This window comes from Oncorhynchus mykiss, chromosome 8, assembly GCF_057628025.1.
Source record: "Oncorhynchus mykiss isolate SJ-2025 chromosome 8, ASM5762802v1, whole genome shotgun sequence".
NCBI lineage: Eukaryota > Metazoa > Chordata > Actinopteri > Salmoniformes > Salmonidae > Oncorhynchus > Oncorhynchus mykiss.
This window is the reverse complement of record NC_143029.1, coordinates 52,225,025-52,330,448: the sequence shown is the minus strand read 5'-3', so window position 1 is coordinate 52,330,448 and position 105,424 is coordinate 52,225,025. Positions and strand designations below refer to the sequence as shown.

The 105,424-nt window shown below is 41.3% G+C and overlaps 1 protein-coding gene across 1 annotated transcript; it reads left to right on the top strand.

The window, feature by feature from the left end:
* The first annotated feature begins 20,272 nt into the window (after positions 1–20,272).
* Positions 20,273–82,822, top strand: LOC110530042 (potassium channel subfamily T member 2). The gene is made up of 30 exons (XM_090181880.1): positions 20,273–20,890; positions 21,099–21,178; positions 21,421–21,520; positions 24,061–24,105; positions 24,680–24,728; positions 24,911–24,970; positions 25,380–25,454; positions 25,905–25,988; positions 26,241–26,335; positions 34,693–34,873; positions 35,557–35,721; positions 35,986–36,122; positions 36,384–36,447; positions 40,662–40,770; positions 41,001–41,109; positions 41,380–41,529; positions 46,943–47,145; positions 47,408–47,624; positions 48,482–48,587; positions 48,883–49,055; positions 50,796–50,867; positions 51,215–51,349; positions 69,059–69,170; positions 72,608–72,709; positions 73,141–73,224; positions 73,666–73,794; positions 74,052–74,072; positions 77,314–77,626; positions 80,400–80,490; positions 81,369–82,822. The coding sequence occupies exons 1-30, from the start codon at positions 20,796–20,798 to the stop codon at positions 81,481–81,483; spliced, it is 3,471 nt and encodes a 1,156-aa protein (XP_090038006.1). The 5' UTR covers positions 20,273–20,795; the 3' UTR covers positions 81,484–82,822.
* Positions 82,823–105,424: the final 22,602 nt, after the last annotated feature.

Here is a 105,424-nt window from a genome sequence, read left to right as displayed (position 1 = left end):
ACTGACTTGCCTAGTAAAATTATAATGCTTTCGACACCTTGTAGAGTCCATGTCCCAGCTGTTCTGAGGGCAAAAGGGGTGGGTGCTGCAGTGGTCTAAGGCACTACATCGCAGCGCTTGAGGTGTCACTACAGCCCCAGGTTCAATACCAGGCTGTGTCACAACTGGCTGTGACTGGGAGACCCATGAGGCGGTGCACAATTGGCCCAGCGTTGTCCAGGTTAGGGGAGGGTTTGGCTGGGTGGGATGTCCTTGTTCCATTGTGCTCTAGTGACTCCTTGCGGTGCAAGCTGACTTCAGTTGCCTGTTGGACGGTGTTTCCTCTGACACATTGGTGTGGCTAACTTTCTATAAACACCCACTAGAGGGAGCCAAACAACACAATATACTGATAATGGCATACTGACAAAATACTGCTATTATGGCTGATGTAATGTGGACAAATTGGGGAGGGATGCAGCCATGGGTGGGCCTGGGAGGGCATAGGCCCACACACTTGGGAGCCAGGCCCATGCCAATCAGAAATTGTTTTTCCCCACAAAAGGGCTTTATTACAGATAGAAATACTCCTCAGTTTCATCAGCTGTCCAGATGGCTGGTCTCAGACGATCCCGCAGGTGAAGAAGACAAACGTGGAGGTCCTGGGCTGACGTGGTTACACTTGGTCTGCGGTTGTGAGGCCGGTTGGACGTACTGCCAAATTCTCTAAAAATATGTTGGAGGTTGCTCATGATAGTGAAATGAACATTACATTTTCTGGCAACAGCTCTTGAGGCGTCTGTGGCATTGTGTTGCATGACAAAACTACACATTTTAGAGGGGTCTTTTATTGTCCCCAGGACAAGGTGTACCTGTGTAATGATCATGCTGTTTAATCAGCTTCCTGATATGCCACACCTGTCAGGTGGATGGATTATCTTGGATTATCTTATCCATTCACTAACAGGTATGTAAACAAATTTGTACGAACAATTTGAGGGAAATACGCTTTTTTTTGTGAGTATGGAATATTTTGGGGATCTTTTATTTTACCTCATGAAACATGTTACATTTATACATTTTGTTCAGTGTATATAAATGCAATCACTTCCTTATTTACATGTCATGATCAGTTATGTGACATTGTTACTGTGTTGTTAAGTGCTACTAGTCATTCAAGAAATCTAATCTTTCACCATCCATTTCAAAACATTTGTTTTTGTTTTGCCTAACTTGTAACAGTACTAAAGAGACATAGTACAAAAGAGGGATATGAAACCTCATTTGTCAGCAAAAGTTCTAAATGTTTGTTGTCAAAGCTAGCTAGCTATTTAGCAGCCAGTGTTAGAGACCATGCTAGCAAAGCTATCTAACTTACAAATATTTTGGAAACACAACACATAAAAAATAACTGATACCCCCTAACATGTTTATATAGAATGTGTTGTAATTGTAGTATGTTTCTGACTATGTTTCACCTCCACACACTTTATCTTCTCCAGCACTTTGACTATCTGATATGGCCCTAGGAATACCAAAATCCTGCAGGATTCGGTTCTTCAGGATCCGTGTTGGGATATTCTTGGTCCTGCGGGAATTGCCAGGTCCTGCGGGAATTGCCATATCCTGCCGGAATATGAAAATCCTGAAGGTTTTGGTCCTGCAGGAATTGGACTGTTCTCTCTGTCACCGCAGGGCAAGCGGTACCGGAGTGCCAAGTCTAGGTCCAAAAAGCTCCTAAACAGCTTATATCTGCTGCTACTCACTGTTTATTATCTACAGTGCCTTCAGAAAGTATTCAGACCCCTTGATTTTTTTCCACATTTTGTTACGTTACAGCCTATTTCTAAAATTGATTATTGTTTTTTCCCCTCATCAGTCTACACACAATACCCCATAATCACAAAGCAAAAGCAGGTTTTTAGAAATTTTTGCAAATGGATAAATAATAAACTGAAATATCACATTTACATAAGTATTCATGACTGTTTACTCAGTACTTTGTAAAGTACTTCTTCTTGGAGATGATGCTACAAGCTTGGCACAACTATTTGGGGAGTTTCTCCCATTCTTCTCTGCAGATCCTCTCAAGATCTGTCAGGTTGGATGGGGAGCATTGATGCACAGCTATTTTCAGGTCTCTCCAGAGATGTTCGATCGGGTTCAAGTCGGGGCTCTGGCTGGGCCACTCAAGGACCTTCCGAGACTTCTCCCAAAGCCACTCCTGCATTGTCTTGGCTATGTGCTTAGGGTTGTTGTCCTGTTGGAAGGTAAAACCAGCGATGGTTTCATCAAGGATCTCTGTACTTTGCTACGTTTATCTTTCCCTTGATCCTGACTAGTCTCTCAGTCCCTGTTGCTGAAAAACTTCCCCACAGCAGGATGCTGCCACCGCCATGCTTCAGGCCAAAGTGTTCAGTCATGGTTTCATCAGAGAAGAGAATCTTATTTCTTATAGTCTGAGAGTCTTTAGGTGGCTTTTAGCAAACTCCAAGTGAGCTGTCATGTGCCTTTTACTGAGGAGTGGCTTCCATCTGGTCACTCTACCATAAAGGCCTGATTGGTGGAGTGCTGCAGAGATGGTTTTCCTCTTGGAAGGTTCTCCCATCTCCACAGAGAACCTCTAGAGCTCTGTCAGAGTGACCCTCGGGTTCTTGGTCACCTCCCCGACTAAGGCCCTTCTCCACTGATTGCTCAGTTTGGCTGGGCAGACAGCTCTAGGAAGAGTCTTGGTGGTTCCAAACTTCTTCCATTTAATGATGAAGGCCACTGGGTTCTTGGGGATCTTCAAAGCTGCAGAACATTTTTGGTACTCTTCCCCAGATCTGTGCTTCAAGACAATCCTGTCTCGGAGCTCTACAGACAATTCCTTTGACCTCATGGCTTGGTTTTTGCTCTGACATGCACTGTCAACTGTGGGACCTTATATAGATAGGTGTGTGCCTTTCCAAATCATGTCCAATCAATTGAATTTACCCTTAGGTGGACTCCAATCAAGTTGTAGAAACATCTCAAGGATAATCAATGGAAACGGGATGCACCTGAGATCAATTTCGAGTCTCATAGCAATACATTTTTTTCTAAAAACCTGTTTTCGCTTCGTCATCATGAGGTATTGTGTGTAGATTGCTCCGGATTTGTATTTATTTAATCAATTTTAGAATAAGGTAGTAACGTAAGAAAATGTGGAAAAAGTCAACATACATATTACCTCAATTACCTTGACTAACTTGTAACTCCACACATTGACTCGGTACCGATGCCCCCTGTTTATAGCCTCGTTATTATTATTTTTTGGTGTTATTTATTTTTATATATTTTTTCACTTGAGTTAATTTAATAAATATTTTCTTAACTATTAATTTTCTTAAAACTGCATAGTTGGTTAAGGGCTTGTAAGTAAGCATTTCACGGTAAGGTCTTCTACACCTGTTGTATTCGGCATGTGACAAATACAATTTTATTTGATTTGATTTGAAAATCTGGGACACTCAAATGAATATGATATGTTAAGTTTGGTTACATAAGACAGAAGGTTACTTAAGGCAAAAACAAAAAGAGGATGGTTGGTCGGGGTGGCTATATAACTCAAACGTCTAGCAACCCAAAGGTTGCATGTTTTAATCTCATCAAGGTCAACTTTGCAACTGGCACATCAGATACACTCCAAGAGGCACCCTGCACTTCTCACCACAGCATGGTGAACTCTGACCTCAGTGTGAGTATCACAACAGCATTAATGCATTTTATTATAAACAAATTATGGCTTGTCATATTCTGGGGAAGATAAATTACATGTTTTAACATAGTCAACATTACTCTGATGGTCCATTAATGTTACCACATACTAATTGATTTTGCATTCAGTCCCTGGGTTTCCCAACATCTTAAGGGTGATGATTTGAGGGCCTCTTCACAGTTATTACAATGGTTTACTCTACAGATAGATGACACATTCTTATCGCTCAGGTTGAAAGTTGTATCCGCTTTTGACCACAAGGTGGCAGTCTTGAAACGTTAATGACAGGGAACTGTATTGACCTGCCCAGATTTAATTTCTTCCTGTTTTCTAAGACTTCTCCGAATGGTATGTTATACACAGTTTTGGTACTTCACTGGTGACTATTACTATGGTGACATAGTCTCTTGGACTCTAGGGAAATTTGGTTTCCTGACGGACACCTTGGTTTTCCCCACCCTCCCGGATTCTTATGGGACTCTAGTACTGCTTCTATTAGTTACCACAGCCACAACTTCAAATTGGCGATATCGTACAAAATTTATGAAAACAAAAATTAGCTTTTTGGTGTTAATTTAAGGTTAGGGTTAGGCACAAGATTAGCAGTGTGGTTCCATCTTGGAGGGCGGTCAAAATGATTAGCCAAGCAAGGAAAGTTTGCAACGTAAGTCCCTCAGCCCTCATTTTTAGTCGAGTTTGCGTGTACAACTATGTTCACTTCAGGGCCTGTAACTCCCCATAATTCAATTCGCGACGATTGTACATCCGCCAAGAAAAGTTAGCCAAAAATGAAAACCACAATGTCAAAATGGAGTCAACATACAAGTGTAAGTAAAAAGAAATGTAAATAAGTTAGAGATTGTGCTACTAATGCACATGACGGACGCCACAAACACATCACAAATACAAATGCTGTCACATGCGCCGAAGTGTAGACCTTACCGTGAAATGCTTACTTACTTAACCAACAGTGCAGTTCAAGAAGAGTTAAGAAAATATTTACCAAATAAACTCAAGTAAAAAATAAAAATTGATTAAAGAGTAACACAATAACAATAATGAGGCTACATACAGGTTAGGTAGGGGTGAAGTGACCATGCATAGATAATAAACAGCGAGCAGCAGCAGTGTACAAAACAAATGGAGGTGGGTCAATATAAATAGTCCGGTGGCCATTAGATTAATTGTTCAGCAGTCTTATGGCTTGGGGGTAGAAGCTGTCAAGGAGCTTTTTGGTCCTAGACTTGGCGCTCCTGTACCGCTTGCCGTGCGGTAGCAGAGAAAACAGTCTATGACTTGGTTGACTGGAGTCTCTGACAGTTTTATGGACTTTCCTCTGACACCGCCTATTATATAGGTCCTGGATGGCAGGAAGCTTGGCCCCAGTGATATACTGGGCCGTACGCACTGCCCTCTGTAGCGCCTTACGGTCAGATGCTGAGCAATTACCATACCAGGCGGTGATGCTATCAATGGTGCAGTTGCAGAACCTTTTGAGGATCTGAGGACCCATGCCAAATCTTTTCAGTCACCCGAGGGGAAGGCTTTCTCCCTATAGGCTTTCTCATCATTGTCGGTGATCAGGCTGGTGAGCAGGATCACTGTTGTTGTCCGCAAACTTAATGATGTTGGAGTCGTGTTTGGCCACGCAGTCGTGGATGAACAGGTAGTACAGGAGGGGACTAAGTACACAACCCTGAGGGGCCCCAGTGTTGAGGATCAGCGTGACAGACGTGTTGTTGTGACAGGTTAAAGGAAATATTCATAGCCTGTTAAGTATTAGTAAGTTCATAGTATATGAGGATCTTAAAACATCTAAGGTTAAAAAGGTCATGCATTCAGTATTAGTTGATAGAGATTGATAACATTCATATAATTGTGTTAAAGTTCAAATCCGTCAAGCGTACAAAGGGTACGAATTGTGAGAGTAATGTGTAAACGTTATATTGATCACTTTATTTTGTGGTGCCTAAAAGTGTTAATCTGTGATCTACTAAATGCTCTTAATCTATGAGCCTGAGATTGATTGCTCTGGTCTCCACCCATGTTCCCGGGGAAATCGTGGTCTTTTCTCTTTGCACTAAAAGTTATTATTGAGAAAACAAGACCATATCATTCTCCTGATTATTTCTCCCCTTTTTCAGGAGCGTAATATTGTTGCCTACCCTTACCACGTGGGGGTATCCCGTCAGGAAGTCCAGGATGCAGTTGCAGAGGGAGGTGTTTAGTCTCAGGTTCCTTAGCTTAGTGATGAGCTTTGTAGGCACTATGGTGTTGAACGCTGAGCTGTAGTCAATGAACAACATTCTCACATAGGTGTTCCTTTGGCCCAGGTGAGAAAGGGCAGTGTGGAGTGTGATTGAGATTGCGTCATCTGTGGATCTGTTGGGGCGGTATGTGAATTGAAGTGGGTCTAGGGTGTCCGGGAGGATGCTGTTGATGTGAGCCAAATAATGATGCTTTTGGAAATTGTAGAAATAAAACACAATTTTCCTTTCTCAGAAGTTCCAGCTAGGCAGGCTAATGTTATTTAGCTAATTAATTTGCTAGCTATCATACAGTAAGCATATATTAATAATTATATATTTAATGTAAGTAGACATGCATTCATAATTGACTGTAGTGCATATAAAGCACCCACAAGCTACCGGTGGCTGAAAACACAATCATCACGGGATGAACAAGTGACGAATTTCCGGGCAAAGGCAGTCCACTTAAAAATCATTCCTTCCTCCCTTGCCCTGCAAGTGTAAACTCGTCAGACATCATGATATGTCATCAGAAGTTTTCCACTTAATTTGAGGGCTGAGGGGATAGGGTGCGTCTTTTAAGTGTTTGGATTGCAGACATTGTCTCAAGCAAGGGGCCATGGTTCTGGTCTTGAGTTACGGTTTCGACAGTTGAAAAGTAAGAAAAGATTAGCAAGTAAAAAATAAAATAAAAAAAGGAAATAGTAACACAATAAAATAAAAATAATGAGTCTATATACAAAGACTACTGGTACCGAGTCAATGTGTAGGGGTACAAGGTTGTTGAAGTATTTAGGTAATGTGTACAGTACATGTAGGTAGGGGTAAAAGTGATTATGCAATCAGTGTGAGTGTCTGAATGTGTGTGTGTGGCGTCAATATGCATGTGTGTGTGTTTTATGAGTGTGTGTCTGGATGTGTTTAACTATTCTTGTGGGGACCAGAATAGTAAACAAACCCCCCCCCAAAAAACAATTTACCAACTGGGGACATTTTGTTGGTCCCCACAAGGTCAAATGCTGTTTCTAGGGGGTTTAGGGTTAAGGTTAGAATTACGTTTAGGGTCAGGAGCTATGGTTCGTTTTAAGGTTAGGTTTTTGGGTTAAAGTTAGGGTTATGGTTAGAGTACGGGTTAGGTTTAGGGAAAATATAATTTTGAATGGGACTGAATTGTGTGTCCCCACAAGGTTAGCTGTACAAGATTGTGTGTGTGTGTGTGTGTGTGTCGGAGTGTCAGTTTAGCATGTGTGAGTGTAGCATGTGTGAGTGTGTGGGTAGAGTCCATTGAGTGTGCATAGGTTGTGGGCAGGCAGCAGTGGAGAGTTTCAAAAACTTCAAGGTCCTCAGCATGCACATCACTGAGGACCTGAAATGGTCCCTTGACACCGACAGCTTGGTGAAGAAGGTGCAACAGCTCTTCTTCAACCTGAGGAGAAATTTGGTTTGGCCCCACACAAATTTCTTCAGATGCACCATCGAGAGCATTCTGTCGGTCTATATTACCGCCTGGTATGGCACCGCCCGCAACCGCAGTGCTCTCTAGAGGGTGGTGAGGGTAGACCAACGCACACTGCCTGCCCTCCAGGACATCTACAGCACCCGTGGTCACAGGAAGACCAAAAAGATAATCAAAGACCTCAGCCACGGCCTGTTCACCCCGCTACCATCTAGAAGGCGTAGACAGTACAGGTGCATCAATGCTGGGACTGAGAGACTGATAAACAGCTTTATCTCCAGGCCATCTGAGTGTTGAGCTCAGTACCCTGCCCTGAATCTTAGACACTGTCACTAGCCGGCTACCACCCGGCACTCTACCCTGCACCTTGAAGACTGCTGCCCTATCAGTCATTGAACACGGGTTAATAATGTATACATACTGTTTCACACACATTATACAGTATGTACAGTACATTCAGAAAGTATTTATACCCTTTGACTTATTTCACATTTTGTTGTGTTACAGCCTAAATTCAAAATATATTAAATAGATTTGTCTCACACATACCCTCAAAATACCCTCAAAAGACCAAGTGAAAACATGTTTTAAGAAATGTTTGCAAATGTATTGAAAATGAAATACAGAAATATCTAATTTACGTAAATATTCACACCCCTGAGTAAATACTTTGTGGAAGCACCTTAGGCGGCGTTTACAGCCTAAGACCTGGATTGTACAACATTTGCCCATTATTTAACAAATTCTTCAAGCTCCATCAATTTGATTGTTGATCATTGCTAGACAACTCCAGTGTAGATTTGGCCTTGTGTTTTAGGATATTGTCTGTTGGAAAGAGACTGAACCAGGTTTTCAGCTAGTATTCTGCCTGTGGTTATAGCTGTATTCTGTTCATTTTTATAAAAACAACTCCCTAGGCCTTGCAGATGACAAGCATACTCATAACAAGATGCAGCTACCCCCATGCTTGAAAATATGAAGAGTGATTCTCAGTGATGTGTTGTATTTGCCCTAAACATAATGCTTTGTATTCAGGATAAAACATAATTATAATGTTGTTGAATCATCATCAGTTTTCTCCTATCACAACCATTAAACACTAACTGTTTTAAAGTCACCAATGGCATCATGGTGAAATCCCTTCCTTTTCGGCAACTGAGTTAGGAAGGGCTCCTGTATCCCCCCCAAAATAATCTACAGTTGAAGTCGGACGTTTACATACGCTTAGGTTAGAGTCATTGAAAGTTGTTTTTCAACCACCTCGCACATTTCTTGTTAACAAACTATAGTTTTGCCAAGTCGGTTAGGACATCGACTTTGTGCATGACACAAGTCATTTTTCAACATTTGTTTAGATACAGTGAATTATAAGTGAAATAATACGTATCACAATTCCAGTGGGTCAGAAGTTCACATAAATTAAGTTGACTGTGCCTTTAAACAGCTTGGAAAATTCCAGAAAATTATGGTCATGGCTTTAGAAGCTTCTGAAAGGCTAATTGACATCATTTAAAAATATATATATATATTTTACCTTTATTTAACTAGGCAAGTAAGTTATGAACAAATTCTTATTTTCAATGATGGCCTAGGAACAGTGGGTCAACTGCCTTGCTCAGGGGCAGAACAACAGATTTGTACCTTGTTAGCTCAGGGATTTAAACTTGCAACCTTTCTGTTACTAGTCCAACGCTTTAACCACTAGACCACCCCATCATGTGAGTCAATTGGAGGTGTACCTGTGGATGTATTTCAAGGCCTACCTTCAAACTCAGTGTCTTGCTTGACATCATGGAAAAATCCAAAGAAATCAGCCAAGACCTCAGAAAAGAAATTGTAGACCTCCACAAGTCTGGTTCATCCTTGGGAGCAATTTCCAAATGCCTGAAGGTACCACGTTCATCTGTACAAACAATAGTACACAAGTATAAACACCATGGGACCAAGCAGACGTCATACCACTCAGGAAGGAGACGTGCTCTGTCTCCTAGAGATGAACGTACTTTGGTGCAAATCAATCCCAGAACAGCAGCAAAGGACCTTGTGAAGATGCTGGAGAAAACAGGTACAAAAGGATCTATATCCACCGTAAAACAAGTCCTATACCAACATAACCTGAAAGGCCGCTCAGCAAGGGAGAAGCCACTGCTACAAAACCGCCATAAAAATGCCAAGCTAAGGTTTGCAACTGCACATGGGGACAAAGATCATACTTTTTGGAGAAATGTCCTCTGGTCTGATGAAACAGTAATATAACTGTTTGGCCATAATGACCATCGTTGTGTTTGGAGGAAAGAGGGGGAGGCTTACATGCCGAAGAACACCATCCCAACCGTGAAGCACGAGGGGAAATTATGTGGATATATTGAAGCAACATCTCAAAACATCAGTCAGGAGGTTAAAGCTTGGTCACAAATGGTTCTTCTAAATGGACATTAACCCCAAGCAAACTTCCAAAGTTGTGTCAAAATGGCTTAAGGACAACAAAGTCAAGGTATTGGAGTGGCCATCACAAAGCCCTGACCTCAATCCTATAGAAAATGTGTGGGCAGAACTGAAAAAGTGTGTGCGAGCAAGGAGGCCTACAAACCTGACTCAGTTACACCAGCTCTGTTAGGAGGAATAGGCCAAAATTCTCCCAACTTATTGTGGGAAGCTTGTGGAAGGCTACCTGAAACGTTTGACCCAAGATAAACAATTTAAAGGCAATGCTACCAAATACTAATTGAGTGTATGTAAACTTTTGACCCACTGGGAATGTGATGAAAGAAATAAAAGCTGAAATAAATCATTCTCTACTATTAATCTGACATTTCACATTCTTAAAATAAAGTGGTGATCCTAACTGACCTAAGACAGGGAATTTTTACTAGGATTAAAGGAAAACTGAGTTTAAATGTATTTGGCTAAGGTGTATGTAAACTTCGGACTTCAACTGTATGTATATGTTCTCCTCTAATTGGCAATTGGAACCATATCAATCAAGTCAAAGCATCAGCAATTTTTTGGTTTACAGTAATATCATATGGCGTAAACTAAACAACATTACACTTACAGACTTGCTTTTTAACTAGTTGTTTCAGGGGTGGAATCCTCAGTGCTTGGGGCTAGAAACAAGTGCGGGAAAATGGTTGCAATAGTGGGCTCAGTCCCTAGACAGTTCCTGTAGGTCTGAAAGGATCACAAAATGTATGTGTAAATGTACAGTATGTGTTTGTTTGCCATATTGCTTACATCCTTAAAATACTTTGCATTGTTGTTGCTATATATTTATAAATCAGAGCTTATTCATATTTATTTTTTAAATATATATTTTTAGGGTGTAGATCACTAATATGGCAGAGAGATTGTGGCTTCTTTCAATGTCATTGTCGGCATCTTTTCCAACACCCCATATATATATTTTTTGTAAATATACAGTACCAAAGTATCAAAAGTTTGCACACTCATTCCAGGGTTTTTCTTTATATGTACTATTTTCTACTTTGTAGAATAATAGTGAAGACATCAAACTATAAAATAACACATATGGAATCATGTCGTAACCAAAAAAGTTATAGAATCCTGTCCTTTACACGGAAATGTCTGACTCGCCCCTTCCTTCACAAACATATATTTTGTAAGATCCAGCAGGTCTAAAGTCCTTTGGTAAACTGTACAGGGATCTGGTATATAGGAAGTTGATATAAAAGACAATGATGGTTGATATATCATGAGACAAGACAGTTGGATGTGTGATTGTATCTTGCTCATTTTAGCTAGTGATTCATTTAATTACCTATACAAGTGGATTTGCTTGACCATTTGTGACCAACCGGCTCGATTCGGTCTTATGTAGCAAAATTTGAAATGGTGTTCTTAACAATGAATAAAAGTAGAGACTCAGAGCTTAGAAAATGGTACAGTGGGGCAAAAAAGTATTTAGTCACCCACCAATTGTGCAAGTTCTCCCACTTAAAAAGATGAGAGAGGCCTGTAATTATCATCATAGGTACACTTAAACTATGACAGACAAAATGAGAAAAAAAATCCAGAAAATCACATTGTAGGATTTTTTATGAATTTATTATGGTGCTTTTTGACTGACACCGGCCATATTCAATGGTTGTTGAGCGTTCGTAAATTCATCAACTAGATAGCCAGAGCGAATTGACCAAATACGTCTATCAACAGTTGTCGCAGTGACATCATTAACATTCTATTGAAATGGTTAATTGCATAGTGGAGTCTTTTGTTAAGACATGTAGCTAGCTAAACAATGAACCATAATCCCAACTCATGACGTTACTACCCTGCATGAATCTGCAGGTAGCTAACCAACCAGGGTCAATTTATTTATTTTAATTTTACCTTTATTTAACCAGGTAGGCTAGTTGAGAACATGTTCTCATTTACAACTGAGATCTGGCCAAGATAAAGTAAAGCAGTGTGACACAAACAGCATCACAGAGTTACACATGGAATAAACAAGCGTACAGTCAATAACACAATAGAAAAAAAGAAAGTCTATATACAGTGTGTGCAAATGGCGTGAGGATGTAAGGCAATAAATAGGCCATAGTAGCAAAGTAATTACAATTTAGAAAATTAACACTGGAGTGATAGATGTACAGATGATGATGTGCAAGTAGAAATACTGGTGTGCAAAAGAGCAGAAAAGTAAATAAAAAACAATATGGGGATATTAGCTAGCTAACATTAGGCTATAACTAGTGAAGCAAATGGCTCTGAGATACAAATAATATTACTACGCAGATCAATGTTAGCTAGCTAGATAACAGTACACTTTTACTTGAAATGAAAACAACTTTCTGACAACTTTAGAGGCGTGTAATATCTGACAATGTATCTTACCAGTATACATGGATGGACACTTCTCCCTCTGACATGGATGCCATGGTTGCCCTTAGTTTGAAGTTGTAATCCAGAGACAGGTGTTTTCTCCATCCCATAGCTATCATACTCTAATTCCACTGATTTCAAAACACAGTCATCCAGAAAGTGGAGAGCAACATTTATGCACTTCTACTATGTGATATCTTAAAAAAAAATCTTTGTTAGAAAGGATTACCTGCACATACTGACCAGCTCAAATAGACAGAAGCGTGCTACATGGCAGACCAAACCGAAATCATCTCTCGGCAAGTCCAGCCTGTTCATTATTTCAGCCAATCGTGGCTAGTGGGAAGGTTGCTGGCTTTTTCTGTGGCTAAACCAATTTAACAATTGTATGGGTATTTACAAATGGCTTACAAGTTTGTTATCAAGGCACAAGAAAGTTCACATGTTCCAGAAGGCATTTCTGCCAAAATACGCAGTTTACGTTTGAATGGCTCTCCTGTGAAGAAGTGATGCCGTTTCCCGAAACTAGTCACATTTTCCATCACTATGACACATCACTTGCTCTGGGCCCTCAAGTTTATAAAAGTTACTACATGTGTAAGTCAATGCATTTCGATCGTTGTCACTGATAAAATCCCCATTAAACAACTGTTGGCTTCTCTCCACATCTAGCAACTGAAAAACAAGTACAACTCTTAAGGATAACAAGGATATGCACATATTGTTCTGAGACATTTCAGCTCATCAAGCAGGCCACTGCCAGATGAAAGGAACCGGGGTAATGTCAGGCAGCCGAGGGTAGAATGTAGCCGTACTACGCCACCTAGGTGTGATATAAGCCCAGTAAGAAGTCAATGGAATAATTACAAAATAACAAGATCTTGGTTTAGGAGGGGAGCAGTGTAACAATTACACAAAAGGAGGAGGCTGAAGTAGTGTACACAATTATAATTTTGATTATATTGTTTTGTATGATGAATTCTAAAAATATGTCTACAGAAAACTATTCAGCCAAAAATGACAAAACTATTATGCTAATTTGATGTCCGCTAGAAAAAGTCACTTTCAAAAGACAGTCTTATTCCAACAGATGGCACCAACGTCATCCTCAGTTCAGTCCATATTCACAGGTTCACCAACAGTAGTATAGATTCTCTCACAGCAGCTCCTCAATTTCCCACACGGTGAAGCCAGATCAGCGAATCACCTTAAGGTACACAATACTGCTGTATTTCAGGCGTTCCGAAGGCTGGCTTGGTCTAGTAGTTGCGGCTCCAGAAGTATATACAGGTTGGCCTTCCTGCTACACTATAAATCTATCATGCTTTCCACAGCGGTCTGACGTTTGTCCAAAGGTCACACGTTAGGAGCGTCAGGATAAAACTGCTCTGTCCTGCCCAGTGGGCTCAACTGCAGGAGCAGTATAAAAAACATCTACTCCAGTCACTGTGCTGCCTTCCCCTACCACACCGGCTTACCTAGGACCTGGGAGGAAGTCTGGGTATTGTGGACATGGTTCTGCCTATGCTTCTTATTAACTGCTTCTACCTCCCGACTTACAACAGTGGGGCTTAAGGGGACTCTAGTCTCCACTGTCTGCAGGCAACAGATAGTCCCCCAAGAGTGAAAACCCCATACATCTTCTACCATGCGTGGCCAGAAGAAGTGCTGACGAATTTGAGACACGGTCCTCCTCCCCCCCACATGACCAGCACCTTCAATGTACTTTGTCCACACGTCCTGGTACATGGATGTTGGACAATCTGTAAGCGTTGCTCGTGGATGTTAGGGTCTGTAAATCTCCTACACAACACACCAACATGCCCCTGGCATCAACTCCATCTCCACATACCGTTTGACAGCTTGGATGTCTGGATCACTCAGCAGACCAGTCTGCCACTCAATAACCTGTGTACCAGAGTCCCCCTGCTGGTCAGGTACCACCACCACATTGGTCACACTCCGGTCTTGGGCTCCATGGGCACCCACATGCACAGTGTCTGGATCGGGTGAGGAATACGGGTCTCATGACGGCCAATAGGCCCAACATATCCAAAAGACCCCTCCTTCCAATTGGCAGTATCTGTCCACCGGCAGGTTCCTCTTTTGACCGGCTGAGGACGGGGGATCTGGCAAGGCAAAGTCACTGCGTTCCCATGGCTTTTGAATAACAGTGTCTGTCCAGCCATGCAATTATAACATTCATACCAATAATGAGGGGGTCAGTTGAAGGTTCATCCTTTACAAATCCTTAATTTGGTATTTTGACATCTCCAACTTCAAAGTTCATAACTTACCCTAATGTAAGGAATCTCAATGCCACTAGCAGCCTTAAGTGTCAAAACCGCAGGGTTTCCCCCCCACCCTCATACTACAATGAAGGAAGCATTGCTTCAGTAAGTGTTGTTGCATCAGAGTTACTTCCGAGCCTGTGTTCTGGCTCCCTTGGAAGTTTAACTCCATCTACATGAACGTCCACTGTTGGACAATCTGCAATACAAGTTGCGGTGGCCCGTTTAAACAACCATTACCAGGTGACCGTACTGCTCCGACCTCATCAACAGGGCTAGCTAGTTTAAAGTTGGGCCAGATTCTGAGAAATGCCTACCAATCTCTTGCTATGTTTTCGGCCTGGCAATGGTGGCAAAATGAGTTACCTTCAGCCCATATGTTAGAGTAGGATGATGGCCTCCTCCGTTCGGCCACAGTAGGTCAGCTCTTTGAAAGGGTTTCAGCTCCTGGATGATGTCCCTTGTTAGCGCCTTCATCTGGTCCTTAACCTCTTCCATGATTTATCTTTTTAAAGCCTGCTTCCAGTCAGTTTCCTGTGGACGAGATCGCAGAACATCATACTCTCCTAAAGCAGAACACATTACCTCAGCCAACCTTTTGCCATGATGTTCCTCAGCACAGCCTCCTGGCATATCCGCAAATCCCTTTCCTGGGTTACAACGGGCAAACAGTTGAAGTCGGAAGTTTACATACACCATAGCCAAATACATTTAAACTCAGTGTTTCAGAATTCCTGACAATTCATTGTAGTAAAAAGTCTTAGGTCAGTTAGGATCACCACTTTATTTTAAGAAAGTGAAATGTTAGCATAATATTTTATTTCTGTCATGATGCCATCTATTTTGTGAAATGTACCAGTCCCTCCTGCATTAAGGCACCCCCACAACATGATGCTGCCAGCCCCTTGCTTCACAGTTGGGATGGTGTTCTTCGGCTTGCAATCCTCCCCCTTTTTCCTCCAAACGATGGTCATTATGGCCAAACAATTTTATTTTTGTTTCATCAGACCAGAGGACATTTCTCCAAAAAGTACAATCTTTGTCCCATGTGTTGTTGCAAATCGTAGTCTCGCTTTTTTATGGTGGTTTTGGAGCAGTGGCTTCTTCCTTGCTGAGTGGCCTTTCAGGTTATGTCGATATAAGATTTGTTTTACTGTGGATATAGATACTTTTGTACCTGTTTACTCCAGCATCTTCACAAGGTCCTTTGCTGTTGTTCTGGGATTGATTTTGCACTTTTCGCACCAAATTACGTTCATCTCTAGGAGCGGCATGACGTCTGCGTGGTCTCATGGTGTTTATGCTTGAGTACAATTGTACAGATGAACGTGGTACCTTCAGGCATTTGGAAATTGCTCCCAAGGATGAACCAGACTTGTGGAGGTCTACAGTTTTTTTCTGAGGTCTTGGTTGATTTCTTTTGATTTTTCCATGATGTCAAGGAAAGAGGCACTGAGTTTGAAGGTAGGCCTTGAAATACATCCACAGGTACACCTCCAATTGTATCAAATGATGTCAATTAGCCTTTCAGAAGCTTCTAAAGCCCTGACATCATTTTCTGGAATTGTCCAGGCACAGTCAACTTAGTGTATGTACACTTCTGACCCACTGGAATTGTGATACAGTGAATGATGGCCACGCACGCCTCCAACTCAATCATCAAGTTTGCGGACGACACAACAGTGGTAGGCTTGATTACCAACAACGACGAGACGGCCTACAGGGAGGAGGTGAGGGCCCTCGGAGTGTGGTGTCAGGAAAATAACCTCACACTCAACGTCAACAAAACTAAGGAGATGATTGTGTACTTCAGGAAACAGCAGAGGGAACACCCCCCTATCCACATCGATGGAACAGTAGTGGAGAGGGTAGTAAGTTTTAAGTTCCTCGGCGTACACATCACAGACAAACTGAATTGGTCCACCCACACAGACAGCATCGTGAAGAAGGCGCAGCAGCGCCTCTTCAACCTCAGGAGGCTGAAGAAATTCGGCTTGTCACCAAAAGCACTCACAAACTTCTACAGATGCACCATCGAGAGCATCCTGTCGGGCTGTATCACCGCCTGGTACGGCAACTGCTCCGCCCACAACCGTAAGGCTCTCCAGAGGGTAGTGAGGTCTGCACAACGCATCACCGGGGGTAAACTACCTGCCCTCCAGGACACCTACACCACCCGATGTCACAGGAAGGCCATAAAGATCATCAAGGACAACAACCACCCGAGCCACTGCCTGTTCACCCCGCTATCATCCAGAAGGCGAGATCAGTACAGGTGCATCAAAGCTGGGACCGAGAGACTGAAAAACAGCTTCTATCTCAAGGCCATCAGACTGTTAAACAGCCACCACTAATATTGAGTGGCTGCTGCCAACACACTGACTCAACTCCAGCCACTTTAATAATGGGAATTGATGGGAAATTATGTAAAATATATCACTAGCCACTTTAAACAATGCTACCTAATATAATGTTTACATACCCTACATTATTCATCTCATATGTATATGTATATTCTGTACTCTATATCATCTACTGCATCTTTATCTAATACATGTATCACTAGCCACTTTAACTATGCCACTTTGTTTACATACTCATCTCATATGTATATACTGCACTCAATACCGTCTACTGTATCTTGCCTATGCCGCTCTGTACCATCACTCATTCATATATCTTTATGTACATATTCTTTATCCCCTTACACTTGTGTCTATAAGGTAGTAGTTGTGGAATTGTTAGCTAGATTACTTGTTGGTTATTACTGCATTGTCGGAACTAGAAGCACAAGCATTTTGCTACACTTGCATTAACATCTGCTAACCATGTGTATGTGACAAATAAAATTTGATTTGAGTGTGAAATAATCTGTTTGTAAACAATTGTTGCAAAAATGACTTGTGTCATGCAGAAAGTAGATGTCCTAACCAACTTGCCATAACTATAGTTTGTTAACAAGACATTTGTGGAGTGGTTGAAAAATGAGTTTTAATTACTCCAACCTAAGTGTATGTAAACTTCCGACTTCAACTGTGTATATATATTTTTTTTAAATTTTAAATTTTTATTACATTTTTTATCCCAGCCCCAGTCCCCGCAGGAGGCCTTTTGCCTTTTGGTCATAGCGTCCCACCTGGCCAAAAGCCAGGGAAAATGCAGAGCGCCAAATTCAAATAAATTACTAAATTACTATAAAAATCTAACTTTAATTAAATCACACATGCAAGATAGCAAATTAAAGCTACACTTGTTGTGAATCCAGCCAACATGTCAATTTCAAAAAGGCTTTTCGGCAAAAGCAAACGATGCTGTTATCTGAGGATAAACATTCATGTACTACTTAAGTCATTTTTGGGGTGTCTGTACTTGACTGGCCACCCCTTAGAGCCTGGTTCCTCTCTAGGTTTCTTCCTAAGTTCTGGCCTTTCTAGGTAGTTTTTCCTAGCCACTGTGCTTCTACATCTGCATTGCTTGCTGTTTGGCGTTTTAGATCTGGGTTTCTGTACAGCACTTTGACATCCGCTGACGTAAAAAGGGCTTTATAAATACATTTGTGCAATTGTTATTACGGGTCTCATCCTGTGCAATTATTAGAGATTTAATCTCACTCTTTTGTTTTGGGTTACATCCCTGTGTGTTTTGTATACGTGTTTGTTTTGGGCTTCGTCCCCGTGCCTTTCATGGCGTGTTGTGTAGTTTGAGTATTAAAACCTCTATTACGTTTTCCTGCGCCTGTCTCCAACCATTTATACAACGTGACAGTACTTTACTATTTATATTTGACCATTTTTAATTCAATACATTCCTAAAGAAATTATTGTGCTTTTTACTCTATAAATTTATCCTGGCAAACTCAAGGTACTCGTTATATTTTGAATGCTTAGCAGGATAGGAAAATTGTGAAATTCAGACTCATCAAGAGAACATGTGGTCATCCCTACTGCCTATGGTCTGGTGGACTAACTAAACACAAATGCATCTTTTGTAAATGTTGGAGAGTGCACCTGGCTGTCCGTACATTTTAAAAACAAGAAAATGGTCTCTGCTTTGCTTAATATAAGGAATTTGAAATGATTTTTACTTCTACTTTTGATAATTATATTTGAGCAATTACAGGTACTTCTGAAAAAACCAAATACTTTTAGACTTTTACTCAAGTGCTATTTTACTGGGTGACTTTTACTTGACTGACTTTCTATTAAGTTGTCTATACTTTTACTCAAGTATGACAATTGGGTACTTTTTCCACCACTGCATAGGTCTAAAAGGCCTAGCCCAGGGTGCCATCTTCAAGTCCAAGAAACTGGTCCAATAGGTTTCGGTCGGTTGAGGCATCCTCTGGGCTGTGCTGCTGTAGCCTGCAATTTAGTTCCCTTAAACGTAATACGTAAGCTTTTAGTCTCATCAGGCTTTTGCTTGCAACTATAAAACTGATCTTACTGTAAAGGGAATCTAAAAACATAAATATATTGGTGGCTCTGTCGCACTCCCCCTCTTACAGTACCTGTTGCTTAGCTTCCCTAATTAAGGTCCTCATTCTGATTTTTGTTCCTGTAAATTCTTGAATGCCATAAAGCGCCTGAATCGGCTCTTTCCGTTCACCATACTTCAAATTACCATTAGGGCCTTTTAATTTTTCTTGGCCGCATTTCCTTCCAGTTCTCTGCTGCCAATGACTGGAACGAATTGCAAAAATCACTGAAGCTGGACACTCATATCTCCCTCACTAACCTTAAGCACCAGCTGTCATATCTCTGCGCCTGTACATAGCCCATCTGTAAATAGCCCATCTGTAAATAGCCCATCCAACTACCTCATCCCCATACTGTTTTTTTCTTCTCCTTTGCACCCCAGTATCTCTACTTGAACATTCATCTTCTGCACGACTATCATCTCCAGTGTTTAATTGCTAAATTGTAATTATGTCACCACTATGGCCTATTTATTGCCTAACCTCCCTTAGTTTCTCTCATTTGCACACACTGTATATGGACTTTTTTTCCTATTGTGTTATTTGGGGCGGCAGGGTAGCCTACTGTTTAGAGCGTTGGACTAGTAACCGAAAATTTCCTAGTTCAAATCACCGAGCTGACAAGGTACAAATCTGTTGTTCTGCCCCTGAACAGGCAGTTAACCTACTTTTCCTAGTCCCTCATTGAAAATAAGAATTTGTTCTTAAATGACTTGCCTAGTTAAATAAAGGTAAAATATATTGACTGTATGTTTGTTTATTCCATGTGTATTTATTCCAACTCTGTTTGTGTCGCTTTGCTTTATCTTGGCCAGGTCGCAGTTGTAAATGAGAACTTGTTCTCAACTAGCCTACCTGGTTAAATAAAGGTAAAATAAAAATATGGGCAAAATATGGAAAAGTGGGAAACAAAAAGCGGCTGCTCGGCCGTGTAACAGTTCTTGTGCTGATGTTGCTTTCAGAGGCAGTTTGGAACTCAGTGAGTTTTGCAAGATGAGGACAGGAGAGTGTAACGAGCTACGCGCTTCAGCACTTGGCAGTCCTGTGGGTTTGTATGGCCTACAACTTTGCGGCTGAGCCGTTGTTGCTCCTGGACGTTTCCACTTCACAATAACAGCCCTTACAATTGACCGGGCAGCTCTAGCATGGCCAAAATTTGACGAACTCACTTGTCAGAAAAGTGGTATCCTATGACGGTGCCACGTTGAAAGTCACTGAGCTCTTCAGTAAGGCCATTGTCCTGCCAATATTTGTCTATGGCGATTGCATGGCTGTGTGCTCAATTTTATACACCTGTCAGCAATGGGTGTGGCTGAAATAGCCAAATCTACTACTTTGAAGGGATATCCACATACTTTTTTATATATAGTGTATATTCACATCATCATTATTAGCTTAATCATTATCACCAATAAACCGACGACTCCAATGACTGAGATGTGCGCTTTGGATGATGCTTGCAGTGAGATGACACATGCACAACGTCTCAAGAGCATAATGATGCTCTTGGGTGTCTAGTCGCAGACATGCACTCAAGGATGCTCAACAATGGGACGACTTTGAATAATTAGCCTATATAGCTGCTTCCTTGTTTTCCAAATAATTAAACCATATTTTTGTGATGGATGCAGTCTTTTCGAGAGCTTGGAATAAGGATGCACGACTGAGTGCAACAATTGATTTGAAACATTGTTATAAAAGTGTAAATTTTTAGATCTGGATTGAGCTTTTGTTTCAACTGATGTAGCTACAGCTAAGGAGAACTATGGTTGATTTGGAGAGCGAAGTACCCCGTCTTCCCCCGAGGTATAAATTCAGGGACTTACTCCTCGGGGACCAGAATTTACTAAATGATGACAGGTAGGTTGAGTTTGTTTGACATGTTAGCTTCAATTTAAAAAAATGTGTTTTAAATCATGTGGTTTAACATTGTTGTATATTATTTAAGAGTTTGCACCTGTGGAATCCTTGCACTTAACATCCAGCCTTACCCATGTGAAAATGCTTAGTAAATATGGCATTATTCATTTTATTTATAGAAACTAATTATATTACTCTTTTTTTTAAGGGTGCAAGTTGAATTTTATGCCAATGAAAGTACTTTCAAAGAGACACTTAAACTGTTCTTCATCAAAAACCAAAGATCAAGTAAGTCATGTTTTTTAACTGTGTAGTCACAGTTGAACTACACTATGCTGTTACTATCCATCTAATAAATATTTTTTGTACTTTGTTTTAAAGACATAGTAAAAATACACCTGTTGCATCGGTAACAAATAGCAAACTGTTGAACCAGTATCAAAGGGGCCCGGAGATGTTCCTGGTCAGGTCACATGGTGAGGAAGTACTGACCCTTGGTATGACATATAACCTCTGTCTTTGTCTCCCAGGCCTGAGAATACAAGTGTTTGACTTCTCCCTAAAGGTCCTGAGCTGTATCTTATACATGTGTCGCGTATTGACAGATGACCCATCCAAAGGACATGGCTGGTAAGGATAGTAATTTAATGTCTCGTAGGTACAGGTAGATACCACCTGGTCTTCACTGAATTGTCACAGAAATGTTGCATTTTTATGACTACAATTTGACAACAGCCTCTAACGATGGCCCTCAAGGTATAGTAATTCTCAGAGAAGAAACCAGGGATAATTAGTAGAGAATGTGGACTATTAGCTATTTCCATGCCATGGAAAATGTCTTACTAACCAGGTTTCCATCCAGCCATTTCATGCGGATGAATTACCTGTTGCATGAAAAAAAATCGCAATCGGGCTAATGGAAACAGAAAATGCCGGTTCACCTTTATAATGTCGACAGAGAATTAGTTCATTCGACATGGTGGGATCTGTTTGTGTGGGTATAATGAATTACGCAAGTACAAATACAGTAGGAATACAATGTCAGGTATTTTGTTTATTTATACAACTGAATGTGTTATCACTGTGCATCATCGACTAGCAGAACCAAAGGACCTGGATTGCAGTTGAGATTACATTAAAATACATGGTGCAAGTGATCAGTGGCGTTCGAGGTTCTGCTCAGATTATTATAGCAATTGTGGAAATCTCCACAGACCTGTGACAACCTATGCATGCTATCTTGAACATGATTACATAAAAACAATTAATAGTTACAGTAACCTCAATGTGGCCATGTATGTGTTAAACATTTTTAAGGGTAAATGTTACATTAGTTTGTAAGATAACCTTAACTTTAGGCTATTTGCTGTATTACAGAGGTCATACTGAATTGTGTTCGGTTGGCAACGCAATGCAACCAAATATCCACATTTAAAGGTGTTGTATCCACAGCTTGAATAGTTCCATCTGAGCCACTGGCATAATCCCATTCTTTAAAGTGGTGAATTCAGCATATAATTTGTTAACTTGTTGCCAAGTTAATAGGCTATGCATTGTATTTCAAAAGAGATATTGAATTGTGTTTAGCTGTCAATGCAACCAAATATAAACATTTAAAGGGGATTTATATTCTGCTTGGATAGTTACATCTGTGCCACTGACTTGGCTTTAATTCAATTTTTTCTACAAATTAATAATTGATATGCTGGATTCATGTTGGAAACGCAAGGCCAATTGTATTGTATATTTTCTGATGAATTCTGGGATGAAATTAAACAATAGCCGTTGATGACTATATAGGCCTAAATAGCATCATTGATTTATGAGGGATAAAGTATGGTTACATTTCATTTGTTCTTAAATCTACCCTTCGGAATGATTTCAATAGCAACAGGGAATCTATTTAGTTTTTACATGGCGATCTCTCAACAATCATTCTCACAGTAGCTCATCGGTAATAGTCAGTGACAAATATCTTACATAGCTAAGAAGGGCTGAACTTGGTTAAAATCCTGGATAGGAGACCAAATGGTAGGTGTAGATAGATCAACTCTCCAGTAGGACGTTCTGTCCGGTGTATTTTTTTTCTTTCTGATAGTGGATATAATGTTGAAGATCTGACATTGTTTTAAAGGTACAAACTTGACATATTTCATACAAGGTTTGTCTATGTTGAAATTTGGTTATAATGATGATGTCATCCTGTGGCTGAAATGTCACCATCAAAACAACAGTTTACATTGATTACTTTTTTCAAATCCAATGTATTCTCCACTTAGATTCCATGCCACAATATGTTGACAAATGATGTTGAACCAATGTTGATTCAACCAGTTTGTGCCCAATGGGATCAGTAGAGTTGAAGATTCTATGGAAACCCATTTAACTTGCACTTTTTACTCGGTACATGGGAATTTAACCACAGTTATTTTTATGTGCACTATGTCATCATGCACAGCCTTTTATCCGCAATAAGTCAGTTTGATGGAAACGCATTTCTGGTGGGGAAATGTCCGTATTGTTTTATGCAGATTTGATTAATATTCACATGAAAATCTGTCGCCAATTGTAGGGAAACCTAGCTAACGACAATGATTTTAATACTTTCATTTCTATGCCTGGAAACAGAGGAAGTGAATGCACTGAACATGTACGGAATCATTCAATTCACTGTCTATCATTATTTCTAGACACTAGCTCAGTGTTTCACAACTCCAGTCAAAACAGCAGTAAAAATGTAAAAAACTGAAACACATTTTTGTGATTCATGTCTGGGACTACGACAAAAATGTGTTTCAGTTACATTTTTTTCATACATTTGTAAAAATGTCTAAAAACCTGTTTTCACTTTGTCATTATTGGGTTTTGTGTGTAGATTGATTAAGAAAAAATAGAATTGAATCAATTTTACAACAAGGTTGTGTACGTAACAAAACGTGGGAAAGGGGAAGGGGTCTGAATACTTTCCAAGTGCACTGTATATCAGTACACTCGTAACAACCAAAGCATTAAGAAACTTCTATTAGATCAAATAAGTCTCATGTATCAAAATAGCAATACAGTCAGTTTCCTTGCCGTTGTCCTTGTTTTGAAATGACTGTAGAATTTCATTTTCTTCAATATTATTGTACAAGGTGCATGTTAAATATTTTGACATTTTTTCTCTACAGCTGGGGGTGCCCCAATCAAACATACATCTTTTTAAAGATTGACTGGTGAGTGTTTACTCTCTCTACTCTTATCTAATAGTGTTAAATAAAACAGAAGCATATCCAGACCTAATAATATCAATATTACCCGGTAACAATGCATCGAGACACACACTCACTTAGAGAGGAAACATAGCAGAACAACGTGGTTCTGACCAAAATATCGGCCGCCATTTTCCCAACAATTCTACATGTTGAATTGGCACAAACAGGTGGTTGCTAGAACACACCACGATGACTGCAAGCAATAGGACAGCCATCCACTGCTTTAAGCTGTTCGTCTTGTCAGATGTTTGTAGTGGTTTCATGTCTCAACATTGTCCTACACCAGTGTCCCTAAATCCACTCTCATACTAGGGTACCATCCTGAACAGAAACATTGTCCTACTTAGTCTAAGTTTGGGAAAACTCCTGGACAATATATTGTTTTCAGGGACTCTTTAATCCAACATCAAGCACAACCAATGAGTTATTCTCTACACACCACTGATGGCTAGTTATTCTCTGGACATGATTCAAATCTCTCTCTTTCATCTCAATCTCCAGGTGTAAACTAACACACAGCTTTTTCCCCCGCCAGGTCTCCCATAATGTGGGTCGAACGAAGTCTTCTAATATGGCCGTTACAGGTGAAATTTCTGCCAACAAATTTCCTTCATAATTTATCCAATTGTAGTTGTTTGCTAACTACTGTATACATGGGCACTATGCGGTTACTGCTGTTTGTCGTTTATTTTCTCAGTCAACCTGCTTCTCAGTAATTTTTTTATGAGCCTCGATGAAAACAAAGAGTCTTCTATTTCTTCAACAGGTGTCTGTGGCAGTTATCTGTCTTTTTGAAACTGTTCTATTGACTTACCTGAGTTACAAGGTAAGTACCATCCCACTCCATAGGGTGTCACTCAGTCTAAGGAAACATTCATTGTAATGTCCACTCTACAGTCATGTCAATATGTATATCTATATACAAAGTCAATAGATTGTGAAACAGATTACTGTGATTAAAAAAAAAAAATGTAACCTTTATTTAACTAGGCAAGTCAGTTTTAAGAACAAATTCTTATTTACAATGACAGCCTACTGGGGAACAGTGCCTTGTTCAGGGGCAGAATGACAGATTTTTACCTTGTCAGCTCGGGGATTCGATCTGGCAACCTTTTGGTTACTGGCCCAACACTCTAACCATTAGGCCCCAAAAGGAAGCAGCGGATAAACCCCCAAAAGGGCTAAAAGAGATACAAAGAAAGAAGAAACATGACTGCTCTCTACTTTGTCCTCAGGGCAACATTTGGGAGCAGATCATTCGGTTGACGTTTATCCTGGAGATGGTGAACACAGTGCCTTTCCTGCTCACCGTAAGAGTTAACACACTCTAACAGGGCCTAGGATCAGATTTTCCATTTAAATAATAATTAAGAGGGGGGTGACCTGATCCTAGATCAGCACTCCCACTCTGAGACGTGAATATGGGCCCTGGACTCTAGCAAAACACAATGCTATGGCAGGGCTATTATGGTCTCATCCCATAGTCACAGCTAATGAGGAACACGGCTGAATTATACATTGTATGTGGTTTTAACTGGGATTTTAAGATGTTTTAAGTTACATCATATACTGTACGTACCTACAAACTCCTAGTAGTATATTTAGTCTCAGAGAGTATCATGACCAGAGTCTTCCCAGGTAACACAACTACATTGCTGAAACATTGTGATAACCTATCTCTTTGTATCTGGCAACATTGTCAGGAATGTTTTGGGCTTCTATAGATGGGATAGCCTACAACAATCTCTGTGCTCTTTCAGGTCATGTGGCTCCCTCTGCGGAACCTTTTCATCCCAGTGTTCCTGAACTGCTGGTTGGCCAAGCATGCCTTGGAGAATATGATTGTGAGTGTTAACCTGCCTCAACTCCGATACGGCTGAATCAGCATGTCGCGATAGTGCTGCTGCCTCTGGACCACACATTACATCTGGAGGCAGTGGTTCGATCCCTGGTCCTGCCACTGCTCTATCCCTCTGTTCTGTCTCCCCATCTCAACTATGTGTGCCTACCTTATTCAGCAATGAAACATTAAAAAACATCCTTTACAAAAATAGAGGTAAGAGGTTTACCAACTATCCGTAACCTCTCCCCCCTAGAATGACCTGCATCGTGCCATACAGCGAACACAGTCTGCCATCTTCAACCAGGTGCTCATCCTCATCTCCACCCTCTTCTGCCTCATATTCACTTGGTGAGTGTGTGGGTGCGTGCGTGAATGTGTGTGCACTGGTAGATTGCAGTCTGCAACCCAAACATGGGCACTTCGAAAACCAATTTTAAATTAAGCAAACAATTCGTTTCAGAAACGACGATAAACAACAACAACAAAAAGATGTTGGCACTTAGACTGAGAGGACATGCTAAATTGCTAACTCAATAAGTGGATGGAGGAGGCAAAGCACCCTGCTTTGGACCATCTCTCCCTCTCCCACATCCAATAGGATCTTACGGGGTCAGCCCAGATTGAATTGCTGGCCATTATCTGTGGTTTTCCACCTCAGAGCTTCAGGCACTTACAGTCATTTGCCACTAATGCACCACGTCTGACATCATATTTCTGGGTTACCAAGTGTACAGCTCTGGGACCTATTTTCTCCAGTGCACTCTGTGTAAATGGCATTACAAGGTCAATTACCTCGGAACAATTCCCTCAATATCTGGCTTCCTGTTGACTGCCACAAGACCATTAATGTAATGTGTGCGATGCCACAAAAGCAAGGTAGTGGCAGCAATTACTACTAGATCCTGGAAAATGTATTTTTTAGGAAAGTTGAAGGCACATATTCCAAAGAACCAACCCTGCACTCAACAGACAGTATTTCACTGTGTTTATTCACATTGCCTAGAACATTAAATATTCCACTGGGCACAGATGTCAATTCAATGTCTATCCACATTGGTTCAGCGTAAGTTTGCTGAAATTACGTTTAAAAACGTTGACTGAGTTAGTGTGCCTTGTTTTTAAGGTATAATGCTAGCACGATGTTGCCGTTGCTTTTTGTGATGGTAATAGAATGTCACAATACTGAATTGGTTTGTTATTGGTCAATAGACAGCTAGTCAGTAGACAGTTAGTCGAATGACCAGATGGAAGTGAAATGGAAGGACAGTGATTAGCTATGTTATCTAAGGTAGGGGTCCCCAATCTAGGGGCAACATTTTGTGTAGGAGCGTGGGACCTTCCTTGATTTGAGGGATAAAAAAAAATATATATATATTTTTTACAATTTGCAAATGTTTATACCTAAAACACTCATCTGCTATGCTTTAGGCTAGAAACAAGTGGTAAAATGCCCGAGGACGACTCGACTCTGATGCACATGGGAATATCTTTGGTTTGTCTCTATGGCATTCAGAAGCTGAGCTACAACCTAAAGTTGAGATGTCAAACTAATTGGACTTTGCTTGGGAAGTAATCTTATACAATGTGTGAATCTGTCACTATGATTTGATCTTTCCAATGTCATCCCATATGAAAAAAACTGTCATATGTAGCACATTTGCATCTTTGGTCAAATGCATGTAATGCCTTAAAACGTATTCTGAGGGCTTTATTAGTCATGAATGTGTCTGTTTATGATGGACGTGTTTTTATTTCTGCTTGCATTTTGTATTTACAGTACCTTCGGAAAGTTTTCAGACCCCTTGACTTTTTCCACATTTTGTTACATTACAGCCTTATTCTAAAATAGATTCAATAAAAAACAATTCCTCAGCAATCTATACACAATACCCCACAATGAGTGAAGTGAAAACAGGTTCAGACATTTTTGCACATTTATTAAAAATAAACAGAAATACCTTATTTACATAAGTATTCAGACCCTTTGCTATGAGACTCGAAATTGAGCTCAAGTGCATTCTGTTTCCATTGCTCATCCTTGAGATGTTTCTACAACTTGATCGGAGTCCACCTGTGGTAAATTCAACTGATTGGACATGATTTGGAAAGGCACACACCTGTCTATATAAGGTCCCACAGTTGACAGTGCATGTCAGAGCAAAAAAACGAAGCCATGAGGTCGAAGGAATTGTCCTTGAATCTCTGAGACAGGATTGTGTCGAGGAACAGATCTGGGGAAAGGTACCAACAAATGTCTGCTGCATTGAAGGTCCCCAAGAACACAGTGGCCTCCATCATTCTTAAATGCAAAAAGTCCAACAGGACAATGACCCTAAGAACACAGCCAAGACAATGCTGGAGTGGCTTCAGGATAAGTCTTTGAATGTCCTTGAGTCCATGCACTGTGTCATGGAAATTCAGTACTGAGAGAGACTTTCTTCAAACAACCATCTTTATTTAATAGTGATTAATTATTGCAATAATGAGTCTGGTCCTCCCCACACCCTTGAGTGTTGGACAGACTAACCTAATCTTTACACAAATGCAGAGTACTATATATAGCGGACACTACCAATGCTCAATCATGGTTGGTTCAACCCGCCTCTTGCAGACCAAGTGGCATCATAAGCCACTCTGGGTTCATCCTGTCATTATCTGCACGTGGGTTGTTGTCTTAACCCCACCCTCGCTTAGTTTCCCAGATGCAAGGATGATTTTGAGACAACGAGGGATTGTTCTACTCCTAAGCTTTCTCTAGTAAAACACATTCTTGTCTATGCGATGCAGTCTTTAACTCATTTGTAATCTCAAGTCATCTCCAGTGACCATACTGTACGCCAAAATTAGCTGCAGGGAACGAGAGTGGAGCCCATGAAAACACAGACACTAGTAGGACAGAAATCTCTTACTATTAGTTAAATATGAATTGTTAACCATTAATATCAAATGGATCAGTTAAATACAGTTGAAGTCGGAAGTTTACATACACTTAGGTTGGAGTCATTAAAACTTGTTTTTCAACCACTCCACACATTTTTTGTTAACAAACTATAGTTTTGGCAAGTCGGTTAGGACATCTACTTTGTGCATGACACAAGTAATTTTCCAACAATTGTTTACAGACAGATTATTTCACTTACAATTCACTGTACCACAATTCAAGTGGGTCAGAAGTTTACATACATTAAGTTGACTGTGCCTTTAAACAGCTTGGAAAATTCCAGAAAATGATGTCATGGCTTTAGAAGCTTCTAATAGGCTAATTGACATAATGTTAGTCAATTGGAGGTTTACCTGTGGATGGATTTCAAGGCCTACCTTCAAACTCAGTGATTCTTTGCTTCACATCATGGGAAAATCAAAAGAAATCAACCAAGACCTCAGAAAAAAAAATTGTAGACCTCCACTAGTCTGGTTCATCCTTGGGAGCAATTTCCAAATGCCTGAAGGCACCACGTTCATCTGTACAAACAATTGTACACAAGTATAAACACCATGGGACCACGCAGCTGTCATACCGCTCAGAAAGGAGATGCGTTCTGTCTCTGAGAGATGAACGTACTTTGGTGTGAAAAGTGCAAATCAATCCCAGAACAACAGCAAAGGCCCTTGTGAAGATGCTGGTACAGGTACAAAAGTATCTATATCCACAGTAAAAACGAGTCCTATATCGAAATAACCTGAAAGGCCGCTCAGCAAGGAAGAAGCCACTGCTCCAAAACCGCCATAAAAAAGCCAGACTACAGTTTGCAACTGTAGAAATGTCCTCTGATCTGATGAAACAGAAATATAACTGTTTGGCCATAATGACCATTGTTATGTTTGGAGGAAGAAGTGGGAGACTTGCAAGCCGGAGAACACCATCCCAGCTGTGAAGCAAGGGGGTGGCAGCATCATGTTGTTGGGGTGGTTTGCTGCAGGAGGACTTCACAAAATAGATGGCATCATGAGGAGGTCAAATTATGTGGATATATTGAAGCAAGACATCAGTCAGGAAGTTAAAGCTTGGTCGCAAATGGGTCTTGCAAATGAACAATGACCCCAAGCATACTTCAAAAGTTGTGGCAAAATGGCTTAAAAAGTCAAGGTATTGGAGTGGCCTTCACAAAGCCCTGACCTCAATCTTAAATGTGGGCAGAATGTTCCAGTATGGAACGAACGGAGTACGCCGGGGACCCCTCGGTGTTCAGAGGGGGCGGAGGAACCTCCCGCACCTCAGACTCCTGGAGCGGGCCAGCCACCACCGGCCTGAGGAGAGACACATGGAACAAGGGGTTTATTGCCCCACAAACCGCGGACCCAGCTTCCAACAGGGCAGGCGGAGGTGCAGGTTTCGGGTCGAGAGCCAGACCCGGCCCCTCACTGCAATGACGGTCTGCGCCAACTTTCTGGCGCAGCACTGCGCGCTGAAGATGGACATGGGTGGCGTCCCATGTTTCCTCCGCGCGCCGGAACCAGTCGTCCACCACAGGAGCCTCGGTCTGACTCTGAGGCCAAGGAGCCAGAACCGGCTGATACCCAAATACACACTGGAAGGGAGAGAGGTTAGTGGAGGAGTGGCGGAGCGAGTTCTCGGCCATCTCTGCCCAGGGCACGAACGCTGCCCACTCCCCTGGCCGGTCCTGGCAGTAAGACCTCAGAAACCTAACCACATCCTGGTTAACTCTCTCCACCTGCCCATTACTCTTGGGGTGAAAACCTGAGGTAAGGCTGACCGAGACCCCCAGACGTTCCATGAACGCCCTCCAGACCCTCGACGTGAACTGGGGACCCCGATCAGAAACTATATTCTCAGGCACCCCGTGCCGGAAAACGTGTGTAAACAGAGCCTCCGCAGTCTGTAGGGATGTTAAAGTTAAACAATTTAAAGGCAATGCTTCCAAATACTAATTGAGTGTATGTAAACTTCTCACCCACAGGGAATTCTGATGAAAGAAATAAAAGCTGAAATAAATCATTCTCTCTACTATTATTCTGACATTTCACATTCTTAAAATAAAGTGGGGATCCTAACTGACCTAAGACAGGGACTTTGCATTAGGATTAAATGTCAGGAATTGTGAAAAACTGAGTTTAAATGTATTTGGCTAAGGTGTACGTAAACTTCCGACTTCAACTGTACGTACTGTTCCTACCACAACTGTCAACTGTGGGACCTTATATAAACAGGTCTGTGCCTTTCCAAATCATGTTCAATCAATTGAATTTACCACAGGTGGACTCTAATCAGGTTGTAGAAACATCTCAAGGATGATCAATGGAAACAGGATTCACCTGGCTCAATTTCGAGCAAAGCAAAGCGTCTGAATAGTTATGTAAATAAGGTATGTGTTTTTTATTTGTAATACCTTTGCAAAAATGTCTAAAACCCTGTTTTCACTTTGTCAATATGGGGTATTATGTGTAGTTTGATGAGTAAAAAAATGTATTATCAATTTTAATATAAGTCTGTAACGTAACAACATGGAAAAAGTCAAGGGGTATAAATACTTTCCGAATGCACTGTGTGCTTTAAATACATTCTATAACATATTTTGGAATGTATTTCAAATCTATTAAATATACAGTACCTGTCAAAAGTTTGGACACCTACTCATTGAATGGTTTTTCTTTATTTTTTCTATTTTCTACATTGTAGAATAATAGTGAAGGGATCAAAATGATGAAATAACATCTATGATATCATGTAGTAACCAAAAAAGTGTTAAACAAATCAAAATATATGTTATATTTGAGATTCTTCAAAGGAGCCACGCTTTGCCTTGATGACAGCTTTTCACACTCATGGCGTTCTCTCAATCAGCATCATGAGGTAGTCACCTGGAATGCATTTCAATTAACAGGTGTGCCATGTTAAAGTTAATTTGAGGAATTTCTTTCATTTCTAATGCGTTTGAAGAAATCAGTTATGTTGTGACATGGTAGGGGTAGTATACAGATGATAGCGCTATTTGGTAAAGTCCATATTAATGCAAGATCAGCTCAAATAATCAAAGAGAAACGACAGTCCATCATTACTTTAAGACGTTAAGTTCAGTCAATTCGGAAAATGTCAAGTTTCATCAAGTGCCGTCGCAAAAACCATCAAGGGCTATGTTGAATCTGGCTCTCATGAGGACCGCCACAGGAAAGGAAGACCAAGAGTTACCTCTGCTGCAGAGGATAAGGGGAGACAGGTAGCCTAGTGGTTAGAGCGCTGGGCCAGTAACCGAAAGGTTGATGGATTGAATCCCCGAGGTGACAAGGTAAATAAATATCTGTCGTTCTGCCCCTGAACAAGGCAGTTAACCCACTGTTCCTAGGCTGTCATTGTAAATAACTGTTCTTAACTGACTTGCCTAGTTAACTCTAATTAACTTTTTTTTAAACCTATATTTAACTGCACCTCAGGTTGCAGCCCAAATAAATACATCACAGAGTTCAAGTAACAGACACATTTCAACATCAACTGTTCAAAGGAGACTGTGAATCAGGCCTTCATGGTTGAATTGCTGCAAAGAAACCACAACTAAAGGACACCAATAATAAGAGACTTGCTTGGGCTAAGAAACATAAGCAAAGGACATTAGACCGGTGGAAATCTGTCCTTTGGTCTGATGAGTCCAAATTTTAGATGTTTAGTTCCAAGCACTTTGTCTTTGTAAGACGCAGAGTAGGTGAACGGATGTTCTCCGCATGTGTGGTTCCCACCGTGAAGCATGGAGGAGGTGGTGTGATGGTGTGGGGGTGCTTTACTGGGGACACTGTCGCTGATTTATTTAGAATTCAAGGCACACTTAACCAGCATGGCTACCACAGCATTCTGCAGTGGTATGCCATCCCATCTGGTTTGTGCTTAGTGGGACTATCACCTCCAGGCTGTGTAAGGGCTAGTTCACCAAGGAGAGTGATGGAGTGCTGAATCAGATGACCTGGCCTCCATAATCACTCGAACTCAACCTAATTGAGATGGTTTGGGATGAGTTGGACCGCAGAGTGAAGGAAAAGCAGCCAACAAGTGCTCAGCATACTTGGGAACTTCTTCAAGACTATTGGAAAAGCATTCCAGGTGAAGCTGGTTGAGAGAATGCCAAGAGTGTGCAAAGTTGTCATCAAGGCAAAGGGTGGCTACTTTGAAGAATCAAAAAATATATGTTGATTTGTTAAACACTTTTTAGGTTACTATAAGATTCCATATGTGTTATTTCATAGTTTTGATGTCTTCACTATTATTTTACAATGTAGAAAATAGTAAAATAAAGAAAATCCCTGGAATGAGTAGGTAATGGCCTTGGGGTAATGGCCGCTAAGTGATCTCAGTTCTGCCTTTTGCCGCCCTGCCCATAATGTATGTGTGTGTGTGCGCGTACGTGTGTGCGTGTGCGAACGTAGTGTTTTTTTCTCTGTCCCTGTATGGTCATAAAGTGATACTCATGATGATGGTCACACACACACGTGCGTACACACCCTTATCTGGTAGTCTGTCAGTTATCAGTTCTCAAAACAACATATACCTTATAGATGATATTAAGATGTATACGATGCAAAAACAATATGTAAAAATTGATATTAAATGAAATCATGTTGAGACACACTTATGTCTGTGTAGACAGAATATTCCTCTTAAGGTCTGTTTGTCCCGGCTGGTAAATTTAGGTTTACTGGAATGACGACATTGCTCCATGTAAACGTTCCTCTAAAAAATAAGACTAGAACACTCTTTCAGTTGGCCAAGTTTTACTAATCGATGTATTGGACCAGTGGGATCACAGGTTAAGCTACTTCCAATGTCAATACATGACTGACCACAACATTCAACAACAAAAAACTGATGGGATGGATACTATGTATTCATTCAAGAAATGAAAAAAATAAGTTTCCATAATATGCAAAGCATTTTTGTTAATAAATACATCCTCAGATATATTTGAGGGCAAACAGTATATCAATCATCATTAACAATAAAAAAAAAAATCTAAACAAATCACTTTCATTTGGTCACATACACATGGTTAGCAGATGTTAATGCGAGTGTAGCGAAATGCTTGTGCTTCTAGTTCCAACAGTGCAGTAATATCTAACAAGTAATCTTAACAATTCCACAACAACTCCCTAATACACACCAATCTAGTAAATGGATGGAATAAGAATATGTACATATAAAAATATATCGATGAGCGATATATGTTACAAAGAGATTTCAGGATATATGCCTGGCTTTGGGGAGTTCAGTTGAAAGTCTTGTAGGTTGATGTTTCTTCTCGGCTAAAACCTTATAGGCCGGTTTCCCAAAGACAGATTAAGTTTAGTCCCGGTCCAAAAAGCTAACTGAGAATTTCAGTTGAAAGAGCTTTTTAGTCAAGGAGTAACATTCAGTAACAACTGTCCAGAAAACGGTCCCTATGTGCAGTACACATCGTTTTTCTTGACCGTCTACCTTAGTTAAAGGTTAAAGGACACAGTGTTTTTCCTGGTTTGGTCATGTGGTCTGGAAAAAGTCTTGGCCCTACTTCATATGTTTCAGTGTAGACACCAAGGGCCAATTTCCCCAACACAGACTAAGTCTAGTCCTAGACTAAAACACAAACTCAATGTAGAACCTCAAATGAAAATCCTTAAAAATCAAAGACTTGGTTTAATCTGTGTCTGGTAAACTGTCCCCAAATGATGCAATGACACCACTCCCTTCACAACCTCTGTGTTACTGCTTCCTGTATCCCTGGTAGTATCTGTGGAATCCAGCACCTGGAGCGGGCGGGCAAGAACCTGACGTTGTTCGACTCCTGGTACTTCTGTGTTGTCACGTTCTCCACAGTGGGTTACGGCGACGTCACGCCCAACGTGTGGCCCTCCAAACTGCTGGTGATCATCATGATCTCAGTGGCCCTTGTGGTGCTGCCCATTCAGGTGAGAGAGTTGGCCTAAAACACACACATACACATTGCACCGCACAGACAGACAGACAGACAGACACACACAAAATGACCACACTGTTTGCTAAAGGGAAATCAATTGGGCTAATGTTTGGACATCTAGGAAATGCCAAATCGATAGAACACATGCGAGTAGGGAGTCAGCTGAACTAGACGGTGCATAATCATGCTCGATGCATTGTAGAGGCATTGGTAGGCCAAAAGTATCCCTACTGCTGCTGTTCTGCCAATCTCCCTGTAAACATATTGCCATAAAATGAAGACAAAAACAGGCAATTTACTGTGGCCTTTTTTTATGGACACAATTTCAATGTTCTGTTGAAGCAGCTTTTTTCTAATACTAGTCTTGGAGACCCGAAGGGTATGCAGGCTTTTGTACCGTCTAGCTGTAATAACACACCGGACTTGATGATTAGTTGACTGTATGAATCAGGCGTGTTGGTACTGGGCTGGAGAAAATAATAGCTCAATAGGACCAGGATGGAAGAACACAGCGATAAAAGATAAACGCTTGAATCTATATTACGAAATGTGTCAGATTGGGTGAACTGTATGCATTTAGCCATGCATTTAGCCTATTTGGTTGATTTGAGCATTTGTTTTACACAACATGAGCAGTATTAGTAAGGTGTGCCTGTGCTGGGCACTATTGGTCAGTTTGAGCAGCTGGCCTACCTGTGGATGGAGAGACAGAAGTCGGGGGGGAACTACAGCCGTCACCGGGCCCAGACGGAGAAACATGTGGTGCTGTGTGTCAGCTCCCTCAAGATAGACCTCCTGATGGACTTCCTCAATGAGTTCTACGCCCACCCCGGGCTGCAGGTGTGTGTGTGTGTGTGTGTGTATTTGTATGTGTGTGCATGCATGCGCGTGGGTGGGTGATTGAGTTTGTGTGTGCGTGCATGTATGCTTGGGTCTTGTTCATTCATGCACGTAATAGGAAAGGTTTTAAAACACTTGGCAACTGAAATGTGCATTACTTATTGGACAAGTCCAGGTAGTCCCTCCCTGTTTAAGTCCGTTTTCGTCTATTTGGTGTCGAATGAACACGACCCAGGCTGTTCCTCGGTGTTCCTCCCCATTCAGGACTACTACGTCATCATCCTGTGCCCGACAGAGATGGACCCCCAGGTTCGTCGGGTCCTCCAGATCCCCCTGTGGTCCCAGCGTGTCATCTACCTCCAAGGGTCAGCCCTCAAAGACCAGGACCTCATACGGGCCAAGTGAGTCACCAACACTAAGGGCTGTGTCTCATTCCGCTAAAATATTGGATCTTTGGTCTCCTTTCCTTCAACTGCACTGATGTGGAAGAGCTGGACTGGTAAAAAACAATAGTGAATAGGCAATAGGCATCCACCATATTGCTTTCCTTTCACCTCTCCTATGTTTAAGATGAGTGTGGGTTGGAGAGGAGATGAGAGGAAGCCACTGTAGAGTATTGAGATGTTACCACTTGGTATTGAATGGCTGTCCTTCTTTTCCAGACTGGACAATGCCGAGGCTTGTTTCATCCTAAGCAGTCGCTGTGAGGTGGACCGAACTGCCGCAGTACGTACATTTGCTACTATTACCGCTACAACAAGTGTTAAATCAGTGGCAGACTGGGACCAAGAGACCAGCCCACTGGCCTAAGGAGAGACCAGCCCACTGGCCTAAGGAGAGACCAGCCCACTGGCCTAAGGAGTGACCAGCCCACCAGGCATTTGTCCAAACTATCAGAACTCAGGATAAGACCCAGATGCGACAGCTAGAGTCACAGATGTTTATTGACCCAAAACAGGGGGCAGGCAAAAGACAGGTCAAAGAGGTCCGTAATCCAGGGCAGAGTCAATAAGGTACAGAACAGCAGGCAGCCTCGGGGTGAGGACAGGCAAAGGTTCATAAACAGGTCAGAGTCAGGCAGGTACAGAATGGCAGGTAGCCTCGGGGTCAGGGCAGGCAGAATGGTCAGAACTGGGGAAACTAGGGAACAGAACTTGAGCAAGCAGGGAGATGGGAAAACATACTGGTAGGCCCTGTCAAGATGAACTGGCAACAGACAGAGAACACAGGTATAAATACACAGGAATAATGAGGAAGATGGGTGACACCTGGAGGGGGGTGGAGACAAGCACAAAGACAGATGACACAGATCAGGGTGTGACACAGACTTTTTGTGTTAGATTGAGGTTAAATACATATTTTGTTCATTGCTGAATAGTCGTTAAAAAAACTTGCTGATTCCAAGGCATTTTAGCCAGTGTACAGTAATATTATTAGATCATTTTAGTTTCAGCTAGTCTGATTATTAAAAGTACAGATTTTTCCTCTATTTGCCCTCACCAGTACACCATTTGTCTGTTGTTCTCTCTGGCAGAGTTCACTCTGAACTGTACTTCTAGTGATTGTAGGGTATATAAACTGAAAGAAATACATGAAGTGGCTTGTAAGACCAGGCTAGAGTGGAGTTGTATTGTACTACTGAAAGTAAAGACAAAGTCATAGTGCAAATTATACTGTGACATTCAGGGGTGTCCTAAGCATACTAAGCATAAAGGAACATTAGTGGCTTATGTAGCATTTGCATTTTTTAAATTTATTTCACCTTTATTTAACTAGGCAAGTCAGTTAAGAACAAATTCTTAATTTACAATGACGGCCTACCCCAGCCACCCTCCACTAAACCGGAAGACGCTGGGTCAATTGTGCGCCACCCTATGGGACTCCCGATCACGGCCGGTTGTGATACCTCTAGCTCGGAGATGTAGTGCCTTAGACCCCTGCGCCACTCGGGAGAATTAGCATAATGTGAATAAACAACATGTGGTCATTAGGTCAATACAGACCTGAATGGGCACTAGCAAACCATATGCTAAAGGTTACTACTAGTTAGCATAGTAATATCTACACGTACTCTTCCATGTGAATATTAAAGTTTTTAAAAATTGAAAATTATCTGCCATGACTACAAGGTCCGATAGGAATTCAGGAAACTCAGTGAGGAATGCTGTTTATGGCCCAGGAGGCCTGTACACAGTAGCTATACAAAATGATTGAGTAGGCTGCATAGATTTCATGACTAGAAGCTCAAAACACGAAAATGCTGTCATTTTTTTTTTTTGTAAATTGAAATTTGCTATCATAAATGTTAGCAACACCTCCGGCTTTGCGGGATGTGCGGGGGATATGGTCACTAGTGTAACCAGGAGGTGAGGCCTCATTTAACACAATAAATTCATGTGTTCAATGTTTCAGTCAGGCCAATCACATCAAGATTAGGATCAGTGATTAGTTCATTGACTATGACTGCCTTGGAAGTGAGGGATCTAATATTATTAAGTATCCCTATTTTGAGATGTGAAGTATCACAATCTCTTTCAATAATGACAGGAACGGAGGAGGTCATTATTCCAGTGAGATTGCTAAGGCGAACTCCGCCATGTTTAGTTTTGCCCAACCTAGGTCGAGGCACGGACACGGTCTCAATGGGGATAGCTGAGCTGACTACACTGACTGTGCTCGTGGCAGACTCCACTAAGCTGGCAGGCTGGCTAACTGCCTGGCCTGCACCCTATCTCATTGTGGAGCTTGAGGAGTTAGAGCCCTGTCTATGTTCGTGGAAAAGAACCCCTCCAGCTAGGATGGAGTCTGTCACTCCTCAGCAGGCCAGGCTTGGTCCTGTTTGTTGGTGAGTCCCAGAAAGAGGGCCAATTATCTGTAGATTTTCTCTTTTGGGAGGGGTAGAAAACAGTTTTCAACCAGTGATTGAGTTGTGAGACTCTGCTCATCACTCCCCCTAACTGTGAGGGTTGCCAGAGACAATTACTCAATGCCGACAAATCTTTGTTGCTGATTTACACGCTGAAGCTATGTTGAGCTTGGTGACCTCTGGCTGTTTCATCTTAACATCGTTGGTGCCGACGTGGATAACAATATCCCTATACTCTCTACACTCACCAGTTGTAGCCTTAGCCAGCACCATCTTTAGATTAGCCTTAACGTCGGTAGCCCTGCCCTCTGGTAAACAGTGCATAATTGCTGGATGATTCGTTTTAAGTCTAATACTGCGTGTAATGGGGTGGCTAATGACTAGGATTTTCAATTTGTCAGAGCTAATGGTGGGAGACCCCGTAACGGGAGGAGGAGAGACCAGAGAAGGCTCGGCCTCTGACTCCGACCCGTTGCTTAATATGACTATTTATGTAGCGATCGCCGTATGTTGTGGAATTTCCGCCCGCTAGCGGGTTCCGTGTGCAGAGAGGTTAATGGGGAGAACCGGTTTAAAGTTTCTGTCGGCTGAATGAGCAACACTGGTTGAGCATTCCTACCAGAAGCCATGAGAAAATTGTCCGGGGACTGTGTGTGGGGATTTATACTACTATCTGTACTTATTGGTGGCACAGACATGGTTTCATCCTTTCCTACACTTAAATTACCCTTGCCTAACGATTGGAGGTCCTGACGAACCACGTCCAGATAAAGCGTCCCAGGGTGAAAAAGTTGAATGAAAGAAGTCGAGCGAGGGAATAAACAAAAATAAAAAACGTAAAGTTGGCAGGTAGCAAAGTAAGGTTAGCAACAAACCGCACAGCAGCACGTAAACAAGTCTACAAGTTGAAACATGCTGAAACAAGAGGTGATGGCAGCGAATGAATGGCATGACAATGGGCCTCAGGATCTTGCATGTCTGTGCATTCAAAATGCAATTATGTTCATTGTCCGTAGCTTATGCCTGCCTGTACCATAACCCCACCGTCACCATGGGGCACTCTGTTCACAATGTTGACATCAGCAAACCACTCTCCCACACAACGCCATACACGCTGTCTGCCATCTGCACCGTACAGTTGAAACCAGGATTCATCTGTGAAGAGCACACTTCTCCAGCGTGCCAGTGGCCATCGAAAGGGAGCATTTCACCACTGAATTTGGTTATGAAGCCGAACTGCAGTCAGGTCAAGACCCTGGTGAGGACAATGAGCTTCCCTGAGACAGTTTCTGACAGTTTGTGCAGAAATTCTTCAGTTGAGCAAACCCACAGTTTCATCAGCTGTCCGGGTGGCTGGTCTCAGACAATCCCGCATGTGAAAAGCAACATTTCCTCTCAGCCTGTCAAAATGTGTAAAATCGAATGGGATTAGCTATAATCCAAATCAAATTGAGTTGAATACTATGATACACACTGGCAAGAGTATCACTTATAATAGGATTTATACAAGGTAGACAGACTTTGTATTGCACAAGCTTTGTATGACATCTGACATAAACATACCTCTAATAACGATAATAATAATAAATTGCGTTTGTAGAGCTCTTTTCATTTATTGAAGTAAATTCCAAAGCTCTTTACATTAAAAGCAACCATTTAAAAGAAAAAAAACTTTAATAAAAGGGATAAAAACATTTGAAATTGAAAGATAGCTAGTAGCACAGTACTATACAAGATACACAACATAATGAGGCGACAAGGACAAAACAATGGAACTTAAAACTAACGTATAAGACCAACAAAAGACGCCACAAAAATGTATCACAATTGGCGAAAGCCAGTTTGAAGAAGTATTTCTTGAGCTCAGATTTAAAGGGAGTGGTGGTCTGGGGCTTGCGGAGGTGGAGCGTGAGCTTGTTCCAGAGCCAGGGCCCGAGACCCCAGAGTGCTCGGTCACCCATTGTTTTTAGGCGCCAATGTTATAACCACACTGCAGTGCATAAAGCAATGTCGCTTTAAACAGCTCTAACAAATGTACCTCTGATGTGTCTCTGTTGTCTTGTTTGCCTCTAAGGACCATCAGACAATTCTGCGAGCTTGGGCTGTGAAGGATTTCGCTCCAAAGTGCCCCATTTATGTCCAGATTCTGAAGCCAGAGAATAAATTCCATGTGAAATTTGCAGGTAAAGACGGATGAATGTACTGTTAAGAAACATTTGTTTAGATGATGTGGGACCTTGGCATAGATTCTTTGGGAATATCCTGAATTGTGGCCCCAATAATGGGTTAACCCTTCCTTCTCTAGTTTTGCATTTATATTTTCTCTATGTATTCCGGTTCGTCTCATTGAGTCCCATCTCAGTAATACTCTTTTTAAAATGTAGTCAAATGTTATTATTCTCCTTTGCCTTAGATCATGTTGTGTGTGAGGAGGAATTCAAGTACGCCATGTTGGCCCTGAACTGCATCTGTCCAGCGACCTCCACCCTCATAACCCTACTGGTCCACACTTCACAGGGCCTGTAAGTACACAACCACCCTCCACCCTCATACCTAGTCAACACTTCAATGGTGTACACTCCATAAGATCTGCAAAGTACAGTAGGCAACGCGCCAACCCACCGAGTCTCTACCCAATTCTTTACTCTACCCATCAAGTCGTCGAAAAGGAACAAATGCCACAGACCCTCATGTGATACCTGTTCAATTGTCTGCAGCGAAAGCCTAAACTAAACCCAGCTAAACGGTTACACTTCATATGAATACCCTCTTCATGACTCTATGTGCTTCAGGGAGGGGCAGCAGTCTCCAGAGCATTGGCACAGGACCTATGGCAAGTGTTCCGGGAACGAGGTTTACAACATCGCCATGAGAGACAGCGTCTTCTTCTCGGAATACATGGGGAAAAGCTTCACCTACACCTCCTTCAAATCGCATAAGAAGTAAGTAGAAAACACCAATACGGTTTTTTTTTGGGGGGGGGGGGGGGGGGCTAGGGTCAAGGGTCACAGACTTGCCAATAAACAAACCTACTGACCAATGAACATATTTTCTTGTGATCCCAGTTCTAATGGTTAGATTTACTGTGCTATTTAATTTGTATCCATGGATGAGGACGGATATGTGGACTTAAATGCTCAAGAAACACTTTTCACCGACAAATGTTATTTTATTTATCCCATACTTCTTAATAAACAACAGGTGTAGACTAACAGTGAAATGCTTACTTATGGGCCCTTCCCAACAATGCAGAGAGAAAGAAAATAGATCAATAATAGAAAAGTAATAACACGCAATAATAAAAGTAATAATAACTACATAATGAGTAATGATAACTTGGCTATATACATGGGGTACCAATACCGAATCAATGTGCAGGGGAATGAGGTAATTAAGGTAGATACAGTTGAAGTCGGAAGTTTACATATACCTTAGCCTAATACATTTAAACTCAGTTTTCACAATTCCTGACATTTAATCTTAGTAAAGTTTTCCTGTCTTAGGTCAGTTAGGATCACCACTTTATTTTAAGAATGTGAAATGTCAGAATAATAGTAGAGAGAATGAATTATTTCAGCTTTTATTTCTTTCATCACATTCCCAGTGGGTCAGAAGTTTACATACACTCAATTAGTATTTGGTAGCATTGACTTTAAATAGTTTAACTTGGGTCAAACGTTACGGGTAGCCTTCCACAAGCATCCCACAATAAGTTGGGTGAATTTTGGCCCATTCCTCCTGACAGAGCTGGTGTAACTGAGTCAGGTTTGTAGGCCTCCTTACTCGCACACGCTTTTTCAGTTCTTCCCACAAATGTTCTATGGGATTGAGGTCAGGGCTTTGTGATGGCCACTCCAACACCTTGACTTTGTTGTCCTTAAGCCATTTTAAGCCACAACTTTGGAAGTATGCTTGGGGTCATTGTCCATTTGGAAGAACCATTTGCAACCAAGCTTTAACTTCCTGACTGATGACTTGGGATGTTGCTTCAATATATCCACATAATTCTACTTCCTCATGGTGCCATCTATTTTGTGAAGTGCACCAGTCCCTCCTGCAGCAAAGCATCGCCACAACATGATGCTGCCACCCCCGTGCTTCACAGTTTCGACGGTGTTCTTCAGCTTGCAAACCTCCCCCTTTTCCTCCAAACATAACGATGGTCATTATGGCCAAGCAGTTCTATTTTTGTTTCATCAGACCAGAGGACATTTCTCCCAAAAGTACGATCTTTGTCCCCGTGTGCAGTTGCAAACCGTAGTCTGACTTTTTTATTGCCGTTTTGGAGCAGTGGCTTATTCCTTGCTGAGCGGCCTTTAAGGTTATGTTGATATAGGACTCGTTTTACTGTGGATATAGATACTTTTGTACCTGTTTCCTCCAGCATCTTCACAAGGGCCTTTGCTCTTGTTCTGGGATTGATTTGCACTTTTCGCACCAATGTACGTTCATCTCAAGGAGACAGAATGCATCTCCTTCCTGAGCGGTATGACGGCTGCATGGTCCCATGGTGTTTATACTTACGTACTATTGTTTGTACAGGTGAGCATAGTACCTTCAGGCGTTTGCTCCCAAGGATGAACCAGACTTGTGGAAGTCTACAATTTGATTTCTGAGGTCTTGGCTGATATCTTCTGATTTTCCGATGGTGTCAAGCAAAGAGATACTGAGTTTGAAGGTATAAGCCTTCAAATACATCCACAGGTTTATTTTATGTTTTACATTTTATTTCACCTTTATTTAACCAGGTAGGCCAGCTGAGAACAAGTTCTCATTTACAACTGCGACCGGGCCAAGATAAAGCAAAGCAGTTCGACACATACAACAACACAGAGTTACACATAATAAACAAACATAGTCAATAATACAGTAGGAAAAAAGTATATATACATTGTGTGTAAAGGAGGTAAGATAAGGGAGGTAAGGCAATAAATAGGCCATGGTGGTGAAGTAATTACAATATAGCAATTAAACAAGGGAATGGTAGATGTGCAGCAGATGAACGTGCAAGTAGAGATACTGGGGTGCAAAGGAGCAAGATAAATAAATACAGTATGGGGATGAGGTAGTTGGATGGGCTATTTACAGATGGGCTATGTACAGGTGCAGTGATCTGTGAACTGCTCTGACAGCTGGTGCTTAAAGCTAGTGAGGGAGATATGTGTCTCCAGCTTCAGTGAGTTTTGCAGTTCTTTCCAGTCATTGGCAGCAGAGAACTGGAAGGAAAGGCAGCCAAAGGAGGAATTGGCTTTAGGGGTGACCAGTGAGATATACCTGCTGGAGCGCGTGCTATGGGTGGGTGCTGCTATGGTGACCAGTGAGCTAAGGCGGGGCTTTACCTAGCAGAGACTTGTAGATGACCTGGAGCCAATGGGTTTGGCAACGAGTATGAAGCGAGGGCCAGCCAATGAGAGTGAACAGGTCGCAGTGGTGGGTAGTATATGGGGCTTTGGTGAAAAAACGGATGGCACTGTGATAGACTGCATCCAATTTGTTGAGTGGAGTGTTGGAGGCTATTTTGTAAATGACCGAGGTCGAGGTTCGGTAGGATGGTCAGTTTTACGAGGGTATGTTTGGCAGCATAAGTGAAGGATGCTTTGTTGCGAAATAGGAAGCCAATTTTAGATTTAATTTTGGATTGGAGATGTTTAATGTGAGTCTGGAAGGAGAGTTTACAGTCTAACCAGACACCTAGGTATTTGTAGTTGTCCACATATTCAGGTACACCTCCAATTAACTCAAATTATTTAAATTAACCTATCAGAAGCTTGTAAAGCCATCATTTTCTGGAATTTTCCAAGCTGTTTAAAGGCGCAGTTAACTTAGATGTTCGAACTGACTTGCCAAAACTATAGTTTGTTAATTAACAATAAATATGTGGAGTGGTTGAAAAACAAGTTTTAATGACTCCAAACTAAGTGCATTTAAACTTCCGATTTCAACTTTATGTACATAAACTCAGCAAAAAAAGAAACTTCCCTTATTCAGGACCCTGTCTTTCAAAGATAATTCATAAAAATCAAAATATCTTCACAGAAATTCATTGTAAAGGGTTTAAACACTGTTTCCCATGCTTGTTCAATGAACCATAAACAATTCATGAACATGCACCTGTGGAACGGTCGTTAAGACACTAACAGCTTACAGACGGTAGGCAATTAAGGTAACAGTTATGAAAACTTAGGACACTAAAGAGGCTTTCTACTGACTCTGAAAAACACCAAAATAGAGATGCCCAGGGTCCATGCTCATGCTGCATGCTGCAAGGAGGCATGAGGACGGCAGATGTGGCCAGGGCAATAATTTGCAATGTCCGTACTGTGAGACACCTAAGACAGGGTTACAGGGAAACAGGATGGACAGCTGATCGTCCTCGCAGTGGCAGACCATGTGTAATAACACCTGCACAGGACCAGTACATCCTAACATCACACCTGTGGGACTGGTACAGGATAGCAACAACAACTGCCCGAGTTACACCAGAAACACACAATCCCTCCCATCAGTGCTCAGACTGTCCGCAATAGGCTGAGAGAGACTGGACTGAGGGCTTGTAGGGCTGTTGTAACACAGGTCCTCATCAGACATCACTGGCAACAATGTCACATATGGGCACAAACCCACCATCGCTGGACCAGACAGGACTGGCAAAAAGTGCTCTTCTCTGACGAGCCGCGGTTTTGTCTCACCAGGGGTGATGGTCGGATTCGCGTTTATCGTTGAAGGAATGAGCGTTACACCGAGGCCTGTACTCTGGAGCGGGATCAATTTGGAGGTGGAGGGTCCATCATGGTCTGGGGCAGTGTGCATCAGCATCATCGGGCTGAGCTTGTTGTCATTGCAGGCAATCAACGCTGTGCGTTACAGGGAAGACATCCTCCTCCCTCATGTGGTACCCTTCCTGCAGGCTCATCCTGACATGACCCTCCAGCATGACAATGCCACCAGCCATATTGCTCGTTCTGTGAGGGATTTCCTGCAAGACAGGAATGTCAGTGTTCTGCCATGGCCAGCGAAGAGCCCGGATCTCAATCCCATTGAGCACGTCTGGGACCTGTGTGATCGGAGGGTGAGGGCTAGGGCCATTCCCCCCAGAAATGTCTGGGAACTTGCAGGAGCCTTGGTGGAAGAGTGGGGTAACATCTCACAGCAAGAACTGGTGCAGTCCATGAGGAGGAGATGCACTGCACTATTTAATGCAGCTGGTGGCTACACCAGATACTGACTGTTACTTTTGATTTTGACCCCCCCCCCCCCCCCCCGCCTTTGTTCAGGGCCACATTATTAAATTTCTGTTAGTCACATGTCTGTGGAATTGTTCAGCTTATGTCTCAGTTGTTGAATCTTGTTTTGTTCATACAAATATTTGCACATGTTAAGTGAACGTAGTTGACAGTGAGAGAATGTTTCTTTTTTTGCTGAGTTTATAACCAGGAGTAAAATGACTAGGCAACAGGATAGATATTAAACAGTAGCAGCGGTGTAGGTGATGAGTCAAAACGTTTGCACAAAAAGGGTGAATGCAGATAGTCAGGGCAGCTATTAGGTATAAGGAGTACACACTAGGTATCCAATAAACATCAGCAAGTTTAAAAAAAACTGAAATTAGGACTGATCCTACATACTTAAAACCAGCCCTATTTATGAGTATTCTAATACAGGTGACAAAATGTAGGTCAAAGAACAAGAGTAGGGCCTTGGCCACAATAATAATAATAATAATTAATAATAATAATAGATTAAACTTCTATAGAACTTTTCATAACAGAAATCTCAAAGCACTTCATAAGCACAAAACAAACAAACAAGCAATATATCATGACAGGTCAACCAATAGATGCCAAGTCTTTGAAAGCTGCATCCTACGAAGGAGAGAGTCAGTTCATGGCTTGAGCTGTTCATGGCTGTTCAGAGGATGGTATAGGATGGTGATGGAGTCTGCTGATTATCTTATAGAGGGCAAGTCTGGGAACCAGCATTAATCTAATAGCCACTGGACTTCTCCTCGTCCACTCTGTGAAGCACCCATTTGGGTGATGCGTCGGCAGCTCTGGGCAATAGAAAGCTCACCACAATGTTCAGAATAGTAGCCTGTCATCCTCTCTACGAGCCCTCTGCCTCTGCAGTGTATTCCTCCATCTCCAACTCCTCTTACGCTTCAAGCGACTCCTCATGACCATACCTGGAAAAACCTAGGGCCTTAGCAAACACTCTGGTCTCGTCATGTGGTCAGGAAAACCTCAGGCGCCCAGTCAAATAGGCTTTGAATAGGCTTTCTCTCCCTCTGTTATTTTCCTCTGTGTCTCCACTCTGTATAATCTAACACTTGCCCTATATCTCTATCTCTGTCCTCAGGTATGGTGTGTGTCTGATCGGGGTGTGCCGGGAGGACAGTAAGAGCATCCTGCTGAACCCCGGGCCCCAGTTCCGAATGAGCCCCAATGACACCTGCTTCTACATCAACATCACCAAGGAGGAGTATTCTACCTTTAAGACCCAGAGAGAGAGGATGGTCAGCCGGCCTCGCCTGCCAGTACCCAGTGTCATCGCCAGCATGGGTCAGTAATATGAGCTCTATTTCAATATCAAAACTTATGTACTACGTAGTATGAAGTGATGTACACTAACAAGTGAGTAATGTATTGGACAAGTATAGTGTGCTAGTGTGGATATTGGTATATATTAACATGGATTATTCTGCATTATTGAACTACAATTGGTATTTTTCTGAAATATTGTGAATGAATTCACTTGTAAGAAAAATGCCAACAGTTAATATAGTATGTTGTAAATGTTGTGCTACTTTGTATCCTTGTTCAGGCACTGTGGCCATAGACCTCCAGGACGCAGGCTGCAAGCCCCACTGTGGGCCCACTCTCTGTCTCCCCCCAGAGGACTTTAAGGGTAATAGCAGGAGGCCCAGCATCAGCCCCGTGCTAGAGGTGCCAGACACTTCCTCTCTGCACACAGGTGACCTCTATAGTGACCAATCAGAGGACGAGAACCTGCCCTCCGACGAGGACGTATCAACTGAGGAGTATGTTTTATATCATTTCTATAAGAGGATGTAAGCCAAGCTTTCCGCAAAAAAAATATATACATTGAAACATTGATACCATGCAATATGTCTTACTTTTTATTCTCCAATTTGTTTAAAAATGGGGTAAAAAAAAGAGTATGTAAGCCTTTTGGTTATTTCAGTTAGGGGTCTCCAACTTTGGTCCTGGAGTGCTACTGTCTGCACTTGATTCAATTAACTACAGATATAGGATCTAAATTTGACCTATTTTGTCGCAGCAAAACAATCCTGCAGCAACAGGATTTTAACGTTTAGTCCAGTGGAGGCGGGTGAGGGGAGAACGGCACATAGTAATGGCTGGAATGGACTTTATGGAATGTAAGGTGTTTAATTCCATTCCATCTACTCCCTTCCAGCCATTACTATGAGCCATCCTCCCCTCACCAGCCTCCACTGGTTTAGTCCATAATGTCGCTTGATCAGTGGTTAGGCTATTAGCTGGCCAAAAGTAAGTTACATGTCCAATAATGTTCATATAAATGTGTGTTAGTGTGGGTCTTCAGTGAATTTATGTAAATCACAAAGCTCATCTGCATTTCCTGTGGTGCAAGAACATTCTCAGCAACAAAAGAGTGATCAAATTAAGACCCTACACCTGTATGGTCTAGACTGAAGACCATGCATAGTTGATTGATTCAGGTAGGTTAGTGCTGGAACAAAAACTTGCACACCAGTTAGCTCTCGCCGAGACTGGAATTGGAGAACAACAGCAGTAGATGATGATTTGTGATACACTAATGACATTTGTTTGGCTATGAATTTGAATGGGAGATCCATACTCATAAAATATGAATTGTGTGTCTGTTTATTTGAAGCTATGTGAAAGGCTATTCTCCCAACCTGCCCTACATCGGTAGTTCTCCAACACTTTGCCATCTACTGAAGGAGAAAGTACCATACTGTTGCCTCAGACTGGAAGGGGTAAATGAAGCAAGTCACTTATTCAGTTCAAGCAATATAGGTAGTATTAAGTCATGTTAACCATTGGCGCTATTGATGCTGATTTCCAGACACAGATTAAGTCTAGTCCTGAACTAAAATGCATGCACAATGGGTAATCTGCTTTTTAGTCCAAGACTAGGCTTAATCTGTGTCCAGGGAAACCGGACCACTAAATATCGCTTACGGTATTTGAATTCAAATACATATTTGTTTGTGTATTTTAATTAATACATAAAAAACAACAACATAACAATTTATGTTATTTTCCCCATAGGGTTGTCAGCATAACAACTTTGAGGACGCCAAAGTGTATAGCTTTAAGAACAAGCTGATCATTGTGTCGGCTGAGACGGCGGGGAATGGACTGTACAACTTCATCGTCCCACTTAGAGCTTCCTACAGACTTAAGAAAGAGCTGAACCCGATTGTGCTGCTCCTGGATAATCAGTAAGAACAGCGTTTTATTTGATCTTCTTACCCTTTTTATTGTGCTGCCCTCTTGGTCGGATCCACATTGTAAAAGCGTTACAGATTTTCGGCGCAGGATGAAGACAATCCTGCAGCAGGAAGATTTGAATATCTGAAGGAATGTTTAGAATCGCCGCCAGGGTGCAGCTGGAAGCAGTGTTTGTATACGGCAGGGTAGCCTAGTGGTTAGAGCGTTGGACTAGTAACCGGAAGGTTGCAAGTTCAAACCCCCGAGCTGATAAGGTACAAATCTGTCGTTCTTCCCCTGAACAGGCAGTTAACCCACTAGGCCATCATTGAAAATAAGAATCTATGTAGTAAAGTAAAAGTTGTCAAAAATATAAATACAACTTAAAAGTATTTTTACTTAAATACTTTACACCATTGCAAATCAACTCATCCACAGAAACACAAACAGTAGGCTATTATCGGGTTTCACACCTTTTATTATGTGACAGTGGATTGGAATATAATATATTGGAATATAATCAAATAACAAGGGGCATATTGCAACCATCGATGGCACTAGATTATCGCCAGCTGATATCTCGTTAGACCGTCAATACGCGCACAGCTGATCTCAATTGCAACCATTATTGGTCACCTCATTATCGCTCCCTAAAAGATGATGTCAGTGTTACTTTAGTCTAGCCTGTTGACTCACACTAAATTATTCCGGTGCTCTGTTGTTCGCGACATACTTTAGTCGTTTGTGGTGATGAGGGGCATAGCCTAGACTTGCTACTCAACTACAAAACATTTTGAGTGCACCATACACCCATGCTGCATTCATTATTTATTTCGTAAGCTAAAAACACAGAGCCTAACGTTAGCTGGCTAGCTACTATGAGGATGTCATGTCATTGAAGGAGTGGATGAGTGACTGAGTTTTTCCCCTCATATTGTTTTTCGGTGGCTACTGCTAGAGATGCAAGTGTCATTTGGTTAGCTAGCAAGAAATGTGAATAACTTTGCTAGCTAGCTATGCTGAACTTGAACGACTCTAACTGCACTGAAGCCGCTCAACATTTACATTACATTCAGTCGTCTAGCAGACACTCCAATCCAGAGTGACACACGAGCAACCAGGTACAAGCGCCTCGCCCAAGGGCACATTGACAGATATCCCACCAAGCCAAATCGGGGACCCGCCCAAGCTCCCAACTGCCAGGACACCAACCATCCAAGATCCCCCAACTGTTCCCCGAGAGCTGCTCCTCAACCATCCAACCCCCCCCCCCCCCCCCACACACACACAGTAATGAAATACTAAGAAAATTTAGTTTTTTTGTCAAGTTCCATAGGCAAGCAAATATCCGGCACCATTCCCAGAAAGTTGTGGGAAGGTTGTATTAAAAAATAACCATAGGACAACCACGCGCTCACCAAGCTCTATGTAACATATGTTTCTCAAAACGTTATGTGCTAGCTGGAAAGTGAATGTCAAATGAGACTGAATGGCTGTAGTTTATCTTGAATTCAGCAAGATACCAATGAGCGCCCTTTTTGGTACTTTAACCGCAAGCAAATCAGCACTTCCTACCATATTTTCTCTATTTTGTAAAAGTGACTGTCTCTTTTGGATATGTCGGGTCGGGTACTGTGATAACAAAAATGACAATAGCTCTTCGTATGGACAATGAGGATCCATTCAATTGAATTATATTCCATTCTATTCTATTATTTTCTATGTTGTGATGTGTTATGTTGTCTCACCAGGCCTGACACACAGTTCCTGGAGGCTATCTGTTGGTTCCCCATGGTGTTCTACATGGTCGGCTCCATCGATAAGTATGTGACGCACAACATGACTTTATCATCTAATTTAGTGCATGTACTGCATTTGTATGCTATTAGTCTCCCTATCAAGAATACATCTAAAAGGAAATGGACTGAGTGAACCGAAATATCAATTTCTCAAATAAGTCCTGTGTCCAAAGTCACCTTTCTAGACAGCCCCTGAGAAATTACTAGTTACGATTCTCTCTCCACAGCGAATCTTTCAGAATATAGCTAGCTCATGTGCAGGGCCCAGAGGTTTTCCTGACAGTCTATAACTACGGTCTAGAATTTTTCCTGACCTTTTCATGTCAAGAAGTCAAATTCAATTCAAATGTGTGTGTGTGTGTCTCGCATAGCCTGGATGACCTCCTGCGCTGTGGTGTGTCCTTTGCGGCCAACATGGTGGTGGTGGACAAGGAGAGCACCATGAGTGCAGAGGAGGACTACATGGCTGACGCCAAAACCATCGTCAATGTGCAGACACTGTTCAGGTACCGGAACCATCGTCATTGTGCAGACACTGTTCAGGTACCGTAAACATCGTCAATGTGCAGACACTGTTCAGGTACCGTAAACATCGTCATTGTGCAGACACTGTTCAGGTACCGTAAACATCGTCAATGTGCAGACACTGTTCAGGTACCGTAAACATCGTCAATGTGCAGACACTGTTCAGGTACCGGAACCATCGTCCATCATTTGTACACTTACCTCATGTCATTCCTTCTAACTGCCATCTCTGCTTTAGAGGCAAGTCTTTCTACATATTTAGCAAAGGACTATTTCTGTCTGTAATAAAGCCCTTTTGTGGGGAAAAACTCATTCTGGCTCCCCAGTGGGTGGGCTTATGCCCTTCCGGGCATGGATGGGCTCCTGCCCAGTCGTGAAATCCATAGATTAGGGCCTAATGAATTTATTTCAATTGCCTGATTTTCTTACATGAACTGTAATTCAGCACAATCTTTGAAATTGTTGCGTTAATACTTTTGTTCAGTATATGTACATGTCGTTCCTCATGCTGAACAAATTTGCCTCAAGGACCAATAAGGATCGATTTTTATCCATCTTGAAAATTTTGGACAGCCTTTAAAAATCGTACAGTATTCTCATAAACCATATGTTGGAAATTCGGTATGTAGGCCCATGGTACAGTTGAAGTCAGAAGTTTACATACACTTAGGTTGGAGTCATTAAAACTCGTTTTACAACCATTCCACACATTTCTTGCAAGCAAACTATAGTTTTGGCAAGTTGGTTAGGACATTTACTTTGTGCATGACACAAGTAATTTTTCAAACAATTGTTTACAGACAGATTATTTCACTTATAATTCACTGTTTCACAATTCCAGTGGGTCAGAAGTTTACATACACTAAGTTCACTGTGCCTTTAAACAGCTTGGAAAATTCCAGAAAAGGATGTCATGGCTTTAGAAGCTTCTGATAGGTTAATTGACATCATTTGAGTCAATTGGAGGTGTACCTGTGGATGTATTTCAAGGCCTACCTTCAAACTCAGTGCCTCTTTGCTTGACATCATGGGCAAATCAAAAGAAATCAGCCAAGACCTCAGCAAAAAATTGTAGACCACAAGTCTGGTTCATCCTTGGGAGCAATTGCCAAACGCCTGAAGGTAACACGTTCCTCTGTACAAACAATAGTACGCAAGTATAAACACCATGGGACCACGCAGCTGTCATACCGCTCAGGAAGGAGACGCGTTCTGTCTCCTAGAGATGAAAAGTGCAAATCAATCCCAGAACAACAGCAAAGGGCCTTGTGAAGATGCTGGAGGAAACAGGTACAAAAGTACCTGTTGTGGGGGTGCTTCACAAAATAGATGGCATCATGAGGCAGGAAAATATATTGAAGCAACATTTCAAGACATCAGTCAGGAAGTTAAAGCTTGTTCTTACAAATGGACAACGACCCCAAATCAAAAGAAATCAGCCAAGAACTCAGAAAATAAATTGTAGACCTCCACAAGTCTGGTTCATCCATGGGAGCAATTTCCAAACTCCTGAAGGTACCACTTCCATCTGTACAAACAATCGTACACAAGTAAAAACACCATGGGGCCATGCAACCGTCATACCGCTCAAGAAGGAGACTTGTTTGGTCTCCTAGAGATCAATGTACTTTGGTGCGAAAAGTGCAAATTAATCCCAGAACAACAGCAAAGGACCTTGTGAAGATGCTGGAGGAAACAGGTACAAAGTATCTATATCCACAGTAAAAACAAGTCCTATATCGACATAACCTGAAAGGCCGCTCAGCAAGAAAGAAGCCACTGCTCCAAAACCACCATAAAAAAGCCAGACAATGGTTTGCAACTGCACATGGGGACAAAGATCTTACTTTTTTGAGAAATGTCCTCTGGTCTGATGAAACATAAATAGAGCTATTTGGCCATAATACACATTGTTATGTTTGGAGGAAAAAGGGGGAGGCATGCAAAGCCCAAGAACACCATCACAACCGTGAAGCACAGGGGTGGCAGCATCATGTTGTGGGGGTGCTTTGCTGCAGGAGGGACTGGTGCATTATGTGGATATATTGAAGCAACATCTCAAGACATCAGTTAAGTTAAAGCTTGGTCGCAAATGGGTCTTCCAAATGGACAATGACCCCATGTATACTTCCAAAGATGTGGCAAAATGGCTTAAGGACAACAAAGTCAAGGTATTGGAGTGGCCATCACAAAGCCCTGACCTCAATCCTATAGAACATTTGTGAGCAGAACTGAAAAAGCATGTGCGAGCAAGGAGGCCTTACAAACCTGACTCAGTTACACCAGCTCTGTAAGGAGGAATGGGCCAAAATTCACAAAACTTATTGTGGGAATCTTGTGGAAGGCTACCCAAAACGTTTGACCCAAGTTAAACAATTTAACGGCAGTGCTACCAAATACTCATTGAGTGTATGTAAACTTCTGACCCACTGGGAATGTGATGAAAGAAAGAAATGCTGAAATAAATCATTCTCTCTACTATTATTCTGTCATTTCACATTCTTAAAATATAGTGCTGATCCTAACAGACCGAAAACAGGGAATTTTCTACGAGGATTAAATGTCAGGAATTGTGAAAACTGAGTGTAAATGTATTTGTCTAAGGTGTATGTAAACTTCCGACTTCAACCGTACATCTGTTAACCAATACCTTTTCTCAAGCTAAGTTAAGAGATGGCTGAGTTCTTGATGAATCAGGAAATCAGATTGTAGGTGTCCATTTAAATGCTTTGTAAATCCACTTCACAATGGTATCAGGCAGAGTGGAACAGAGGAACCCAAGAGCAGACGCCAATGAGGGGACTGGGATGAAGTAACCAAGGTATTTATTGAAACACAGGGGGAAGATGGAGTGCAGGCCAGGGGAAGCTCGGGTGGGTTGCAGGAAACCAGGTGCGGAGGCTAAGTTTTGCATTTATATCTTAAAAAATAAGGAACTATTAACAGCGAACTGTTTTGACTTTGTAACACGAATGCTTATAATAATCATACAAATATATTTATCTCATGGACCAAAAGTCAGATTCACTCCAGATTTGGTCTTTAGTTTGAGAAAATAATGCATTCAAAAATGTCCACACTACACCAGCAGATGCATATTACCATGTACATTAATATGCATACATTTTCTTTTTATGAACCATAGGACACCAACTTTGGCCCAAGGTACATGTCTTAACTTAGTTTGAGAAAAACTAAGGGATTGGTGAAAAGAAGATTGAGTTATTGACTAATCAAAAATCAGATTTTACTTGTCCATTTTAAACCACTGTAAATCCACTCCACAGTGGCCTATCTGGTCATAGCTATCATGGATGAGGTGAACTACACTGAATTTGGTATTGATATATAAAAAAACAAGGAAGTGATTAACTCATTCTTTGCATACATAGTAGTAGTCGTAGTAGTCGTAGTTGTAATATTAGTTCATTTAAAGGGACCATGTGCAGTTAGAAACATACATTTCACATAGTGAAATATGATGTTTGCACCAGAGTTAGCTAAACACAGCTCATTTTAATGGAGGATGGAGGATTTGAAGTCGCTAGTGCTTCTTAAGGTAGAGGTGAAGGAATTCTATTTCCTGGTGCCTGAGTTGGAGAATGTTGACTACCCAAAGGTGGTTTTGCTTTTAGGAATGACACGGCCTCCTCTTGTGGAGATCCAGGTGACTCTGCTGTTAGGTTAATATGAAATAATCTTTCAGAGGTCGCGGCGCCACATAATCTTATAAACTAGACAATCATCTGAGAAAAAACATCAAGTTGTCCACATTGAACAGACTGTACTTGTGGAGAGTATTACAGTGATGATAATGATGTGATTTCCTGTCCACGGGTCTTCAGTCCTTGTTTATATAGTGATCAAAGGGGTTTCATTGGCTGGAGAACAGCCGGTAATGGAACAGGACAGGTGAGAGAAGATCATTACATGTAAATAAAGTACATATTGGCTGCCACTGTAGAGAGTGAGTTCCTGATGTTTTGAAAATTCGAAAGACTATATGTGATTTTGCTGGACATCTTTTCAACGTGTTTTTTGAAACTTCAATGTAGGGTCTAGGCCAAAGCCCAGGAATTTAAACTCAGGGACTGTTTACATTTTTTGTCCGTGGATGAGTATGTCCAGGTAAGCCTAGTTGTTTAGTTTTGTGGAGTAGTACATAGCTACCGTTTTTCCCACATTGTGGTTGGGCCATTCAGCTACTCACGTACGTTCATCCACTCGCAACACATTTCCAGCCTCCAAACAGTGGTGAACGGAAAGAGACATCTGTTACGCAAAACACCACAAATTGTAATGTCATTTTGCCGATTTGTCATTAGACCAGAATTTCTGCATCCACTGCTGTCCACACGCGTCTTGGTGTTTGCCATTCATCTCTGCCTTTGCAAAATTTCAGTGTTCTCATCTAACCACATCGCATTTTGGAGTGTAGGCTACACCACCAGTCTTTTAAAAAAATGTTTTTTTAAATAGATTTTCTCCCCAATTTCGTGGTATCCAATTGTTTAGTAACTACTATCTTGTCTCATCGCTACAACTCCCGTACGGGCTCGGGAGAGACGAAGGTTGAAAGTCATGCGTCCTCCGATACACAACCCAACCAAGCCGCACTGCTTCTTAACACAGCAAGCATCCAACCCGGAAGCCAGCCGCACCAATGTGTTGGAGGAAACACCGTGCACCTGGCAACCTTGGTTAGCGCACACTGCGCCCGGCCTGCCACAGGAGTCCCGGGACAACCAATTGTGCGTCACCCCACAGACCTCCCGGTCGCGGCCAGTTACGACAGGGCCTAGGCGCGAACCCAGAGTCTCTGGTGGCACAGCTGGCGCTGCAGTACAGCGCCCTTAATCACTGCGCAACCCGGGAGGCCTACACCACCAGTCTTGCTCATTTTTCAAGCCTCTGACATGCGGTAGCCTAATGATAAATAGTGGTGTAATAGCCTACAGTTTTTGACATTTCATTTTAATTATTGTGATAGCCTCGTGTTTTATGCCTCATGTTTTATTTTAAGAAAGAAATCAGCTTTGGCTTTCCTGAAACTCTTGGTCACTTAATTTCTCAGTCTCTTGTGAACTAGACGTTCAACCTCTAAGCCAGATTTGAGGGATTTCTTCAGAGCAGCATCTCTCTTATTCGTCAGGTGCCAAAGAGTGTCATTGAGCCAAGATAGGCTCTGTTTTTGTTTTTTTGTGAGGGACTTTCCTTGAGAATTTGCTTTGGATTTGATTAATTGTTGTTGCCATTTCATTGCAGTCATTGCAGGTTTTCCAATGCCTTGCAAAACAAAAAAGGACACCTATTGGTTCATGGGTAAAACAAATGCATAAATTAAATATCCCTTTGAGCATGGTAAAGTTATTAATTACACATTGGATGGTGTATCAATACACCCAGTCACTACATAAATACAGGTGTCCTTTCTAACTCAGTTGCCGGAGAGGAAGGAAACTGCTCAGGGATTTCACCATGAGGCCAATGGTGACTTTAAAACAGATACAGAGTTTAATGGCTATGATAGGAGAAAAATGAGGATGGATCAACAACATTGTAGTTACTCCACAATACTAACCTAATTGACAGAGTGAAAAGAAGGAAGCCTGTACAGAATAAAAAATATTTAAAAACATGCTTTGCAACAAGGCACTAAAGTAACAATTGCGTTGCTACGCTTTTCGCAGTAAATTAAAGTTTTGACTTAAATATGCTTGAAAATGTATGGCAGGGCTTGAACATGGTTATCTATCAATGATCAACAACCAATTTGACAGAGCTTGAAGAATTTTGAAAATAATAATGGGCAAATATTGTACAATCCAGGTGTGCAAAGCTCTTAGAGATTACCCAGAAAGACTCACAGCTGTAATCACTGCCAACAGTGATTCGAACATGTATTGACTCAGGGGTGTGAATACTTACAAGTACCAGTCAAAAGTTTGGACACACCTACTCATTCAAGGTTTTTTTTTTTTTGTAAAAAAAAAAAAAAACTATTTTCTACATTGTACAATAATAGTGGAGACATCAAAACTATGAAATTACACATATGGAATCATGTAGTAAATCAAAATATATTTCGATTCTTCAAAGTAGCCACCCTTTGCCTTGATGACAGCTTTGCACACTCTTGGCATTCTCTAAACCAGCTTCACCTGGAATGCTTTTCCAACAGTATTGAAGGACTTCCCACATATGCTGAGCACTCTTTGGCTGTTTTTCCTTCACTCTGCGGTCCAACTCATCCCAAACCATCTCAATTGGGTTGAGGTCGGGTGATTGTGGAGGCCAGGTCATCTGATGCACAGCACTCCATTTTATCTGTCTTGGTCAAATAGCCCTTACACAGCCTGGAGGTGTGTTGGGTCATTGTCCTGTGGAAAAATAAATGATAGTCCCACTAAGCGCAAACCAGATGGGATGGTGTATCACTGCAGAATGCTGTGGTAGCCATGCTGGTTAAGTGTGCCTTAAATTCTAAATAAATCACCAACAGTGTCACCAGCAAAGCATCCCCACACCATCACACATCCTCTATGCTTCACAGTGGGAACCACACATGCGGAGATCATCCGTTCACTTACTCTGAGTCTCAAAGACACGGCGATTGGAACCAAAAAACTCAAATTTGGACTCATCAGACCAAAGAACAGATTTCCACCGGTCTAATGTCCTTTGCTTGTGTTTCTTGCCCAAGCAAGTCTCTTCTTATTATTGGTGTCCTTTAGTAGTGGTTTCTTTGCAGCAATTCAACCATGAAGGCCTGATTCACGCAGTCTCCTCTGAACAGTTGATGTTGAGATGTGTTTGTTACTTGAACTCTGTGAAGCATTTATTTGAGCTGCAATTTCTGAGGCTGTTAACTCTAATTAACTAATCCTCTGCACCATTGGTTACTCTGGGTCCTCCTTTTCTGTGGCGGTCCTCATGAGAGCCAGTTTCATCATAGCACTTGATGTCGTTTCTCTTTGATTATTTGAGCCTTTCTTGACCTAATATGGACTTGGTATTTTACCAAATAGGGCTGGCTTCTGTATCCCAACCCCTACCTTGTCACAACATAACTGATTGGCTCAAATGCATTAAGAAGGAAGGAAATTCCACACATGAACTTTTAACAAGGCTGTTAATTCTAATGCATTCCAGGTTACCTCATGAAGCTGGTTGAGCGAATTCCAAGAGTTTGCAAAGCTGTCATCAATGCAAAGGGTGGCTACTTGGACCCGAGTGGTGTGGTCAGCATGTTAGTCAAAGATTTCAGATTTGTCCAACAGTGGTTTAGTTTTTTTGCTCTGCAATAAGTTCTGGTGATCCTGTAGAGTGACATGGCTTATTTCAGCTTTGTGTAACTGGCTGCTTTAGGACTGAGTTCATTGGGCTGGCCATTGCCTGACTTACAAATTGTAGCTCACTAGAAAGGGTCTTCCACTGCACCATATTGTCCTGGGTCTCTTTTAATTTGTATTTTTAGAGACAGATTGTCTGGTTGTAATTCATTCATCTGAGACCGTAGTTAAAACCACTTTGTGCCCATTTATGCCGATTTTACCAAGACAAAAAACAAAATGGACTAATATATTATTGTCCACAATGATAGATCAGCCATATTGAAGACAGTGCTGTGCAGATCCTATCCCTATGTAAGAGAACAGGTTAATAATTATTATTATAAATAAGGACGCAGAACTTGATATTCCCAAATTAACCATGGACATGTATGACAGTGGAACTGTCCCACAGTAATGAGGATTACCTTAAGTCATTTAAGGAATTCTTTACTACATTGAAAGCTGAAGTTGAAAAAGAGTCCTATTTTCTGCCAAGGATGATCACAACAAGGAACAATTTGAAGCGACATTTAATGCATCTAAACTTTCAGCTTTACATTGCCCAATACAAATAACAAATTGTAGTGCACATATGAGGCAAGCCAAATTCAGCACTTGAGGTATGGAATCATCAAAAACCAAATCTCTTAAAGCACAGATACTTTGTGATTCTTGGCATCTGTGCTTTGTAATTATTCCGGGTAAACAAACAATCTCCATAACAACGTCTTGGACAATGTTTCTCTTGAACTATGCTGGGATGATTATTATTATTTTTTTTAATGGCAACTTTTGTTTGTTTTTGAAATATTTCAATTGTGGTTTATACAATTACTGAAATAATAAAATATTCTGAAATATAATAGTACTAATACTGACTTATAGTAAGATACAATTATGCTCAGTTCAGTATCATTAAAGGAGTAGGCCTAACTTCCCTTCAAGTGTCTCAAGTTCACTCACAGGTTTACTGATTATTTTATTATGCTCCAGATATGTAATATTCTGGTCATTTCTTTGTGCACTTGTATGTCAATACTTTAGTCCTGAGGACCTTGAAATGTGTTTTTCCGATATAGTTGTTCTCAGAAGATTTCAGTGGTTTGCTAGCTTTTCCTGAAGCTGATAAATCCTGTATTTGGTCCTGTTGCTGGAAAAAGTGCACTTCCTTTGAAGAAAACATATACATTCGTAGCTTTTGAAAATGGCATTTAAAAAAATATATAGTACATTAAGAGTGCATTCTGTTAGCCTAGACATTTCTAGCAGGAGCTTATCTTAACTGCTGCGGTTTGTGCTCAAAATCTGCAAATCATCTTCTCCACATAAACCATACGCCAAATTCCCTCCAGATTTTGTGTTTAGACTCAACATTGCACATAAAGGAAGATAGTGCTTGCTTTGTTATCCAACTGACCTTGTGACCCTTCTGTCTTCCCGTGAACCCGTCTTCCCGCAAACCTGTTTTTTAGGCTGACGTTGAAATCCTTTTTCACATCTGGGTGTTCCAACTTGGATAGATCAAAACAATGTTTCCAGTTTGGCCCTCCTCAGCTTTATTAATATTTTTCCAATCGGCATATTATGGTCGCTGCTGATGTCTGCCATTCTTTTGACTCCTACACCTTGCAGAGATCTTCACTTGCAGTTTATCATAATGTGGTCGATCTGACTTTCTGTCTTGCCATCTGGTGATTTACATGCAAGCTTGTGTATCCTTTTATGCTCGAACAGGATGCCACCTGTGACCAAGTGGTTTTCTTCACACAAACTGCACAGATGTTCACCATTTTCATTTCTTGCACCGATGCCATGTTTCCCCATTGTCCTTTTCTCTTGCATGATTGTCTTCTCCAACTCCTATTATGAGTAGGACATCATGCTTGGGTACTTCTAATTGTGCTTGACAAATGAAAAATGGAGTCCCCACTTGCCAGTCTTTTTTTTCCTTCAGCTGGCCATATTTCTTCTGTAACCCCTAACAGAGTTTGTATTTGTGCATCTGTTGTATCGCTGGAGCACGGCACCCCATTTGAAACAGTGTTCTGACATTCCAACATCCAACTTTCATTTTGGATAGCACTCTGGATAGTCTCAATGGCCTTGAGTTGCAATCCTGTCGCATTCAAATGTATCCACTCACGGGCCAGGCCCAGAGGGCCATGGCTCCTGGGTGAGAGTAGAAAATCTCCTTGTTCACTTGGGTCAAACGATCCCTGCGTAAATGGTAGCTGCCAGGGCTGGTTGTAAAGCAGGAGAGTGAACCTGTAAACCAGAGCTTCCCTGGCTGTAGAGAGACTCTAAGATGAAGGAAGAGCCCTGTTTCCTCACTATGTTTAACAGAGTGGGTGTGTCAGGTATAGAGAAGGGAAAAAGCATAAGGCATCACCCTTGCCAGGGGTGTGCTGGCGCTCTCCCCTCTTGGACTGTGCCCCTAGTGCGCAGCGACATGTTTGCAGCTACAGGTTTGGCTATACGGTGTCACCAAGCGGGGATATCGGCAAGACAGAGCAGCCGGCAGAATAACATAAGCCGTCAAACAGTGTAGCTTAAAAGGAAGAAGGAAACATATTGGTTACCCAGACGTCCTAATCCTGAGCAGTAGAGCAGCTATGTGTCTGGTCTTTCTTGTCCCTACTCCAAAGATGAAGATTAACAACAGCAAAAGTATACCCAGCCGCTCACTCCTGTAAAGGGAGGTACAGATAGCTGTATGGGGCTCTGTCGCCTGATAAGGGTGCCCTAAGGGAGTGGGCTAAGGGAGTTTTGTGGTGAGCCAAGAGAACCTGTTCCCCTGCGAAACCAAACACATTAAACCCAGAGATGAACTGGATGACAGGAATCCACAGAGAGAATGGGTAGGTGTTACCAGGTTTTATTCCCTGCCTCGCTCACCTAGAGTGATGGTTCCCCCTTGTGGTGTTCTGAGGAGGTGCATTCGTGATCCTATTCAACTGTGTTCGCTTGCACACACAAGACAGTTTTTAGGCAGAATGTGCAGGGCATAAGAGGAGGACCATGATAGATGGCAACTGGCAATCCGTCATCCTGATCTGTTAGTCTGAGACCGGAGGGAGAGCATTCCTCACCTTGACACCCCCCCCCCCCCCCAAAAAGAAATCCTGAACCAACAAAATTGCGCTTGACCCTCCCTTACTATACCTGCAATACGTGGTTGTCCCACCTAGCCATCTTAAAACTTATTTGGGATCGGTGTCCCGTCCGCGGGATGTTTGAGCTAACGAAGACTAATGCGATTAGCATGAGGTTGTAAGTGACGAGAACATTTCCCAGGACATAGACATATCAGATATGGGCAGAACGATACGATATCTGCCAGGCACGCAGGCTGTCAGAATGGGGGAAAGAGAAAAGTAGTTGAGTGTCATCCGCAAAGCAATGATAGGAGAGACCATGTGAGGATATGACGGAGCCGAGGAACTTGGTGTATAGAGAGGGCCAAGATCCAAGCCCTGGGGACAGCAGTAGTGAGAGTATGTGGTGCAGACATACAGTGCGTTGGGAAAGTATTCAGACCCCTTGACTTTTTACACATTTTGTTACGTTACAGCCTTATTATAAAATGGATTAAATTGTTCGTTTTTTTCTCAATCTACACACAATACTCCATAATGACGAAGCAAAAACAGGTTTAGACGTTTTTGCAAATGTATATACATGTATAAAAAAGAAAACGGAAATTTCACATTTAAATAAGTATTCAGAGCCTTTACTCAGTACTTTGTTGAAGCACCTTTGGCAGAAGTTACAGCCTTGAGTCTTCTTGGGTATGACACTACAAGCTTGGCACACCTATATTTGGAGAGTTTCTCCCATTATTCTCTGCAGATCCTCTGAAGGTCTGTCAGGTTGGATGGGGAGTGTTGCTGCACAGCTATTTTCAGGTCTCTCCAGAGATGTTGGATCGGGTTCAAGTCTGGGCTCTGGCTGGGCCACTCAAGGACATTCAGAGACTTGTCCCGAAGTCACTGCATTGTGTTGACTGTGTGCTTAAGGTTGTTGTCCTGTTGGAAGGTGAACCTTCACCCCAGTCTGAGGTCCGGAGCGCTCTGGAGCAGGTTTTCATCAAGGATCTCTCTGTACTTTGTTCCGTTAATCTTTCCCCTCGATCCAGACTAGTCTCCCAGTCCCTACCGCTAATGAACATCCACACAGCATGATGCTGCCACCATGCTTCACCATAGGGATGGTGCCAGGTTTCCTCCAGACGTGAATCTTGGCTTTCAGGCAAAAGAGTTCAATCTTGGTTTCATCAGACCAGAGAATCTTGTTTCTCAGGGTCAGAGTCCTTTAGGTGCCTTTGGCAAACTCCAAGTGGGCTGTCATGTGCCTTTTACTGAGGAGTGGCTTCCGCCTGGCCACTCTACCATTAAGGCCTGATTGGTGGAGTGCCAGACACAATCCTGTCTCGGACCTTTATGGACAATTCCGTCGACATCATGACTTGGTTTTTGCTCTGACATGCACTGTCAAATGTGGGACTTTATATAGACAGGTGTGTTCCTTTCCAAATCATGTCCAATCAATCGAATTTACTACAGGTGGGCTCCAATCAATTTGTAGAAACATCTCAAGGATGATTAATGGAAACAGGATGAATACTTTTGTAAAAAGGTATCGGTTTAATCTTTTTTATACATTTGAAAACATTTCTAAAACCATTTTCGCTTTTCAATATAGGGCATAGTTTGTAGATTGAGGAAAATCCTTTTTAGAATAAAGCTGTAACGTAACAAAATGTGGAAAAAGTGAAGGGGTCTGAATAATTTCCGAATGCACTGTAGATCCTCTCCACATCACCTAGTAGGAGCGGCCAGCAATGTAGGATGCAATCCAAGAGTGTGCAGAGCCTGAGACGCCCAGCCCTGAGAGGGTGGAGAGTAGGATCGGATGGTTCACTGTGTCGAAGGCAGCCGATATCTAGGAGGATGAGAACATAGGAGAGAGTCAGCTTTGGACATACGGAATACAAAGGGAAACCCAGGCGTGAGCTGCCCAGTGACGCGAGGGTAGTGTGGGGCTAAGCTTCCTGCCATCCAGGACCTATGTACCAGGCAGTGTCAGTGGAAGGCCCTAAAAATTGTCAAAGACTCAAGCCACCCTAGTCATAGACTGTTTTCTCTGCTACCGTATGGCAAGCTTTACCGGAGTGCAAAGTCTAGGTCCAAAAGGCTTCGCTAGGCGTCCCGCTAGCGGGACATCTTCTGGTGAAACTGGAAGGCTCGCAATTCAAATAAATAATCATAAAAATTATGGATATTAAACATTTAGGTACATACAAGTGTCTGATAACGGTCGAAAGCTTAAATTCTTGTTTATCTAACTGCACTGTCCGATTTCCAGTAGGCTTTACAGCGAAAGCATGCCATGCGATTGTTTGAGGATGGCGCCCCACATCAAAATATTTTTCCACCGGCACAGATTTCATAAATTCACAAATAGCGATAAAATATTAACTTTTTCAATATCTTCCTCTGATTTGTCATTCCAAGGGTCCCAGCTATAACATGTAGCGTAGTTTTGTTAGATAAAATCCTTCTTTATATCCCAAAAAGTCAGTTTAGTTGGCGCCATCAATTTGAGTTATCCACTCGTTCAACATGGCAAGATACAGTGCCTTGCGAAAGTATTCGGCCCCCTTGAACTTTGCGACCTTTTGCCACATTTCAGGCTTCAAACATAAAGATATAAAACTGTATTTTTTTGTGAAGAATCAACAACAAGTGGGACACAATCATGAAGTGGAACGACATTTATTGGATATTTCAAACCTTTTTAACAAATCAAAAACTGAAAAATTGGGCGTGCAAAATTATTCAGCCCCTTTACTTTCAGTGCAGCAAACTCTATCCAGAAGTTCAGTGAGGATCTCTGAATGATCCAATGTTGACCTAAATGACTAATGATGATAAATACAATCCACCTGTGTGTAATCAAGTCTCCGTATAAATGCACCTGCACTGTGATAGTCTCAGAGGTCCGTTAAAAGCGCAGAGAGCATCATGAAGAACAAGGAACACACCAGGCAGGTCCGAGATACTGTTGTGTAGAAGTTTAAAGCCGGATTTGGATACAAAAAGATTTCCCAAGCTTTAAACATCCCAAGGAGCACTGTGCAAGCGATAATATTGAAATGGAAGGAGTATCAGACCACTGCAAATCTACCAAGACCTGGCCGTCCCTCTAAACTTTCAGCTCATACAAGGAGAAGACTGATCAGAGATGCAGCCAAGAGGCCCATGATCACTCTGGATGAACTGCAGAGATCTACAGCTGAGGTGGGAGACTCTGTCCATAGGACAACAATCAAGTCGTATATTGCACAAATCTGGCCTTTATGGAAGAGTGGCAAGAAGAAAGCCATTTCTTAAAGATATCCATAAAAAGTGTTGTTTAAAGTTTGCCACAAGCCACCTGGGAGACACACCAAACATGTGGAAGAAGGTGCTCTGGTCAGATGAAACCAAAATTGAACTTTTTGGCAACAATGCAAAACGTTATGTTTGGCCTAAAAGCAACACAGCTGAACACACCATCCCCACTGTCAAACATGGTGGTGGCAGCATCATGGTTTGGGCCTGCTTTTCTTCAGCAGGGACAGGGAAGATGGTTAAAATTGATGGGAAGATGGATAGAGCCAAATACAGGACCATTCTGGAAGAAAACCTGATGGAGTCTGCAAAAGACCTGAGACTGGGACGGAGATTTGTCTTCCAACAAGACAATGATCCAAAACATAAAGCAAAATCTACAATGGAATGGTTCAAAAATAAACATATCCAGGTGTTAGAATGGCCAAGTCAAAGTCCAGACCTGAATCCAATCGAGAATCTGTGGAAAGAACTGAAAACTGCTGTTCACAAATGCTCTCCATCCAACCTCACTGAGCTCGAGCTGTTTTGCAAGGAGGAATGGGAAAAATTTCAGTCTCTCGATGTGCAAAACTGATAGAGACATACCCCAAGCGACTTACAGCTGTAATCACAGCAAATGGTGGCGCTACAAAGTATTAACTTAAGGGGGCTGAATAATTTTGCACGCCCAATTTTTCAGTTTTTGATTTGTTAAAAAAGTTTGAAATATCCAATAAATGTCGTTCCACGTCATGATTGTGTCCCACTTGTTGTTGATTCTTCACAAAAAAATACAGTTTTATATCTTTATGTTTGAAGCCTGAAATGTGGCAAAAGGTCACAAAGTTCAAGGGGGCCGAATACTTTCGCAAGGCACTGTATATCCTATCTTCTGGGACTGAGTAGCAGGCAGTTTAATTTGGGCACGCTTTTCATCCAAAATTCCGAATGCTGCCCCCTACCCTAGTGAAGAACTGCATTGTTGGTTAAGGGCTTGTAAGTTAGCATTTCACTCTAAGGTCTACTGTTTGTTGTATACGGCGCATGTGCCAAATAAAATTAGATTTGATTTACGGTGTCCTTCATCTCAGCCTGATAAGCCATCAATAAAGAGATCACGTTGTGTGCTCTGATTGACTGGGCTTTGTACGTCTTCTGAAAAATGGAGGCAGAAAACCGCTCTGTCTGGCAAGTGGGGTCGAGGTGGTCAGCCAGCGGGGGAACATTTTGCATGTCCAGGCTAGGAGAGCCCCTAGCAAGGATCTTTCTGGTAAGGGTTTTTGCCCATGAGCCCTTTGCCTCCCTGAGACAAGCTGGAACTGTGGGAAGCAGAGTATTTTCCCATTGTACAGGTCCCTTTCAGAATCCTGACACCAAGGGAGTGGGCCACTTGATCCCAAAGTCTGGCCGCGGCTCGCTCGCAAATGTCGAACTCCAAGCTGGGGAGGGCAGCCCCCCCATTTTGGTAGCAGGGTGACATTGGGACTTAAGAAGGGGGAAGAACGGGGTCTTTCGGTTGCAAAGTCGAGGAGAACCACGAGATTAATCCCGTCACCATCCTCGTCACCATCCTCGTCATCCCCTAGCTGGCGTTCCCCTAACACCAAGTCGTCAGACAGTGAGGGGAGGGAATCTAGGCTGTGACTTCGCCCCAGCTGGGCCCGGTCGCGGAGAGCTGAATCTCAGCCTCGGCCGGTGGCTTTGATGTTAGAGGGGCGGCAGAGAGAGAAGTTTGTTTTAGCCGCCTTCTCAAACCCGCCCTAGTCAGTGCTTTGTAGTGACCGAAGGACTCGGGGTCGTCAAGTGCTGCTTGAGCAAGTTCCCTTCCCAGGCAGTTGATAAATAGAAGGTGAAAATCTTTCCCTGCAATCATGGATCCCCAAGCACAAGAACGTGGTGGTTTGAGTGCTTGACCTATCCTGGGATGGGGTAGCAGTGGACATTGTATAGAACAGGGCTTGCTAATACCAAGGCTCCTGTTGTAAAAACAATGTGTCAGCAAGGAGGCTTTGAATAGGAGTAAGCTAGCGTGTTAAAAGCCTTCCGGCTAATGGCTAGCTAAGGTGAGCACAGTATTAACGCTATAGCCATGAGACTAGTAAGGGTTTAGTTAGCTAGCAGCTACCATGCGTGGTTAAGATGTGCTGTAGCTAGCACAGTGCTAGCCGAAGAGAACCACAGTGTTTAACTTCGGTCCGATATTCTCCTATGACCTTAGAACCGTGAGGCTAAAAACGGTCGGTCTAGTTGACACAAACGAGTGAACGTATATTAAACAAAACGAGAGAAGGGAGATATGCCGTCTGTGCTAGTGTGGTTAGCTTGCTTTCCAGCGAGCTAGACAAGTTCGCTTATGCTTTGCAGCATGAGCTAACGAGGTCTAGACAGCTAGCCATGTGACGCTAGCTACTAAGAAGTACAAAACAAATTCTACTTGAAGCAAAAACTTTCCTTTTTATCACTACATAACACTATCGACAGGAGCTGAGGTCCGACGTTTGGCAGCGCTAACCTGTTGGCCTGAGAACAGTTAAGCAGGAAGACGGGGATCAAGTCATGCTGAGGAGAGCTTCAGAGTGATGAGAGTGATGAGATTGAGAATAACCAGAGGGTGGTGCAAGTGGCGCCTTATAAGGACGGATGTGCTCACCTCATTTGCCACTCGACCTGTCTGTCTCTGACAGACACTGTGTGATTGGTTCTTCTTGTAGTGATCCGCCTATCAGCGAATCCCTATTGTGAGACATCGAAACAAGTATTTGAAAGAAAACCATTTTCAATATGCAGACAGGGTTACCAAAATCACTGTTATTTTTTAAATCTTTGGTCAAACTGTTTTATAGGCCAATACACCGGACCACATGTTCAGGCATTTTATGCAGGCGTTTATATGATATCAAAAATGTCATATACAGGCTAATATTTTAATAAACCTTTAAACACAGTTGAGCATTTTAGAGGTGTGTTTCAAGATTAATTTTGATGAGATGGATTGTAGATGAAAGACAGGCAAATGTACCCACTGCAGAGCTAGTTTCCTTGGCAACCTTACCACAATGCATCAGTGAATGAATTTGTTTTCTGATTTATTGTAGTTCTCATGTTTCATGTTGTCAGAAGGTTCATCAAAACATTTCAACTCACCTTAGTATTTTCACCAGACAACATAGAAACTTGCGCAAACATGTTTTGAAAAACATTGATTTGGGGTTAATGTTTCATGAATTGCACCCACTGTTATTTTCTAGCGATATGATATAAACTATATCAGGTCATTAATATACAGTTTATTCAGAAAGTATTCAGACCCCTTCCCTTTTTTGACATTTTGTTATGTTACATTCTTATTCTAAAATTGATTAAATAGTTTTTTCCCCTCATCAATCTACACACAATACCAAATAATGACAAAGCGAAGATAGGTTTTTAGAAATGTTAGCAAATTTATTACAAATACAAAACATCTCCCCCGATTGCTCAGTTTGGCCAGGTGACCAGCTCTAGGAAAAGTTCTGGTGGTTCCAAACTTTTTCCATTTTAGAATGATGGAGGCCAATGTGTTCTTGGGGACCTTCAATGCCGCAAAAATGTTTTGGTACCCTTCCCCAGATCTGTGCCACAACACAATCCTGTCTCGGCGTTCTATGGACAATTCCTTCAACTTCGTGGTTTTGTTTTGGCTCTGACATGCACTATCAACTGTGTTCCATATCATGTCCAATCAGTTGAATTTACCACAGGTGGACTCCATTGAAGTTGTAGAAATATCTCAAGGATGATTAATGGAAACGGGATGCAGTAGAGCTCAATTTCGAGTCTAACAACCTGTTTTCTCTGTCATTATTGGGTATTGTGTGTAGATTGATGAAAAAAAACATGAATTTAATACATTTTAGAATAAGGCTGTAACGTAAAATGTGGAAAATGGAAAGGGTCAGAATACATTCCGAATGTACTGTATATTGTGTTTCTTCTCACACAGGTTGTTTTCCAGTCTCAGTATCATCACGGAGCTAACCCACCCGGCCAACATGAGGTTTATGCAATTCAGAGCTAAGGACTGGTACTCTCTGGCTCTCTCTAAACTGGAGAAGGTAAAATCGTCACTGAATGTACACAAACTGTACTTCAAGGCCGGGATACAGAGCAACACACTGGACAAAGCACATTTTAAAACCCCTATAGGTCTTAGCCCTTAGATTGGCATATATACTATGCTAACATACAGTACCAGTCAAAAGTTTGGACACACCTACTCATTCAAGGGTTTTTCTTTATTTTCACTATTTTCTACATTGTAGAATAATAGTGAAGACATCAAAACTATGTAATAACACATATGGAATCATGTAGTAACCAAAAGTGTTAAACAAATTCAACTATATTTTATATTTGAGATTCTTCAAAGTACCGATCCCTTGCCTTGATGACAGCTTTGCAAACTCTTGGCATTCTCTCAACCAGCTTCACCTGGAATGCTTTTCCAACAGTCTTGAACAGATCCCACATGATCCCACATGTATGTTGAGCACTTGTTGGCTGCTTTTCATTCATTCTGTGGTCCCACTCGTCACAAACCATCTCAATTGGGTTGAGGTCGGGTGGTTGTTGGAGGGAAGGTCATCTGATGCAGCACTCCATCACTCTCCTATTTGGTCAAATAGCCCTTACACAGCCTGGAGGTGTGTTGGGTCATTGTCCTGTTGAAAAACAGATGATCGTCCCACAAAGTGCAAACTAGATGGGTCTGCATATCGCTGCAGAATTCTGTGGTAGCCATGCTGGTTAAGTGTGCCTTGAATTCTAAATAAATCGCAGACAGTGTCACCAGCGAAGCACCATCACACCTCCTCCATGCCTCATGGTGGGAACCACACATGTGGAAATCATCCATCCACCTACTCTGAGTCTCACAAAGACACGGCGGTTGGAACCAAAAATCTCAAATTTGGACTCATCAGAACAAAGGACAGAGAAACTATCGTTTCTTTTCTTGGTCTTTTACCAAATAGGGCTATCTACTGTATACCACCAATATCTTGTCACAACACAACTGATTGGCTCAAATACATTAAATTGAGAGAATGTCAAGAGTGTGCAAAGCTATCATCAGGGCAAAGGGTATATAAAATATTTTTTGATTTGTTTAACACTTTTTTGGGTACTACATGATTCCATATGTGTTATTTCATAGTTTTGACTTCTTCACTATTATTCTACAATGTAGAAAAGAGTAAAAATAAAGAAAACCCTTGAATGAGTAGGTGTGACCGAACTTTTGCCTAGTACTGTATGACATTGTTTAAAGATGGTAATAAAGTGTATAATTTAGCCATTTTATTTTGAATTTTAGAACCCCTGTAGGCATAATATATTTTTTTTAATAAATATTTGATGAAACATTGAATTTTGGCCTTTACTGCTATAGGCTAATCCATATAAACGCATTAAATAACACATTATTTAATGGCAAAACAGACAGGCAAAAATGTATTATAAGGAACAAGGTTTTGGAGTGTCTGAAAAAAATATTTAGACACTTTTTTGGTCACGTTATTTTTTGTACATTTTACCACCTATGCACATTTTGCAATTTTTACGGCCCTGTACTTGGTTACCTTCAGACGATGAAATGATGCTGTCAGTGATCTTCAGGTCAGAAAGCCGGAACACTAGAAAGAGGCCAGTGTTCCCGACTTGGAATTCCGAGTTGGATGACCGTTCAAAACAATTTTTTCCAGTCTGAGCTCGTTGTCTCGAGCGCACTGAAGTTTGAAGTCAGAGATTTTCAAGTTCCCATTTCCCAGTTGTTTAGAACACAACATATGTCCTGGACTTGGTGGAGATCGGATTCATGCTGCAGATGTCAGTAAAGTAGAAGCTCGTTGTCGTCTGTTCAGTGTGCTGCTCTATATCACGCATTGAATTGTATAGATATTTTTGCTAATTATTTCTTCAAACTATTGTGTGCAGATGTCTGTAGCTCTATAAATTCAACGTTTACACCAATGTCTTGTTGTCTCCAGCAGCAAAGGCTACTCACATTGAGTCGTCTTCAAAGCAAAAGAACAGATGGTTATACATAATTATGCAAAGATTGGACAATAGCCTACATACAGTACAAACATATTGCGTTTCCATTTCCAAAGATACTGGTAATAAACCCAAGATACAGCCACCTCCCAATTATTGTCACTATTGATAAAGATGAGCAAAACATACTGTATAAAATAAATAATACAAATACTCAGCTATATTGTATTCTAAATACTGCCTTTTTCTAAAATAATTGATGTGATTGGAAAACACATTGGGAGGGATCTTAGGCCATTCCTCGATACAGAATCTTTCCATATCCTAGATATCCTTTCATCTGAGTTTATGAATTCCACTTCAATTCAAACCACATGTTTTCAATGGGGTTTGAGATTGCCATTGCAAAAGATTGATTTTGTGGTCAATAACCATTTATTTTGTTATTTTGATGTGTGCTTAGGGTTATTGTCTTTCTGGAAGATCCACTTGCGGCCAAGTTACACGTGACCAGTGGAAGCAAAACAGCCCCATAACATAAGATTCGCAACCATATTTTACAGTATGAGGTTATTGTCTGCATATCCATCCTTCACTGGTGTGCATGGACAAAGAGCTAAACATTGTGTCATCTGACCATAGCACCGGGTACAATCCAAGTGCAAATGTAATTTAGCCTACTCCAGGCTGGTTGGTTGCTCTCAATAAAAGCCAGCTGACAAAAATTCTCTGTTGGCTTTAAATGACTTGTTAAACTAAATATTTTTCTCTGAGCAATTGTATTAGTATAAAATAATCTAATGTTCAAAGTCTTTTTGAACCTATAATATAGCTCAGTATTTGTATTGTTTCATTTATACTGTCTTTGTCTTTATCAATGGTGGCAATCATTTTGAAGGTGACTATGACCGGTGTCGTTTCCAATGGGAGCAAATTAAGCATAGTGGGCAGAACAAACAAAGATGTGGGTAGAGCCAAGCACAGGCTAACGAGATTCAAGTTAATGAGATCCTATTGGCATGTATTTCCATATTTCCGTTTGGGAATGCCTAATCTGTGAAGTGTGCATGTGCAATAACAATCTGCCCTTGCACTGCTTCTAAACAATGGCATTTTTTGAAACTTTTTGAATGGGTCAAGTCTACAAAGCTTAGTGCACTCGGTTCATAATATATTCTAGTTTTGGTAATAAAAAACTGTATTGAGATCGAATGTTTCATCGATGACAAAATGTTGGCCGTGTTTAATCTAGCTCCATCTTCTCCCACTTCCCACCACTAGACATCCTCTCATCACCATATTTGGTGGTGAGAAGAAGCTCTGAATGGATGCTACAGATTTATACACCATGTGATGCTGTCCTAACATTAGTTTGTTGGTCTTCTGTGTCCCTGACTGGTATACAGTATGTCTATGGGAGCAGAAAGAGCTTTGTGATTCCATCATGTATTGAAAAGCACTCTACAAATATGTATTAATATGACTTATTACTTATCAGAAAGAGCGGGAGAAAGGCTCCAACCTGGCTTTCATGTTCCGCCTGCCATTTGCTGCCGGGAGGGTCTTCAGTATCGGCATGCTGGACACTCTCCTCTACCAGGTAACCAGGCGGTAATAACCTGTACTGTACTGCAGCAGAGAGCATAGGAATGCTATTGGATGTATACTCGCTGTTGAGGTAGCTACCTAATTAGAGGTTTATGGTACTGTATACAGAGGCTAATCTCTTTAATTAGCCTACAGAGGCTAATTAAAACAAGGTTATCTCTGTGGCAGAGACTGGTTTTGCTGAAGGGCATGTCCTGGAGTGATTATAGTTATTTATTGTCCAAAAATGTACCAACCAGATATTTACTTTTAAAACCCTTAATGGAACATACAATGTGTTCATATGTATCCCGGTGTTCATAGGCTATAATGCTAGTTGAATTGATCATAAATGCCCCTGTTTATTAAATGACTGTGCACAAAAACACTCTTTGACATAATTTCCTTAACTTTTCTTCTGTTTGTCCTGGTCTGCTTTCCCAGTCGTTTGTCAAAGACTATATTATCTCCATCACCAGGCTGCTGCTTGGCCTGGACACCACCCCGGGCTCTGGCTTCCTCTGCTCTGTGAGTTACTCTCTGTCGGGGTGCACCTCAATAGTCTAAAGTATCTTCCTTCTCATTCCAGATGATAGGCAAAAAGGCAAGGATTTTCTTGGTTCATCCCAATAGTTTAATGCGACTTCCTCTCCTTATGTCAGAAGGAAAGAAGTAAGGAGGCTTCTGTAGACTATTTTAAGATGCACCCGTTGTACAGTAGTCCTATGTGTGACAGCACAGCAGCTAAGATCTGAGAATATACTCAGCAAACTGCCTAAGTGCATGCTTCCTTTGTCTGTCCGCATCCTTATATTGACAGGTAAGTGACTCCAGTCGGTGTACTTCTCATGGTTATAGTGTAATGCACAGTGTTTCTGGAATCTAGATCAAATATGTTGCTGCTGCAAGGAATGTGTTTTTCCTGTATAGAGAAATGGCATTAGAAATGACCTCCTCCTCACCTTTTAGATGCAGATCTCCGAGGATGACCTTTGGATCCAGACGTATGGAAGGCTCTATCAGAAACTGTGTTCCACTGTCGGTGACATTCCCATCGGCATCTACAGGACAGAATCCCAGATGGCTGATTCCTCCGAGGTGCCCTCTAGATGTTCTAATAATGTTATATCATTTGTTTGGCCGTAAAATGCCAGTTTAGGTTGAATGTTTGAGTTAATTACATATTACAGCGACATTGGTTATAGTGTCATTATGGTTCATTGAAGTGTGTGTTTTTCTTCATTTGTTACGTGACATGTTTAGTGTTTGCATGGTTTCATGATTATTTAAGCACATCACAACCCAGTAAGAGTCATTGATATTATTCCTCTTTCCTTTTTTTATTTCCCCATAAGCAATGCGAGCCATACTCCCAAGTAAGTTCCGTGAAAACCAATTAATATTCAAGCTGACATATGGAATTGTTTTAAGATGGTCATACCATGGATCATTTAAGTATTTCATGTTTTATTTTAGTTCCCCTTCAGGGATTAAAAAAATAATAAAAAATAAATGTATTTGATAAAAAATATTAAATTTGGCCTTTAGTTCCAAATCCCATGGCAACGTATTGAATAACACATTCATAAATGGCAAAAATATCTCTAGGAGATACAGTTGAAGTCGGAAGTTTACATACACTTAGGTTGGAGTCATTAAAACTCATTTTTCAACCGCTCCACAAATGTCTTGTTAACAAACTATATTTTTGGCAAGTCGGTTAGAACATCTACCTTGTGCATGACACAAGTAATTTTTCCAAGAATTGTTTACAGACATATTATTTCACTTATAATTCACTGTATTACAATTCCAGTGGGTCAGAAGTTTACATACACTAAGTTGACTGTGCCTTTCAAAGAGCTTGGGAAATTCCAGAAAATGATGTCATGTCTTTAGAAGCTTCTGAAAGGCTAATTGACCTAATTTGAGTCAATTGGAGGTGTACCTGTGGATGTATTTCAAGGCCTACCTTCAAACTCAGTGACTCTTTGATTAACATCATGGAAAATGCAAAGAAATCAGCCAAGAACTCAGAAAATAAATTGTCGACCTCCACAAGTCTGGATCATCCTTGGGAGCAATTTCCAAACGCCTGAAGGTACCATGTTCATCTGTACAAACAATAGTACGGAAGTATAAACACCATGGGACCACGCAGCCGTCATACTGCTCAGGAAGGAGACGCGTTCTGTCTCCTAGAGATGAACGTACTTTGGTGTGAAAAGTGAAAATCAATCCCAGAACAACAGCAAAGGACCTTGTGAAGATGCTGGAGGAAACAGTTACAAAAGTATCTATATCCACAATAAAAATGAGTCCTATATCGGCATAACTTGAAAGGCCACTTCTCCAAAGCCACCATAAAAAAGCCAGACTACGGTTTGCAACTGCACATGGGGACAAAGATCGAAATGAAAGAAATTTACTCTGGTCTGATGAAACAAAAATTGAACTGTTTGGCCATAATGACCATCGTTTTGTTTGGAGAAAAATGGCGGAGGCTTGCAAGCCGAAGAAAACCATCCCAACTGTGAAGCACGGAGGTGGCAGCATCATGTTGTGGGGGGTGCTTTGCTGCAGGAGGGACTGGTGCGCTTCACAAAATAGATGGCATCATGAGGCAGGAAAATTATGTGGATATATTGAAGCAGCATCTCAAGACATCAGTCAGGAAGTTAAAGCTTGGTCGCAAATGGGTCTTCCAAATGGACAATGACCCCAAGCATACTTCCAAAGTTGTGGCAAAATGGCTTAATGCAACAAAGTCAAGGTATTGGAGTGGCCATCACAAAGCCCTGACCTCAATCCTATAGAAAATGTGTGGGCAGAACTGAAAAAGCGTGTGTGAGCAAGGAGGCCTACAAACATGACTCAGTTACACCAGCTCTGTCAGGAGGAATGAGCCAACATTCACCCAACTTATTGTGGGAAGCTTGTGGGAGGTTACCCGAAATGTTTGACCCAAGTTAAACAATTTAAAGGCAATGCCACCTAATACTAATTGAGTGTATGTAAACTTCTGACCCACTGGGAATGTGATGAAATAAATAAAAGCTGAAATAAATCACTCTCTACTATTATTCTGACATTTCACATTCTTAAAGTGGTGATCCTAACTGACCTAAAACAGGGAATTTTTACTAGGATTAAATTTCAGGAATTGTGAAAAATCGAGTTTAAATGTATTTGGCTAAGGTAAACTTCCGACTTCAACTGTATAAGAAAGCTCAGGAAATATTATAGTTTTTTTTTTACAGGTTTTTAACCCAATGTTTTTGGTAGGAACAAAACTAACCTCTATACTTCCATTTTTTTTTTTAAACTGGTACCGGTTATCTTCAGACGAGTCCCGTTTGTGTTGGTCATAGGTTTGTGAGAGTCATCTTTCCATAGAGTAGTCAAATTAGTTTTTAGGCCAAACCGTTTTCATGAGAAGACCGATTTTCGGGATGTCTCATGGTCTGATAAACACTGCTGCAGCACGGGCACCTTACACTGCAGATGCGGAAGGCCGGCACAGAGGTGGATGCGGTGGACTGAGACGCAGCCCATGCAAAAAAAAAACACATACAGTGCTGTGAAAAAGTATTTGCCTCCTTTTTAATTTTCCTTACTTTTGCATATTTTTTAAACTGAATGTTATCAGATGTTTAACCAAAACCTAATATTAGATAACGGGAACCTGAGTGAACAAATAGCACAACAATGACATACTCATAAACAAATGCCCCCGTGTGAAAAAGTACACTCAATAACTGGTTGAGCCACCTTTAGCTACAATTGCTCAAACCAAACACTTCCTGTAGTTGTTGACCATTCTCACCACGCTCTTGAAGGAATTTTGTCCCACTCTTCCAAAAAAAATTAAAAAATAATGTGTATTTCAAGACACGCTGAGTAGATCATTTAAAACCCCTTTATTCACAGGCTACTTGGCTAATATTTGTCCAGGATGCAAATATGCACTTCTGTGAAGCTGCTAAACCAGCCTTGATTAATGGGAGGGTAGGTTGTTCTTGTTTTTTAATCTAATGAAATGAAATGGGAGGAAGCAAATAATCATCTCGTTCCATGGGCATCCCGGCTGGATGGGCTGTGCTGCGCTTGATTTTAAGGACACACCTCAAATATTTAACCACCCCTCCCACCTCAGTGCAAGTGAGCAGTTGATGTTAGACAGGTCAATTGCCTAACCTGGTATAAGGGGTGTAAAATTCTAGCGTGCCAGTTCTTACATGAAGAAATTGCAAACTAGCGTGCATTTGACTCTTGCGCCTCCTTAGCATCAGCCAAAAATAGAGCCCTAAGTCTCATTTTAGTGCAGATGAATTTGGATTTCCTCTGCTGTAATATGTCTTGGTTAAATTGTGCTTGACAAACGCGGTGAGACTTGCCACTGGTGGTAATGTCAGTAAGAAATCATCGTCAAAAACACTTATAAATTCTCTGGCCTCGCTCTTGATCATTTGTGAAACTTTTTGGGAATCAATTTAACTCCATATTCCTGTGTGTTTTAATTGGCTTTGTTCTGGTCATTTCATTTTACCCTGTTTCACCATGGACATACTATGGACTTAATTAATTTATATGGCATTGTGTTTTGATTGTACTCAGTCACAGCTCTCGATATGTGTCGAGGACTTTGACGACGCCAAGGAGCAGACCGACATAGAGCTCCCCCCTGTGGCCGGAGGGCTCCACCGCAGCTCCACCTCCAGCGACCCATCGGACGGGAAGGCCCCCCTGCTGAGGAGGAAGAGCATGCAGTGGGCACGAAAGCTGAGCTGGAGAGGCCCACGGGGAAACCAGAGGGGGGCTCAGAGGGGGGCCCAGCAGGGTCTGAGGGCCAGACGCTCGGAGAGACAGGAGCTGGCTGAGCTGGTCAACAACCGAATGAAGAGCCTGGGACTCTCTGCCACGGCTTACGGTGAGAGACCACACCTGGGGAGGGATGTTTTTGGGGGATTGCTAGTTGGTTTTCCAAGACCTGGAATAGAAGGCAAAATACGTTATGTGTTCGAGACATGAGACTCAGGCTTAGTTGATTAATGGATGGATGGACGACAGAGATGATTGTCAGTCAACACACTGACAAAAAAGAACAATGATAAATGCATATAATTGAACACATATTCACACGTCTCAGTTTTGCCGCATTCATCATTGTCCGTTTTTGTCTGTCAAAAGTTACACTCTAGTTAACTATTTGCATTTGCGGGAAAGGCAGACATTATGAGGTTTTAAAAGAACAATCATCTCCATTGTCCATCATCCATCCATCTCCATTGTCCATCATCCATCACTGGGTGTCCATATCGATGACGTGATAGAACGCTACATTTGAGCTTTTCCCATGAGATTGATTGATTTAATTGACAATTTCAAAACACAATGCAGCCAGAAATGCATAATAAAATGTGTTGAGCATAACACTACAAAAGTTTAAAAATATATATTTACATTGTGGTCCTCTTCAGCACATTGAACATTTTACACATTCATAGTTAAATGCTGATCTGTAGTAAACGTCACGTGGTCAAAAGAATTCAACAACTGTGCAAAGACCAAAACAATAACAGATTTAAATAGTCCACCAGATGGCAGTGGTTGCACTCCTTGGGAATAGCTCACAGAACTAATCATCCAGCGACCATCACTGTCCAAACCACGTTGGCTGCGACGACTTGCAAGTAGACTGGTTTCACCTTGCCTTGCAAATATTTCCACTGCTTCGCCATCCTCGCTGAGTCAAGTCACCTCCCTGCAGCTCCTCAGTCATCAGTCCCTGCTCTGAACCAGCCCGAGTAATCTCCCGTGGTGTTCTTCAGGCTGAATAGTCTCCCAGTAATTGCACATAAAAACACAAAATACACTGAACAAAAATATAAATGCAACATGTAAAGTGTTGGTCCTGTGTTTCATGAGCTGAAATAAAAGATAGCAGAAATTTTCCATACACACACACAAACATATTTCTCCCAAATTTTGTGCACACATTTGTTTACATCCCTGTTAGTGACAATTTCTCCTTTGCCAAAATAATTAATCCACCTGACAGGTGTGGCATACTGTATCGATAAACTGATTAAACGGCATGATCATTACACAAGTGCACCTTGTGCTGGGGACAATAAAAGGTCACTCTAAAACATAATGCAACAGATGTGCAATTAGCATGCTGACTGCAGGAAAGTCCACTGCTTGCTCGTCATTCTCACCAGGGTCTTGACCTTATTGGCAGGCTGGAGAAGTGTGCTCTTCACAGATAATCTCTGTTTTAACTGTAGATGGCAGACAGCATAGCGTGTATGGCGTCATGTTGGCAAGCAGTTTACTTAAGTGAACATTGTGAACAGAGTACCCCATTGTGTCGGTGGGGTTAAGGTATGGGCAGGCATAAGCTACAGACAATGAACACAATTGCATTTTATTGATGGCAATTTGAATGCACAGAGATACCGTGACTAGATCCTGGGCCCATTGTCGAGCTGCATGAGGCAAATGGTGGTCACACCAGATACTGACTGGTATTCTGATCCATGCCCCTGATCCACGGACCTTTTTTTAAAAGTGTCTGTGACAAACAGATACATATCTGTATTCCCAGTCATGTGAAATCCATAGATACATGTATTTCAATTGACAGATTTCATTATATGAACTGTTGCTCAGTAAAATCTTTGAAATTGTTGCATGTTGCTTTTATATTTTTGTTCAGTGTATAACAAAATTACCTGGCACACTTAGCCCTATGCTAACACAATATCAGCTGGCCACGATTATTTTCTGTATCAAATTCCGTATCACTCAATCAAAGATCTTAAACTTTATATCCATCAAACAATGGCATGTGGTGGAAAAAGTACCCAATTGTCATATTTGAGTAAAGTAAAGATACTGTAAAATAAAATGACTCAAGTGAAAGTCATCCAGTAAAATACTATTTGAGTAAAAGTCTACAAGTATTTGATTTTAAATATACTGAAGTATCAAAATTAAATGTCATTGCTAAAATATACTTAATTATTAAACGTAAAAGTATAAATCATTTCAAATTCCTTATAATAAGCAAACCAGAGGGCACCATTTAAAAAAAAAATGTTTTGAAGATAGCCAGAGGCACACTCCATCACTCAGACATAATTGACAAACAAAGCATTTGTGTTTCGTGAGTCCTTATTAAGATCCGAGGCAGTAGGGATGACCAGGGATATTCTCTTGAGAAGTGTTTGAATTGGACCCTTTTCCTGTCCTGCTAGGTATTCGAAATGTAACAAGTACTTTTGAGTGTCAGGGAAAACGTATGGAGTAAAACGTACATTATTTTATTTAGGAATGTCGTGAAGTAAAAGTTGTCAAAAATATAAATAGTAAAGTACAGACTACTTAGTAAGTAGTACTTTAAATACTTTACACCACTGCTTACAATAGGTCAACTTGGCCAACAGATGGATATTTTAAACCTCATGGATATTTTAAACCTCTTGACTAGGCTACCAGCTGGACGTGCTAGCATAGGACGTATGGGAAAAGCGAACATGTAGCATTCTATCGTGTTCAACTACGTCGACAATTCTAATTGGCTGATGCAAATTTTGAGATGGATAAAAAGTTTAAGTTTAAACCTTATCAAGAGTTCACAAGTATGAACAGGACCTATGATCACTAGGACCTATGATTGCTGTTTTTTCCTATTCTAGATGACATGAGCGAGAACCAGAGCACTCATTCCCACACATATGTGTTGATCAACCCACCTCCTGACACCAAACTGGAACTGAATGACATAGTGTAAGTATGGCAATAAGTAGTTAAGTATGGGCTAAAGACACACCCAAACATTTGACGATGTGCGCACGAAAGCATGAAACACAGAGAATCTCACTGCCAATAGGTACTTATTACAGTGGAAGGCCATTCCTTCTCTTGCTAGAACAAAAGTTGTACCTGCTGCGTGACGACCCCGTAACAATGAACCTACCAATTAAGAAAAAGAGGGCATTTTCTCCGTACATCCACGGATGAGCCAGTCACACTTCATATGCAATGTAGGCTATGGGATGGTAGCACAACACTAAATACTTCCTCCAAGCTAGCTAACCACTGTAGCTAGTATTGACATAATAATTCAATCACAATGGATAAGCTACTTCCATGAAACAGCTGCCAGTGCTAGCTGCCGAGTTAGTGCAGTGTCCTAGCTAGCAATGGATGTGCTAGCTAAACATTTGGCTATGGGCTGGTACTGGCAGTATGGGATCATAGAGAGTGAATGAAATTATTTCTTCGTCATCTTGCTATATAGCTGTGGCCATCTGACTAGTATCAATAAGGGCTTTCTAGAAACATTAGCGCAGATAGCTTGGAAGCTAGACATTAAGCAATACGCACGGATATGCATTGCTAAACAACGCTACTGCCACCTTCTGGTTTATTTTAACAAGGCTGAGTGGCTGACGACTTCCAAGGTCTCCCAAGGAGTTTGACTGCCGACACTCTGTTCAATGTTCTAATGGTGTGTCAGAGCTTAAACCAGATCATAAAAGTCAAGAATCAAGAATGTCTCCTACTCGATATTACTCCCATTTCCATCTTATTTTGTGGATAAACAAATGTTTGGAAATATCAAACCACTCCGAGTGAGAGGAATTCTCCATCCTATTTTACAGGTATATCATCCGTTCAGATCCCGTGGGGTATGTCCCTAAGGCTGGTGACAGCAGAGAGAGTCTGGGAAGCAACACCTGTCTTGGGGAGCACACCAAGACAGAGTCTTCTTTTTGATCCATACCTACACACAACCTGCCTTTACAGTAGTATTGGGTGGTTAAAGGGATCATTATTTTTTTTTGCACTGCTACATCCTTGCTGGGAGATTCTGGACGTTAAATTAGAAAATAATAATAATAAAACTGGCTAAATAACCAACTAATGTAAAACGGTTAGGATGAAATGACAACATCGAAAAATTAGCTAAAACCTCAACAAAGTGAACCATCCCTTTTAATGGCATAATTATGTTATGTGCTACAATTCACATTGCATTGCGCAGAGCATGGGGTGGTGCAAATCAATATAATCTTGGAATGTATCATCCCCATACTTTATCTACTTTTCAATTAACATAGATATACGTGTGTCTTAAACTGTATCTCTCTCTTTCACAATGTGGCCTTTCCAGAGGATAAACTCAGTTTAGGAACTCAATGATTTTAAAGACACTCCATGGTCAAAACTCTTCTAGGAGAGCAGAGTCCCTGCTCATCTTCCAAATATGTCTGAAACCCTATCTCGTCAAATAGTATTTTGGTATGGTATAATCCCACAGCATTCATACCCCCACTTCACCCCTCACCCCAAATATTGGTTGCCTTTCATGAAATAACCCTCACACTTGATCCCCTCCCCCCCATCCAAATAGCACTGACTTTGCTGATAGCTACTTTATTGAGAAAGAATGTACTTAGTATGACTGGGAGGTGAGGAAATCACACATATCTAGCTTAAGATGAATGCACTAGCTGTATGTCGCTCTGGATAAGAGCATCTGCTAAATAACTCAAATGTAAATTGTGGTATTTATTTGCATGTTTGAGGGGTGGTGACTGAACTGTTTGGGTTGCTATGCAAAAATCTGTCCTCATAGTTTACAGTATAGAGCTCGCCAGCTTGTAGTCCTAAAGAAACGCAGAAATGAGTAACCTCTGGTTCGTTCAACCATTGCTATGGCGGAAATGAATGGGGAAAGAATGGGGTTTCGGGATAAACGTCGGGAAAAAAGTCTGAGGTTAACACAGGCTTAGGAGATCTTATATACATTGTGTTCCAGAACAAAACTTATAAGATCTCTGTTTACCACAGACGTTATTTTAGCAGTTTATCAATACAAAAACCCCATTCATTTCCCCATAGGCTTTGCCCAACGAGCCATGGCAGAGTTAGTGCCTACAAAAAGACGCCACATTGCTCTATTACTATTGCTCTCTATACCTCATGATATCATATTTACTGTTTATTTACTCATTTGTATAGTCATGTGAATCATGCATTGTACTATACTCATCTGTTGAATGTTTGTTGTCATTCATATTGACTGTCATAAATAATGGAATGTTTACTCTCATTATCTTTGCACACTTTGAATGCAAATAGATTCCTGAACTTGTGGGGAACTCTTTCCTTCATTAGCTTTTAAGTTTATTTAGACTGGGATTTAATGCAAGGCATGTTGGTGCACAGCGCACTAACATACTTTTAAAGGAAATTATGGTTGAGCCAAAATGCACAGTGTTTACCATGAATGCAATAGTACGATGGGGGAAATGCGGGGATAATGCCTTTAAAAGGCGCATTATCGGCTGTATAGTGCACCACGCTTTGCATTAAATATATTTATTTTTTTGACAGGGACAGTGCACATTACTCAACACGATTATCACGATGACGGAAGCCATAATAGTATTCAAAAGTAGGCCTACAGAGTGGCCATAGAAACAACTCATTTTCTGTGAATATATATATATATATATGTCTTTTAGTTATTCTAGTCTGCAGGTGAGGAGTGTTTTTTGGACTCCGGTATCTCCTGGGTCTGTGATGTGGGCGGTGCCAAAGGCATGGAGTACTGGAGATAAAGCTCTCTGTATTGGAGTGGGTGGGTGGTGGATGTGAGAGAGAGAGCACACGTGTCTATCTGTGCATGTGCAGGCACGCTTGTGTGTGTGTGTGTGTGGTTAAAGTTTGTGTGTGTGTGTGTGTGTGTGTGGCATTAGGCTTAAGAGCTCAGAGGAAGACAGTAGAAAATCCCTGAGGGAGGGAGATGGCAGACTGACAGCTTTACAATGCCCCTGGGAGAGGTATCTAAAGTAGGACTCACATTTATTAGACAGTAATGTACAGCTTAGTTGGTGTGATAAAATCACAACTGTCCAAACACAGACTGTATATGAAGTTGCAAATTGGAATTCTAGGTGACAGAAGCAGTCCTTGGCAATGGCTTGTGCTATGTCATCTCTCGTCGACAAATACAATCGGGAAAATGTTACATCCTTCCTAGGACCAATAGCATCCTCTGTAATTCATTATCTAGAACACCAAATAATCATCTTTTGTTATGCTGTTTTCAATTTTTTTTGTCCTATTACACACCCACCATTTGAGATTCACACAACAACACACCCAACATCAGTGAGCCTCCCAAGGGAGATTTAGAACTGTGCCGAGAACAAGACACATAGCTGTTCTTTGATTTGCAGCAATAGCCCACATACTCCACCTCATTGGCGCTCCACAGCTGCCTCTGCCAATGCTAGAACATCTAAGTCTGAATTCACTCAAAGGAAGATCAGTGAAAATCAGCATAAAATAATATTGGGGAAAGTAATCCAATGTTTTTTTTTGTCAAGATTTGGATCTATTCCGCTTCACTCTGCTTCCTTCACACTCTTTCATATTTTCCTTGAATTAGTTCATAAAGAATGAATCAAAACACGTCTCATCAGCACCACTCATCTCATTGCAGAAACATCATCTTCAAAAAGAAACAGCCTTTTTAAAAAAAGGACAGGTCCTTAATGAAGAGCTGCTAAAATGCATACATACCTGGAAACAGCAGGGGACACATAAGGTAGTGGACTATCGGGGAGCTTACAGTCACATTAAAAAGTTGCTAATGTCTTCGGCTGATGTCTTTCACCGCTGAGGTGTCAACGCCTCTTCAAGTGGTGGTCTCCTGAGCCACAGCAAACGATCCCTTCACGTAATCTCAGTCGTTGTGGTCTCGTAAATAAAAAAAACTACAACCTCATCTCTGCTTATGAGGGCGGCGCTTGCTGCTCGCGTGCCACTTCAATATGCAAATTCAAGCCTTAATTGTAGCCATGGGAATCTTGTAAGAGCGAGGGAAGAAGAAGAGTCATCGGGGAAACAAACATCAAGGCCTGTGCGCTGACAGTGATGGTAGTTTAGATCTAAGACTCAATGGCATTTATTTACCTGCCTGGGGAGAGAGAAGGGGGATAGAGAAAAGGGGAGAGAGAGAGAGACGGGAAGAGAGATGGAGAAGGAAAGAGAACGTTTAGATCTGAGACCCAAGGGTACTTCTTTACCTACAATGGTGTGAGACGGGGGGAGAGGTGGGAGGGGGAGAAGGAGAGAGAGAGCAGACTACAGAGACCAGCTGTCGTGTGAAGACACATTTTCACACACTTTGTGAAATGTGTTTTATGTACAGTATAAGGGATGAATACTGATATCAGTGGTGATTGCTTTTCAATGGCTGTTTTATCCAATATAATCATGCACATACATAGTTGTACTAAAATCATGTCTTTCTATGATAATATATCAATAGACAAATGTATTTCAACAATTTTGGGGGGGGCAGGTCCTCCATGTACTGTACCTAGTAAAGGTTACACCGTTGGTTACTATCACAGTGTTCATCGAGGTGACATTGTTGCCTACTTTGAATTGACACAATGAGCACAAAGCACAAAGACTTGTTTATACCTGCCGTTAACATGCGTCATTTGCCCTGATCTTTTCAACATTCTGATTTTGCCCACCTTCTCAGAAATATGTCTACACATGGGATTAAAATGTGTCTCATATCCATCCACTGTGTTCGCATTGTGACCAGATTTCCTATATGCAAATAATTTGATAGGTGTTCTTAAATAATATTTTAAGACGCATATTGATGCCGTAAGTCAATGGTGCCACCTCTCAATCACTTTAGAAGGCGAGATAACGATAGAAATGGTTTCACTGTCCAGATCTGTCTATACTTGTAAGATATCCAGACACAATGCGTGCCTGACTACCTCCCGAGGTGGTCAGGAAGATCACAATCAGATCACAATCTTTTAATCGTCTACACCTGTTTTATAGGTTTTATTTATTCACACCAAAGAAGATAAGTGAAAGACAAAACAGTACAGATAAAAACAAGGTAAAAACAGTGTGCAGGTGAGTTTGGAAACCCAAGAGTTTTTATATGAAAATCACACCCCGCAAAAACGATGTACAACGACGATGATGTTTTGGCAATGTGAAGATATCAATTCCAGAGTATGGAACCTCTGTATCTGATAGAGAGGTGACAATGTGTGGTGCGGCAGTGGGGAGGGTGAAGGTTATCGGAGTGTCTTGTGTTGTATGCATGGATTTGGAAGAATCGATTGAAGGGTTTGGGTAGGATGTCTGGGAGGTATGTGTATTTGTAAATGAAGGTGCATAATTGGATATTGAGTTTCTTAAACAGAGAGGCAGATGGAGCCAAGTAATTAGAGGGGATGGCTAGCCTTGCAAATTTATTTTAGATGAGTAAATTGTCTAATTCCATTTGGGCATGAGATAAAAAATAAAAAACAACACTCAGCTTGATTGTTTAAAAAAAAAAGTGTCACCAAATTGAATATTTTTTAGAGCAGAATCTGTTGGTATTGTTTGCATTAAAGGCATGAAATTATTTTAAAATAATCAATATAGTGACAGTCAGCTGTCAGCTTCAATGATTGTTGACTAATTAGAAAATGGGAAGACAGTGGGCATGTGCATGCACCCCTTCTCACCTGTGCACTCGTTCACCCCCCTCAAAGATTAAAAGTAGTGGATTGTTGTAAATGTATTGGTAGACAATTAATCTACATCTACCCAATTCTTTTGCATCTTTAAGATGAGTTAAGGTGAGTGGCCAGAGCTAGCAATAAATGGGATGCAGCTCAAAATGACATGGCTAACGAATGACAGCAGGATGCCTCTTGCTTCCAACAAGTTTAGGATGGGATGTCGATTGCTTTGCTATCTAAAATCAAAATAATTCTTAACTGCTGAAATTACTGCAATACTGTTAATATATTTTGATCACTTTTCATGTAATTTTGGCCAGATGATAGGCTCACTCACTGATCCAAACAACATCGGAAGAAAAGTGTGAACCTCTTATGAACGTTAGCTCTGGTGTACGGCTACTTGTAGATTGTAAATTACAATTTTATACTACGACATTTATCGTGATACAAGGCGAGACCCAGATGCAGACACAGGGGGCAGATGGTTGGAGTTTTTTAATAATTCAAAAGAAGTAGGCAAGAGAATGGTCGTGGACAGGAAAAAAGGTCCAAACCAGTTCAAAGTCCAGGAGGTACAGAGTGGCAGACAGGCTCGAGGTCAAGGCAGGCAGAATGGTCAGGCAGGCGGGTACAGAGTCGAGACACAGGCAAGGGTCAAAACTGGGAGGACTAGAAAAAGGAGAATGGCAAAGGCAGAGGTACGGGAAAAGACGCTGGTTGACTTGGACATACAAGACGAACTGGCACAGAGAGACAGGAAACACATGGATACATACACTGGGAAAGACAAGCGACACCTGGAGGGGGTGGAGACAATAACAAGGACAGGTGAAGGAGATCAGGGTGTGACAACATTACTAACTAGCTAGGTAATTATTCAGTGTCTAAACCAGCCTGATTTCAGTGATCTGTAGCATGTTATCTTGAATAGGCCAAGTCAGCTACGATACTTACAGTGCCTTGCGAAAGTATTCGGCCCCCTTGAACTTTGCGACCTTTTGCCACATTTCAGGCTTCAAACATAAAGATATAAAACTGTATTTTTTTGTGAAGAATCAACAACAAGTGGGACACAATCATGAAGTGGAACGACATTTATTGGATATTTCAAACTTTTTTAACAAATCAAAAACTGAAAAATTGGGCGTGCAAAATTATTCAGCCCCCTTAAGTTAATACTTTGTAGCGCCACCTTTTGCTGCGATTACAGCTGTAAGTCGCTTGGGGTATGTCTCTATCAGTTTTGCACATCGAGAGACTGACATTTTTTCCCATTCCTCCTTGCAAAACAGCTCAAGCTCAGTGAGGTTGGATGGAGAGCATTTGTGAACAGCAGTTTTCAGTTCTTTCCACAGATTCTCGATTGATTCAGGTCTGGACTTTGACTTGGCCATTCTAACACCTGGATATGTTTATTTTTGAACCATTCCATTGTAGATTTTGCTTTATGTTTTGGATCATTGTCTTGTTGGAAGACAAATCTCCGTCCCAGTCTCAGGTCTTTTGCAGACTCCATCAGGTTTTCTTCCAGAATGGTCCTGTATTTGGCTCCATCCATCTTCCCATCTATTTTAACCATCTTCCCTGTCCCTGCTGAAGAAAAGCAGGCCCAAACCATGATGCTGCCACCACCATGTTTGACAGTGGGGATGGTGTGTTCAGCTGTGTTGCTTTTACGCCAAACATAACGTTTTGCATTGTTGCCAAAAAGTTCAATTTTGGTTTCATCTGACCAGAGCACTTTCTTCCACATGTTTGGTGTGTCTCCCAGGTGGCTTGTGGCAAACTTTAAACAACACTTTTTATGGATATCTTTAAGAAATGGCTTTCTTCTTGCCACTCTTCCATAAAGGCCAGATTTGTGCAATATACGACTGATTGTTGTCCTATGGACAGAGTCTCCCACCTCAGCTGTAGATCTCTGCAGTTCATCCAGATCAGTTCATCCAGACACAATCATGAAGTGGAACGACATTTATTGGATATTTAAAACTTTTTTAACAAATCAAAAACTGAAAAATTGGGTGTGCAAAATTATTCAGCCCCTTTACTTTCAGTGCAGCAAACTCTCTCCAGAAGTTCAGTGAGGATCTCTGAATGATCCAATGTTGACCTAAATGACTAATGAGGATAAATACAATCCACCTGTGTGTAATCAAGTCTCCGTATAAATGCACCTGCACTGTGATAGTCTCAGAGGTCCGCTAAAAGCGCAGAGAGCATCATGAAGAACAAGGAACACACCAGGCAGGTCCGAGATACTGTTGTGAAGAAGTTTAAAGCCGGATTTGGATACAAAAAGATTTCCCAAGCTTTAAACATCCCAAGGAGCACTGTGCAAGCGATAATATTGAAATGGAAGGAGTATCAGACCACTGCAAATCTACCAAGATCTGGCCGTCCCTCTAAACTTTCAGCTCATACAAGGAGAAGACTGATCAGAGATGCAGCCAAGAGGCCCATGATCACTCTGGATGAACTGCAGAGATCTACAGCTGAGGTGGGAGACTCTGTCCATAGGACAACAATCAGTCGTATATTGCACAAATCTGGCCTTTATGGAAGAGTGGCAAGAAGAAAGCCATTTCTTAAAGATATCCATAAAAAGTGTTGTTTAAAGTTTGCCACAAGCCACCTGGGCGACACACCAAACATTTGGAAGAAAGTGCTCTGGTCAGATGAAACCAAAATTGAACTTTTTGGCAACAATGCAAAACGTTATGTTTGGCGTAAAAGCAACACAGCTGAACACACCATCCCCACTGTCAAACATGGTGGTGGCAGCATCATGGTTTGGGCCTGCTTTTCTTCAGCAGGGACAGGGAAGATGGTTAAAATTGATGGGAAGATGGATGGAGCCAAATACAGGACCATTCTGGAAGAAAACCTGATGGAGTCTGCAAAAGACCTGAGACTGGGACGGAGATTTGTCTTCCAACAAGACAATGATCCAAAACATAAAGCAAAATCTACAATGGAATGGTTCAAAAATAAACATATCCAGGTGTTAGAATGGCCAAGTCAAAGTCCAGACCTGAATCCAATCGAGAATCTGTGGAAAGACCTGAAAACTGCTGTTCACAAATGCTCTCCATCCAACCTCACTGAGCTTGAGCTGTTTTGCAAGGAGGAATGGGAAAAAATGTCAGTCTCTCGATGTGCAAAACTGATAGACATACCCCAAGCGACTTACAGCTGTAATCGCAGCAAAAGGTGGCGCTACAAATATTAACTTAAGGGGGCTGAATAATTTTGCACGCCCAATTTTTCAGTTTTTGATTTGTTAAAAAAGTTTGAAATATCCAATAAATGTCGTTCCACTTCATGATTGTGTCCCACTTGTTGTTGATTCTTCACAAAAAAATACAGTTTTATATCTTTATATTTGAAGCCTGAAATGTGGCAAAAGGTCGCAAAGTTCAAGGGGGCCGAATACTTTCGCAAGGCACTGTAGGTCAGGGATGTTCAAGCTAGCGTTTTCAAATTGGGCATGCTAGCTAATGTAAAAAAAAATGTGGAAATGAACTATTTTCCTTAAGTAATCATACAATATGTTTACATTACAATCCTTGAACCTTTGTTAATCGAAATCTATATGGATGACCTTGCTGATGTGTCCTCTACTGTACTTCCTATACATATTGCTGATGATACCAACTTGTTTTATCACTCAATAATTTCAATTCACTAATCAATGAAGCCAACTCAGGCATGGCAAAATGTTCGGAATGGTTCAGATAAACAAATAAACTTTAAATGTAAAAAAATATTCACCTTCATTGTAATCACTGTTAAGAATAATAAATATTGTGGGTAAGCATGAGAGCATCAGCTGTTCTGGATGACTGTGATCACATTCTTCGCAGCAGATGTGAGTTAAACCTTTAAACAGGTCAGCGTTCACAAGGCCATCGGGCCAGACGGATTATTCAACATGCGCTGACCAACCGACAAGTCTTCATTTTTTTAACCTCTCCCTGTCTGAGTCTGTAATACCAACATGTTTCAAGCAGACAACCATAGTCCCTGTGCCCAAGAACACTAAGGTAACCAGCCTAAAATACTACCGACCCGTAGCACTCACGTCTGTAGCCATGAAATGCTTTGAATAGGCTGGTCATGGCTCACATCAACACCATTATCGTAGAAACCCTAGACCCACTCCGATTTGCATACATAATAAAACCATATTGGTGCTCATATACAGTGCATTCGAAAAGTATTCAGACCGCTTGACTTTTTCCACATTTTGTTACTTTAGCCTTATTCTAAAATAAAAAATGTTCCACAATAACCCATAAATAACCCAAAAAATAAAGTGACAGTTTAACAGTTCTCTTTTTTAAATTTGAGCAAATTTACTAAAAATAAAAAACAGAAATACCTTATTTACATAAGTATTCAGACCCTTTGCTATGAGACTCGAAATTGAGCTCAGGTGCATCCTGTTTCCATCGATCATCCTTGAGATTTTTCTACAACTTCATTGGAGTCCACCTGTGGTAAATTCAATTAATTGGACATGATTTGGAAAGGCACACCTGTCTATATAAGGTCCCACAGTTGACAGTGCATGTTAGAGCAGGAATTATCCATAGAGCTCCGAGACAGGAATGATTTCCATCATTCTTAAATTGAAGAAGATTGGAACCACCAAGACTCTTCCTGGAGCTGGCCGCCCGGCCAAACTGAGCAATCGGGGGAGAAGGGACTTGGAGTTCCTCTGTGGAGCTCCAGAGTTCCTCTGTGGATATGGGAGAACCTTCCAAAAGGACAACCATCTTTGCAGCACTCCACCAATCAGTCCTTTATGGTAGAGTGGCCAGACAGAAACCACTCCTCAGTAAAAGGCAAATGACAGACCGCTTGGATTTTGCCAAGAGGCACCTAAAGGACTCTGAGAAAGAAGATTCTCTGGTCTGATGAAACCAAGATTGATCTATTTGGCCTGAATGCCAAGCATCACATTTGTAAGAAACCTGGCACCATCTCTACGGTGAAGCATGGTGGTGGCAGCTTCATGCCGTGGGGATGTTTTTCAGTGGCAGGGACTGGGAGACTAGTCAGGATTGAGGGAAATATGAACAGAGCAAAGTATAGAGAGATCCTTGATGAAACCATGCTCCATAGCGCTCAGGACCTCAGACTAGGGCGAAGGTTCACCTTCCAACAGGACAACGACCCTAAGCACACAGCCAAGCCAACGCAGGAGTGGCTTCGGGACAAGTCTCTGAATGTCCTTGAGTGGCCCAGCCAGAGCCTGGACTTGAACCCAATCCAACATCTCTGAAAATAGCTTTGCAGCGATGCTCCACATCCAACCTGACAGAGCTTAAGAGTATCTGCAGAGAAGAATGGGAGAAACTCCCCAAATACAGGTGTGCCAAGCTTGTAGCTTCATACCCAAGAAGACTCGAGGCTGTAATCGCTGCCAAAGGTGCTTCAACAAAGTACTGAATAAAGGGTCTAAATACTTATGTAAATGGGATATTTCCGTTCTTTATTTGTAATAAATTCCCCCCCCAAAAAAGCATTTTTTTCTTAGTGAAAAACAGTTTAATCCATTTTAGAATAAGGATGTAACGCATAATGTGAACAAAACATTCAGATTTAAATATATTATAGAACAAGTGTCTGACATGTAGAATATGGAACTTATTCACATCATCTCCACGGGGCCCTGTCAATTATAGCTGATTTCATGGATGAACTATCGCCAAAACTCAGGGAGGAATTCGATCACCAGTTGCTTGAGTTTGTGCCTGAGTTCAAGAAGAATAACAAGGGACCACAGTAAAATTTATGTTCTGTTGTTCTGACCCTCAACTACTTTTCTCCTTCCCGCCTTCTGACACCCTGGTGGTGTCATGACTGTCCTGTGAGGAGCCGAATGGGTCAGATCAGCTTGGCAATAGATGACAGTAACCAGACCCTCTCTCACCCACAGAGGGGGGAGGAGGGAGCTGGTGGGGGGTTGACACCTCATGCTCTGTTGTAAATTAAAGGAGAGGAGATCCAGGGTCTCCCTCTCCAAATTCACACATGAATGTGTCTTTGTTCACCGAAGCTCTTAACACGTTCTAAATTGAATACTGGAACAAGATTTCTAACATAGAACGTGGGAAATGGTCTAGAGGCGATCTAGAGAATAATATTGTCATATTGGTTGTTATTTTGAGATGTCATTAAAATGTTATAAAGGAAATATTGTAACGTTAAAAGTATATACACTACATGTATGAAATCTCCATCCTCTACATTGTGCATGAAATATGGAAAATGATGCAAGTATTTTTGTTAAGATAGGGATGTGATTTTAGGAGCCATCAGAGATATTTGTTTTCTATAAACTTTGCACAGTAAGTAGCCACGCCCCGAGTGAGGTCAGAGAGCGTGTTAGCCTGACGGAACCGTCCCTTTCGACCAGAGTGCATAAAAGGATTGGTAAAGAAATTAACATTTAGACCAGAGAGGCGTGTAGCTGCAGCTCACGTACAAAGTGGTTTGAACTCTGAAATCTCAACACGAGGTAGAGACAAGAACGTCACCTCCCGGACAATCACTGGTACGGCTGATTAGCGGTCCTAAGTAAAGTATATAGAAAAGCGAATTTAAGTGGGACCATTCTACTACTCTTCAAACCATCCTATTCCACTACTCTTCTCAAGTCACCATATTCTACTACTCTCTGGTTAGCTTATCTTCCAAGGAGCATCTTCCAGAGTGAACAACAGTAGGAGACGGGGACGGCCATTTTTGGACAATCAGAGCCTTTCAAGCATGCCGCGGAAAGACCCAACACTCTTCCTAAGAAGGCCTGGTTCCAACAGTGATAAACCCGCAAACAAAGGCATTAAAACGTAAATAAATTAATGATTTCTTACTCCAAACGGGTGGCGGTTTGTGTGCAATGTATATGATTTACTGTCAGAGTTGTTCCTAAAATGTATCAATGATAAGTGTCTCCCTCCCTCTCTATCTCCTTTGTAATAAGCCGCCGTATGTTGTCAGTCCACTAGGGACCTTTTTCTGATGTATGAAGTGTGTATGTTTATCCTGTGTTATCATCTAGTTATCTAGTAAATAAATAATTAAACCAATTAGTGTAGTACTGAATCATAAGGCTGGGGTTTTTGCAGATGCAAGGAGGTTATGACTGTTCAGAATGATGATATGAAAAGAGGTTATGATTAATACGTTGACTGATTTATGGATGTGACCTTTTAGAGTTTATTTCGGGAGATGGTAACTCTTTAAACAACTGCTCTCGTGGTGCACCACATTCCTAATGAGTTCATTGTTACCTGATTTATTTAATTTAAACATAGTTGATTCGATTAATAAATAATCAGGTGAATGAAAGTAAAGTCACAACAGTGATGACACACATCACTGCGTGCCTGGCAGATATCTCAGGTTGGATGTCGGCCCACCCCGTCAAGCTCGACAAGACGGAACTGCTCTTCCTCCCGGGTAAGGCCTGTCCACTCAAAGACCTTTCCATCACAGTTGACAACTCCAAGGTGTCCCCCTCCCAGAGTGCAAAGAACCTTGGTGTGACCCAGGACAACACCCTGCCATTCTCTGCAAACATCAAACAGTGACTCGCTCCTGCAGGTTCATGATCTACAACAGGATGTGACGCAGATCCTAATCCAGGCACTTGTCATCTTCCGTCTTGGAAAGAATGAACCAGCGTGTCCCTGATTGTGTGTGCCTGTCTGTATGAAAACAGAGCGGAATTTTCCGCCAGAGACTAGAGCATCGATACTGTTTGTGAATGTCCAGCATTTCAGGATTGCACTTTTGATTTAGTTTGAACGATGATTGAAGTCTGTTATAAAGCACAGCCATGACATGTTGCTATACGTGACAATCTCCCACCATAATAATAGTCTTGTATCGCTTGCAGGGTTGATAATTTATTATATATATTTTCAATCCTCTAGGATTTTGCCTGTGCTTAGCTCTATTCCATTTATTTTTATCCTAAAAAACACTCCCTAGTCTTTCGCGATGCCAAGCATACAGGGCGCCAGGTGGTAAGAGTGTTGGACTAGTAACTGAAAGGTTGCAAAATTGAATCCCCGAGCCGACAAGGTAAAATCTGTTGTTCTGCCCCTGAACAAGGCAGTTAACCCACTGTTCCTAGGCCGTCATTGAAAATAAGAATTTGTTCTTAACTCACTTGCCTAGTTAAATAAAGGTTAAAAAATACCCATAACATGATGCAGCCACCACTATGCTTGAAAATATGAAGAGTGGTACTCAGTGATGTTAAATTAGATTTGCCCCAAACATGACGCTTTATATATTCAGGACGTAAAGTATATTTCTTTGCTACATTTCATTTTTGCAGTTTTACTGTAGTGCCTTTATGCAAACCGTATACATTTTTTAGAGTATTTGCATTGTGTTCAGGCTTCCTTATTTTTACTCTGTCATTTAGATTAGTATTGTGGAGTAACTACAATGTAGTTGATCCATCCTCAATGTTGTCCTATCACAGCCATTCAACTCTAACTGTTTTAAAGACACTGTGGGCCTCATGGTGAAATCCCTGAGCAGTTTCCTTCCTCTACAGCAAGTGAGTTAGGAAGGATGCATGTATCCATTTAGTGACTGGGTGAATTGATACACCATCCAAAGTGTAATTAATTACTTCACCATGCTCAAAGGGATAGGTGCCCCTCTTTGCGAGTCATTAAACATCTTCCTTTGTCTTTGAAATTCACTGCTCGACTGATCTTTAATATCTCATTAAAGTACATATTTGTACATATTTCCATATCTTGCAAATGCATTTTTCTGGACCCTGGAGGAAGTCAGTCAAAATATTTTGGTTTCATTTAATTAAGACACTCCAGGACCAGAGTAGATAGTGTATTTTTTATTGATTTAACTTGGCAAGAACAAATTCTTATTTACAATGACAGCCTAAAAGCGAACAGTGGATTAACTGCCTTGTTCAGGTGCAGAACGACAGTTTTGTTCCTTGTCCGCTCTAACCATTAGGCTACCTGCAGCTCCAAAATAAATACTGGATAAATACTTTTTTCATCTTCCTATCTGTAAAACACAAAAAAAGACATGTATGTAAAATGCATTTTTGCCCAATTTTTACAGAGAGAATATGTTATCTAGAATTTAAAAAATTGAGATCATATAAACAATTCCCTCTGGGCAAGTCTGGAGAATATATCTAAGGATAACCACACAACATTTGGTGAATGCAAATGCTTCTGAAGCTGAGAAAAAATAGCTGGCATGTGGGAAGAGTCTGACTTTCGGGAAATGGCAGTTAAAGGCAAATACACAGAACTTAGACTACCAAACACCTATTTAGACCCAAACACCATCTCTTCAAAGTAAGTTACTAAATATAGTCCAGTTTGTAACATTCTCTTTGAAATGGGCTTTGGAATTGTGTAAAGTAGTGAGCTTTGAAGTTATTGATGTGTCAATTTTAAAGTGATTACAATTCATTACAATGTTGAAGATAGTAGTATGATAAACTAAAGAAAATACACATTTTCATCAAGTAAAAAAAAAAAACTAATAGTACAAAAGTACAAAAAATCTCAAATGTCATTTCAGCCTCCATCAACATGGCGTTAGCATCCCATGTTTTTTTTATGCATTCAAAGCTGTTCATTTTAGTCTATTCAAACAGAGCCCATTTCAAAGGAAACAAGCAATTATTAAGATCAGGCGTGGCCAATTAGTGGGCGCGGCCAACACACCTGAACACACTTTAAAAGATAGAGGATAAAGCCTGGTTGATGCGGAAAACTGTGTTTTTAAACAACATTCTCTGAAGTTAAAGTTTTCTTGGGATATTTATGGAAAGTGTTCTTAATGTTCCCAGAGCAATTTGAGAACATGACTTTAAATAGAACCATGAGGAAACCTGTAGGAAACTACACTGAGTTTCCAAAACATTAAGGACACCTTCCTGATAATTGAGTTGCAGATCTTGACACAACCCAGTGTGCCTGGCACCTACTACCACACACCGTTCAAAGGCACTTAAATATTTTGTCTTGCCCATCCCCGTCATCTCCTCACCGCCATCTACACTGATTGAAGTGGATTTAACAAGCGACATCAATAAGAGATCATAGCTTTCACCTGGATTCACCTGGTTAGTCTACGTCGTGGAAAGAACATGTGACCTTTGTACACTCATTGTATGCTGAAGTACTGAAATTCCGAGAGAAGAATGTTTCTTAACTTCCTCTGAACTATTTGAGAATATTCCCAATGTCAAACCAGTCGGAGAACATTCCTAGGACATGAACAAAATTGAAGTTAAATGTAATCGTGTTTGAACTTCCTGGAAATTTTCTGTAATAAAATAAAAAAAATGTTGGTCAAGTTCTTTAAATGTGCTGAGAACATTCCAAAGCCAAGCAACTATCCTGCACCATTCCCAGAAAGTTTTGGGAAGGTTGTATGCCAAATAACCATAGGACAACCAAGCTTAAAAAAGCATATGGTTCTCAGAACGTTATCTGATAGCTGGGGTGTGACTCAGATTTCTGAAACTGTTAACTTCCCTCACACAAGATGAGTTTACCTTGAGGGTATCACAGCTGATTCAATTGATCAAAAGTTCATCATGTTCTCCTCACATTCATGGAGATATTGCTGCCAAGCAAACGTAATTGAAAAGTTGAGGAATTGGATTTGGTCGTCTCTGTAAGTCTAAATCTCCCAATCTATTCCAACAATCTCACAGCAGAACTGCATATACACAGTCATAAGGTGAGTATTTTCATCTGCACTACATATCATTCCTCTCCCTCCCTCCATCTCTGTCCCTGTCTCTTTCACAAGCAATATACGGACGCGCACACACATGCGCCACTCTTCTAATATCTACCATAATGAACATCTTCAAAAACAACCTGGATGACCTGGTTATAAATCTTGACAAGGATCCAAAAGACTTCCCGACATTTCAGTCTCATTTCATGTGTTGATTCTACTGCTGACGTGTTTGACCTTTGATAAAAGGTCAAAAATGCAGTTCTGATAAATGTAACATCTGCATATTGGACTAAGATACTCAACTTTGTTTTATTTTTATCCATCAAATATTGACTGTATTATGGCACATAAACAATTGTATAATGAGAGACCAAAAGTCCATGGAATCCAAATGTTTTGGTGGGACTTCATGTAATTAATTGATTGTCAAATATAAAAAACTGTACTGCCCCCCTTACAATCTCCTATCAACTTCCAGCATGGCTTTTACCAAAATATGGGTGACATTACTTATTCATGATTGACGTTTTCTAGAATATTAAACACAAGGCGGAAATGTTGGTTTGTACCAAAACACATAAACACATGGGTCAAATGTTTTTTGTCCTGTGTCTATGATTTGCCGACGATACCCCCATCCTTTTGATACATCGTGTCACACGTTTTCCAAATAGTAAAGTCCAGGAGAGAAAGTGGTTAGCTCAGGTAATTATATGAATATTGTCCGTTTCTATTTTGAAAGCAATCGGTGAAGCAATCGAGGAAGTGACAATTAGTTGACAAATAGATGATCCACTTCTCAAACACAGCCAAATGAAAAAGGAACAGAACACTTCTGGGTCTGATGAATACTGTGTCTGAGATTTCCAGTGAGCCAGGCTGTGGTGTGAAGGAGGTCAGCACAGTGAATCCTCCTAGCTCTGTCTGGAGCCCTGGGGCCTGGGAACCAGGGGAGGGGTCATGGGAACAGCCTGCCTGCCTGAATATCTGCCTCCCTGCCTGGGGGAAGGACATAAGCACAGCAGCACCTGCAGAACAAATACTTCCTCTGACTGAAACACTAAAGCTACGGATTTGGAGCAAGCGCATCCAATTAACCCCAAAATGGACCTGAGGGTGACACTGCAGAGATGTACATTCCTATCAAAGCTGAAAGCCTATTTATGCCTCCCAAATGGCACCCTATTCCTTACATAGTGCATTACTTTTGACCAGAGCCCTATGGTCAAGTAATGCACTATATAGGGAATAGGGTGCCATTTAATACGCAACCTATCTGGGGAAGGGAAGGGAAAGATACAAGTGTGAAGGAAGGGGAGAGAAAGCATTTCAGCACTTGAATAATGATGATTGAGAAAGTTAGACGCACAAATACCATACCCCCAAGACATAATAACCTCTCACCATTACAATAACATTTTCGACACAGCTCTTTCTAATATTTCTACTACTTAACATTGCATTTTAGTTACACTGTTTATACACACCACATATTTACTTATACAGCAAGCTCCAAATATACTGGGACAGTGACATTTGTTGTTGTTTTGGCTCTGTACTCTAGCACTTAAAGATACAAAATTATACAATGACTATGAGGTTAAAGTGCAGACAGTCAGCTTTAATTTGAGGGTATTTTCATCCATATCGGGTAAACTGTTTAGAAATTACACCACCTTTTGTACATAGTCTCTCCATTTAGGGGACCAAAATTATTGGGACAATAGGAAGGAAGGAAGGAAATGTTATTTTCGTGTCAAATCGCCAATTGGCAACACATCCCTTACTCATCCCCAACACATTCCTTACATTAAACAAACATAATAATAATTCACTGTGGTAATTAAATAAAATTATTGTTCCACTGTTCTCTGCAAGCTAAATGTGTATTAAAGTAGTAAAATGTTAAGTATTTGGACCCATATTCATAGCAAGCAATGATTACATCAAGCTTGTGACTACACATTTGATGGATGCATTTGCTGTTGGTTTTTGTTGTGTTTCTGATCATTTTGTGCTCAATAGAAATGTATGGTAAATAATGTATTGTGTCATTTTGGAGTCACTTTTGTTTACTTCTACATTAATGTGGATGCTACTATGATAACGGATGCTACCATGATACCATCACGGCTGCGACAGAGCCTGGGCTCGAGCCCAGAATCTCTGGTGGCACAGCTAGCACTGCAATGCAGTGCCTTAGACCGCTGTGCCACCCGGGAGGCCTTGATTTGATTTATTGTATCATTTATAATCTGGAATACAGAGCCACAACAACAAAAAAATGTGTCACTGCCCCAATACCTTTTTATTTTATTTAACCTTTATTTAACTAGCCAAGTCAGTTAAGAATAAATTCTTATTTTACAATCACGGCCTACCCCGGCCATAAACTGTATCTTGGAAAGTCTACACATTCTAGTTATCAGATTCACATGGAATTGTTGTGAAATTTAAATGTTTAACTATGAAACTATTTGTGAAAAGATTAAATTATCTCCTAAATAAGATAATTGTTTCATAGTAAAACGTGGGCCCACTCAGTGGCCACGCCCAAGTGAACCGACATTGGTTGAGAACTATGAATTACACCCTTCTCTCCCAGTACAAAAGCCCGTTGACGGAAGTCAAACTCAGTTCCCGATGACGTGAGGACTGGTGTCCATATGTTTAAAACAGTTAATTTCGGGGCGGAGCTAGCATGTTGGAGTGAACGGCTGTGCGTGAGAGGCTCCTGCAACTTTTTTGCAAAATAATCTAATTTAACCTACTTTATGGCACTTTTTACAACAAATGTTTCTTTCTAATACAAGATTGTAACTTTTTATATGAAAATGCCGAGTAATAAGCGACCAAAGGAGAATAAATCCACAGCGGAGGCCTACTCCCCACTAAACAACGAGACAGACATGGCGGGAGGCACATGCAACAACGTGACACTTACAGAACTTACCCGGGCTTTGGGGAGCTACGTGTTGCTATAGCTGAGGATCTTAAGGCCACTATTGCTGAACTGGACACAAAAATAATATATACACCAATCCCCCGTACAGGTTAGAGTGCCTTGTCATTGTGTGTTAGGGCCTGCTCATGGACTCGAATCCATACTATACCATATTGGGTGAAACCATATTAAACGGGCTCAACAAGGGCTACCGAACATATAAGATGCTGAGCCGACCAATGGATGGCGGTCAGAGCTCTCATTTAACGTTAAATTCACTTCCATCCCGGCTGTGCTCAGAGCGATGTATATTTTTACTTCCAGGTTTGATCACTGACACCTTCGGATGGATGTACTTATATTCCCCCATTTTTGTTTTGTTTCGTTATTTATTGTACAATCCTTACATTATTCTTACTACCATACCATTTATTTATTGCTTGCAGGGGACTGGGGGTGATGGTTGGGAAGGGGCAGACACAGACACCTGGTTAGCAAGTTGATGTTTTGTGCCGTTCTGCCTTTGTCTAGCCGTGGGCCTCTCTCCCGACTAGAGTCCCACCAGCGCTCTGTAGTGCTTATGTCTGTGTAGGTGTAGGTGTATTTTCTCTTAGCATTTTAGTATTATGTATGTGTATATTTTAAATCAGTGTAGATTGTTATTCTGGGGTATGAATGTTTGTATGTGTATATGTGCATATGGATGTATATACATATAAATAAATATATATTTTTTATTGGGGGGAACGTTTAATTTAGCAAATCCTTGTTCCGATCTCCTGACCCACAGTATGTAAAGGTACGGCTGACTATGTCGGTTGCGGATGGTTTAGGTTTTGACCGGCAGTGCTTAGCAATATAATCTTGAGGCTATATCTTGCTTATCTCTGGGATTGACCCAGGATAACGCTTAAATGCGCAATATGTTTAAGTTGCAACTTATTCTGTTTAGGTTTATTAGATGCTAACTGAACACTTTATTCGCGGGAGCCTCCCCTTTGTTTTACCTCTTGTTCGAGGTCGCGCCGTGCTTCTTTGGCATCGGCCAGACAATGTTTATTATTTATATTTTTCCTTTTTTTTCTCTCCTGTTTGTGCATGCCTGTTAAATGTGGGTTGATGGGGGGGGGGGGGTAAGTGTTGGGGAAATTAGGGGAACAGGGTGGGAAGTAAAGGTGCAACGTTAACTATTCATGAAAATCGCAAATGAAATTAAATAAATATATTGGCTCACAAGCTTAGCCTTTTGTTAACAACACTGTCATCTCAGATTTTCAAAATATGCTTTTCAACCATAGCTACACAAGCATTTGTGTAAGAGTATTGATAGCTAGCATAGCATTAAGCCTAGCATTCAGCAGGCAACATTTTCACAAAAACAAGAAAAACATTCAAATAAAATCATTTACCTTTGAAGAACTTCGAATGTTTTCAATGAGGAGACTCTCAGTTAGATAGCAAATGTTCAGTTTTTCCAAAAATATTATTTGTGTAGGAGAAATCGCTCCGTTTTGTTCATCATGTTTGGCTAAGAAAAAACCCCGAAAATTCAGTCATTACAACGCCAAACTTTTTTCCAAATTAACTCCATAATATTGACAGAAACATGGCAAACGTTGTTTAGAATCAATCCTCAAGGTGTTTTTCACATATCTATTCGATGATAAGTCATTCGTGGCAGTTTGGTTTCTCCTCTGAAGCAAATGGTAAAATACACGCAGCTGGAGATTACGCAATAATTGCAACGGAGGACACCAAGCGGAGCACCTGGTAAATGTAGTCTCTTATGGTCAATCTTCCAATGATATGCCTACAAATACGTCACAATGCTGCAGACACCTTGGGGAAACGACAGAAAGTGTAGGCTCATTATGTGCGCATTCGCAGCCATATAAGGAGACATTGGAACAAAAGCGCATTCAAAATCTGGGGCATTTCCTGTTTGAAATTTCATCTTGGTTTCGCCTGTAGCATCAGTTCTGTGGCACTCACAGATAATATCTTTGCAGATTTGGAAACGTTAGAGTGTTTTCTTTCCAAAGCTGTCAATTATATGCATAGTCGAGCATCTTTTCGTGACAAAATATCTAGTTTAAAACGGGAACGTTTTTTTATCCAAAAATTAAAAGAGCGCCCCCTATATCGAAGAAGTTAAGAGAGGCAAGGTCCTAGCCCACTTGAAAGCACTCTCGTCTGATATTATATTTTTGCAAGAAACCCATCTGAAGAATAACTCTCATAACAGACTTAAGTGTAGGTGGGTGGGGCAAGTGTATCACTAACTTCTCTGCCAAAACGAGAGGCACAGCAATTCTGGTACGGAAAGGAATTCCCTTTCTACATAAAACCACTATTGCGGATAAAGAGGGTCGGTATGTGATCGTAATAGGAGAAATCCACTCTACCTCAGCAACTCTACTACATATCTATGGGCCAAACATTGATAACCTCTCTTTTTTCAAAAGAGTCCTTGCCCTGATTCCAGATATCTCCCATACTAACCTGGTCATTGAAGGGGACCTTAACTGTGTGCTAGACCAATATTTGGATACATCCTCTACCCGGCGAACCCCTACCTCCTATTCAAGCGAATTCTTGAATACCTACATAAAAAATTCTAACTTATTTGATATATGGAGGATCGCTAACCCTACGGGTAGGGAATACTCCTTTTACTCTCATGTTCACAATGTTTACACTCGAATTGACTACTTTTTGTTGGATGCTAGACTACTCCCCTATACCTGTAATGTGAGGTATCATGATATTATAATCTCGGACCACAGTCCACTCACCTTCTCCCTGAGATTGGGTGACATTGTACCAAACGAGAGGGTCTGGAGTTTGAATCCTCAGCTCCTCACAGAACCAACATTCTGTGAATATCTTAAAGACCAAATTCAATTTTTCTTTGATACCAACGACAACACAGAGACTTCCCCAGCATTATTGTGGGAAACACTGAAGGCTTATCTGAGAGGCTGTATCTTCTCCTTTCAGGCTGCCAGGAGTAGGCAAAACAGAGGAAAACTGGAAGAACTGGAGGGACAAATTCACTTACTGGATAGGGAGAATGCTAGCCATCCATCTATGGAGAAACATATAATAAGATTCTCTCAGCTAAAATTGCTAAATCTTTTCTCTTATGCCAAGCAAAATATTTTGAGTTTGGTGACAAACCACACAAATTACTCGCCAGACAACTTCGAAAAAATGTGAGTGACCGAATGATTCACAAAGTTAAATCTGCATCTGGGGAATTACTCTCTTCCCCCAAAGACATCAATGATAGATTCCGGCAGTTTTATGAGACTCTATATACATCTAAAGCGGATCCTAACCCCTTAATTATGCAAACATTTTTGGAGGACTGTAATCTTCCTGCCCTGAACCAGGAAGATTCTAACTTCCTGAATAAGGAAATATCTCTTGATGAAATTCGAGAAACAATTAAATCTCTAAAGAGTGGCAAGACCTCGGGTCCAGATGGATACCCTGGCGAATTCTATAAAACATTCAGCAACATGCTCTCTCCCTACCTGCACAAAATGTTGGTCCAGGCCAATGAGGATGGAGCTCTCCCTTCTACTTTGGACGAAGCGTTCATTACAGTTATACATAAGAAGGGTAAAGATCCAGAAGAGGTAGGGTCATACAGACCAATATCTCTCCTTAATACAGACCAAAAGATTTGAGCAAAAACTCTGGCTAACAGGCTTAGCACTTTAATTGGCAAATTGGTCCATTCGGATCAGACCGGCTTTATTCCTAACAGAAACTCATTCTTCAATCTCAGGCACCTCTTCAATATTATGTATTCTCAGAGGTTACCCAACGTGGACCTTGCCGTCATATTTCTTGACGCTGAAAAGGCCTTTGACCAAGTTGAGTGGCCCTATCTATTCAAGGTCCTACAGAAATGTAATATTGGAGATGGGTTCATAAATTGGATCCAGCTTTGTGACAGAATACTCACTAAATTGGATCCCCCTGTGCCAGAATACTCACTAACCAATCATTGTCGCCCCGATTTAACCTTTACATGGGGACAAGGGTCCCCATGTAGGGTTGTGCGCTGTCGCCTATGCTCTTCGCCCTAATTATCGAACCGCTCGCTCAGACGATTAGATCTCATGCAGCAATACACGGCTATAATACTAAAGATACTCTAAATAAGATTTCCCTATACACAGATGACATCCTCCTCTATGTAACAGATCCCCAGGCTAGTATCCCAGCTAGTCTTGATGTGATCAATTTGTTTGGTACCTTCTCGGGATACAGAATAAATTGGAACAAGAGTGAATTTATGCCCATCTTCAGAAAAATGTACCTACCTAGGAATTGTAGTTACCAAACAATACTCCTTACTATTTAAAGAGAATTTCCCCTCTCTGATACAAAAACTCAAGGCAAACATACTATTTTGGAGAACTCTCCCAATTTCTCTGCTTGGAAGAATGAATGCCATTAAAATGGTCTTCCTCCCACAACTGCTCTACCTATATCAGAACATCCCAGTATTCATACCTAAATCCTTTCATAAACAACTGGACTCAATTATCAATCCTTTCACCTGGGATTATAAAACACACAGGATAGGTAAAAAAAAACACCTCTGTAAATCCAAGATGGAAGGAGGATTGTCTCTCCCAAATGTTATATTTTATTACTGGGCCGCTAACCTCCGCATTGTTATGTTTCTGCTGGATGACGCACTTCCGTCATCCAGCTGGCTTAGTATGGAGCGTGAGGAGTGTCACCCCTTCTCCATTGGCGCTGTGATTTTGTCGCCTGTCAATCTGGAGATGTCACTTTATTGTAACAATCCTATTATACATAGCACAGTCCGAATCTGGAAGCAAATTAAAGTCCACTTTGAGTTTAGACCAATGTCATTCATGCTCCCTGTCGCCAGGAATCCCTCCTTTGCCCCCTTTAACCTTGATAACACCTTTGAGCGATGGGGAGAGTTGGGGATAAGTACCATAGGGGATTTATACATAGAAGGGACCTTTGCTTCCTTTGAGTTGCTGAAGGAAACTTATAATCTTCCCAGAAGTAATTTTTTCAGATACCTACAAATTAGAGACTACGTTAGAAAACACCTCCCAACATTTGGGAATGCTAAACCTTCCATGTTTGACAGATGCATAAAAATATGCCCCACCTCAGATAAACTGATATCCCGTCTATATGATGCTTTTCAATCTGTTAGCACAACTTCTACAGATGCCATCAAGGCAAAATGGGAGGAAGAACTAGGGACTGACATCTCGGTGGCAGACTGGGAAGAGAGCTTGGAGTATATCCACACATGCTCCATTAATTCCAGACATCGTCTCATACAATTCAAGGTATTACACAGATTACACTATTCCAAAACTAAACTGCATAGGATATTTCCTGATACATCCCCTACATGTGATAAATG

Excerpts from the sequence above, each read along its gene's own strand:
- LOC110530042 (XM_090181880.1), top strand. The coding sequence starts at position 20,796 with ATGGTTGATTTGGAGAGCGAAGTACCCCGTCTTCCCCCGAGGTATAAA. Across the intron at positions 24,971-25,379 it reads TGACTTACCTGAGTTACAAG|GGCAACATTTGGGAGCAGAT; the intron begins GTAAGTACCATC and ends CTTTGTCCTCAG. Across the intron at positions 34,874-35,556 it reads TTGTGGTGCTGCCCATTCAG|TTTGAGCAGCTGGCCTACCT; the intron begins GTGAGAGAGTTG and ends ACTATTGGTCAG.